The following is a 144,179-nucleotide window of genomic DNA, read 5'->3' on the forward strand; positions in this document are numbered from 1 at the left end:
GCCCGGGCTGACAGATGCATTTGCGGCTCTGAATCAAATCAGCAGGGGAGAACTCTTTTTTAAACCAAGAATATCAACACCCAGAGTTAAGTTGCTTCCTAGTCAACACCGCCATCACAATTTTTTTTTTAAGTACATAAAGAAAACGCGCGCACGCGCGCGCGCGCACACACACACACACACACACACACACACGCCCACCTGGGCGAAATGCAAACTCCAGCCAGCTTGGGCTGACGTGCAAGCAGTTTTCCTTTTCTAGACGGGAGTGTGGATTTCCCTGGGGAGTCCGTATTTCCCAGGGGAGTCCGTGGCGGTTCCAGGCCGCGGCGCAGCACTGATGGGTGCCCGGAAGGCGGCTGCCGGGACTTGTTTGCTCCACGCTCTGTCCCCGAGGCTGCCACCCGCCTACGTGCGTCTGTGAGAGGGGAGTGGAGTGAGAGTGCAGGTGAAGGGCTGCTACCCCGGTGATCACCGCACGCTGGGGTGTGCCCGTCGTGTTATTCACGCCTGGGGCGTCGGGGGGTGAGTTTGAAGGGGAAAAGGGCTATGCATCGTGCGTGTGTGGGCTCTTTGTGTGAGCTCCCAGCTAGACTTCGAGTGGGCCGTGTGTACTCGGGGAATGTGCAGAGGTGGCGATTCCCATTTTCCTCCATTCTCTCCCTCCAGTCTTTTCCCAGGCTTCCTTCGGCTTTCGCTGGAGCAGCCTGTGCGTGGGGCGGAGTGCAGGGGACCGTCGGCCCTGCAAGTTCTTTTCATCATTCTAAAGGCAAATTCGTAGGTCGCGCCTGGTGAAGGGAAGGCCAGGTTAGCAGATGTCAGACCAAATAGGGAAAAGAAGTTTACGCTGGCCACACGACCTCCTCCTGTGTTGCGGGCGGTGAATTCCAGGGAGGCCGCTCCTGCGTTCCCCTCCGGCCCCCTCCTCCCTCCCCAGCAGCTTAAATTTGTGGGAGTAACCCCTGGGCTCCAAGAGGCCAAAAGGTGCTGGACTTGGGCTGAGCGCACAGACGTGTGTAAAGCGGTTTTCTGATGCCACAGTGTAGGATCCCCGCGCTTCCTCCGGTGCGTCAAGTACGATTTGGCAACCCTCAGTGCCAGGCTCCGCTCTCAGGGCCAAGAGGTGGAGCAGAGCGAGGAGGGGCGGCAAGACCTCGAGAAGGTGCTGGCAGAACGTCAGCCCCGCGTTTGGCCTCCAGTTCCCAGCAGTGCGGGGCGGGGGGAAACTGACTCCCCTTAGTTGCCTTGACCCCGGGGCGTTTTAAGGGCAGAGCTTTCCTTCCGAAGCCTCGACTCGCGACCAAGTTTTGCTCTGGCCCAAGTGAGAAATTTCTACGGTGGATGTAACTCCTGAGCGGCTTCTAATTTTGAGGATCCCTAGGTTTCCTAGCGTTCCTTGCCCTCTCTCTTGGCTCCAGTTAAGCTTCCCAGCTCCGTCCCGAAGCCCCAGGGGAGAAAGACAGGACTGGGAAAGCCATCCCCTCTCTGAGCCCCTCGCAGGCGACCATCCGTGTTTCCAATCGCCGGAGATTGAAAAAGACAGAAGGCGTGCCGCGTGCGCAGACAGTTAGTTAATGGAAACCCTGTAAATCGGTTTTAAGTGCACCCAGGACGGAAGGGGAGGAAGGTGTAGGTGGCGATGATGGGGGATGGGGCTATGATGGGGTGGGGTCAGCCGCATCCTCGCAGTTCTGAAAACGAGAGCCGCTTACTTCCCTCCCATCGTTCTTAATTTAGAAAAATAAATTTATTAAAATCGCACGGATAGGGAAACCCGAGCTCCCCAGCCCGCCCCAAGCGGAGGAGTGAGCGGATTCCCTTGGCAGTGAACCCGGCTGCGGCTGTCCCCCTCCCCGCTTCCTCCTCCCCCTTCCCTGCCCCCCTCCCTCCTCCCCGGCGGGGCACTGCTACTACGGCGATCGCCACCTCACGCAGAAGGAATGCTCGAAGTATGCACACGTTCCCAAAAGTAGACCTCCTTCACCGCCGGAGGAGCATACATCACCCCGTGGCAGCCGTCCACCTTCTCAGGCGTTTCGTAACCGAGTAAACTGAGAGCTGGGAACAGCCCTCTATTAAGTAGCCCGCGGCGCGGAGCCTCTTCCCACTCGACGAAGGCGAGCCGCCCCAGACGCGTCCGCGCGCCGGCAGCTGCGGTCCCGGGCCGTCTCCGCCTGCCCTGAGGCTCCCGCCTCTCCGCCCGGGATCCTCCTTCTCTTACAAGTCCGCCCCGGTGGCCCTGCCGCTGCCCACCTCCGGGCAGCCGCCAGGTGCGCCCGGAGCGCAGCGCCGATTGCCGGGGCGCGCGGGGGCCACACCGAGGGCCGGCTTCTACGACGCCGGGAAGCCGCTATCGCAGCCGCTACCTCGGTCACCACCGCCTCAGGTCGGTCCGGCTTCCGGCCCCGTCACCTCGTCCCTTCCAAAGAAAACTAGGGAAACTTGCTTCTAGCCTCTTCCTTGCTCGGTTCTAAGCCACTAAGGAGCCCGAGCGGGGACCGTTTGGACTTGTGCCTGAGATCTGCCGGGTATTCTGAGCTTTTTGTGATTCGTCTGTGTCATTGAGGGGGAAAGAATTGTAGGTTTTCTGAAGAGCTGATGCAGGGAGGCTGTGCGCGCGTAAGGCACCCCGTTCGATGTGCCAGAATGTGGAGGGATTTCGTCTATAGATGCTTCGTTGAAATTGACGCAGGGCGCGCCGGCTCCTGGGGCCGCCAGTCCCTCAGGGCCTCGCGGCTGCCGCGGTGCCGCACGCGCGCAGGGAAGGTGTTTTAGCGATGCACGGCGCGGAATTCTTTGGAGGGCCGGCGGAGGGCTCTGCCCCTCGTCGAGGCTGCGTTGGTGTGTGTGGCGTCCGGAGACAGACTCCCGGGCGAGTGATCTGGCTCCTTTCTCAGCTTTTCAAAGCATCCCACATGGTGGGTCAGCTCAGCTCTCGGGGACTCAGCTTTGGCCGACTTTATCCAGCTGCTGGAGACAGCTCCCTCCCCCGACCTCTCCCCCTCAGTGCATAAGTGGACGCCCTACTCAGGGTCGTGGAACCTCTGGGGGAGTTTCCATCCCATATCCAAAGAGGGTAGGGATCAGAGAGTTATTTACGGAGCGGGGACTGTAGCCAGGCAGCAGAAGAGGTACAGCAAAGGAGGCACCCGTAGGGTCCTTACGGGGCTTTCTGGGACCCCTTTCCCCCCAAATCACCCCGGATTATGTGGCCTTCTGAAGTGTGCTGGAACGCTGGGGAGGGACGGGGCAAGAAAGGAAATGAGCGCTAAACTCGGTCCTTGGGTAACGAATGTCAAGGTTGCTGTGGGTGACGCGCAGGGGATCTGGAGGCACCCCGCGGGGTAGGGGTGAGGGTGTCATTTCCTTTTTTGACAAGGGAGTTAAAGGAATTGGCCTTTTCCAGCGGAGAGGGGGGAGGGGACGAGTTGGCAAGAGGAGATGAATCCCGTAAGTCTCCTACCCCTTTCCCCACCCCCGCAATTGACTCGTATTCATACATGAGGGTGAAGTGAGGGAATCCTCGCTGCCACGTAGGGGCGGCCGCTTTCAGATTTTATGTCTGAGAGTGCTCAATGAAGTGCTGCTAAACATTCATATAAATATTTTGGCTAAAAGGAGATAAAACTTTTTTTTTTTTTTTTTAACATATGGGTGGAATGCCTGGCTGGCTGGCCGAACTGATTCTATGTTCAGATAACCCCGAGGCATGATTCCTTGTGCCGCTGAGTCAGGTAGCCGATAGGTGGCGCTCTAGACCCAGGCAATAGCCCTTCCACTACTCAGGTTTTTGTAGCTAGCGAAGAGGTTTAAAAAAAAAAAAAAAGCAGCACACGGTTTTTCGCTGGGTCGACTGTTAGCCTTTAACTTTTCTCGAGCATGACTGCCAACAGAGTTGGAAATTATTATAGCAAAGTTAAGGCCAGATGATGGGACAATGGGCCAGTCTCACCTCTTGCTTTTCATTGATTTAGAAAAGGGTTAGAAATGTCAAAGAGTTGTTAATTAGGAAGAAAGAAATTGCTAGAGTTCTTGGATCCCCAGAGCAGCGACAAAAGTTTAATCTTGGCTTCATAAAAATGAGCTCCGGGCAATTTGGCACACCCGTTCATCAGACATTTAAAATGCAATTTACACTCAGGTCCAGGAAAGCTGCCCTAATACATTGTGCCAATAATTTGGAAAGACACGGTTGGAGGTTGTCAGTTTCTTTTCTCAAAGAGGGCTCGACCTGTGGCTCATTTTTGAATTCCCAAGCATGACTTCTTTTTTCACGAGGCCTGGTGTGTTGTCTTACAATCATTTATGTACCTCAGAATCAATTCTCTTTTTATGTTTTGCTTCTGGAAGCCCCCCCCCCCCCACTTTTAAGTTCGTTGCTAGTAGCTTTTGTCTCTGAATTGGACCTTAGAATATTTTGGAAGATTTCCTTCTACTGACATAGGTTAGGCACCTACTGTGTGCTGGGAACCACAAAAGACGAATAAGACTATTTGTCTTTAAAGAATTAATAACCTAGTTACAGAATCAGGAAAAATCAGTGTAGAATGTATTCTCCTCCTGAGCATATAAGCCTGTAATCTTCTGGAATAAATGAACAGTTAAATGAGAAGATTAATTATTACTGAGAATTTTATTAAAAAACGTCCTGGGAGGGGCTTCCCTGGTGGCGCAGTGGTTGAGAGTCCGCCTGCCGATGCAGGGGACACGGGTTCGTGCTCCGGTCCGGGAAGATCCCACGTGCCGCGGAGCGGCTGGGCCCGTGAGTCATGGCCGCTGAGCCTGCGCGTCCGGAGCCTGTGCTCCGCAGCGGGAGGGGCCACAACAGTGAGAGGCCCGCGTACTGCAAAAAAAAAAAAAAAAAAAAAAAAGTCCTGGGAAAACAGGAAGGAGTGCTTTGTCTCTTCTATTGCCTTTCCCTTTTTATGATGTATTTTAGAGTTGTTTTTTTCCCCTCATCTTGAGTAAAAGATTTATCAGCTGTGAAGATAACATAGCTAGCAGGGGGTCAGGTTTCTCTTGGTCTGCACATATTTCTGTATAATCCATGTCAGACCTTCAAGAGCTGCGTATTTGTAGGCAGAACAAAATGAAGAAAAAAAGAGAGTAAAAGAGGTTTATTATACTTTTCCAAATTACCCCAAGACCACTAAAGTACCGTTACCTAAAGAGTTCAGCAGCTAGGAAAAAACTGCTGGCCAAATAAAACCCCCAGCTGGAAGAGGCATTTGGTTGAGTCAGGGAAAAGATGACCTCTGAATTAGCCATCACCCAGGGGGATGGAGTTATGTGGGGCGTGGTAAGGCCTTCACCCCGGATGTTAAGCAGGGCCAGCCTCCAGGAAAACAGGACCCGCTTTAAACTTGAACTCTCTCTTAGTGCCCGTGATTAAACTGCTGCAGATGAACTTGACTTACACTGCTTCACAATAGGCCCATTATATGCTGGTCTGGGCCCTATGGTTATTAAGGCAGATCTGGTAGGGTTCTGGCCCGGGTCCAGGCTCCAGTTCTAACCTGGCTCCCGGCCTGCCCGGACCCGGTTCTGACGCCGTCACTGCTTCCTCCCGCAGATCCCTTCATGCGGCTTTGAGCCCCGAGGCCGAGCATGCGGACCAGGCTTCCCCCAGCGCTCGCCGCCCTGGGCGCGGCCCTGCTCCTGTCTTCCATTGAGGCAGAAGGTAAAAGGCTCTTCCCTCCTTCTCCCCCGTGACCATGCAGAAGTCTAGAAAGGAAAGAAGCAGATCTTTCTTGTCTCTGTTGCTTGCTGTGTTTCTCTCTGCGCTTCGTGTGTTCTCCCGGAGTTTCTCTCCTTCGGAGAAACGCCCCCTTCTCTGAGGTCTGTCCATTTCCCAGCTCTCAGGTCTCGCTCTTTCGTATTCTGCTTAAGCCGTCCCGTACAGTGCTGTGTGCTCTCCTTGCTCTGGTCTCTGCGGTGTGCTGTCCACACTGCCACCGACACGGCCGCCTTCCGAGAGGACCAGCCGTCCGGGAGGGGGCGACGGCTGCACTCAGCTCTGCGGGACGAACACCTCCGGGGGGGGTACCCAGGAGCCCCGGAGCGCGGGCGCGCTCGCTCGTGCGCGTGGCTGGTTAGCACCTGGCTCGGGACTGCGACCTCGGTGACAGCACGCAATAAAAGACTCCAACAGAGCCGGCTCTGCGCGTCTGTGTGTTTTGTGGGGAGTTCAGTCGGCTAGGCGGGCGGTGCAGGCAAATGAGGTAGCAGCCCAACCGCCCAGGGGACTGGCGGGCCAGCAGAGATCCGGGACGCGGGGTGTGTTCTCGCGGCCCGAGGTCGCCGCTGTCTCTGTTTGGTTCGCTGGGCTACGAGACCCGTGGCCCAAGCCCAGCCCCAGCCCCACGCGAACAGGTTGGGTCTGGGCCAAGGTTCTCAAGCTAGGAAGCTAGCGGGCGCCTGGCAAGCCGGGCACCACCTACCCCTCCCTCCTTCCCTCAGCTTCAGACCTGAGTGCGGAGTCGCTCAGAGGTTCGGAGATGGGTCTCAGAGCCTCAGGGTCTGCAAAACGGCTCAGTACGCTCCAGCCCTTGGAAAACGAAGGACTTCTGCTAGAGTTTTAACCTTGTTTTAGGCTTGCTGCGGTGTGCACTTGATGCCTTCCTTTCTCAGCATTCGCGGAACAAGCCCTTTCTGTATATTGACCCAAGAGGGGCTTCTGTGTCCTCTCAGTTATCGTTGGAGACCTGATAAACTAGATTTATTGTTCTGCAAGGTAAATGGGGTAATACCATAAAAGACATCTTAAGAAATGTATACTTTTTTTCCAATGCAGAAATGCCCCCGATGAAATTAAGGGAGGAGAGCAATACTTCTGTGTGGGTCAGTGTGGAAGGGGGGTAGGGCGGGGGGTGGGTTGTGTTTCTTAGAGGCTGTGGGGAAGGAGAGCTGTTTTATGACCACACTGAGATTTTCAAAAACTTTCTATTGTGTTTGATTCTCTAGTTTGAGACTGCAGGTACAAAAGACTAAGATTGGGCAAAGCAGAGAGTCTTCAGAATGTACGGCTTGTTCAGAAAAGTGAGGGAAACGTGCTGGCTCTTCTTATCTGATTAATACTTTATGAATGTAGAGGCTTTTCAGAGTGGCCTCTGTGAAGTAATATTCAGCTGAGGTTGCCTTTAATGTTCCTTTCTATGTCGTTGTTAGGAAGGAATTTCACTTGAGGAACTTCTGGAAGCCTTACTAAAGATATTTTTAGATAATTCACTAAAGTGGCATATTTATTGCTCATTAAGAAAATAGTTATTTGAAAATCAGAAAGGGTTGAGAAGTCTTAGGACAAGAATTGGGTTGGAAATGATGTAAATGGAAAAAAATCAGTTCTGAATTGGATAATGGCTGGTTAGCAAAGTGCAGTTGAAAAGAACATTTTACTGTCTACATCACTGATTGTTTCCGTATTTCTCATAATTTATCTTTTAGATTTGTATTTATTTCCACATTATACAGCTCTTTCTTTTGCTTTCTTAAGCTGTTTCTCTTCTTGTCTCTCACCCACTTAGTCCAGCATTTAATAATGATCCTTTTGTAAGATCTGTTATTTGGAGGGGGCCTTATTCTAGTTTGGCACTGTCAAATAGAAACAGACTGTGAGCCACAGATGCAAGCCACATATGTAACTTAAAATCTTCTGGTTATGACATTAAAAAAGGAAAAAGAATAAGGAGAAATTAATCTTTATAACATATTTCACTTAACCTAATATATCCATAATATTACCATTTAAACATGTAATCAATATAAAAATTATTAGTAAGATATTTTGCATTCTTTGTAGCTAAGTCTGAAATTGGGTATGTATGTTATGCTTGCAGCACATTTCATCTGGACTGGCCACATTTCAAGCGCTTGATAGCCACGTGTGGTTTGTGGCTCCAGCACTGGACAGCAAAGCTCGGCTGTTAATTACTAAGTGGCCCCAGGAGCCTGGGAAGGGCTAACAAAGTTTGTGGCCAAGGCCCTTCTGGGGACAATGGGCTGCAAACAGAATTTCTCTGAAGTATTTCTGATGGCACATTTCACAAATTCAACTGGCAGCCCTGCTTCTTGATATGTTATTTTGATCTTAGTTCAAAAGTAGCCATTGTGGAGGGTGGGAGGGAGACGCCAGAGGGAGGAGATATGGGGATGTATGTATATGTGTAGCTGATTCACTATGCTATACAGCAGAAACTAACACACCATTGTAAAGCAATGATACTCCAATAAAGATGTTTTAAAAAAAAAGGGTACATTAAAAAAAAAAAAGTAGCCATTGCTACTTTTCTTTCCCTTTTGTAAATCATGCTTGTACTCTTGTATTCATACTATTTTCCAGTCAGTTTCTACTTACTTTTTTTTATATGTTGAAAGCTCAATACCTTTAATTAAAAGGTTTTGGCGTTCACTTTTTGCATTGCTCCTTTTTTATAGGGGTACCACCTTTGTCATGTTGTTTTCTTCTACTTACTTATACAAGGAACTTTGTTTTTCATAATACAGTATTTGTTCCATAGAAATAAGAGTGAAAGTGATTTTTTTTTTGCTTTTAATATTTGTAATTTTTAGCTACAGCATAGACTTTATTAACCTTATAACCTGGCCAGTGCTCTGTAAGATCTACAATGTGTAACTTATTTTTGGTTCCTGTATCATACAGTATGTAAATTGCCATTTAGAAAATTTAACGCTTTGCATTTAAAGATTAATGGCCAGTGTTCCCTGAGAGTTAGACGCCTTTCTAGTTAATCTAGAATTTGAGATGGACATATGTTTTGTAAAAAAAATAGAGTTGTAATTTTAGTAAGTCTGATTTGTAGTTCATAATATATAATGAACGATTGGATATTTTTAGTTCATGAGTGAGTTGAAGTCTTAAGCTTTAATTATCTTACATCTAGGTTAAGAGGCTAATTAATGTATATTTCTATACTCCTGTGTCTAACTTATGTTCTAACAGAAATTTCAAACTCGATGGGAACTTATAGATCATCTATTCTAATCCTCTCATTTTCCAAATGAGAAAATGAGGACCAGAGAAGCTGAATAACTCAGTCAACTAACCTGATTGCCTAGGGACAAGGCATAGACAAGACCCAGGTCTTCTAGTCCTGGTTTCGTGCTAGTTTGCCCACACTGTGCTGCTTTCTTGCTTGAAAACGGGTCGACCCAGTCAGTTTCATGAAAGGATGCATTTTGTAATCTGTACAGAATAATTTATTACTTGTCTAAAATATTAACTTTTCAACTGCTTATTTTTGGTATCTTATAAACACAGACGAAATGAGTATCTGTATCATGGCAGAGATCATTAAATTTATACTAGCTTTGGAAGGAAAAGTTAAACTAATGCATACGGAATATAGTAAAACCACACTTTGTGTACTTCTCAAGGTTTCTGCCATTAAGGTAGTACCCTTCTCAGTGTTGCCATCACAAAGATTAGACTAAAGGTCTTACTAGTTCATCAAGATGATATTTTAGTAGTGTGTTCTCAGTTTTCCTTTACCTTTAATACATTTTATACACTTGCCAAATCTTACTAGACTAATCTCCTCCCACCTGTCCGTCCATCTATCCATCCATCCATCCATCCATCCATCCATCCATCCATCCATCCACCTCTGGGTAAACTTTTATGTCTTCCTCTTGGGTGCCACAATTAAAAACAATGTTTTGTGAAAAAATTATATATCAAGGTAGATACTTTGGTTTCAAAATTGCTTGAACAAGTTGTAAAGTTAATATACCAAATTCTATCTGTATCTGAATTGGAGATGTCTGAATAGCACATATTGATTGTTGACCAGGCATCAAATAAAGGTTTTTTTATAGAGAAATACTTATGTATATTTTAATAGGCAAATACATATCAATATTGGTTTCTAAAGTTAATCTTTCACTCAAATATTTCTTATTTTTTACATTTAAGCAAATATGGTAGGAAGCTGTATGCTCTGGAGTCAGACTATGGGATCAAAGTTTTCCTGCCTATTAGCTGTGTTAACCCTTGCGAATTTCACTGACTCACCTGTTAATCAGGGATAATTAGGCCACTCTTCTGGGTGATCATAAGAAAAGAAGGAGACAATATATAAAGTGACTAGCTCTCTGCCTGTCACAGAAGAGACACTCAGCAAGTGCTAGCTATAATTATTCCTAAAAAGTCCTAAATCCTGCCAATTTATCTAAGGAAGATACCAGCAGAATGCAGTTTTCATAGCATAGCTTTTTGATAACAAAAAGCATTATTCATAAATATGAACTTAAACTGCTAGTGTTATGAATACTTAAAATTTTAGTTTCTTCACTATCAGTATTCAGTTTTATGAATATATATGATTGCTATCTTATTTATTTATAATTTTACTTCTCTTTGTCTTCGTTCAGATTCTTCTTCTACACAACTATGAGTCTTTACAGTCATGATCCCTATGTAGGTAGTTCATCCTAGAAATATTCTGGCATCTGCATAGACGCTGCTTGTAACAATGCAAGGGCAGTTGTGAATTATTTTTATATAAAATAAAAGATTTTCAAAGTTAATGAAGATACATTTCACATTGATTCAAGTTGACAGGGGTCCACACTCACACCTGCTTTATTATCTTTTTTCATGAGACAAACAAGCAAAATATATAAACAGAATGGCAAGCCTAAAAGGTTTTACAAGAGATAAAAGTGGCAAGAAGAGAAGTGGAAAGGGCTCTCTGTTGTACACAAGCTGGTCGACCATTCTTTCCTACTTTTGATCCCCAAGTACCACATCTGAGTTTCTATAAACACCTTAAAGTCCTCTGAAATGTTAAAGACTTTTCCCAACAGTCAATTTTTCAGTTTTTCTGGAATCCTGGTCATTTGGAAATCAACAAGGTGGGCGGCTGCTGCCCCTCAGCAGCTTTAACCTAATGTCTGCTGCTTCAGGTCAATTTCCTTGCAAGGTTGGTGGTACTGTTTTTCCATGTACTGATTTTTTTTAAAAGCATGCTCAGGCCAGTTGCCTCTGCCTTTGCATTAAATTTGTCCTGAGCCATTGCTACTGGAACAATATTTTATAATGATATTCTTAATACCTATTGTCCTATTAACATCTGTTGCATGCTTGTTATACTAAGTGATGACTGCCAGTAAACCTCGCAAAACGGTTACAGACAGTAGAATGTTGAGTAATTAAACTATGCATGTAGATTAATAGTCTAATCTCACTGCCTGTGTATGGATAGTAAGAAAATAACATTCATTCCATTACTAGCGTATCCAATAAGAATAAAAAGCCATCTCCTACAGTTGGAAGCAGCAGTTCATTAAAGCAAACGTTTGCTTAATTTGTATAATTTCCATTAAAATGTGCTATTAATATTACATAAATACCTAACCCCAGTTCAATTCTATGACTCATGTCTCAAAGCTACTGCTATAGTTCAATTGACCTTTAGGAAAACCTAAAAGGAGACTGTAATCTCTCAAAAGAGAGACAAAAATTCTGACTCACCAGGAATACTTTCAATCCGAAACACTTTAAGAAGAGTATGGCGGAAAGTCATCTTATTGTGTGGACCTGCTTCAAGAGTAATACTTTTTAATGCATCGACCATGCACTGACAGTGAGTCAGTACAATGCTGCATGATGAGGCATGAACACTGCAGAGAGAATATCATTATAAAATATTTCTGGAATGTCTTTGTGTAACGACTATTGTACATGGAGGCTTTCATTCATTGTGGGAAACTAAAAACAAGTCAACATTTCATTGACACATGCATGATGCTGTACAGTTTTGTATGTAAACTATTGCTTTCTGTACTTTTCAATTATTCCTGTCATTGACTTCTCCAAGATTTATGCGCAGTCGTGTCTTCAGATGGCTGATCCTTCCTCACTATTTTCTTTAAGTTCTGTAAATAAATGTCCATAAATATACATTGATGTTGTCTTTTCATAATTAACCATTGTTTTGTAAAGGACCATACTGGCATTTTAATTTAAAATGCCACTTCTAGTATGGAGTATACCTGCTGCAAAGGAAAATAACAGTGTTGGTTTACACCTTGCAAACGTACAGCAAATTGGTGTAAACAGGCAGAATGTTTGTTAGTTTTATAAACATCTGTATATCACTCTTTATATACTTATAACTGATTGACACCCCTTATTACTATTTTTGAACATTGGTCTATATGAATACAAATATACATTTAAATGTATATTTCCTTGTGAGACATAACAGTGCTAAATTTCCCATGATTCCTCCTTTTTATTTCAATACATTTTTCATCTCTGCCACAGATTGAGAATTATCAAACAAAAATTAATAACAAGGCAATGATGCAGAGAATGAACCAAAATATCATTGATCCTTTTCCACATTATGGAAAAAATGTATTATGTCAGTGTTCTCACTTAACCTCTGTGGTTGTAAGCAGGTTGTGATTTGGCATGCTTATTCAAAATGCACTCAGCATGTATCGAAAGTTCCTTAATTGTTATGTGAATTGTTTGCATATGTGGTTATTATATGTGATTTCATTGTACCTGTATATGTACTTGTATCCAAATATGTTTCTATTATGCTTGATTTTGCTGGCCATTCTTGGATGACCGAGCAACTCAAGAATCCAAAGTGTTTTGTGCTGTCTTCTGTAATATGTATACTCTCTGATGTTTTGTCACATCTTGTCAGCTTTTAATTTTATTCTCGTCCAACAAGATATCTTTTATATTTGTTGGAAACAAATTTATGCAAAGACAATTTTAGTAAGCTTTGCTCAACACAATTCTTTATTAATTAAATTGACCGTTTTGTGACATTGGAAAATGTAACTGATATCAACTCTCTCTCTTGCAGTTGACCCACCTTCAGACTTGAATTTTAAAATTATAGATGAAAATACTGTTCATATGTCATGGGCAAGACCACCTGATCCAATTGTGGGTTTCAAAATAACAGTGGACTCCACAACGGGTAAGTTTTGACATGTTGGGATTTTAGGACAGAGACATCAAAGGTGATATAATCTGATCTTTTCCCCTCCTTCCATTTCATCATGAGGAAGCCAGGATTTAGAAAACCTGAGGGGTTCACCTAACGTCGCAAGATATTTGGTGGACTCAGATCTCCAGATTTCCAGCCCAGGACCCGTTATTATATTCTTGTAGTGTTAGCTTTATTAACTTGGTTTGCTGTGCTAAGCTGTTGTTACTAAAAGTAGACTGCCCCCCCCATCAGAATATTGCTGGTAATCTTTGCTTTTATAAAATAGAATGATCACTTCTTGACATTCTTCTTGAATCACTTAATCTGTCCAACACTTCAAGTGACAAGTGATGAAGTGAGTTATTACATCTTGCCCAGTGTCCTGCACACTTCAGTACCCAGGACACAGATTCTGGGATGGTGGTGAGCTGCCATGATGGAAGACAACGATTTACTAGATAGATTCTGTAGATCCTAAGGCTAAGAGTCTTTGAAAGAAGAAAACTTGTTTTGCTTGTTCTCAAAAGTTTTCTTTAGTATTCGTGATGTTGCCCAAGTGTGGAGAACCCATCTCTGTTGATTAACTTTTATTTCTAACGTGGAATGGGAAAATAACCAGTTTTACTAGCACTGGCCAAGTGGTAGGAAGAGGTCTGTATTGGCTGACAGAAGCGATAGATGATGTCAACATGACTTAGCACCAGAGCCGTGTTTACATACTTGTGGCCTTTAAAAAATACCACTGATTTTAAATCCTGGTTTATCAGGAAATTGGGAAGCTGTATTTTTCTCCCATATGATCTGAGAACTTAAAAAGCGATCAAGAATTTACTTTTTATTCCTTGAATATTTTCTTCCCAGATATATTTGCCGTTAACTATTTCATTTATTCCAAAGCAGAAAAACAGTTGAAAAAGAGTTCATCTGGTTTCCAGATGTTGGCAATGACTGACTCCTATACCTTAAAAACCTAGCAGAGCCCTGGTGTCTTGTTTTCCCATGGGGGCCCTGGTGGGTTCTGCAATGCTCCACATGTAAACCTGGAGCATTTCTCAGGGTTCTTTTACATTCGTTACCTTTTTCGATTATTTATGTTTTGATGAAAATTTAATATGTTTAAGAATTTTAAAAGTCACTTAGTCCCTAGGAACTACTGTGTTTCCTGATTGAATTGAGCATTATCATAATCTAGAAGGAAGTACATAATTGTCAGTATATAAGGAAACGCTCAGTACACTGTACCTTGAAATGTTTGATATCTAGTTAAGTCAATTCAGAGGACCATGGTTACCCGTTAGCGTATGCTCCCATCCGCCGCTGGAGTACGGAGGATGCACTTCTGTAGAAGAGGATGCTGTTTCCCAGTAGATGTTCCTTTTTGCCTATGGGGTTTGTTGTCTTTGAGTTGATTTTCAGCCCTTCTTTTTCTTTCAGTGCTCTCCTCCAATGCATCATTTAAAATTAAATTATTTTCTGCTTTATCTCTAATTTATAAAAAAATGTGTTGTCTACCATTAATATTCAAAAATAATGAGAGATTTTTGTTTGATATTCTGGTATATCTTTAATCTAGAGGAATACTTGAGTCCACAAACAAATATGGAATATGATTGTAACAAGTAAAGGCAATGCCAGTCCATTTATTGAATTTCTAGAATTCAAAATGTTTGTTTTGGAAGGCAGTAAAAAATAATGTTTGGGTATTCTAAAAAAAATGTGTATTTTGAATTTTCAGATTTTGAGTATATGTTATGTTATATGTGAAAAAAGTTTTGTTGCACTGATGTTTTTCTTTCTATATTTTCAGATGGGCCCACTAGGGAATTTACCCTTGCAGCTAGTACCACTGAAACTTTATTAACAGAGCTCATACCTGAAATAGAGTATGTGGTGACAATCACTTCATATGATGAAGTAGAAGAAAGTGTACCAGTTATAGGCCAATTAACAAGTAAGCACACATCTAAAGTACTTTTATACCTTATGTTTTGCAGAAGATTTCTCCAGCTTTCAAATTTAAGTTGTTGTTATGCAGAGTTAATTTATATCCATATTAACTATTCTTTCAATGATCCTAGATGTTAGTAGCTGTGAATAATTCATTCCTGATTTATAATCCTGGTCTCTGGAAACAGCGGGAATATTATGAATGAAAACTGTTAAAAACATTAGGCTTTGCCCGACAACAATGTTAATATCCATTTTGAAATGTATCTAAAATCTCCCTAAAAATAATGATATTTGCAAGGGAATGCTTATTTGGCTGTATTCTCTGACCAGCTGGGAATGGACCATACATTTGAAAGACACATACTTATTTTCTTCTTAGGAAGTAGTTGTATGGGTCCATTTCTTTTTGTAATAATCAAGTTTTGATTCAGTTCAAACAGGTGGCCCGATAAAGCCAGGGGAGAAGAAACCTGGAAAAACAGAGATACAAAGTAAGCATTTCCCTTAATATTTGTGCTTGGCTTTGCAGAACTTATAAATGTAATCTAAAGGAGATGTTCCAACTAGGTCCATAGTTTCATCTCACTCCTATATTAATTTCTGTAAGCTTTATCTACAGGAAGTACAGGCAACGTAATAGTAATGTATGACTAAGTGGTTGTAACGCCTACGTTCTGACTTTCTAACCATTCATTCTATGTACTAAATATTCTTTTGACTGGGGCTGTTTTAAATGTGTGTGTGTCCAAATTCCCCTGCAGGATTTTGGCAGTAGGTGAAAAACAAAGCTCATCACTGGACTTAACTCCTTTCTCAAAGACAAACTATAGAAATAGGTGGTAGCTCAGGGATGCATGAGAGCTATAGGGCTGGACCACAAGGGAGATGCCCTCACAGTGTTTTCAGCAATTCCATTGCCATGAAAATGTATTTCTACGTCTCTGTATATGTTTTGCTTATTTCTAGGGTGTTTACATGGGCTTAGTTGGTGCAGTTGTAACCGTTTCCGGAGTCTCTGTAAGACGTCCCTGATAAGTTGATGCATTTGTAATCAAATGAAAGCAATTTTAGTGTCTGGTTTTGTGGCTTCTAGCCCCTATTGGTCTTACACTGCTCTGTGTGACTTGCTGGGATGGATCCCTGAAGGGTTTCTTGGACTTCTAATTTTGCCACCTTGTAAATTGGATTTATGACTCAGGATAACAATAAAAAGATTGTGAACATGAAGTTCCCTCTATCCTGAATTTTTCCCGCCAGGTCACTGTTTATAATTCTTTTTGATGTCTAATCATCTGAAGCGAAGTTTATAGTATGCAGTTACAATGCAAGTATTTTCCCTGAATCATCAATATTTATTCTAAATCAAAGCATTATTCTAAATACTGACTTTCAGTAGGCTTAAATTGGCCCATTAAATAGTAGGCAAAAATTATTTAGGCATGCAACTTGTATTGGCTTGCAAATTTCCCAGGACCTTTCCTCCTCTTCCTAGCCAAGTACTTCTCTTATTATCTACCAACTGACTGCAGGGACAAAAATATCTTCAGAAAATTCACTCAGCTTTGCCTTATGAATACAGATTTTCATGAAAACCAACGTGTTCCCCCCTCCCCACCTGACCACAGAGAGAGGGAAAAATATGTTTGGTTATAAAGGCCAATTGTTGCATTGTTAGTGATTTAAGGGTACTACATATATTTTTACTTTTGAATGAAAATGTTTTCCCCCGTTTTGTTTAGTACAAGAAGGTTTTAGTTGTCAATTTAAAATACATTGATAATTAGGACAAGGTATTATGGCGATTTTGCATCACATTTATGCTTGTTGGTACTTCTGTTAAGACTCCATTAACCCTCTAGACTAGCGAGCTGCAAACGTTAGACAATTATATCGTAAAATGCAGGAGAATTGTTAAAAAAGATGTGCTCTTTTCTTCACCCCTACCGCATTTGCTTAAATGGTACAGCAATTGTTTTGTCTTTATTGATCTCAGAATACCAAGAATGAAAACACTTTGCTTACATTTCTTTTGTATGTCTCCTAGATATTTTATATAGTTTTTACTTGGAGAAAAGAGTGAGGATATAGTTATAAAAATAGACAAATCAATAGCAACGATACTTGGGTCACAGGCTCTTGGAGAATGGGTCATATATGTATCTAGTCTTGCACAGTGTCTTATACAACAGTTTAAAGACGTATAGTTGCAGAAATGCATACTGAAAATGCTTCTATGTGTGCCAATAAAGTCTTACATTCTTTTGTGCATGTCAGTTGTGGGTAAAGAACAATGTGAAAAGTTCGAATGAACAAAATGCTGTTTCCCAGTAGATGTTCCTTTTAGCCTATGGGGTTTGTTGTCTTTGAGTTGACAGCCTTTTTGCCACGTTAGTTTGTATTCCTTAGTGCTAGATGGATTTATTAGTGTGTCATTTAAAAAATATATCACATGCATTTCAGAATGCTCTGTCAGTGCCTGGACTGATCTAGTGTTCCTTGTGGATGGCTCATGGAGTGTGGGAAGAAATAATTTCAAGTACATTTTAGACTTCATTGCTGCTCTTGTGTCTGCTTTTGACGTTGGGGAAGAGAAGACAAGGGTTGGAGTTGTTCAGTACAGCTCTGACACCAGGACGGAATTTAACTTAAATCAGTACTACCAACGGGATGAGCTACTTACCGCAATAAAAAAAATCCCATACAAAGGTGGCAACACAATGACAGGTATGTTTTTACAAATTGTGGTATTGTTTAAGATAAATGAAGTATCTATTTGGGAAAGAAATGACGCATTGCCCAAATTATCATATGTTAAATAATTTTGAAATTAATCCCATAGCTTTGGATTTTGGTAAAATTGTGTCACGTGGAACTGAACATATTTCTTTTTCATTTCAGGGGAAGCCATTGATTACTTAATTAAAAATACTTTCACGGAATCTGCTGGATCAAGAGTTGGCTTTCCCAAAGTGGCAATTATTATTACCGATGGCAAATCCCAGGACGAAGTGGAAATTCCAGCAAGAGAGCTTCGCAGTATTGGGGTTGAAGTGTTCTCTTTGGGTAGGTCAAGTTTGGTTCAGTATTTTCATTTTAGAACTACTTTAATACTTAATGGCCAGGAAGATGAAGGGTTGATTCCTCAAGGAAGGATTCTTTCTCAAGGAAGGAAAGCAGTTTTTACTGCATTTGATAGTGTAGTGTTAATCCAAATCATTTTCGAGTAAAAGTTCTGCTTATCTATTTCTCTCACGTAACTCCTTTAGCATATGCATTAAGTAAGGCGGTATTCACATTCTTTGTCAACACTCTGCTTTTCAAAGAATGCTGGGCCAATGATTCTAATAAAGATCCTCCTCCTATTATCATTAAGTGTTTTTTATGTTTCCTCTCTTATGTAACACTTGAAGAATTCAGAGGGTTCCAGCTCATTCAGGACTCTGGAAGTACAAAGTATTATCTTTACAGATGGCAGGGACAAACGATGGCACAGTTGGCATGAGAGCCCACTCTGTTTTACCAACCAGCCTTTTGCCTCTTTGGCCATGTTACGTGAAATGGGAAAATGCTTTTGTCATTTCAACAGTTGCACATTCATTAGGACGCAAAACAATTCCAGTTTATGACTGAATAGGACTTGAAAATGTCTTTACTTCCCACACTTCCCTTCCCACATCCTTGTCCTTTTTTTTTTTTAAGGCATTAAAGCCGCAGATGCAAAAGAACTCAAACAAATCGCCTCCACACCTTCCCTAAATCACGTTTTCAACGTGGCCAACTTCGACGCGATTGTGGACATCCAGAACGAGATCATCTCCCAGGTGTGCTCAGGTGTGGACGACCAGCTCGGGGAATTGGTCAGTGGAGAAGAAGGTGAGTGAATTGTTGGGCGTTCCCATGTGTCCCCCTCTTCCATTGCTTGAGAGCAGTTACGGCTTCACAGGCAGAGGGACATTTAGTTTAGCATTCTGGTTCTATGAAATGGCGGAGGAAAAGAGTTTCCGTCACCATACTCTGCAGAGTGTTTTCAGGGCTCTTAAGAATATTTCAAAGATCAGTCAGTTTGATCCTCCCACATTTGGAAAATGCTTCCATTTTATCAGTCATTGCTTTTAAGTACATGGGAGAGAGAAAAGACATTTCATACGCATCCTTTGGAGTATTAAAAAGTCACAGTTTCCATAATTGTTCGCCTCTTAGCCTAAGAATTCGCAACTGATTAAAGATAAGTTCTAAAGAGCTACATCTTCAATCATATAAACTCCTTAATCTACAAACCCCAAGTATTTTGGCAATGTTATTATTATTTCATGGACTGAATCTCTTTCTTTGTTTTACTGCCTAATGTCTGATTGTTTGCTCTGCTTTATTACAAAATCCACCCCCGCCCATCTTTCCCCGGGTCAACCTCTCTTTACTCAGTCTTTTAAAACATTCACGTGTTTCACATTGACTAGGGTGTGTGTGCGAGGTTAGGCCAAAGTTTGGTTCTGCCCCCGTTTGAACTCTCCCTGGAAGGGGTGTGGGCTGCGTTGCAGTCCGCTTTGGGGCCTCTTCTCTCTGTTGCTGGCGATCGCCTGAGACTTCCGCTCCCCAGCACTGTCTCCGCATCAATCCAGAGCTTTGCCTAAACTTCCAGTTGGCACATCCATTGCTTTCCTCCCACTGCTTCTCACTTCCTTATGCGTCATTTTTATGGACTACATCCGATTGCCTTTTTGAGAGGACAGTGGGTAACCTTGTACATATTTTATCATCCACTGTTGCGGCCTGACTTATAAAAACTTAGAACTATATCTTCTGGGAAACTGATTCCACTGGCAAGTCTAAAACTTGGAAGATTTGGTCTGAAATAGCTTAAAATACTTTGTTATCTGCTAAGTGTTGGATTGGCTGAAAAGTTCGTTCGGAACATCTTAACGGAAAATCCCGAACGAACTTTTTGGCCAGCCCAATACACGACTCTGTTCTACACTGAGTAAGGATAGAACATTTTTAGATGACCAGTATTTGCTTGTCAATATGCATGTTGTAAACCATTGTTTCACCCCTGTTTGGTGGCATTATGAACATAGCTGAACTTTTTTTCTTATCTTGAATAAGTGGAAATACAATTGCTTAAGATGATAAGAGCCTGTCATTTAAGAACTGCTGAATTCTTTATCTTTCTTGGCATATTATAAAGTATCTTAAATGTTACATTATTATGCTTATATTACTATTAAGAGAGAAAAACTTTCTAAAGCATTGAATAAGTCATTGATTTAACAAATACTCATCAAGTGCTTCCTTTGGTACCTGAATAAAGGCAATGAGTGTAATACCAAAACCAGAATGGAAAATCTTGGTCCCAGAGAATGAATTAGGCATCAGATGTCCTATTATTAATTTCTCCAAGGACTTCTTTTTCCCTAAACTTCTCATCTCTCTGATTAAAATTCAGGCACTGAGTCTCTTTCGGTTTGATGGGTACAGGTGGAAGTGGGGGACTGGGATTGGGGAACTTTTCCTGATGCATTCATGATTAATTCGAATAAGGAAAATTGAGGTGCAAACATGAAGACCTCGTTAACAGGGTTGCATCTCACTGTTTTAAATCACTCTTCTGCTCATTATTTTGTAGTTGTTGAACCTCCTTCAAATTTGATTGCCACGGAAGTCTCATCAAAATACGTTAAGCTAAGTTGGAATCCATCTCCTAGCCCAGTGACTGGCTATAAAGTTCTCCTTACACCCATGACCGCAGGAAGCCGACAGCATGCTCTGAGTGTGGGTCCTCAGACGACCACACTCAATGTTCGTGACCTCTCAGCAGACACAGAATACCAGATCAGCGTTTCTGCCATGAAGGGACTGACATCCAGTGAACCGGTTTCAATAATGGAGAAGACTCAGCCAATGAAAATTCAAGTGGGTGAGTTAATGGGTGTATCACTGAGTCTGGAATACCTGAAGGTCCATTTAATAGTATGCTGGTTCAGGTTTACTTTTAAACAAAATGTTTGCAATAGTTTTCTTTTAAAGAAGGCTGCTTACTAAGAAAAGCAGATACCATAGGCCTTCCATATCTGAGGTTCCGTATCCACAGATTCAACCACTGTGTGGTCTGACGTTGGTTGAATCTGCAGATGCGGAATCCGCGGATCTGGAGGGCTTACTTCCCTATGCCATTTTATAGAATGGACCTGAGCATCCCTGGAGTTTGGTGTAGGGAAGGAGGTCCTGGAACCAATCCCCCAAGGATACAGAGGGACAGCTGTATCTATATTTTATTGATTAATTTGGATTTGTTGAACTTTAATGGGCTTTCTTTCTTTTTACAGAATGCTCACGTGGTGTGGATATAAAAGCCGATATTGTGTTTTTGGTTGATGGCTCCTATAGCATTGGGATTGCAAACTTTGTTAAAGTTAGAGCCTTTTTGGAAGTTCTCGTCAAAAGTTTTGAGATTTCACCAAATAGGGTACAGATAAGTCTTGTCCAGTACAGCCGGGATCCTCATACTGAGTTCACATTGAAAAAATTCACCAAAGTTGAAGATATAATCGAAGCAATAAACACCTTCCCCTACAGAGGAGGATCCACCAACACTGGGAAAGCAATGACTTACGTTAGAGAGAAAATATTTGTGCCGAGCAAGGGTTCAAGAAGCGACGTCCCAAAGGTCATGATTCTTATCACGGATGGAAAATCTTCCGATGCTTTCAGAGACCCAGCTATAAAGCTAAGGAATTCAGATGTTGAAATCTTTGCAGTTGGTGTGAAGGATGCTGTTCGCTCAGAATTAGAAGCCATTGCCTCTCCTCCTGCTGAGACCCATGTGTTCACAGTGGAAGATTTTGATGCTTTTCAGAGGATATCTTTTGAACTCACACAGTCTATCTGTCTTAGAATTGAGCAAGAATTGGCAGCTATAAAGAAAAAAGGTCAGTAGGCTTTGTAAAGTAAAAGTTATCTCTTCATGAACACAGCATTTGTGCTTCTAAAATTGTGGATAATAGGCTTTGTCAATTATTTTTATCTATAGGAAAAAGTAACCTTCCTATGTTATTGAAAACTACTGAACTTAACTCATTTAGCTCTGAGATATGACTTTCTCCTGGGTGTGGGTCAGGTATTTATCAGTGAAAAAGCTGTTTATCCTAAGAGTCATGAGCTGTTTTTGATCTTAGATCCTCAGTCAGGGCGGGGAACCAGCTTTATTAAACCCATTTATTGCATCCAGTTCAATAACCACGAATTGAGTGTCTACCATGTGTTAGATGCTGAGCTAGTTGCTTTGAATCAAAGGTGACTGGAACATAGTCCTGGATCTTTGAATCCTCCTTATGCATTCTCTTTCCTGGACCACTCTTTGGGCATCCTTCCTCACATCTGGAATTCCCTATCCTTTTTTCTTCATTTGTCCAAATTCTGTTTTTCAACATTCGATTAAAAGTCCCATCTCTTTCATCAAGCTTCTTAATTGTTCTAGGGCTATAACACTTATCACTTATAGTCATTTGGCATTCAAATATACTACTTTCTTTTGTTAATAACTTTACACTCTCTTGTCTCTCCAATTTGATTGTATGTCCCCTAAGGACAGTGAGTGTGCCTTCAACATTGTGCCTTCCTATGATTTAGTTTAATAAATATTCTTTTGTTAGGAAAAAATTTTAAATTATTACTTTGAAATATCTGTCTACCACCAAAGGTTAATATCTGATTGCCTGGGATGAATGGGAACATTTTGATGGTTCATTTTAGGTCTGTTACTGTTTTAAGTATTCCAATTGTGGGCAGGACCATTCCATTAGTGCTTTGTCTTAGGAAGCTCAAAACTCTAATTCAGTCTTAACTGGTTATTTAAACACATAACTTAGTATTATGAATGGTCAAGACAAATGATCAGGACCTCTTTGTGGGGCTGTGAGTGAGATGCTTTCTCTCAGTGGTCTTGTGTGCAACGTTACTCAGTGCATTGGTCTCAATGACCACTCTCCCACATGAGTGTAAGCAATTTGCAAAAGTGTGTAGTCATTAGGTCCATTTTTGCTTTATAGATTTAAAACTTTTAACTATGTCCTTTTTTTTTTTTCCTTAACAGCTTATGTGCCTCCAAAGGACCTTAGTTTTTCTGAGGTGACTTCCTACAGTTTGAAAACCAGTTGGTCTCCTTCTGGAGAAAATGTTTTTTCATACCACATCACCTACAAGGAGGCTACTGGGGATGGTGAGGTGACAGTGGTGGAACCAGCCTCGAGCACCAGTGTCGTTCTCAGCAACTTGAAGCCAGAGACCCTGTACCTGGTCAACGTGACCGCGGAATACGAGGATGGCTTCAGTACACCCTTAGCTGGAGAGGAGACCACCGCAGAAGGTGTGAGAGGGTTCTCCACTGTTTTCCCCAAACTAACAGTTTATTGTAGAACAAAGTTACCATTTGAAATAACCATCTGCTCTATAGTCCAACACTGTGAATGCCCTCGTAAGATTCAGTACCTTTAAAACACAGCTACTCATAAATCTTTATTTATTATTTATTTATTATTTATTTTTCGCTGTGTTGGGTCTTCGTTTCTGTGCGAGGGCTTTCTCTAGTTGCGGCGAGCAGGGGCCACTCTTCATCGCGGTGCGCGGGCCTCTCACTGTCGCGGCCTCTCGTTGCGGAGCACAGGCTCCAGACGCGCAGTCTCAGTAGTTGTGGCTCACGGGCCTAGTTGCTCCGTGGCATGTGGGATCTTCCCGGACCAGGGCTTGAACCTCTGTGTCCCCTGCATTGGCAGACAGATTCTCAACCACTGCGCCGCCAGGGAAGCCCTCATAAATCTTTTTAAAAAGAGAAAAACTCTTAAGTAAAAGACCCTAGATTTATTGTGATGAATTTGAGGTTGAGACATAGAGGAACTGTTAATAATTATGGAACTAACTCTGGAAATACTGCTTATCTAGCATTTTCTGTCCCATGTACCAACAGTGTCGTGTTCAGATACTTCTGAAACTACCAGACTTCTGATGGCGAATATATATTACCAAATTTTTTTTCTTTTTTAAAATTGTGGTAAAATATACATGTATATACGTAAAACATAAACTTGACCGTTTTAACCATTTCAAGTGTACATTTCAGTGACAATTAATACATTCAATGGTTGTGCTAACATCACCACATTCATCTCCAGAACTTTTTCATCTTGCAAAACTGAAACTCTCTACCTGTTAAACAATAACTCTCCATTCCTGCTACCCTCTGTCCCCCCGACCATGGCAACAAACATTCTGCTTTCCGTTTCTATGAATTTGATGACTCTAGGTTTCCATGTGAGTGGAATCATACAGTATTTGTCCTTTGGTGACTGATTTATTTCACTTAGCCTAGGGTCCTCAGGCTTCGTCAGTGTTTGTAGCATGCGTCAGAATGTTCTTTCTTCTATGGCTGAATGATATTCCGTTGTATGTATATACCAACATCGGTGGACACTTGGGTTGTTTCCACCCTTTAGTTATTGTGGATAATGCTGCTAAGAACATGGGTGTACAAAGTTTACCAGATATTTTAAGCAATATTTGTTTAGATGTGTCCACCTTACTGGATAGATTTGAATACTTTCTGATACATTTGTCAACATTTGACATTTAAAGGATTCTAATGAACCTGGTTAGCAGGCCAGCACCAGACAATTACTCTTGATATATACAGTGAATATTACAAGAGATATCAGTCATTCTCCTCCATTTTTATTCGGTACAGAAGAGACTGAAACAGCAGCGTGAGGAATTTTAGTTACAAAGAAGTACTGGCTGACAGGGAGGGCATATGTTGGTCTACTTGCTGATAAAAGCTAGAGAATCTTTTCTCCGAAAAAATTTTCAAACAAGATTGATTTTTCTTTGTGCATGATTTAGGTATATTTCTGCCCGAAGGCTAGTAGATAAACTAAATGGCCTAAGATGTCTTCTTGTCTTATGATTTTTGTGATAGTATAACCTAGCAGTCCACACTTAGGTATTTATGACTTTCTGATGATTTCTCTGTAATGCCCACACTGCGGCTTCATGAGCCTGGCCCTCTTTCTTCAGCACTTTGGGATGGGGATGGAACTATGCCTCAAGAAGAAATTGAAGTCTAAAGGGGTTTTGAATAGAGCCAACTGTATTCGTTTACACTCTAGTTTTTGGTCATTGGGCTACTACAATAGAATTTGGTAATACCTTTCCAATTCTGCTGCCTGTACTGAAATCTGAGATTTAGATTTTCTTTTGTCAATGAGGAAGTGTCTGATTCAATACCTTTATTAGACTAGCACTTATTGAGCTTCTGCCATGTGTCAGGTACTGATAATTGATGTGATAATTGTTTCCAAACAATGATAATTGTTTCCATGGCTTGTCTCATTTAACTGCCTCAGTAACCCTAGAGATAGTCACATTTTTACTGTTGGGTAATCTGAGACTCAAAATTACACATTAATTAAATTTCAGAGCCAGTATTCAAATCCATCAGTTTTGTTTTGACTAATTTAGTCTTTTTCCTTGCCATATTAAATGAATCATGGATGTAAGTCTGCCACCTGCCATTTCTTTCTTTTCTTGAGATACACAACTCCTTTTTCCCTGGAGTGGTCTATGGATGTGTTGGACATTTAGATAAACTTCTAATTGTATGTGAGGTGCATGCAGATCTATTGCACTGTGGTTTTACCCCAGTAGATTTAGGTCATCTCTCCTGACTGTGTTGTCCATATGAACAATTTGCTTCTTAAACAAAAAGGTCATTAAACCACAAAATCAAATGATGTTCTCATGTGGGCTTAACGAAAATTTCATTTAAGACTGAGTGTGTGGATGTTACTTACATTGTAGTTTAACCTCGGGATTTAGATTCAACTAGCATTCATTAGGTGCCTACAGTGTATTTGGTGTAACACATGTATGGTCTAATTATTCTCAAGGCAAATGACTGTGCAGATAAGAAAATGAATTGTGGGACTGATTGGATAAGAGAGTTTGTTCACATGGGTAAATGTGGTAGACCTGGGTGTTAGGTATTATCTTCCTACTTTTCTGAGAAAATCTAGTAAGGGTGGAAGCCTTGTTACTTATGTTTGAAGAAACAGATTGTTTTTATTTTTGAATTTTATGTCAACATTAATTTACAATTTAATAGAGTATTTATGATATTAAAAGTTTACTGTTATATACCTCTTTATTTGATTAAAAAGTTGACAGTACTTCTTTTCTTTCTGGGTATCGTGGAGTGTTTGCTCTTTCAGAATCTAGTTAATATCTGGCTAAATGCATGCAGGAACCAGGATGTTTGTCAAAAAACTGCTCATGGATTTGCTGAGAGAAATGCTATAATTTAGTGATCAAAAACTAGTGTTTTATTTTTCACATAAAATCAGTCAACTTATTATTTTTTAAATTTCAGTAAAAGGAGCACCTCGAAACCTAAAGGTGACGGATGAGACTACAGATAGCTTTAAAATTACCTGGACTCAGGCTCCGGGGAGAGTCTTGAGGTATCGAATTATCTACAGACCAGTTGCTGGTGGAGAAAGCAAAGAGGTTACCAGCCCAGCCAATCAGAGGAGGAGAACGCTGGAGAACCTGACTCCAGACACAAAATATGAAGTATCTGTAATTCCTGAATATTTCTCAGGATCTGGCTCTCCGTTGACTGGAAATGCAGCCACTGAAGAAGGTAGAGGAAATATGCTCATCATTTGGTAACAACTGAAATCTTAGACTGTAGGAGCAGCTTTGGACAACTATGCAGATGCTATGAGCCATGAGACACTTTGTCTCAATTATCTGAGTATCTTCGATGGTAGTCCTATTAGACTTGACTTACTCAAATGTTTGACTTACTCATGACAGCATTTATTGGTGTCAAAAGAACCTGAATGCTATGAGATGGTCCAAATATTCTTTTAAAATAATATTATTAAACATTCTAATATAAACTGAAGGATGAAGGGATTAAAAATCAAACCATTATGTACCATTGAGAGGGATTACATATCGTTTCTTCAGGAAGATTTAAGAATATTAACATGTTTTTATTTAAATGGAATGGTTAGACTCCTAGGATAGATTCTGATATTAGTTGCAAATTATTAATATTTAATGTGTGGTTTCATTGAGGAAAATTAAGACACTGTTAATTTTCATTTTATTCCTTATCTTTAAAGTTTTTAAAAAATAATAATAACTACACATTAGCAATAATGAAGTTATTAAGCAACTTTTTGTATCAGGTTCTGTGCAAAGAGCTTTTCATATATTATCTCATTTAATCCCTGCATAGACTCTATGAAGTTGTTACTTTTTTATCCTAGTTCTACAAAAAAAATTGAGGTCAAGGGAACTAAATAATAGCTCAGAGTCATGTTGCTCATACGTGGTGAATCTGAGTTTGTGGACTTTATTGCCCTTGTGCAGACAGTCACGTTCTAGCTGGGCCTGCGTCACTACTTCCCTCCTGGTGCAGCCTAGCTAATTAGCCTCTCCCACAGAGACACTTTCTCTTTCCACCTCCTTTCTTCCTCCTCTCTTCCCTCTGGGAAGTCACTTCTCTTTCCCTCTTTCCAGTTGGGGACCTAGGGCTCTTTGTGCCAGGCACCAGAAAAAGACCCAATGATGCTTCACCTTTCTATTTTCTGGAGTTAAAGTGGCTGGAGATGTGTGCCTGGTGGGGAGAGTCATAGACTTGGGTGCCTTGAGACCCTTCAGAGACCACATGGCCACTCTACCAGGAAAGGCATGAAAAGCCAAACATAGTTGCAAAGAGATGGGCAGCCCTTGAGTTTTATCCAAGACTTGACCTCGCTTGGGCTGTTTCCTCTCATATATTTTTTTCTAGGGACGGCATTATTTTTACCATTTATCATTTTTATCACATTGGTGTATTTCATGGCCATCACATTTAGACGTTCATAGCATTATGCTAACAAACCTTTTTATTGATAATTTCTTAGCAGAGTTAAAATCTCCATTGTGATACTAATCAGCACGTATACATTTTATAGTGCTTTGTTCCACTTTTAGAGAAAACATTGAAGTTTTTACATGAAAGATTCCAACATGAAAGACCTTAGAATGTGTAAATACAGAAGAGGAGTTAGATGGCTTTTGCTTTGTTTCTACTGACACATAGGGACCAATTTAGAGATGCTTAAACTCTGCTGGCTAGTCAATAGTTACGATAGCCATAATCTCACCTAGGATATAAATTTGATTTTATACATATATATATAAAGCAACAAAGTGTATTTTAAGTCATTTTATTAAATAATCAGTTTTAATGTTGTTGTTATTTTTTAATGAAGTTAGAGGGAACCCAAGAGATTTAAGAGTTTCTGACCCTACGACATCAACTATGAAATTATCTTGGACTGGGGCACCAGGAAAAGTGAAACGGTATCTCGTCACATACACCCCCGTGGCAGGAGGCGAGACTCAAGAGGTCACTGTGAAGGGAGACACAGCCAATACTGTCCTGAGAGGATTAAACGAAGGGACACAGTATGCCTTATCTGTGACAGCCTTGTATGCGTCCGGGGCTGGAGATGCCCTTTTTGGAGAAGGGGCAACGCTTGAAGGTAATTACTGTCATATTGTATAGAAATCCCTGAGCTTGCTTGAGATCGCATTTAGGGAGCTTAAAATGTTTTCAGAGAATGAAATCTGGGAGTGTGCGATCCTTTTTCTTAAAAGGAATTTGTATTGAAAAATAAGTCGTCATAAAACTGCCTCTTATTCAGAGACGTAGAACGTAAGCTACTGAAACAATTAAATTTGGTTGGGGAGAAGTGTATTGGGGAGCTGAGCGCATGGTAAGGCCGTAGAAATGTGTCTGCAGTGCCACGGGCTGGTTAAATGGAGAATAGGTGTGTGACACTTGGGTGGGAAGGGGCCTTGGGAAACATTTGCGGAGGAAGAGGGTTTGGATTGCCCAAGGTAACACAGCTGCTGTCATCACCCAGGAGCAGGCGGAAACCTTTTTTGACTCTCAGCCTCTTTTCATGCACCATGCATATAAGCATTCATAATAGCTTGAAAAATGTGAGAATCCAAGTTACTGTTTATTTGTTTTCTAAATGATCTCTAAAGTTCAGTTCAGTGTTAGAAGTTCAAAGTTAATGCAGTACTTAGTAAGAGCCATGGAGACCGGAGCTGTTTCCTTGGTTCTCTGGAGTTCATTGTCAGAGGCCTGCATATTTCTTAGGCTCTTTTGAACTATAATGGCAGCTTAGATTTGACCCACCACAACCACAAAGTAAGTCCTGTGTGAGAGAAGATACAAATGTAACTCAACCACAATGAGAATAGATTGTAGTGTTAGAAAGAATTATCCGTGGATGGTTACAATGATGACTCAGTTCCATAGTTGGGGGCCTAAATGGGAGATCAGGTATAGCTTTCCTTTTGTTATCACCATCTTTTCTATGACTTATTTAAAATAATTGTAGGAAGAAAAGAAATCCGAAGTATCTTTTGTAATGTGAGATCACAGTGATATTTGGCAAAATGTCCATCAAATTTAGTGGATCCAGGAGCTTGGAGGACTGTATGTGTTATGATTGACAGGGACGAGGCCTACAAGAGGCACTTTTGATTAAAACGTCAAGACTTAGTCAAGAAATAAGAACAGACAGACAAAAACAGACTAATCAAAATTCTATCTCTAATAGTCATCAAGAGTTTAAGTCCACTACTCTGTGAGATTTATTATTAGAAGAGGATTTAAACGAAAGATTAAATATCAGTGTGTAAAGTACCGATTATCAGAAGAGTCCTGGTTTGGCTACCTTGCCATGTGACTTTGAAATAATCCCTTAACCCTGCTGAGCCTCAGTTTACCCATCTATAAAGAGGGGATGGCCACTGTTCCCCCTTCCTCCCAGACTTACTGTGGAGATCAAATGGGAGAATGTAAGTGAAACGCTTTGGCAACTCTAAATAAAATACCCCACGTATATGAAATTCATCAAGGGGAAACAACATTCGCTTTAGAACTGATATCTAAAAATACAGCTTTTGTAAGTATTTCAAAGATATTGATTGGTTACTCTAAAGTTTTGAAAATAATGAAAGGAATGGAAATTGCCTTAATTACGGAGACATAGTCCAAACAACAAAAGCATGTGATCTTCATATCTGGGGCAACATTCAGAATTTCTGAGAAGATTGTCCTTTTCTTTTGACCTTTGAAGTTCTCTTTCTCATGTGCTTTCTACAGGCTTTCAACGTAGATTATTCATAGGATTTTTTAAGGATCAACTTTTGAGCTTTCATTTTTATAGAATAGTTGGAGATTATATTTGCGAACATTTCTCCCTTATAAAGGATATCTTAGAAATAATGTAATAGTTTTACTTCTGCTTGTACCTTTTAACCTGCTCAAATTCTGCATTTCTTACTTTAAAAATATATTTATATTCAGTCAAAAATCTTGATTCTAAAGATTAAGGCATCTTTACTAAGAATAACGTATTACCAATTTTTAGAAGGTAAGATGCACATTTTAACTTAACAGCAAACATATACTACTGGGTGATGATTTTTCTAGGCCAGGTGTATAGCTAAACTGTTTATAATTTTATGCCTTTGCGCATGTGGTATAGAAAATCTAACAACTTGTATGCATGTGTGAGTGTGCACACACACGTATCTGATCAGAAATAATCTCGACGGGAGATGCACAGGTAGTAAAATAAATTAAAAAATTACTGCTTCCCATTCCCTGAGAAGGAGGAAAGCTAGATGATGTGCAAGTTCCCTTTAAAAATATAGTTAATTCATAACTAAATTGTAAGAGTAGATTTTTTTCCATTGACACCAAAGCTCTTTACTGTAGTGAAGGATTAGAGAAATTGCTACCAGCCTGATTTTATTAACATATTTATCTCATTGCACCATGTGTGGTAAACTTGAGGAATATGTGAAAGCATAGTTGTGACTAAGTGAAAATAAGAGAAGGTTTTTGCCCCTGGTTATTCTATTTCATTTTATTATATTAACCTAGCCAAATCCACATACCATATACAGGAATAGGATATGATGGTAAATGCAGGGAATGGAAAGCCCAGAAACAGAGCCAGGCAACTGCTTTTGAGGGTTGCTGTTTTTCTAATCTGTTTTTCTCTGGGGAGAGGAGGTGGTTAGAGCAGACCTTGAAGGAATGTTTCTTCCGTCCAGTGGCATGGCTCAGCCAGCACGGGCATTCTGTGGGTTGAAAACTGTATAGATTGACTGAAGTGCATTCTATTCAATTAAAAAAGAATGAAAAAAAATAATTAGTGTGGTCTACAACCATCCCTAACTTGAATCTGTTTCCTAGTGCTTTCTTGAAATGTCGCCAATGATCAGAAAATTCCCCTGTCCCTGGAAGAGAGATTTATTAGCATTGGCGTTGGGGAAGTTCATGGTTGGCCCCAGTACTGTATGAAACAGAATCACAAAGGCAGAGTTCATTACCATTTCAGATCCAAACTTCGGAGGGATCTGAGCACAAACTATTAGGTTTGATTAACATTGTTTCTTTCTCCTGTTGTTGTTAAAGTGGGTTTAATGTAATTACTAAAACAATGCTGTACATGTAAATGAACTTTAAGTCTTGGAAGAACTTTTGGTTGTCACTGTTAGTGTTTACAGAGAGGCAAACCTGCCCTTATAAACCTCGAAATGAATAATGCCCATTTTAATTCAGAGATTTACCACAAGTGAATGAAAATTTCAGTTTTGGAATAATATAGTTCGTTTATTTTTGAGTGTGTTTTTTGGCTATGGAAAAGATGATTTTTTCAGAATTTCCTTTGTTTCAGTTGCCATAGCAACTCTCCAGTGTCCTACACATGAATGGCTTCCTATACATCAAACCAAGCTAACTAAGCTGACGTTCTGTTACAATGAGGTTTTTAGCACATCACAGGAATTCTTCTGCGAGATGTTGAGTGACATGGGGCCCCTCCAAGATGGACTAAATAAGGCCTCTATGTTATCCTAGATTTACTGCTGTCTCATAATTTGAAAAATCATACATTCTGGGTATAACAACTCTGATGTTTCCAGGGAACTTTAGCACAATCACCAACAGTAATTCATATTTTCTTTTCTGCAAATCAATGGCTTATCAGAGAAAAAATCTATATTACATCAGAGAGGTGACACTTAACGGAAGAAATCTCACCCGGGCTTTGAGGTTGAAGGTCCATTTAATTGTTTAGGGGTTTTATAGAACTATGTGCTGCTTAAAGTAATTAAGTTAACTGATCAATAGTGAACTTTGTCCTTTGGAATGGTGACTCCAAGTCATTGGTTGTAAATCAAGTGTGTTTCCACATGAACGTTATCCAGAGCAGATCTTCTGTATTCTGCTGTGGAAAGTTGGATGACTCTGAGCTGAGCTCTAACGGAAAAGACAAATTGATTCAGAAGAGGGTTTACATTGCATTTTCAATTTAACTTCTATTTTTGAAAGTGGTATGTGAAACTCAATGAAAGCCGGCTGGAACAATCTATAAGGTGAAAATAGAGTTTCATTTCATAATGATTAATATTTCAGTTATCATCATTGGCTAATTTGTGTATAATTATATTTGAATTGGATGACGATTTGCTTTTTAGAAAGCAAATGGAAAAGAGCTGAGGAAATGTAGGAAAGTTACTTAAATGAGGCCTTAGTTCTTTGGCCTCATCTGTGGAAAAAGTAGAATCAACCCCTTGTGGATGTTCAGATCATGAGAAATGCACCTGTCTAATTACTTGTCTCAGCAGCACAGAGATGCATGCACGCAGGCACCAGAAATGATGCCTTTTGAATATATGTGAGTATGTTCTGTAATCAGATCAGAAATACTGAGTATCAAAATTTCAAAAACTGATGAATTTTGTTTGTTTAAATTTATGACAGAAAAGCATTGTTATTCCTTGCATCTATCCTGGTACTATACTGGGCAGAACAGAGTAGAAAGGAGAACTATTGAGAAGGAATCAAAGGAATAGAGATGAAGGAATGCCGTCATTGCAGAAGATGACTTGTTTGAAACGATTGCCGGAAATTCTATTCCCAGAGGTAAAAGTAATATGCAAAGTGCAGGCATATGGTTCAGAACAGCAGAAAACAAGTACCATGAGATTGAATTATTGAAAACAATGTCACTTAGGTAAAAAACGTGAACAAACCCAAACATCATAAAACATATATTTGTAAGTCTTGGGGCAAAGGGAGAAGAGGAACTCAAAACAGGGGAGCCTTTGCTGGTGCAGAAGTGGGTCCACGTTTGGGGAAACGTGGAGACAAAGTGGCAAAAAGGTCTCCTGGAGTTGGTTTCTGCTCACTGCCACTGTTTCTATGTCTTCCCCTTTTGAAGAATGGTAACCTTTGCTGGACAGAGGCTATATACTGGTCTTCTTACATCTTTCTTATTCCTCTCTCTTTCCTCTTCCTTCCCAGGTACACTAAAAAGAGACTCTCGCAAACCCTCTCCAAGCCAAATAATCTCTTTCTGTAGCTACTGATGTCCGAAGTTCCATAGTTTGAGGACAAAACCTCCAATTCAATATATTAAACCAAAAGCAAATGCCTGGCTAGGTAACCCTTGGGTCAAACCTCATTCACAGGAAAATGTGATCAACGCCTGAAGAAGAAGCGTGCATTGAGAGCCTTTTGACGCAGGATAGAGGGGAGGAGACAGCGGTGAACATCCCACTCATGTTATGGGATGGAAAGGGTGTGATGAGAGGCTTCAGTCGACTTCTCCGTTCTCCGAGGGTCAGCCTTGGGCACGTGCCGCTACCTAAAGAGTGACTTGTGTGTGGCCATAGACCCATGCGATATAGACACCATCCCGCCGTCCCACACAGCGTCCCTGTGTCCGCCAATTTTGACCAGCTTTGCTTTAATCACACGGGCCTTTATTTCACCACACCTGTCTCTCATTTCAGAGTGAGAGCGAGTGTGAGGGTTCCTTCCCACACTGACCAAACAACTTCCAAATAAAAGCCCCCAAATGAGAAAAGGGTAGAGGATCGTGGAGGAATTAGGATCACAGAGGAGATTGAAAGGATTTTTGGAAAGCATCAGGGCTCAGGCACATCTCCAGGTACTCCAATTTAATCGACCTGGGCATGGCCGAGCCTTTAGCTGTCTGGGTGATTCTGTGTATCTGATCAGGTCCAGTCCAATTATTGTGTTGCTGAGGGTCCCAGGGCCCCAGGAGGTGATGGCCTGCTCACCAGGTCCCCAGACCAGCTTGGCCACTTGGCAGCCTGCCAGTCATATCACAGGGTGAATTCAACTGCTGTTTTTCTTGTAAGTTAATTTGGCCAAGCCAAGTTTCCATTTTTTAAAACTTCAAGGGTTATAGGTCTGATAAAATAGACTTGTCACGAGTACGTCCTATTCTCAAGATTTTTGGGTGTAGTGCAACAGCTGGAAAACCCAACTCCCCCGCTTTTTGGAGCAAAACTGTTTTTCAATGCATTTGACAACAGTATAAACTTAATATTTAGGATTATTTTTATCAAATTGACTGACATAACAAGAAACCCATTGAAGCAGTTTATCTGTTCAATCTTGGCTTCTGATTTGAGGTGTTTTTTTTCTTTCTTTGGGTTCCATATTTCTTTGTCATGAACATGCAGTGTTGCAGTACCAGTGCCTGCCAGTAATGCCTTTATGCACGAGGCAGAAACTATAATTTTCTGAGGATGTTTTTCTGTAACTGAGAATTTACTTAGTGTTCACTTGAATTAGTGTTGTCATGCCATTAACTGGAACTCAGGAATATTTTTCAGCTAATATTTTATTTGAATCTTAAAAAGTGGTTTTACAGATTCTTTCCAGGACGTTGACAAACCTTGCAAAGGCCTTTACTGCAGTTTTACTAATATTTTGTTCTAGCTTTCCAGGTCTTGAGAGTGTTAACATAGTTGATTAAAATCCATGGGAATACATGTCTCGTGAGCTAGGCTTCTTTTGTTAGTAGCCCAGAAGTATCTTTGTGAATGTATTTTTGCTTCAACCACAGTTCCCTTCCTATTATTTTTCTCACAGTGAAACCATTAGCCTGTGTTTGTGAGATTGATGTCATGTTGCCATGGAAATAACAATGTCACAAATTCGGTGCTATAGAAAGTAGGGAGAAAAACAGGCTGAGAAGCATAACCTTTGGGAAAACTAGAAACTAAAATTATTGTTTGTAAATTACTGCAGTGTTAATTTGGAAGATAATTCCCATGTTCTAAGCTAACTTTGTCTTATACTTTTCGGGAATGTTATTAATGCAGCTCGTTAGCTCACTTAGTTTCAGAATCACTTTCAAGTACTTTCAAGTATTATTTCACCACAGTTGTTGCTAACTGCAACTTAGGAAATTTAAGTGAAGAGGCACATATGAAAAAAGGATGTAGTGTATATCAAGCAGAGGAAACATGCTGCAGATTTAAAACTTAGAGACCAGTAGTTGCGCTATCGATGATCAAAACAAAGTAAAACGCAAAAAAACAAACCCAACAACCAAGTCAAACCAAACCCAACCCAACACAACCAAAGAAACAGTTTGTTTATGTTCCTGTAAATAGAGAAGATGTAAAGATGTGTGACCATTTAAGTAGCAAATACAATTAAAGAAGACCTTCAAATGAAGATTAACCTCAAGTACTGGGGGAAATAAGTCAGTATGTTCTTGAAAATAAATACTCTAGGTTGCAGTGAAATATGTAACTAATTTCCCTCCAGAGATGAGATGTCCTGTCAGCAGTTGAAGTTATTTATAATGGAGTTAGAATTTTCCATTTCATCTTGGGGTCTGGTAGGATGCCCAGCTCCCATTTTATTTATTTTTCCCTCTGTAATCTACCATATATGATAGTTTTTTGTCCACTAAGATTTCTTTTTCATTTACTGTTATCTTTATGTACTGAAATTTAAATAATTATGAGTATTTTAAAGATATTCATTTTTACTCTGATTCAAGCGAAATAACAGTCTTCAACATTCTTGTAGCAGCATTATATATCATTTTCTTGAATACACAACAATTACTGGTAAAATGTATGCTGTAGAAGCAGATAGTTTTATATTTATGTCATACTGTGGCATAAACCCTAGTAAAGGTAGCCAATATAAAGTGACCTGTATATTTATCGTACATTTAAATTATGGAAAGTTAGGGTTTTATTGGTAGACATCTGTGTCTCCTATTAAGTCAAGGTTGCTGTATTTTTCCGTTTGGGTTGTACTTTTTTTTTTAAATGAGAGAGCCAAAATTTAGCAGCAAGCATTTTCGATCGGCTAGAACAAGTGGTGTGTTTTATTTTGATGACTAATTGCTTTTAGATTTTCCAGAAGAATTGGTGGTTTTTAGTTTCCTTAGGGTTAAGCTATAATTAAAATTTTGCATTTCTGCTCTTTTAGCTTTGTGAATAGAGTTTCCCCCCCAAAAAAATTGTTGGAATTAAGATTTGCAAGTGATATGAGATTGTTGGAGTTACTGGAAGTGGTATGTTGAAACTGAGCTTATTTAAATAAGATAAGAGAAAAAAATGATGGTGAAGAAGTAAAGATCTTTGTGCACAATAAGGAGAAATGAACTGTAAAATTTGGGGATTTAGATGCTTTTTTTCCCTTTGGAATTGTTTTTTAGGCACGTACTTCTTCATATTTCGATGCCATTCTTGTCCTGAAGGACATTTCAGTCTGATTGGACATATGGGGGCCAGGGTGATAGGCAGGAATCAGGTATAATTCTAAAGTTTAATCCCATCTTCTGTTCCACTGACAGAATAGGACAGACAGCTTAGAAGGAAGAAATGGGCAACTTTAGACAAATTGACTCCAGCAAATCAGGATGTCTACTAGGATGAAGGAGTATTTACATGTATAGTAGACATTAAAAAATGATCCCCCTTTCATTTCTATTCTAGAGCGTGGTTCACCTCAGCATTTGATTACTAAAGATATCACCGACACATCGATTGGCGCTTACTGGACGTCTGCTCCAGGAATGGTTCGCGGTTACAGGGTCTCTTGGAAATCGATGTATGATGATATTGAGGCTGGAGAGAAGAGTCTTCCTGGAGATGCAATTCATACTATCATAGAAAATCTGCAGCCAGAGACCAAATACAGAGTTTCAGTATTTGCAATTTACAGTAGCGGGGAAGGAGAACCTTTGAGTGGAGAAGCCACAACTGAATGTAGGTAACAGTCCGAGGGGGTTTGAGTGTGTTGGTGCTACCTAATAGCTATCAGCTCATCATAACTGCTTGCAGTTTTTCCTTATATGACAAATAGGGACTCAAAAATTAGGACCTTTAATGAATGTGGTTTAAATTCAGGTTTGTTTTGTATCTAAAATTATATCAAAGTCTGAAATATTGAATCCCTTCCAACTACCTACACAGTTGACCCTTGAACAATGTGAGGGTTAATCTGAGTACAGTTTATAGTCAGCTCTGCTTATCAGAGCTTCCTCTGCATCTCAGGAAAAAGCCAACCTCAGATCATGTAGTCCTGTAGCATTTGCTAGTGAAAAAAATCCATGTATAAGTGGACCCTCGAAGTTCAAACCTTCATTGTTCAAAGGTGAACTGTGTTTGTCTCTCTCTCTCAGTCTCTCTCTCTCTCTCTTTTTTTTTTCTCGTGGAAAAAAGAAGCTCGGCTAGTATAAAGATCAGAAGCTATGGAGACAAAGAAAATTCAGGCACATTTATAACTATATTACCTTGGGCAAGTTCTGGAACCTTCCTTGAGCCTCCGTTTCCTAATGTGTAGAATGCAGCCTCAGATTGTCTTGAGGATTAAATGAAATAACAGTGGGCAAAGCACCAAGCATAGTGCCTGGCTACTTCGAGAAGGTTGATGAATGACGTGGCTACTGAGACTAGGATTGTCTCAATATGATACGATATGATACATCCAAGACTAATCCTAGGGAGGCTAAGTCAAGTCTACTCAGGTTTCTGGAGGCTAAAATTGACCTTAATCTCATTAATATTCTTTCTTGTGAAAAATTCTGAATCACCCTCTCATCATTTATTATCAGGTGACTAGTGAGAGGCATGTCGGTATTTCTCAATTGTCCTTCCTAAAAAGTAATTTGTTAAGGATGGGCATTTCTAAGTATGTATAGGAGAAAAGTTTATTCCTATTGCTTGGGAGGATTTTAGGAAAAGGGGAAAGATTGGGGCACTCTTGCATTTCCTTTTATTAGAAAGAATTGGAGGAAAGGGGTGGTTTTTCTGCCAAAGGAGGAGAGAGGGAAACACCATGAGCAATTTCAATGAAGTCCTGTATCCGGATTTTAGGTTGTCCTTAAATGAAAGTCTTTTGGTCTGAGTTCTCTGAGGAATTCATCTTTTTTTTTTTTTTTTTTTTAAATCACTGGCAAACTCAGTTGGATATGTCTAAGCTTAAATCTGTGTCAAAATTAACTGGATTAAAAAAATCAAACTCCTGATAGGAGATTTAAATACAGGAAAGGGCACATTTCTCGGATAGTCACATGACTGGTTTCCATGGTAGTGACTGAAATCTTGTGTCTGAATATATTGGCTGATATAGTTTAAGAAGCTGGCCCAAATTCATCTCTATTTCTGGTAAATATTCACTTGTTGTAAAGAGAAGCCATGTTGTAAACTTAGGCCACATATGACACATCTAGCTAAATTTATTTGTAGGAGTGAAGATACAATTCACGTGGCTGAGAAATTATCAAAATTTATATATTTAGAGGGAAACTTTTCCCAAAGATTCTCCTCCATCATTTCTTCTTGTGAAAAGATTGAATCTTCAGATATTTATTTGGGATTTAAAATCTCCCCAAGGATATGTTTTTGTCCAAAGCAAGTATGTTAGCAGAAATCCTAGATAAATTTTCATCTCTAAGAAGCTGAGCATCTAAGAAATTTTCACTATTTCTTGGCTAATTGATTGATTTAGAGGTGAGTGAACAGAAAAGCCTCTTTCTAACTATGAGCATACTAGGCAGCAATGAAAGTACATTTTCTAGAGGGTATGCCAGCTGCTCAAACAGCTAGGCAAGTAAGATGGAAGACAGGAACCTTTCTTTGTTCTTCTACCATTTTGTTGTTGTGTTTTGCTTTGCTCTCTTTGTGGAAAGTGAGGTAGTTTAGAAAGTACTTTGAGAAATCTGAGTCGGGCTTCGCATATTCAGGTGGTGGATGAGTCCTAAATGGTGCGGATAACTGGGTCGAGTCACTGGGTCATGCTCTTAGAGTTTCTTATAAACTTCCAAGGAGACATTTTGGAAATATTTTCAGGAAATATTTTCTGTTTTCACCTGACACTCAGAGGCATGGTATGCAGACTGTTGATACAATGAAAACCATGAATTGTGGCTAGAAAGCCAGCAGATGGGAAACTTTCTACCGGCCCTCCAATTATGGCAGCTGGTTTAGCAGAGGTACAGTGGGTGTTGGAAAGCATCTTGTGCGAGTTGCTAAAACATGAAAAGAACTTAGAGTGGGAGTATTAACAGCTTTTTATGGCATGTGGCATACCTATGAATGGAGTGAAAAATCTTGCTTTTTCCTTATGGGAAGCCAACAAGGATTTTTTTTCCCTCCTTAAAATCCAAAGTTTCCCATTAAAGCTAAGATGAGATATATTGGACTTTATTTAGCTTCAATTCCTCTATTTTAAAGAATCAATTAAAAATCAGGAATACAGTTGAGATCCTTGAAGCATTTCAAGGTATGAAGTACAATATTTGACTGTTATTAACATATTTCAATTTGGGAATATTTTAAAGTTTGGGATCCCACTCTTTTGGGGACATAGGTTTCTTTTTAGATCAATACTTATAAGATTTAAATGTCCATTTTTCTCAATTCTGAGTTGTATGAAATTGGTTTGAGAAATTTGTGTAGGGGAGAGATGTCCTTTTCCACTGAACAAAAGTTGAAGAGATGGAAACAAGAGGTCAGAAAACATATTTTAGCAGAACTCTTTCTAGAAAAGTGTTAGACACACATTGATTTATTCAACATTTGTAACAAATAGATTGTTCTGTGTACTATTCTTTCCCATACTCTTTCCAAAATCCTATGTAAGGTCGTTACATTTTTTGTTTGAAAATATATATTTTTTCTTTTAATAGTTCACTTACCTGGAGAATAGTAATAAAGAATTGAGGATTAACTAAATAAATTTTAATATTTCCAGAAAGTAATGGAATTGGCTGAGAATTCTCTTTCTTTCTTTTTTTTTTTAACATCTTTATTGGGGTATAATTGCTTTACAATGGTGTGTTAGTTTCTGCTTTATAACAAAGTGAATCAGTTATACATATACATATGTTCCCATATCTCTTCCCTCTTGCGTCTCCCTCCCTCCCACCCTCCCTCTCTTACTTTCTTTAAACCCTAAAATTAAAAAATTGCAACCAATATACTCTTAGTTGAAATTATACTTGCATCTTTCAGAAAACTAATTTATAACCATATATTGAATTTCTTTACCTATTTTGTCATTCTTACCTTTGCCCTCTGTACATAACAACATATCTTTTGCTTATATGGCTGCTGTCAAGATTTTCTTTTTATACTGATTTTAAGTAATTTGCTTATGATGTGCCTTGGTGTAGTTTTTTCATGTTTCTTGTGCTTCGGGTTCATTGAAATTGTTTTATCTGTGGGTTTATAGTTTTATAAAATTTGAAAATATTCAGGCCATTATTTCTTCAAATATTTTATTTATTGCCCCCCACTTTCTTCCGATACTCTGGTTCTACATGTACTCGTCTGCTTGAAGTTATCACAAAGCTCACTGCTGTGCTGTTCAGTTTGTCAATCTTTTCTCTTTTCTTGTGTTTCATTTTATTTTTATTTATTTGTTTAAAAAATATTTATTTATTTAATTTATTTATTTGGTTGCACCAGGTCTTAGTTGCAGCACGTGGGCTCCTTAGATGTGGCACATGAACTCTTAGTTGCGGCATGCATGTGGGATCTAGTTTCCTGACCAGGGATCAAAGCCAGGCCCCCTGCATTGGGAGCACGGAGTCTTATCCACTGCACCACCAGGGAGGTCCCTTGTGTTTCATTTTAGATAGTTTCTATTATCATGTCATCAAGTTCGCTAATTTTTTTCCTGCAATTTCTAATCTGCTCTTAATACCACCCTGTGCATGTTTCATCTTAGACATTGTATTTTTCACCTCTAGAAGTTCGGTTTGAGTCTTTCTTATTTGTTCTATGTATTTACTTAACTTGCTTAACATTTCTTCTACCATCATTAGCATATGCAATATAGTTATAATAGCTGTTTTAAGGTCCCTTTTGAATAATTCTGTCATATGCGTTATTTGTAGTGCCGTTTCTTTTTTTTTTTATTTTGCGGTACGCGGGCCTTTCACTGCTGTGGCCTCTCCCGTTGCGGAGCACAGGCTCCGGACGCACAGGCTCAGCGGCCATGGCTCACGGGCCCAGCCGCTCAGCGGCGTGTGAGATCTTCCCGGACCGGGGCACGAACCCGTGTCCCCTGCATTGGCAGGAGGACTCTCAACCACTGTGCCACCAAGGAAGCCCCCCCTGAGATATTTTTATGTGTCAGTTTCCTGTTCCTTTGCGCTGATAGTCTTACATGTTCATGGCAGTCACAAAGGATGGTGTTAACTGCAGTCGCTATGGCTAGTCATTTATGAATTGTTCTTTCTTCTGAAAAGATTCAAGGAATATTTCTGACCCTGTATTCATGATTTTTAGAATTCTGCACACTGTAATTTCTACAGGAATTCTTTACAGATGGAAATATAATAAAAATTCTAAAAGCTCATCTCCAGAAATGGGTGTTTTCTTTACTAAAGTCTCTGGAATGCAAATATGAAATCCTTGCAACATGAATTCCCATTTTTTAGTTATTAGCCAGTTGAAGAGAAAACATCTCACTGTGACCTCACCGAGATTAGGCTCACAAGCCCTCTTGAACTTAGGAGAGCTCACAATGCTAAGTAAAGGAATAGTGTACGTATTTAAGAAACCACACATAGCGTTTTGTCACATAAATGGGGAGGTGGACATAAACGTTTTCTTTCAGCAGAGCATACATTGTAATCTTCCTTTCATCTCACAGTATCCGATGATTCGAAAACCTTGAAAGTGGATGAAGAAACAGAAAACACAATGAGAGTTACCTGGAAACCAGCACCTGGGAAAGTTGTCAACTACCGTGTTGTGTATCGCCCCCGTGTGGGCGGGAGACAGATGGTTGCCAAGGTGTCACCCACTGTCACCTCAACAATGTTAAAGCGACTTCAGCCCCAGACCACGTATGACATCACAGTTCTCCCAGTTTACAAGACAGGAGAAGGAAAGCTTAGGCAAGGTTCAGGAACAACAGGTATAAAACCATAATAATTTTTTGGGGAAAGTGTGTAATATTTTAAAGGGAGATTTTAATATATCTACTTCATTTGTAAATGTCTAAAATGCAGTCTGTAATAAATTATACTATAATAGTTAGGTAGGTTGCCTAATTAGCATATGATTTTTACCAATCTAGTTCCTGGTAAAATGATTCTACATATTAATGTTCTAATGCTAATCTAATCTTCTGAATTGTGAGTAGTATTTATACTTCCACTTGGGTAGCACTCTATTATTCTGATTTTTATTGGGTATTATAGCTTGTGCTTTCTGACTTAATCCTTTTTATAAATGTATATTTTGAAGTATTTTGTTTGTGATGATTGCCATGTATATCACTTAGATATTTTGAATTCAACTTATTATTGTAGGGGCTAAAAAAAAACCCCAAAGCCTAGGCTTATGGATAATATTTTAACATCTATTATCTTTACAGCTTCTCGATTTAAATCACCCAGAAACCTCAAAACATCTGACCCAACCATGTCAAGCTTCCGGGTGACTTGGGAGCCTGCACCTGGGGAGGTCAAGGGTTACAAGGTCACATTTCACCCCACGGGAGACGACAGAAGACTGGGGGAGTTAGTGGTTGGACCATATGACAACACAGTTGTTTTGGAGGAACTTAGGTAGGAATGAACTCTATTCCGTTGTTGTTAACAGATTGTGTGTTCCACACATGATCACGTATGTGTCTGGTTGCCGGCAGAGTATTTAAAATCAGCCAAAGTTGCTTTCTCACTCTTGGTGCTGCTGAAGTTGAGGTTAGGGTTCAGAGACTCAAATTTAGGCCTGAGCAGTTGTACTCTTTTAATGACTTTTGTTATTAAGTGATCAGGGATGGTGTTTCTTCAGTAACACCCTGCTTTTTAAAAATTAACACCCACATTGCACGATTTCACCAAAAGCAGTTTATCACCAGCCAGCCTTATGGGAACGTAGGAGTCCCCATGCCTTCCGGAAAGGCCCAGGTGACTGACACTGAGATGCGAGTGTGCATCGTCTCCCAGGGTGGGCTGCAGGAATCAGGGGGCAGGCCTTTGCTCTTGGGCTCAGCTGGGAGGATTGGGGAATGGGGGCGGGTGCAAGCTTTTGCTGCAGGCTGTGTGGTGGGAAAGAAGGAGGTTTGAGTTGGAACAGCAGCATTCTTCACAGTAAAAAGAACAGGCTGCTGTGCATTGCCTGGTGGAAAGTTGGTTTGTTTCAACGATTCATTCAACAATATTGGAATCTGTATAAATGCTTGATATTGACTTTTATCGGAATAGGGGGGATGAAATTTATTGAGCCTCCTGCGTGCCAGGCACTGTGCTAGGTGCTTTATGTTCCCTTGCAAGTACAACATTTAAATTGTCTTCTTAAAGCCCATCACTTAGAAGCAATAAGAGTGAAAGCCCGATCCTTCCCTGAGTGGCTCAGTGGGAAGGTGGGGATTCTACACCTAATGGAAAGGCAAGGTGGAACTTGGCGCCGTGAACCCCTAGTATTCTCTAGAGTGCTGGCGGGCTAGTTCCCCTTGATACCTCACAGTGTGGGCTTAAACTACAATGTGATGGAAATTAGTTTCCTTCTTCTGCAACGTTATGTATTATAAGTTCCTCTGAATGAAAGTTTGTAAGTCAAGTTGAATGTTTATAACAAAGCAAAAAAAAAAATGCTACCACTTGAGGTTATTATGCATACAGACTATATATTTTAACATTTCAGGGCAGGTACCACCTATAAAGTAAATGTTTTTGGAATGTTTGATGGAGGAGAAAGTTCACCACTTGTTGGACAAGAAATGACAACTCTCTCTGACACAACTGTAATGCCAGTTTTATCCTCTGGTAAGAAATTGAGTTACATTCCCCTAGGAAAAGTCAGTATTTTGCAACTTTTTTTCAAATATGAATTGTTAGGTGACTCATACCATGAAAATTTACTATTAAATTTTACACTAAAATTTATTTCAGTAACATATACTTAAAACATTCTTCAAAGATACAGCTAAGCACACTTTCGCCGACATTTTTTAAGGCTTTCTTGTTAGTGTTGCGTTAGTTACATAGTACTGTATTATTTAAAGTTGAGATTTTACAATGATAATAGACATTACCTTTAACCTTTAATATACATTATCTTTAATCTCTTTCTAATAATTAAAATGCAGTTTTATTTTGTTAAAGTCATCGTAAAAATGATTTATCTGGGCTGAGCAAGCAGCACCTTGTTCCGTAAATAGGTGGGCAACTAAGACTTGGGAAGCAAAATGGTAACATAAAGCCCTCATACTTTTCTGCTCCTGCCACGACCACAACTTTGATACGCATGAAGCTAGTTTTGAACATTCTTCTAGGTGAGGGTGGTGGGTAGAGTTTGCTTCTAAATATTTTAATCATTTGCTGACAAAGAGTAGGTCTTGGCAGGTCAGGAGCAGACTTGTAAAGCCTTAGGTACTTGGACTAGTACTTGGGAATCCTAATTCCGGATGGAGCGTCCAATCTGCAGTGACGCCTTTGGACTGTGATGGGCATCACTGAATCTTTCTCAGCGAGTTTTTTGTTGTTGTTGTTGTTTTGTAATATAAAGATCAGATGCTAACATGGCAAGAAGTTGAAACATTTGTAGCTGGTAACGTAAGCTCCTAGAAAAGAAAGCGTTTGAAAACATGGATGTGGATAAAAGAAGTGAAAGGGTCAACTTTTGCTGTTTTGCATTAATGTTCAATTGCTTCTCGTATGATGATGTTAATTAACTGACTTATATTTTTATTTTGTAGCTTGTGCACTGAGGATATTGGGATAATTCTCTCTTTCCAAAGCACCCTAGCTTTGTATCAGTGTTTGTGCCTGTGGTGTCTGTAGCTCTCAATCTGTATACTTGTTTGTATCTTTCTTCTAGATTGTCTTCCTTCTCTCTTGACTTTTTAAATGTGCAGACCTCACCAGCTGTATCTACCTGATTGTTATACAGAGTAGATGATTCAGTTAAATAATTAAAAACTAAATAATAGCTATCAGACTTTTAAACACTATATCTTTACTTCAAAAAGTTCTAATTTTAAGAGTTATATGCCTAATCCTTCATAATATATGTAATACTGGGGGCTTTAATTAATTTAAAACATATTATTGGCTCACTGAAACTTTTTCTAGCTTACACGTTTTAACAGTTCATCTCATACTTGTCCGCTAATGACCGTTGAATATTTAGAAAAATGCAACATCCAATCTAGATCACATTAAAAGTTTTATTAAAATTATTATTGTCTTATCGTTAGGTGGCTCTACATTCCCACTTATATATTTTACCTTTTGGGTTTGTGAGCTCATTCAAATTTACGATGACGGTTTAATCCTCCGTGTTCTATGATTGCGGCTAGAAATATAGCCAAAGATGAAGGAAAGATTTTCCACTGAAATAATTACTGGAGGGATGGACGGTTCCTGTGACTCTTATTTGAGGTTAATAAATCATATGGACATGTTTTCAAAGCCTTCAACTCCAAATTACATCGCTGAGCCACAGAACTGAGGCAGTTAGGCGACACTGAGCCCCCAGGGGGTGGCAGAGGCGTGGCTAGGAAGTAACCCGACGAAGAATGTGCTCCTTACTCTGTGCTGTCTCACGATTGCTGTGTCAGGGATGGAGTGTCTCACCAGGGCTGAAGCAGACATCGTGCTGCTGGTGGATGGGTCGTGGAGCATCGGCCGGGCGAATTTTAGAACCGTGAGGAGCTTCATCTCCCGTATCGTGGAAGTCTTTGAGATTGGCCCCAAAAGAGTACAGATTGGTAGGTGTGACAACATTGAAGGCATTTAGACGTCTCCATCATGCTCTTTTATACATGCTAACGCCAATGGTGTCCTTTTAGCCCTTGCTCAGTATAGCGGGGACCCCAGAACAGAGTGGCAGTTAAATGCTCACAAAGACAAGAAGAGCTTGTTGCAGGCTGTGGCAAACCTACCTTACAAAGGAGGCAATACCCTCACAGGTGAGTCAGATGCTCCAGCGAGCTGTCAGCTCTCGCTTTCGGTCAAAGCTTGTGGCTGAAAAATGATGTGACTGATTCTCTTTTAACAATCCCACTAGGCATGGCTTTGAATTTCATTCGCCAGCAGAGCTTCAAGACCCAAGCTGGCATGAGGCCTCGAGCTCGAAAAATCGGCGTTCTCATCACTGACGGAAAATCACAAGATGACGTTGAGGCACCTTCAAAAAAACTCAAGGATGAGGGCGTGGAACTGTTTGCTGTTGGTAAGCATTGACGAGAATTGCCACGCCCCCAGAGGTGACAAATGTGCCGAGGGTATTTTTGTAGTTAAAGATATTTTCTGAAACATGAAAAAACAAACAGACACACTTGCCCTATCACATCATTTATCAAAATAATGTACCAGGAAGTTCATTCATGTTTTTCTTTTCTCCGTGTAATGGGATGAAACTACATGGCTTCTTGGAAGAGAGTAATGAATCAAGAGGACAAATGTACTATTAATAGGATTCAGGAAAATTCTTGTTTGGTTTTCCACAGCACCATGTTTATTTTTGATATCCGTTATTTCACTTTCCAGAAAAAACACTGGAGAGACACTTTTTGGTGGGGAATCAGTGCCAGAAGCATTTAGAAGCAGCTAAACAAAACAGCCTTTAGTTTATATTATTTTTTGTTTCTATTTTATATATGTAATCATTTTATTATTCCGGAAAATCATATATACATTCTAGTTAACACTGAATATATAAGGGTAGCCCATGAAATATTTGCTTTGTTTCATGAATTTTTTCCTGAGACGTACTTTTAATTTGTGTATATCCATTTTTCCCAAGGTATTAAGAATGCTGATGAAGTTGAGTTAAAGATGATTGCGACAGATCCTGATGATACCCACGCATACAATGTGGCGGATTTTGAGTCCCTCTCCAGGATCGTGGATGACCTCATCGTCAACTTGTGTAACAGCGTCAAAGGTCCAGGTAAGGTTAGCCCAGGGTTTCTCACCCTCAGCACTATTGGTATTTTGGTCCAGATAATTCTTTTTAGGATGGAGGAAGTGGATTCTTTTGTGCGTTGTGAGATGTTTAGCAGCATCCCTGGACTCTTCCCGCTGGATACCAGTAGCATCCCCTGAGTCATGACAACTAAAAATATCTTCAGAATTTGCCAAATGTCTGCTGGGGAGAATACTGCCTCCAGCTGAGAATCGTTGATTTAGTCCCTGATTTTTTTCTGATGGCATCAAACTATACATGACTTCTAGCTTATTTGAGGATACATTTTGTTTATGTGTGCCTGCACCACACACACACACACACACACACACACACACACACACACAAGTGAGATTGGGGAAGAAATAGAGATGCTTTCTTTCCTGGTGTATATCTATTCTCTGGTAAAGCATCTTCACTCTACGTAACTATTAAACGGTTGTTCCCAGACTTTTATTTTCTAAGGCTTGCTGCCTTTTGTTTTGGATTAGAAATGGAAGAGGGGTCTTATATATGATTTGCTTTGCCCCAACTACAGATGATCACATTTGATACTTTGCACTTATAACCTCTAAATATAAAGACAAATTATAATTTTAGAATTTGGACTTTTAGAGAGGATACCATCTCTCTTTACCACTGAAGAAACGGATTTAGAGAAGTTCAATTACTTACTCAAGGCCAAATGGGTAAAGACATTTTGAGAGGTCCTCGAAGAAAGGTAGCTATTGGTAAGGAATTAAGATTTAGAAATAAAATTATGGAAGTGAATTTTTAGTGGCAAAGAGTGGTGTAAAATGACTACTATCTGTGTAAATCAGGGCAAAACATGGTAAGCACCAAATTGAAGGTTTTTGGAAAACGAATGATAAAAACTATGGTTCTTATTATATGAGAAAAATTTCTTTTAAATACATGTAGATTCTGGTAAAGATTGTCTTTCACTAATTTATTCTGGTTTTGGAAAGTTGGAATGAGTTTAATAAATAAAGTGGTAGAAATGTTTCACGTGCTTTGGATACTGAGGATACATTTATTTGAATGTTCCTTCTTGAATTTCTCTCTCCAAAATTTTGCAGATTTTCTTTTTGGATTTTGAACAATAGACTGCCTTTTCCCAGGAGAAACAGACCAGCCAGGAATCAAGAATTTGTAGGCATCTGGCTCTGGATTAGCTGAGAGAGTTGTGGTTTTATTTAGTTGGAGAGAATTTTGAGTGGGGATGAAAACATCTTTTATCTCTTTTTCTTTCTTTTTTTCTACATCAGCTACGTAATAGTTGCATTCATTTAGTTTCCCAGACAGTAAAATTGCTTGATAATTTTGTAGGCTTGATTATGACCCAAGTACAGTAAAGGTTAGGATACTAAGAATGGAAATTCTTTTTCTCAGCTTTGGCTTACAAAGAAAGTAGAAAGAGTTTATATGAGAATGATTTGCCATGCTCACAGAGTCACTGCATTAGTTCTCGTATAATTATTATTTGGAACATCTTTCTAACGGTCCTAATGAGCCTAATAGTTCTATTTTCATTGACATGTATTCCAAATATTTTTCTATATCAGTCATTTCACCTATACATGAGTATACATGACTATACATGACTATACATGACTATACATGACTATACAGAGAATACAATCACAGGCAGTAGGATATTCCCGAATTTTAGAAGACTTGCTGGTTTCTCCTGTCTTCTGAGTGAGAAAGTGGTTAACTTCTCGTACCACCAAATTAGATCTTGTAAAGGAACTAAACGTGAATAAGAAGCCAATTCTGTCTTCACAGAGTATAACTTATAGTTATGGAGATAAGACGTGCATATAAATAGTCAATATGATAATGAGGGCAGTGAACTTGGGTGGTGCCAAGAGTGATAAAGGCAGTGGAGCTGTCAGGACTCACAGTGTCATTTACTGGGATATGTACAAGGTTAGAGACCAGAGCAAGTATCCAAGGCTAAGTCAGAGGTTTTGAGTCTAGGTGACTGATAAACTGTGGTGCTTTCAGGAAGAGGGGGAGCAACTTTTCATGAAAAATAATGAGCTCAGGTTTGAGTTTCCTGAGGCTGAAGAGCCCTTTGGCCACCCATTCAGAGAGGACTTAGGAGTATTGGGCCTCTAAGCTGATTTACCGTAACTTCTTAGTATGTGAAAGAATACATGCAAAAGCCTGAAACATGGAGAGGAATACCATTTCAACCAAATTTAAATGTCATCGCCTTGCTATAATAATGAAAAAAGTGTATGTATTTCATTTCCTCGTGTAGGTGACTTGGAAGCACCTTCCAACCTAGTTATTTCTGAGCAGACCCATCGTTCTATGAGAGTGAGCTGGACACCTCCTTCTGACAGTGTGGATAGGTATAAGGTGGAATACTACCCAGTTTCTGGAGGGAAACGGCAAGAAGTGAGTAGATAGCCCACTCCTTCCTGGTCCTGAGATTGGATCCTCCTCCTTAGGGCTCTGAGAGGAACGCTGGGGGGATGTAGGGGGCAGAACTGGGTCCAAGATGGCGCTCTCCATTTCTTGCTAGGCAAGCGCTTCCATTTGGTCTTAATTAGAGGGAAAGAGCTTTGCTTAATTTCTTATGGTTTTTTAATTAAGTATTTTTAATTAAGGATTAAGAGGATGCTTAATTTATCCATGAGTTTATATTAGAATCATCGAGTAGGGAGGGAACACTGAAGACCTTCTAGTTTTACCCACTAATTTTACAAATAAGGAAACAACAGCTGGGAGAATAAACTGTATGAATTGTCCAAGGTCTCATGGTAATCTGGTGGTTTCCAAAAACAAAAGACAACGGTCTCATTAAAATATAATTTCTAAGCTCATTGTAGTTAACTACTTCACAATCATAGGAGAAAAGAGGGAAGTGATGATAACATAAGTTGTTATTCTTTTTAAAATTTTTCCCCTAGTTTTATGTGAGCCGATTGGAGAGTAGCGCAGTACTGAAAGATCTGAAGCCTGAAACTGAGTATGTTGTTAACGTGTATTCTGTGGTAGAAGATGAATACAGTGAACCTCTGAAGGGCACAGAAAAAACCTGTAAGTCAGATTTAAAAAAAAATCTTATCATTGTTTTATTTTTTAAGTTAAAGAGGTGACAGCCCTCGTGGGATTTTTTTTGTGTTCTTTTTTAAAAAATTTTTATCGAAATGTAGTTGATGTACAGTGTTGTGTTAGTTTCAGGTACACAGCAAAGTGATTCAGTTATGCGTATACATTCTTTTTTAGATTGTTTTCCCTTATAGGTTATTACAAGATATTGAGTAGAGTTCCCTGTGCTATACAATAGGTCCTTGTTGGTTATCTATTTTATGTATAGTAGTGTGTATATGTTAACCCCAAACTCCTAATTTCTCTGTCCCCCCTACCCCCATCCTCTTTGGTAACCATAAGTTTGTTTTCTACGTCTGTGAGTCTATTTGTCTTTCGTAAGTAAGTTCATTTGTACCGTGTGGGACTTCTATCAGCCTTCCAAATCATTCCTTTATTCGATATCCATTCAACACATATTTACTGAATGCGTACTTTGTGCAGGTCCTCAATAAATACTCGGTGGTTTTCTCCTTTTACTGGCTGCTTCTGCCATCATGGGACCTGGCTGGGTAGTCATGGTCTGAGATATCTTAGAGAGAAAAGTACCTTTAACAGTTATCTACTTCTTAAGGGAAGATACCATGTGGGGAGTGGGACTCAGATTACCTGGAAGAGCAGCTTGCAGGAGTGACCAGCTCAGTTCTTCCTGCTGGCAGTGAGAGCTCCCCTTTTTTTTTTACTGACTTTTGGACTCTGGCCTTTACTGGAGAAGCTCTAATGGCTTTGGCTTTGAGTAGAGCTTTGGGGAACGATGTTCCTCACTCCTATTCCTGGTAGGGTTTCTGAAGCCAAATGAAAATACTCTTTCCTTCATGGTTGGGCTCCAGGAAGAGGGGAGGCCTCTTACAAGAGGCAGGAGTGGGCGTCACTGAATCGCCTCTACTCACTGCTCAGTCCCTTAGGTCTTTATCTCTTCTCTTATTTCCCTTTATTTTAGACCATCAGAGGTGGGAAATAATGTATTTCATAATGGACAGGATTAATCTGCTAATTCCTTAAAACTTTAAACTCAATCTTAGGACAAAAATTAGAAAGCTGTGTAGGTGTTAAGTGGAGAGAAGGCAGTAAGCCTTTTACTCTGCCTCATGGGCTAATCTTCTTTCTGAAGAATCCCCTAAGTTCCACTTATTAACAGATGACACCCTCATTTAAAATGTTTTAAAAAGAAAAATGAAATGAAATATTATGTTGGCTTTTTATGTATGAAATGTTATGGTTGAAGAATGAAAATGGTCAACTTACAGATGTTCCGGAAAAAGAGATTGAAATCTCAGGAAGTTGGTCTCTGTTTTGGCTTCCACATGAACTCACTAGAATGCCATTTTACACTTAAACTTCTTTGCTCTATGAAATAGTTATCATATGCACTCCTAGTATGAGGTGGCGATAAACAATGAGATCGGGTTTTTGCGGGGAGAGGAAAGGGTCATATTAACTCTCATTGATTTCTCACAGCAACCTATTTTCTATTTAGCATATACAAATATCAATAAGTAGGAGACGATTGAAAAATGAGCAGACTGACAAGAGCTAGACTGGTGTCTTCTTTTACATTCCAACAGTGCCGGTGCCCGTGGTCAGCCTGACCATTTACGACATTGGCTCGACCACCATGCACGTGAAGTGGCAGCCAGTGGGGGGCGCCACTGGCTACGCCTTGTCCTACGAACCCATCAACGCCACAGAGCCGACCAAACCCAAAGAGGTGGGAGGCGTTTGTTTCTTTATTGTTGGGTCTTCCTGGGACTTCACGGTTGCAGAGTCCCCATTAAGGGGCAGTTACTCACGAACTCATTTATAACTTTACACCCAAAACAGAAAAACACAAGATTAGATTTGTGACCTGTGACGAATCTTAAAAAAACATCAGCATGAGAAAGGAAATGCAGGGCAGAGAAATGAAAACTCAAAGTTGTGTGAGAATCTAGCAGTCACAGATTGGTGTAATTGTCCATCCCCTGTTAGTGGAAACGTTTAATTGGAATGTGTTGTCTCCCCTCGGCATGTCCATCGGCAGATGCGCATGGAACCGACAGTGACCGATGTGCAGCTGAGTGACCTCTTCCCCAATACTGAGTACGCGATCACGGTCCAGGCCGCCCTTCACGACCTCACCAGCGACCCCTTCACTGCGAGGGAGGTCACCTGTAAGACGTCGCCAGTTCTTCTTCCCTTATTGCTGTGAATACAACACGCTCTTTAGGCTTCTTCTTTCACCCGATCGTGCTAACGATAATTTTGATAATTTGTGTGTCAGTTGTCGGGTTATTACTTATGGCAATCTAATTTGAGAATTAATGTTATTTCTGGACCTATGGCAGCATCTTAAATTGATTGTAAGATTCACATTTATTTTCCCATATTTTGAGACGTATCTTACAGTCAATGGTGTCTTACAATTGCACTTGGTGAGGTGTCAGTCAGGGAATAGAACATGAAATAACGGTGCATCTTACAATCCATATTGTTATAGATCCATGAAATATTGTATATGGCATTGGTGAGACGGGAATGTCGGGTGAGTGTAGTTTTGCAGGAAGATACTAGGTTTAAGATCAAGATGTTCTAAGTTCTTGTTGAAGTAGAAACTATGGCACACATGAATGTCTGTTTCTGTTAAGTAAATGAACTCAATCCCCAAACATACTGATCATCTTCGACACTCCAGTCCTGTGCTTAGGTGTTGGGAATGTACTGATAAAAATGTAGGGCAGCGTGGAGGACCCGGACCCTTTCGTGGTTTGCACTTCTCTTGTGTGTATTGTTCAGCCCCTTTTGTGTTTCTGGTTTGCCTCACTAGCACTTAGGTGCTTTTTCTTGAAAAGTGACAGTGACTGCTCTTAGGATCCTGGCCTTACCCAGCCAGTAGTTTTGTTTCGTGCTTCTCGAGGTGGGCGTGCTGGAATTCTAAGTATGTCTTGGCTTAAATTTGGTGAGTCTCAGAGCACATTTCGAAGGAAATTAAGAAGTTGGAAGAAACGTTCAAGGGGGAACGGTGTTGAGACAGAAGCATGATGAGGCAGAAAAGAGAAACCCCGCAAGGTGGAGCGGGATACAGTCACTGACAACAAATAATCATCTTTCATATGTCGGATCCTGTCTGGAGCTGGTGGTTTGCGGCAGTGGGTCGACGGCAGGTGGAGAGAGCAGGAAGCGGCTGAAAGACGAATGCGGCCATGGATTTAGATGTGGGGCTAGACTGCTGCAGTAGGGGAGGAGAGGGCACAGAGAGGGGCTGAGAGACGAAAACACTGAAGGGATGGAGGTGCAGAAACATGGAAGTGGAGACAGAGATTCAGGAAGAGAGGTTTACAGACTTGGAAGGAGAGACAAAGGAAGTGGGTGAAAGAGGCAGCTTGAGAGAGTGAGATGCGTCTCATAGAACAAGAGAAAATCTCTCCATTAGTTATCCTCCTGGTCCTTTGTAAGGTAAAGCTTTGTTTGACTTGGTGAAAATTTATGATTTGGATTTTCTTCTCACCGTTTGGGCTCCTGTGGGTTTTCTTGTAAGCTTATTGGTTGCTTAATTTCGTTTCATCTTCATGCTTCACTCTTGTAACCATTTGTTTTTCTATCACGTTCTTCAGGAAGCGTGACTCATTTTGATTTCTATCTTAACCGACTTAAATATCTGATAAAGACACATGAGCTGTACATATATGGTGAATTATGATTTATTATAGCTGAGCAGCAAGTAAGAGCTTATTTAAATAGAGCGGGAGAAAGTTAACATATAAATGAGAAGTTAGAGTTGTGATAAAAATTTAAATTTATCCTGTTTTTAAAAAGCCTCCTTAAGAAGAATTCAGCTGTACCTGGTAGAATCAAAGTGCTTTTATCATCATAGCCAATTTGTTTAGTTACTTTGCTGCACACCTTTAAGTTTTCTCCAAACAACTTCTTGAAAGCTTGTGTGGATGCTTTAGAGCTTTTTGGCTGAGAACCACATCTGGCCCCAATTTCTCATGCATTTGCAGTGCCTTTGCCCAGTCCTCGAGATCTGAAACTCAGAGATGTGACTCACAGCACCATGAACGTCTCATGGGAACCTGCACCTGGAAAAGTGCGTAAATACATTGTTCGCTACAAAACACCGGAAGAGGATGCCAAAGAGGTAGGTTGAGATTAGAAGGGGTTTAGAAATATTTGTTTAGTCCTAGTAGGTTTAACAGAAGCATCTAAACAAGTATTATGTGTTTTGAATACTTGTCACTTTATGAACATAGTGTTGGAAACGTTATATATTTATAGAGCACTATTTGAATATTGGTAATATATTGGACTGTCTTGCATTTAGTTTGGAAATGTTTTGCTGTGTGATATTAATCCTAAAAACATCATCCCTTTGTAGATAAAGAGTTATAGAGTCTAGATGGCATTTCGCTCTCCTGCAGATGCTTCATATGGTGCTCTGCATTCTACGAATTACTAAAACATGTCATAATAATGTTTCTAAAAATGAAAGCTAGCAAGGGGATGCAGGAAAGAAGAGGGGAAGTTTGTCAGGGAATGGGAAGATAGGACACTTGAGCAGGACAGAGAGAAAGTAGGAACATAATGTCAGAGGATTGTCCCTCTGGCTTTGAGCATGTTTGAGATGATGCTGAGATGGAGAGCTATTTCCAGGACAACCTGCTTCAAAGTGGAAGCAAACTGAGGAGCTTCACCAGCGAATGGGTTTAGAACGTATGTTTGCCTGAAGGGGCATTAATGTGAGAATCTCAGAGGCGTTTTTGGAAGCTAGAAGTGGTTTCTCTAAGCACCCAGTTACAGACTGTGCAGGTCATTTGGATTGTACACAAGCTAATTTATACCTGTGCACACACTCATTTCATTCTGGGTTTCAACGTCAAAAGCAGTGCAATGACCAGTGGGTCTAATCAGCTAATGCACAGGAGAATTTTTCCGAAATGAATCTCGCAGTGATACAAAGGGAGACGGGGAAGTGGGGGAAACGATTAGGTTGTTTGAATTCCTAGGCAGTCATCATTTACCAGACCCTAGTGCCAGATACAGCTCAGTACATACATTTTTTCCACTTTGGAAACATTTTAAATGATCTCCAATTCCTGGACTCTTATGCAAATTGGAAAACACTGCTGTTTTTTGTACCACAATTCTTATGCTCTTGTGCTGAGAGAGATAGCCAACAACAGAGGGATGTCAAAATTAAACTCTGTAAAAATAGTTCCACTGCTCTATTGTAGGTAGAGGTGGACAGGTCATGGGCCAGCACACCTCTTAAAGACCTCTTCTCACAAACCCGGTACACAGTCAGCGTGTCTGCGGTGTATGATGAAGGGGAGTCTCCCCCAGCGACTGCTCAGGAAACCACCCGTGAGTTGGTTTACGCTTTATGGATAATTGGAAGACAACACTGCATGCACGTGTCGCTGAACTATCTGGATTATTTCATTTCTTTAAAAAAAATTTTTTTTTATTGGTGTATAGTTGATTGGCAATGTTGTGTTAGTTTCAGGTGTACAGTAAAGTGATTCAGTTATACACACAGACGCACATGTATGTACGTATTGCTTTTCAGATTCTTTTCCCTTATAGGTTATTACAAAATACTGAGTATAGTTCTCTGTGCATTTCTTAATGTTATTTTTGCCAGAATTTAATAATGTTTGGGTTCATAGATTTCTTCCCATCTTCTATCTCTATGTCCATTCCTTTTATGATAATTTCTTTCCTATTATTCTACCAGCCACTGTCACTAATTCATCTTCCAGATACTTAACCAGGGTGTGTGTGTGTGTGTGTGTGTGTGTGTGTGTGTGTGTGTGTGTAAGGGGGTGGGGAGAAAGCATATTGGACGTTTTCTCTGGAAAGCATGCATTAGTTATCAATTTTTTTTGAGATCTTACTATATGTAAAGTGCTATCAGGGCTAACAAAATATAAGCATCTTTGCTCTCAGTAGTATTCCATTGTGAAGATAAAAAGTAACAATACATGGGATCATGTAAGGAAGGTGAGTTACATGGCACTCAGAGGAAGGGGAGATTCCACAGTGGGAAGGTGGAAGAATACAGGGCACCTGCAGGGGCCCCATCTTCCCTGCTCCATTCTGGGCCACCTCAAGGGATGTCGCTTTCTCTCCTTCTCATGCTGCTTCCATAGCATTTAACCCAATTCTTATTGCCTGTTGGTCTTTTCCTATCTATTCTACTTCCCCCTGGCCCCTTCCTCATGAAGGCACAAACATATTTATTTTGCTCAATTTTGAGTCTCTAGTTTCTCACTCAGTGCTCAGCACATCATTTCCTAATTAAATGGTGGTTAAGAAATTGAGGTCTAGAGCCAGCAGGGTTCCCAAGAAATATAATGGGAGCCACAGAGGTAACTCAAACTTTTCTAGAAAATAGAAAAGGTAAGGAGAAAAATGAATTTTAATAATGTGTTTTATTCAGCCCAGTGTATCTAAAATGTTAGCATTTCAACATTTTCCAGTATACTAATTATTTATATTTCACATTTGTTTTGGTAGTAATTTTTTTGCAATCCGGTGTGTCTTAATTTACACTTTTCGCACATCTCAATTCAGATGCCACATTTCAAATGCTCAATAGCTACATGTGGCTGGTGGCTCCCATGGTGGACAGCACAGGGAGTCTAGAGAATTTAAATGACTTGCCCAGCCTCACCCAGGAAGCTAGTGGTGAGGGATCAGTGCTATAGTCCAGAACTTTACTTCCTATCCAGCAACTCCCTCACCAGAGGCTCAGGAGCTTCTCCTTCAGTGCCCAGCTGGTCTATACATGATCAAGGCATCTTGTCAAATTTCACAGCCTCCTCCTTAACTTCAGACAGTATCCACTTCTGCTCTTTTCTTACCATGTGAAATCTCTTAGCAACTTTAATAACCTTCTTGGCATCAGTTCTTTCCTGGAAGGGTAGTGGCTAGAGATGAAAATTTGTCCGTATGAGCAGGCTGACAGATGTTCATAAATACAGCAGGAATTTAAAGGGAAGTAAAGGAACAATAAAGGGCAGAAAAAGTCAGGAAGAAAGCCTAGTCAAAGGCTGTCATTTAATATATACTAAATTAATACTTGTTTTTAATCCTTAGGATTTCCTAAGAACTTTTAGATACATCCAAAGTGCACCCTTAATGGTCGGTTTGTTTTGCAGTTGTGCTTGTGAAAGTGGTATTATCTCAATGGGCCTTTTCATTGTAACTATTAGAAACAAATTTTTGGTGGCTCTGGCTTTTGTGTAGTTGGCTTTGGTTACCAGGAGATAGAGAAATAATTGACAATGAAAGCTCAGAAGTGGTGTCAGACGTTCCAAATTGCTTGTGCTGCAAACCAGCTGCAGTGCCTGGTCAACAGAAGGGCTCTTAGTTGGGATTTCAGCCATCATCAGCACTGCAGGGCTGGTCCTGTCTCTGAATAGAGTTGATACAGTCAGCTTCACATTGTGTGTAAGGTTAGTGATCTGCAGGAAGCGCTTATGCGTGGATTACTTAGATCATAAGATTTCATGGACCATGAAGGTCCATGAAGTCTCTGATATTATGGGCTAAAGTTTGTGCTTCTGTACTGCTGTGCAAAAGAGTCCAGGGTTTTCCTTAGATTCTCAAAAAGTGGGAGGGACAAAACGATGAAGAACCACCGTGTTAGAACAGTATGACTAAACGGTACCTTTAAAAAAAAATCACCATTTTAATAGACGGGAAGTAGTCTGTTACAGCCATAAAATGCTTGCAGTTTTCAGGGCTCTCTCTCATATTTACTTTCAAATGAACTGAATTGGTTAGATACTTGGCTCTAAGCAAGGTTGTCGGCCAGTTTTCCCATGTCCGTTAAAAACAGAACAAGGCAGTTTTATTATATTAAGTTTGGGAATCACATCGAAAAACAGTCCTGCCTTTTCTCGTGACAGGCACTGTGCCAGCCCCAGCAAACCTACAGATTACTGAAGTAACACCAGAGAGCTTCAGAGGCACTTGGGATCACGGAGCTTCGGATGTGTCTCTCTACAGAATCACCTGGGCACCTTCCGGAAGCACAGATAAGATGGAGGTAGTGTTAACTCTCTTTTGCTCTCTCTCTTTTTTGAGATCACATTTCATTATAGGGACTCTTGTTTGAAATGTGTATTACCTCTGTTGACTGAAAAGCATCCTTCCCTACTAGTGGCTTTTGAGCTCATGGCGTGCCTCAAAGCAGGAGGAATATCTGGCTAAATGATGTCAACCAACTGCCATGGAGTGCATGATGTAGCCGGTGACTTAACCTTGTGTGGGTTTGTTGTTTCTTCCTCTTTCCCTAAGACCATCCTAAATGGAGATGAGAATACTTTGGTGTTTGAAAACCTGAACCCGAACACTCTCTATGAAGTTTCTATTACTGCCATTTATCCCGATGAGTCAGAAAGCGATGACCTGACTGGCAGCGAGCGCACAAGTAGGTGTTCAGCCTTCAGTAGGACATTGTTATCTTAAAATGAACAGAATAGAGCTATGCCTATATTCGTAATATTTCCCCATATTCTGTTTTTTGTAGTGCGTTTGATACCCTTAACAACACAAGGTAAGAATTTGCTGATTGTACGGATGACCAAATAATGAATGAATGAATGAAAAATAACACAAAATCCATTGCAAACAGGCCTTCTGCTTTTAAATCGTAAGGTGTTGATTGGGGCCTCTTTTAAACAGGTCTTTCTCAAAAATCTTTGCTCTTTGCTACTATTTGTTGAGGAGTCATTTGAGAGTCAATGACCATCATTTACCGTCAGGTCAAATTTAGTTCTAAACCTAGGGGCAAGAGGGGAATAAAGACACAGACCTACTAGAGAATGGACTTGAGGATATGGGGAGGGGGAAGGGTAAGCTGGGATGAAGTGAGAGAGTGGCATGGACATATATACACTACCAAACGTAAAACAGATAGCTAGTGGGAAGCAGCTGCATGGCACAGGGAGATCAGCTTGGTGCTTTGTGACCACCTAGAGGGGTGGGATAAGGAGGGTGGGAGGGAGATGCAAGAGGGAGGAGACATGGGGATATATGTATATTATAGCTGATTCACTTTGTTATAAAGCAGAAACTAACACACCACTGTAAAGCAATTATACTCCAATAGAGATGTTAAAAAAAATTTTAGTTCTAAGCCTAGAAGTATACAGCTCTCTTGATTTCCTGGGGAACAGTGCATATTTGTGGGAGGGGCATTCTCCAGTGTGTTTACTCTGTTTCTCAACAATCCTTTTTCAGCTCCAAAAAGTGGCCCACGGAACCTTCAGGTGTACAATGCAACTTCTAACAGCTTGACTGTTAAGTGGGATCCTGCTAGCGGTCGTGTGCAGAAATACAGAATCACCTATCAGCCTTCCGCAGGGGAAGGCAATGAACAAACGGTAATTCATTTTGAAAAAACGTGACTTGGATAAGTTCTACCCTCTCCGTCTCAAAGCCCTCTCACTCCCAGTGTTTAGTTAGTCACACTTACTGTTTTGAGAGTTGCAAGATTTACTGTATTGCATGGAATTTTTTGGCTTCACCCCTGATGGAGCCTCACAGCATCAGGCATGTGCTTCCATGCATTCATGTTTTCCTTAAAAACTATTAGGCACGGGTCATCCATGAAAATAACTAGATTTCTGACTCTATTTGTATTTTCATTTCTTACATCTCTAACTTGATCAAGTGTTGAGAGTTTGCTAAACTTCCATTATTCTAATTTTTCTGTTTTTTGCATGTCATAAGGTATCTTCTAGATCTGATGTTTCTACATCTGGGTATCTGTTCAACCTAACCTATACTCTTTATCACTTTTACATTTATCCAAATGGAGGTTCCTGAGAAGGACTGTAGGACTACTGTAAACTCGGCTTTCATCTTCTTTTTCTTCCCAGCCTTCCCCTATTTAACAAGAACCCTTGTCCATTTACCTTGCTTACTTTAGTTGTCTGTCTTTGAACCTTCTTCAGCTTTGTTGTATGAGATGTGTGATCAGAGCTGCACACATTACCCTGAGTCAGGAAGCAGCATGATTTTTACACAGATAGGGCGATGCTTTCTGATTTATTTCAAATACCTCTTTTGGTGAGGTCTAGCATTCTGTTGACTGTTGGGGGCTGTGATTTTTCCTCATGTTGCCTTAGAGAGAGTGAGTTATTAACTTTTAATTGTCTGACTCTCTGAGCTCCAGCAAATGGGTCATACCTCTTCCCAGTTTAGAGGTGTTAGCAGAGGTAGATGCTGGCAGTGGTTAAAGGTCTCTGAACCTGCGCGGGAAGTGGGTTTAGCTGAACTAATGCTCTTGTGAGCTGCTGTGTTGAGGTTTCCATAGATCTAGACTTAGGTAGTGTGATACATTTGGATTAAGAATTTCTTATAGTTTATCAATAGTGAACTAAGTACCAAGTGTCATCAACTGGCTTTTATATAAAATAAGACACATTGGATGGACTGATAAAAACGGAACTCTCGTCTGTGCCAGGCCAGATTTAGGCAAAGCTTGTCCTTAGCATTTCTGTTCTTGGTGATACTGACCATCCAGCTGCTGCCCTGGGTCTCTCTTTCCTGTCTCTCAGCTGTTTGTTATAATTAGAAGGCGTCTCATAAACTTATCCTCTGTACAGTATTAGCTGATAAGCCCTTAAGGTCTGTTATTCTTAAGGATATTTGCATTTTAATGCTGGTCTACGAAATAGTCAAAGCAATGAATCACTGATGCTGGCATATTTTGGAGAGCTGGATGGGAGAAGCAGGCACACACCATTCTGCTTCCTCCTGAGGCTAGTTCTACTAAGTGGATGCTTTCAGATTTGTTAAGTATCAAATACATTGATACTTTGTTCTCATAACCTCAAATACTAAATTTGTTTGAATTAGCCACTGTGGTTCAATTTGCCCCTATTGAGGGGGCTTCACTGAGGTTTTCTCTGAAATGCAGACTGCTTGAGTGGATGCGTGCTAAGTGGGAAACATCTGGACCCACCATCCACATGTGGACTCGTGGGCAGCATGCCATTTTCATGCGCTTTTAATTAGTGTGGCATAAACATCTGAATTTGGTAGACCGTTAACAAATCATACAAATTTCCTTTCAGCAAGATAACTAGATGGCCTTAAGCAATGAATAAAACCCTTCAAACTCTGTAATCAGAGGATATTGAAAAAGCTTCATACCACAAGGCTGGAATCCTGAGTGTGGCCTGGCAGAGTGTCCTGTCACGTAGTTTACACAGCTCATGCTGTTAGGGGGGCAGTTTTTGAGGGGGAGAAAACCAAACGCTTTAGATCTTTTGCTGAATCATTTAAATATGTTTCTAAAGCAAATAAAAAACATCTGTAAAAAGGTAAGAATAATACTTAATGGTGCAGAGCCTCTACTATTGTGCAATTCTTTGCTATCTCAAAGTTCCTTTGCAGCTCACTTATGATAAATGCCTTTTTGGGGAGGAGATCTGTGAAATGTGTTTTGGAGGAAATTTCACAGTGCTGGCGGCTAGCAAGTTGAAATATCTTTGTAAGGTCACCAGTTTAAGGCTTAAAATCCTTTTTATGATTGAAAGTGCATATTTTACATTTAAAATTATACCCTAAGATACATTTTCAGGTTTCACTCCGGGACCTGTTTCCAGATCTTGGCAAAGGTCTCAAACAGCTCCCCTGTAGAAAGAGCTTTTTCTAACAGATTAGTGAGATGGAGCGAGCAAGGCTTACACTTATCCCTGTTTTACTCAAGACCATGGTAGGAGGACGGCAAAACAGTGTGCTCCTACAGAAGCTGAAGCCCGACACTCCTTACACAATCACTGTGTCCTCCCTGTATCCAGATGGTGAAGGCGGTCGCATGACAGGAAGGGGCAAGACCAGTAAGTGAACCCAGTCTCCCACGGCTTTTTTTTGTTTTTTGTTTTTTTCCTGTACGCGGGCCTCTCACTGTCGCGGCCCCTCCCATCGCGGAGCACAGGCTCCGGACGCGCAGGCCCAGCGGCCATGGCTCACGGGACCAGCCGCTCCGCGGCATGTGGGATCCTCCCCGACTGGGGCACGAACCCGTGTCCCCTGCATCGGCAGGCGGACTCCCAACCACTGCGCCACCAGGGAAGCCCTCCCACGGCTTTTTAAATAACGTTCACGGGGATGGAATCACATCTTTCTCTGGAAACCCTGGGGTGACGCAGCCTTTTGCTAATCTTTTAAAATGCATGTTAATAATGATCTTAATTGTTTTTTAATATCCTTACTTGGAGTCATCTGTCTCTGTTCAAGGAGGACGTTTATTACTTTCTAGGATAAAACAAACAAAAACCGCTCAGGGGCCAAAATCTCTCTGGAGAGATGAGACATGTGTCAGATGATCGCAGACATTCTTTCCCTTATTCAGGACTGCAGCAAATATTTGTGGGGTGGGGAGACATCAGTGAACCTGTGTTTTGTGAGCGCTGGGTTGTTAGGACCACACTGTGATGTGCTTTCCGTGCATTTCAGAACCTTTGAATACCGTGAGGAACCTCAGAGTGTACGACCCTTCCACCAGCACTTTGAACGTTCGCTGGGACCACGCAGAGGGCAGTCCTCGCCAGTACAAGCTCTTCTACGCACCCACAGCAGGCGGTCCGGAGGAACTGGTACTTATTTCCTGTAGGGAAAAAAAGCACGTTTGTTTTAGCTGTAGCCGAACGATTGCAAAGTGGAGCTAAAGAGTTAACCAATTTACCTTAGTGCTGAAGAAGTTCATATTCATTCGGTAGGACTTGACAGAGGGTGGTAGGTTGGTGTCTTGTGCCTGGGTGATCAGGGAGTTTTTGCGGGGCGTTGGGGCTAGGGGAAATAATCATTTCAGGGAGTTCTGAGAGGGAGCCTGGGGTGAGTGCAGAGAAGTCTTCAGAAACTCTTATAACAGTCCGTCTGGGGGCGCATCATTACATCCCAATATTATAGAACTTGCTTCTTGGTTTGGTCTTGAGTTAATATTTTGAGTATTATATTATTCGAAGTATTATTTCTTTTACAAGTTTTTCAAATCAGATACTTTACATTTTATTAAAATCTTTAGGTTCCAATCCCTGGGAATACCAATTATGCCATTCTTAGGAATCTGCAGCCAGATACCGCATACACTGTTACAGTAGTTCCCGTGTATTCTGAAGGTGATGGAGGACGCACATCAGATACTGGAAGGACATGTAAGTAAGAAGGCAGAAAAATATTGCTTTTTCATGATACGTTTTGCTTTTCCGTGTAAAGGCCATATAGGCCCATTGAAGACAATTTGGAAAATTCATGATAGAGCAAAAACATAAAAATTACCCATAGTTTACCATCCAAATGCCACCAACTGTTAATATTTTAGTGTATGAAATAAAAGGTTATAATGGCATTCTTCTTCCGAAATGATAATTTCAGGATTTATAAGTGTGTGTGTAATCACCAGTATTCCGTTTCACTCACAAAAGTTCATGAGCTTTGCTTTGTGCCTTATAAATTTGTGTGAAGCAGTGTTTTGTAATTGGCTTTCGTAGTGTCAATTGTTGAAATCTGTTCGTCACATTACTTGATCGCACATTTCTCTGGTTTGCTGATGAAGTGCTTTCTGGCCCTGAAAATCTGTGTGCTTTCATTTGCCATTAACATCTTGAGAAACCAGCGTATAGTGGTTTTACAATTCTTTCTAGTACTGCTTAAAGGCTTTGGGGCATACCTATAAATATTTCTTTGGCTTTAAAAATACACTTGCTGATGGCTAAAAGAGAGCAAATACAGATGACTTCTTTTGGCAAAAGATTAGCGGTCTGGAAAGATGATGTTATTGGCTAAACTAGAGTTTGGGGTTAATACATGGATTTAATTTGCATGTTTTCTAAGTCCCTATTGGGGCAGTTAACTGAGAACTGAGTGTATCTTTTCTCCCTCCTTTTGCCTTTTCTTTTAATCACAGAAGACATTCGGTATCTATTTGTTGAATGAGAAGGAATGAATGGGTGAATGTAGCTGATGGAATTAGATGGCTTCATCGGTGTTGTCAGTTTTCACCTAGAAGGCAGAGCTATGAAATCCTCTTCTCTATCTCTCCATTACCTGTGTTGGAAAACTGAAGCTTCTTGTCCCTTGCCCCTTGTTTTTTTATGGCCAACCCAGTGCTATTATCGTACTTTCACTAGCTTGTTTTTATTGGCAACAACTTTGCTTCCATATAGACCAAGGACATAGTTGGCTAATTTTGACTACATTTGGATTTGCAGAATTTTCATCTGCTTTTGTGTGTAGATAATTAGAAGTTTAAGGAGGACAGTATTTTATCCTGTTAACAGAGTAGAAGTTTTGGAGAAGTGATAGCAAAAGCTTGACATATATAAACAGATGTAAGAAATATGTGTTGGCTTTTCTTTCCTCAGTGGTGAGAGGGCTGGCAAGAAACGTCCAAGTGTACAATCCAACGCCAAACAGCCTGGACGTTCGCTGGGGCTCGGCGCCGGGGCCGGTGCAGCAGTACCGCATCGTGTATTCGCCCCTGGCTGGCCAGAGACCCTCGGAATCTGTAAGTCATGCTGTCGTCCTAGAGCTCGACAGAAGAATGCTGTCGATTTTACTGTGCCTCCTGCTTTAGTTGCTGGCCCGGAACAATAAGTCAGTTGGTGTGGTATCTACCGGGTCTCCTGGAAACTTCCTTTCCTGATGAGCTAAGGCTCAAGTTTGTGTCCTGTTTGGTTGCCTGTGAGGATGCAAGCCACGGGCCTGCCCATGTGTAATGCTTAAATGATTGCTTTTGATGAACTAAAGTAAGTGTATTAACTAGAGGGTCAGTTAGCAAAAATGAATTTTGGAAAAATGCAAATTAGCTATATAAGTTGAAAGCCCCAGCAGTGAATGCAACTCATTGCTAGACCTTGTCAGTCTGGGCTTTTGTTGTAACATACACGTCTTTGTTATGAAAATACCTTAAAGTTTGCCTTCATCGGCTCTTAACAAGTTGCCCAATCTATCTTCAATCCACAGTACTATGCAGTTTTCTAAGTAGATTAATAATTTTGAGATCAGAAATTTCTAATTGGACAAGGGATAGAACACCTATGGGGAAGTACATTTATAGACTAATTTAATTTACAAGTCTTTACCAAAATAAACAATGACAATGAACAAAGGTAAACAAGTGAGGAGCGATGATGTGTTCTGTAAGAATATTGATTTGTATGTCCCTGTGTATGGTACGACACATTCAGACAGTACTGCCCTTATCCATTGCATGGAGTAGCTCTCTATTTTACCAGTGTATGTGTGTGTGTGTGTGTGTGTGTGTGTGTGTGTGTGTGTGTGGTCCCTTTTCTTATGTGTATCTAACATTCGGGATGCTTTTGGGTAGCTATCATGAGCCCTGGATGTTGTATGTGAGAACCTTTATCGTGAACACAAATGGGAGATAGTTGAAGTTACTAAGCATCAAGTATGAACTAACTTTTTTGGAGAGGAAATTTCTGAGGATAAATTGCCCTTAACAGTGTGGCTTGGACAGACCTTATGAGGTAGCACAGAAGGTGGTTTCTGCTGTGCTGGGCTCAGCCTTTTACAGTAAACATTATGATGCTGACTAATAAAAGACGCGGTAAGCATTTGGGCTGTGGTCAAGCAGAATCTGGTGTGTCCTCCCCTCCAGATCGTGGTGCCGGGAAATACCCGCACGGTGCACTTGGAGCGGCTGATTCCGGACACACCCTATTCCGTGAACATCGTTGCCCTCTACTCGGATGCAGAGGGGACTCCCAGCCCCGCCCAGGGCCGCACGTGTGAGGCGGAAATCCTTTCTCCACCGGGTTCCCTTGTGACTTGGGGCAGGAGGCCTGGGGGGTGGTGGTGGTGAGTGAGGAGTGTGGGGAATCGCCTCTACCTTGTGCAGGTGAGGGGAGCGCTGGGTTGCCCACAGTCACGTTCAGCCTGGAACCCTGGGCCCACGACTGCCCTCCCAGCTGAGTGACGCCGTTTGGCCGTTTTCTCATCTGGTACCCCAGTTAAGGAGGGGTTTCTTCCCTTCTTCTGCCTGCGATGGGTCTTCTCACCAACTGGGCACTTTGGAAGTGTTAGGGCGCGGCCTCTCTGTTTCATTAAACAGGAGGTGCTTATAGCAGTTAAAATAATCCCTTTCTCTCCCAGTTTGTGCTTTCACATTCAAACCTAGCTCTCTGTCACCGGAAGTTCAGCATGTAATCGTAGCTCTGAATGCAGCACTTTCTACTGGTTATGGCTTCACATTAGAGCCGTAGATGTGTATTTCATCATAAGGGAGTGAGCAACCCAGAGAGTCGTGAAGTACCGGGGTACAGTTACTCTGCCCTGGGTCCCGTTCTTTCATGCCCCTCCCTCCACCCCTGTGTCCACTATGGTCACAGACAGGAAACTAACTCTGTTGTATTTATTTATTTAGTACCACGAAGTGGACCAAGAAATCTGAGAGTCTTTGGGGAGACAACCAACAGCCTCTCGGTAGCCTGGGACCACGCTGATGGGCCGGTTCAGCAATACAGGATCATTTATTCTCCCACCGTTGGTGACCCAATTGATGAATATGTGAGTTGGTTACTCATTCATTTGAGCATTTTGAAATCTCTTACCCGGTTGGAGGGTGAAAGGAAGCTTCCTTCTTTAGGAAGTGCTGTGATTACAGTTGAGTCTTTCTCTGATGTGATATTGGGGCCACCTGCACGATCAGTATCTTTGGGCTCATTTCTCTTCTAAACACAGGTTGAAAAATTATCTTATCTCATAAAAATGTGTATTTCTAACTATCTAATTATACCATAGGAACTGAGTCGGTGAAACTTGATACCTATTATTCTGAGCTACCTAACTTCATGTTCGAGTTATGTGACTCTAAATCTTAACTTTTTTTTTTTTTTTTTTTTTTTTTTTTTGAGGTACGCGGGCCTCTCACTGTCGTGGCCTCTCCCGTTGCGGAGCACAGGCTCCGGACGTGCAGGCCCAGCGGCCATGGCTCACGGGCCCAGCCGCTCCGCGGCATGTGGGATCTTCCCAGACCGGGGCACAAACCCGTGTCCCCTGCATCGGCAGGCGGACTCTCAACCACTGTGCCACCAGGGAAGCCCCAAGCTCCTATTTTTATTAATCAGAAACCCATGTAACTGCCATTTAAGAGTTTCTGATCAAGATGGGATAAGCGGTATTACCACACTTAGTTTGCCAAAGCAGAGAAGCTCCTGCTTTAGTGTTTATTCAGCCTTGCCATGGACAAATACACAATTTCCCATCACTTTCTGGAAACGTTAAAGATGTAATTTCCCTCCCAATTCACCATTTGGAATTAGGGGACTCCACGCTGGAATTCATGGTTTAAGTGATCCCTGCTTTTTGTAGAAGCAAAGCATAGAGTTGGAAAAAAGACTGAGAGGTCTGTCTGGTTCATTTGCTCTTCGTGGGGGCAGCTGAATGTATTTTCCATTTCTTCTTTTTCCCCTAATTAATATTAGCAAAACTGATACTTTTTTTTAATATAAATTTATTTATTTTACGTTTGGCTGCGCTGGGTCTTCGTTGCTGCACGCGGGCTTTCTTTAGTTGCGGCGAGCTGGGACTACTCTTCGTTGCGGTGCGCGGGCTTCTCATTGTGGTGATTTCTCGTTGTGGAGCGCAGGCTCAGTAGTTGTGGCTCGCAGGCTGAGTAGTTGTGGCTCACGGGCTTAGTTGCTCTGCGGCGTGTGGGATCTTCCCGGACCAGGGTTCGAACCTGTGTCCCCTGCATTGGCAGGCGGATTCTTAACCACTGCACCACCAGGGAAGCCAAAACTGATGCTCTCGAGGACAGAAACTGAGTCCGCTTTTGCTCCCCAGTGGGCTCCCAGTGGCTGGTACCACACCTGGCCCACGGTGGGCACAGGGTGCCCATTTGTGGAAGGAGTCCCACGAAACTGACACACATGGAGGAGTGGGGAAGGAAGGGAGCGCAGTGGTGCTCAGTCACGTGTGTGGAGGTGCTGTACGAGATACTGCCTTTCATCCTCACGGCTTCCATCCTTCCTTCTGAGATGCTGAGCCACAAGACTGGGAGGTGGCTGATGCGGGATTTGAGCTGAGACCTGCCCGACTCTAAAACCATTTCCCTTGCTGCACAGTGGTAGACAGTTTGCCTCGCCCTGAGCATTGTGCAAGAAAAAGAAACGATGAAGAAAACACTCCTGTTTATGGGAATACATACAAAAGTATTGATCTGGAAGTCCTCTAGCTGATGATAACTCATAATTTAACTTCCCCTGCAGACCACTGTCCCAGGCAGAAGAAACAACGTAATGCTACAGCCCCTGCAATCTGATACCCCATATAAAATTACTGTTATTGCTGTTTATGAAGATGGAGATGGTACCCATTTGACAGGAAATGGAAGAACTGGTAAATGTCTTAAACCTTTTATAATCTTTAAATTTGGTCATATTTGAGTATACACATCTCAGACACTCCATTAATACTGCATTAACATTTGTATTAGGTATTGAATGTTGTCAGAATGATATGACAACGGAATGTGTTATTAACTTTTTAAAGGTCCACTGAAAGAAGGAAAATGAGACACAAATCTGCATATTTTGCTTTGCTTGAGATAGTTTTATTCTTTGGAAAACAACTGCTTAGTCACTGAATAATGTTTTAGTTTGTGTGGTATCAGTTAAGGCTGTAGCTGTTAACTCAGTCAATTAAGTGTTCAGCAAAAAAGACCCCATCACCATAGAATCTTAAGTCATGAAAAAGAAGCAGGATGATTGGGAATCATCTTCTGTCTTTACAAATTTAGCTTTTTTTAAAAATTATTTTTTCTATTGTACTAATGGATTACCAGGGTTCAGGCCCCTTTTCTAGCCTGCGTGGGTAGCAGTTTCTTATGGTTTAGATCAAAAGTTCTCTAATTTGGTTGCTGGAATCATCTGAGGACCTTTAAAAAGGCTTATGCCTGTACGCCACCCCGAGAGATACTGACGTTAATGGTCTAGACATGGTCCAGACCTGCTGAAGTTCTAGTGCGCAGCCAAAGTTGAGAGTCCCTGGCTGAGCGTGAAGGTGGGTTGGGCCATGGGTCCGCTGGGTTCCGTTACTGGGAGACATGGGTAAGACACTTTTCCACTTCGTTCAGCAAAAATCCACTTAAGTAAGATGATTTCAGTCTCCTTGCTACACTTAGTTGCCCAAACTCTTTTTCTACTTAAATGATCTTGACAACATTACAGGATTTGGGAGAGGTAACATTTGAAAACTCCTGAGAGAAAAGCAGGACCAGAGTGTTTCAGCTCAGTCTTTGGAGGCTGAGGAATTTGTATATTTATTGACACCTGTTGTCTACAGGACTGAGTCAACACAGACTCCATCTAGCGACTCAAGATGATTTTAATTTAACAGCTTCCCATTTTCACTCTTCCCTTAGGTTTCAGAATATATTTTGGTATTTTTCTGGAGGAAATGCTGTATTTCAGAATTCTGTGCTTAATCAAGAACATACAAAAATCTCTACTAGATCTCTAGTTTTCTAGGAAGGGCCAAAGCCGCTTCTGGCTTCTCTTGTAAAAAAGTTTTTGAAGTTAAGTCCTTATTTGTGTAATGCTGTGAATAAAAACTCAGTGGCTGACTAACAGGCTACCGCACAGCATTGATCTAATAGGGGATAGAGTCGGGTAGTACTCTGGAGGTGTGAGGATTTACTCTAGGTTATGTTGGTAGAGGTTATAGTGGTGCTGGGGAAGAACCTCGTTTTGGTCACTAGCTAGCTGTGTGGTCTTGGGCAAATCATATCTTATTTTTGTGATAAGATGGTTGGATTAAATAGTCTATAAATCATTTTTTTGGCTCTAACAATCTGTGATCTATAACATTCAAAAAAATGGTATGAGATCTCTTTTACTTTTTATAATTCTGAATCCAATTCTAGAAATCACCGGTTCCTGAGTCCATTTGATTTGCTGTTTGAATTTGGAAAACTACTAAGCTTTCTGTTGAACATTTCAAGACCTTTTAATTGTTTTCTGGAGCGGGACAATATGGGATATTATTAATTTGCTCTCATGAGGCTGCACTGTCAATATTCATGGTCAATACTCATAAAGTTCTGTGCTCTCTCCTCGTTTGTCAATAAAAGGTCAGTAACGTGTGCCAATATTTGTTTTCAGTGGGATTACTTCCTCCTCAGAACATACACATCTCAGATGAATGGTATACGAGATTCAGAGTGTCCTGGGATCCTTCACCATCTCCCGTTCTTGGATATAAAATTGTGTATAAGCCAGTGGGTAAGGAAGCACCTTTATCATCTTAGAAATGCATTGGAGGGTTATTTGTGCATGAGGGTGTTCTTTGTTGCATCCCCCACGATTAGATTCTCCTGATAGCTCAGTTATCACATCAAGTCCTCTCCTACCAGAGGTAACGTTTCTGGAAATAGTATTTAAGCCAATGGTCTAAAGTATCATTGTAACTATGGGTTTAGATGCAACTCCCATTAATCTGCATGGCAAAAACGTCTGATCTGGTTCATAAAATTGCACAAATTGAAGCTGTGATCAGACAACCTATATGTTATTATGATTGTGAAAGAATGAGTACTTAATTAGTATAAACTTGTGTATTTTTCCCAATAGGTCAAGGTATTATTCCATTTGGGGCATGTGCATTTTAGTTTATTCACGACAGGCTTTCTTTTGGCTTCCCACGGACACTTTCACCTAAATGGACATCCCCTCTATTAAATTATTCGCCATCTGTGTTTCCATCTTCTGTCTATATGTTTAGCAAAATGGAAGCAAAATACTTTTATAGTAAATTTGCTGGGGTATCTTCCATGCACCCAGGAAGGATGTGAACTAGAAAAAAATAAAGGAGAGAAGGCAAGTGTAAGGATATGTGAGCCTGTGTAAGAAATGGAGAGGGAACTTCAAGGTGGAGGACTTTCAGTAACCACACTGCATGGAACGGGGTGGGAGATAGACGTTCTTAAATCATCTCTACAACAGAAAAATGTTCATTGAGCACCCAGTATGTACAAAGCACTATGCTGCAAACTGCAGCTTAAAGAAGAGGCTTGAGAGTCTAGAGTAGTTGACGGTGTGATGATTTATTCGTTAAAGGAACAGTAATTACAAACCTGCTTCATTCATTAGTACACATGCTACCTACTGTGCTATGCTTTGAGAATAACAAGGAAAAGGATTCGGTCTCCGCTTCCAGTTTCGTATTCACCATGTAATGCAGCGGGTGTTACGGGGAGCACGTGCATGAGGGCTATGGAATTAATGGTGTTCATACTATCATTTGAGTATAAGTTATTTGATTTTAAGAAAAATTTGAGACTAGGACTGACATATGTCTATGTATTTTTGTGATTGTTATTAAAGGTTCCAATGAGCCCATGGAGGTCTTTGTTGGAGAAATGACATCGTACACGTTGCACAACCTCAGCCCCAGCACCACCTACGACGTGAACGTTTACGCGCAGTATGATTCTGGTCTCAGTGTCCCTCTGACGGACCAAGGCACTACCTGTGAGTCACGTAGCTTTTTGTGGTTGTAAGAAAAAGTGTAGTGTAAATGACCAGGTCCTTCTGTTTTAATTTTCTTTCTTTCTTTTTCTTACGCATGTTTCCTCGGCCTTGAGTAGGTAACTCTTTTGTGTCCAGCTAAACAAATACTTACGTCATATAATCAAGGGTACAAAATGTATAATGATGAGATATGTTTGTTTCATAGAAAATACATTTTGAATTTTAAAAGATAAAAATTATAAAAATTATGGTTTTATCTATGTGGGATGGTATGTGGTTTTTTCCTGACATTGGATGTTAAACATATATTCCCTAAATGTATTGATCTAATTGAAAGTTTTCCCATAAATGCCATGATGACTGATTCAGCTTGCAGGTAGATTTTGTTATCATCAGTGCTTTAATGGCTATTTGAGGACTTAGCAGATAGCCTTTCAGAAAATTTTTTTTTATTATTTTTCATGAGGTGTCGTTGACATTCATGGCGTGGAGAGGGGCTATAGGCAGACCTCGTTTCATTGCACTTGGCGGATGCTGTGTTTTTTTAATAAATTGAAGGTTTGCGGCAACCCGGCACGGAGCAAGGCCATTTTTCCATCAGTATTTGCTCACTTCATGTCTCTGTGTCACATTTGGTAGTTCTTGCAATATTTCAAACTTTTTCATTGTTATTATGTTCGTTATGGTGATCGGAGATCAGTAATCTTTGATGTTACTATTGCAAAAAGATTGCAATTCGTTGGAGGCTCAAATGATGGTTAACAGTTTTTAGCAATAAAGTGTTTTTAATGAGGGTATGAACATTATTTTTTTAGACATAACACTATTGCACACTTAATAAACTACGGTATAGTGTAAACATAACTTTTATGCACTGGGAAATCAAAATATTTGTGTCACTCGCTTTATTGTACCAATATTTGTTTTATTCTGGTGGTCTGAAACTGAACCTGCAGTATCTCAGAGGTACGTCTGAATGTGGATTTTCCTTCCCTTGAAAATCAGTCATAGAAAGGGAGGTCGGTTTTGACAATACCATGTTTTCGTGTTTGTTTCACGTCTGTTTCTTATGAAGAAACAATGTGAGACTTTATTTTTTTCAGCCACAGTGGAAGTTTTAAAATTGTGCTGTGATTAAAAGTATGCTTTTTTTTTGCCTTTATTTATGAAGTAAATCTATTTATTTCTGTCCTTCTTTTGTAGTATATTTGAATGTGACAGATCTGAAAACTCACCAGGTCGGGTGGGATACATTCTGTGTTAGATGGTCAGCTCACCGGGCAGCCACTTCCTACAGGCTAAAACTAAGCCCTGCAGATGGTACGTGTGCAAAAAAATGACCTGGAGCACATAGTAGCTACATTTAAAACTTCAGTAAAGGTGTCATTCTATTTATAAAATGATGTATCAGAATGTCTTTAAAGATAATTGCTGGTGACACTGGCATTTTTCCTCTGCTGTCCTAATCAGGAACAAGAGGACAGGAAATTACAGTGCGTGGATCAGAAACCAGTCACTGTTTCACCGGCCTGTCACCAGACACTGATTATGGCGTCACTGTCTTTGTGCAGACACCAAATCTTGAGGGACCAGGTGTCTCTGTCAAAGAACATACTAGTAAGTGTTTGAGTAATCCGGGGAGTCTCTGTAAGGCTTCAGAGTAGGATGCTCTGGGTGTGGGAGACATAAGTGACTCCTGTGTGACACTTCTCCTTACGAGCGGCAATAGTGACATGATGGCAGGTCCTTGAGGTGGCGTCTGCAGCTGGTTCAGCACCTTTATCTGCAGCAGATCCGTGCTGCCCTGTTAGAGCTGGCGTAATTGTAAGGAATGACCTAAAGGAGGGAGAGCTGGCTCTAGCTGACAGTGAAAGGTGCACATGGATCCGTGTTGGTGATCTCTGCTCATCTGACTGTATCTGAAGGTCTTACGCTCTCCCTTTGCATCTGGGCTTTGCTTCGTGCTGCTGTAGTCAATGTTGAGTGACTACCAATGGTACCAATTTTGGATAAGATAGGATTCCCAGTATGTCAGTGCCCATGACACTTGATTCGTTATCGAGGACTGAAATGGCTCTAAAAATTTACTTTCTGAGATATGAAATGTGCACATGTTGCGTTTTTCTAATTATTCTTTTTAATTCTAGCTGTAAAACCCACAGAAGCTCCTACAGAGCCGCCTACACCTCCTCCCCCTCCCACGATTCCACCAGCCCGGGAAGGTAAGTACAGCCATTAGGCAATGCATTCAGCTGATCGGGATTGATAGCCTTCTTACTTACGCAGTTGATATAGAACATTTCTGACCTATTATTCCTGCTAAAGAGTTTTTCAATTAAAGGCAAAGATTACCAGGCATTTGCTCTTCTGCTCCAGGCCCATTTTAGTGTGAATAAAACCAGTCATAGGGCTTCCCTGGTGGCGCAGTGGTTGAGAGTCTGCCTGCCGATGCAGGGGACACGGGTTCGAGCCCTGGTCTGGGAAGATCCCACATGCCGTGGAGCAACTAGGTCCATGAGCCACAACTACTGAGCCTGCGCTCTAGAGCCTGTGAACCACAACTACTGAGCCTGCGTGTCCAGAGCCTGTGCTCCGCAACAAGAGAGGCCGCGACAGTGAGAGGCCCACGCACCGCGATGAAGAGTGACCCCCGCTCGCCACAACTAGAGAAAGCCCTCGCACAGAAACGAAGACCCAACACAGCCAAAAATAAATTAATAAACAAACCGATGAACCGACATTAAAAAAAAAAAAACAAAAAAACCCAGTGATAAACCACTCTGCCTCTTCAGCTGGAACTCCGTTTCCTCGATTTTGCAGATGAAGGTCTAGGGATGCCTTAAATAATCCATTGTCACACGGAGGGCATTTCTGTCTTGTGGCTGCTGGCATCAACAGGCACTGGGGACCTTTTGGGCTAAATTTGCAGCATAACCCCTGGGCCTTTGGCTTTGGAATTCCTGGCTTCTGACCTAAGAAGGGCCCTGGATTACACAAAGCTAAAATATTTCCATTCACCAAGGTTGGAGACATATTTGTCCCTTGTAGTAAACTGGTAAAAAGACATAGACTGAGCTATAAAGATTGGTATCTCAGTAATTTGGGGCAATGCTCAGTGCTTCATCAAATTAAGTTTTAGCTAATTAACTACCGGTTTATTCTTTTCCCACATTCTGTTTCCAACATTTAATTGAAAGTATTTTTCTTTTCTCTTAGAAGGCTCTAGAACGTTATGGTTATTAAGCCTATTAAAGAAGTAAAATTAAAAGTGTATTATTATGGGATAAAATAGTAGTGTGTTTCTTTAGACTGTTGAAAGGAATTCAGTAAATATTTTTGGCTTAAAGACATGTTAAGCAAGACGAAAAGACAACCCTCAGAACGGGAGAAAATATTTGCAAACGAAGCAACTGACAAAGGATTAATCTCCAAAATATACAAGCAGCTCATGCAGCTCAATATCAAAAAAAACAAACAGCCCAATCCAAAAATGGGCAGAAGACCTAAATAGACATTTCTCCAAAGAAGACATGCAGATGGCCAAGAGGCACATGAAAAGATGCTCAACATCACTAATTATTAGAAAAATGCTAATCAAAACTACAGTGAGGTATCACCTCACACTGGTCAGAATGGCCATCATCCAAAAATCTACAAACAGTAAATGCTGGAGAGGGTGTGGAGAAAAGGGAACCCTCTTGCACTGTCGGTGGGAATGTAAATTGATACAGCCACTATGGAGAACAGTATGGAGGTTCCTTAAAAAACTAAAAATAGAACTACCATATGACCCAGCAATGCCACTCCTGGGCATATACCCTGAGAAAACCATAATTCAAAAAGAGTCATGTACCACAATGTTCATTGCAGCTATTTACAATACTGTTTACAATAGCCAGGACGTGGAAGTAACCTAAATGTCCATCAACAGAGGAATGGATAAAGAAGATGTGGTACGTATATACAATGGAATGTTACTCAGCCACAAAAAGGAAATTGTGCCATTTGCAGAGGCGTGGATGGACCTAGAGACTGTCATACAGAGTGAAGTAAGTCAGAAAGAGAAAAACAAATATCATATATTAACGCATCTATGTGGAATCTAGAAAAATAGTACAGATGAACCTATTTACAAAGCAGAAATTGAGACACAGACATAGAGAACAAACGTGTGGACACCAAGGTGGGGAAAGGGGGTGGGATAAATTGGGAGATTGGGATTTAACATATATACACTACTATGTATACAATAGATAACTAATTGAGAACCTACTGTATAGCACAGGGGAAAAAAAAAAGAAGGTACAATCTGTTTGTAGGGCATATATTAAGTTTACCTTAAAAATGCATTCCACTATACAGTAGGTGCAGAAAAATACTGTTTGATTCCCCTTAAATGAAGTACCTAGAACAGTCAGATTCGTAGAGTCAGAAAGTACTTTGGTAGATGCCGGGGCAGGAGGGCAATGGGGGGTGGGGAGGGGGAATGGGGAGTTAGTGTTCAGTGGGGACAGAGTTTCAGTTGAGGAAGGTAAAAAATTAGGGAGCTGGATGATGGTAAGAGTTTCACAGTAATGTGAAGGTATTTAGTGCCACTGAACTGTATAGTTAAATGTGGTTAAAATAGTTTGTTTTATATTATGTGGCTTTTACCACGATAAAAAAACATCTTAAAAAATGGATCATAAACCCACATATAATAATGAATCTATAAACCTTTGTGACCTGAAATTAGGCCAAGATTTCTTCCATATCACACCAAAAATGTGAGCAAAGAAATAACTGATAAATTGTACTTCATCAAAATTAAGAACTTCTCTTTGAACAACATTGTTAAGAGAATGAGAAGACAAGTCGCAGATTAGGAGAAAATATTTACAAATCACATAATCTGCTAAAATACTTATATCCATATTACATAAATAATTCTCAAATCACAGTAATAAAAATACAAACAACCCAATTTTAATAAGTGAGGAAAAAATCTGAAAAGACATTTTACCAAAGAAGATGTGTGAATACTCAGTATCAGTCATTAGAGACATGCAAGCCAAAACCACAATGAGACACCACTACACCTATTAGGATGTCTAAGATTAAAATGACCACGTGTTGGCAAAGACGTAGAGTACCTAGAACCGTCATACGCCGCTGGTGGGAATGTAAAATGTATAACTACACTGGAAACAGCTTGACAGTTTCTTAAAGTTGAACATAAACCTACGGTACCACTCAGTCATTTCATTACAAGGTGCTAAACCAAGAGAAATGAAAGCATATGTTCCCACAAAGACTTCTACATGAATATTCATAGCAGTTTTATTTGTAAGAAAAAAAAAACCAGGTAATTGGAAAAAAACAGGAAATGACCCAAATGTTCATGAAAAAGTGAAATAATAAGCAATAATGGAATAAATGGAATTCTTCTCAGCAAGAGAAAGGAACAAGCTATTGTTAAACACAACAGCATAGATGAATCTGCAAATGATGGTGCTGGGTGCAAGATGCCTGAGGAAAAAAAAAAAGATACTGTCTGATTCCATTTATATAAAATTCTGGAAAACTCAAATTAATCTATCGTGTCAAAAGGAGATCAGTGATTTTCTGGGGATGGGAAGGGGTGTGGAGAGGACTGACAGGGAGAGACTATTATAAAAGGACACCAGTGAACTTTTGGGGGGCATGGATATGTTTGTTACCTTTTTGGTGGTAATGACTTACTTCTCTGGTGTATTCGTATTCCACAACATATAAGATTGTGAATTTTGAAAAAAAAAAAGACATGTTAAGGTTTTTTTCTTCATAGGCTTTATTTTTTAGAGCAGTTTCAGGTTCACAGCAAATTTGAGCTGAAAGTACACAGAAGTCCCGACATGCCCTGCCCCCTCACCTGCACAGCCTCCCTCCACTCTCAACATCCCCCCTGCCAACCCGGAGTGGGACGTTTGATACATCCTGTGAACCTATATTGCCACATCTTTATCACCAAAGTCCATATTTACATTAGGGTTTATTCTTGGTGTTATACATTCTACACGGTAAGCTTTTATCACTAAAATGTTAAATTTTTATTTTCAGAATTTTTAGCTTTCAAGTCTGAAGATTCTAATTAAAGGTGTTTCTTTATTTTATTCCATCCCTTCCCTCCCTCCATATGATTCTAGTGGCCTAATTTAAAATGAAAAGACACCTTATCTACACCAAGTCTTTGATAATTATATACAAAAATCTCCAAACCCACTGAGGGCTCTTCTTAAGTTCTGAGCATGGTTGTTTTTTCACTTGATTTCCTCCTTAGTTATTGTTTGAAGCTCCTTGAAGAATCCCATGAGGAGGGAGCGTATGTTTGCAGAATGACCAGATGGAGTAATTCCAGAGCAGAAATTGAGGGCCAGTTAGACTAGCGCTTTTCAGACTTCACTGGGCCCATGAATCATCTGGCACCTTGCTACTGTTGATTCGGTTGCAGGACATTTGGGGTGGGCCCCAGGACTCTGCATTTCTATCAGGCTCCCAGGCGATGCCGTTGCTGCTGAACCACGCTTGGAGGAGTAGCAGGGTGTTAGATTACGTGTCTCAGTTGTGTAACTTCACTTAAATGAAAGAATTCATGAGATTTGGGGCTTCCTCTGTGTTTTTCCCCCAGTGTGCAAAGGGGCCAAGGCAGATATTGTATTCTTGACTGATGCCTCCTGGAGTATCGGGGATGATAATTTTAACAAAGTTGTAAAATTCATCTTCAATACTGTGGGAGCCTTTGATGAAATCAGTCCTGCTGGAATTCAGGTGGGTGTCGTTTCAAAGGTTATTCATCTGTAATGTCTTGCTCTTTCCTTTAAACTTTTAAGTAGAAAGACTTTTCAGTATAAACTCCATTTTGACTTTGTTATTTTCTCTTTCCTTTACACATAGACTTTTGGGAAGGACTTGGGTGCATATGATAAATAAAGAGAAAAATAAATATTCCTCTAGGTATTCTCTTGGCGAGATGATATTCCTGTTGCAGAATTTAGGGGAGTCTAACTCTAACTTCCTGCTTAAATCTTTTGACAATGATACAGTTTCCTGAAAGGTCATTTTATGTTCTGGAAGTTAAATGCATTGTGATTGTTGTACCCGTTAAGTCAGGAGATTCAGTGATGGATAGTGACTGGAGGGGCTGTGTGGAACCCTACTGCCCCCTCTATCATGACACTGCAGATATTACCTGAACCAGAAGAAGAAAGGCCATTGTTAACTCAAAGGGAAATTAATTTGTTTTCCTACAATGATAACTACCAATTATCTTGCTTTGGAATCACTCCAAATTTATTGCTTTCACTAGAGTGGGAACTTAGAAAAATTAATCCTTCCATGACACACCTCAAAGAATAATTCCTCGCTTAGCTCTGACCCACCAGTAAAGCTGAGAATCTCCTCCACTCCCAACATACCCCTGGACTCAGGGCCGGTGGCTCTGTTACTTACTACCTGGATTCTGCAACCTCGAAGACCCACTTCAATTCCACCCTTTCTGGAGAGGCTTCCTTGATAGTTTTAGGCATTTCAGACTCCTGAAGGGTTTTGTTTATGTTGCCGTTACGGCACGTATCTCTTTATATTGTCACTATTTGTGTGATTCTCTTCTGTCTAAATCATTGACTCCTTAAGGCAAGAGACTGTATTGTGTTATTATTTTTCTGAATCCTCTTTCCCTTCCCATTTCTCTTGGTGAAGTTTCTTCTTTATTTAGGCAGGTACATCTTAGAGATGTTATGAAAATAAGAGATTTTTGACATAAATCACAAATAATTTCATAAACAAATCATGTCTTCTTTTATGCAATAATGCTTTGTGGAATATGTTGAATTTCAAATCCCCAAATAATTCTGTAGATGTTATTCCAACCCAAGAAGAGTAAAATGTCAGGCTAGTTACAGTCTTAAAGTGTGAGCAAGTAAGCCTTTTTTGAAATCCTTTTAGAAATTAAGATTTCTGATAAAAAATAAGAAAAAAAGCTACCATATTTTATTAACTTCTATGTGCCAGCTACTTTGTATACATGATTCTCATTCCTTAAACTGGCCATAGAAGTAAGTATAATTATCTCCATTTTACTGATAAAAAACAAAGGCCCAGAGATGTTGGGAGCCTACCCAATGTCACAAAGCTATTAACTGGCAGCGCTAGGATTTGAGCCCATTGAATCCTGACTATAAAGCTTTTATTCTTTCCACTAAATCACACTGTCACTGAATTGGTGACGAGTGCTGATTATTATCACTTATGTGCCATTTTTATATTACAATGAAGAATAGATGTGGTCAGTGAGAAGGGTCAGTTGTCTGAGAAGCAATTGCTTAGCCAGTATTTGAGCTCAAGATGGTATGTTCTCATTTCTGATCTTGGAATCTCATTGCTCTCCAGCTTTACCCATCCCTTCTTACATCCTAGAGAATAAATACAGTGCATGTACATTATTCATATCAATTACTGACACTTTCATTGAAGATCAGAAATCAGAGAATTTAGTGAGACAACAGTAGTCAGTGTTATAATATTAGCTATAAAGAGCATACCATATTCTGTCAGGTCTAATAGACTTCTTTTTCCCATTATGCAGCTAGAAGAATCACTTGACAATTGAAACATTAAAAGAGGCGACTTACCCTCACCACCAAACCGCCTTTCCTTTCAGGTCTCATTTGTGCAGTACAGCGACGAGGTCAAGTCTGAGTTTAAGCTGAACACGTACAACGACAAGGCCCTGGCCCTCGGGGCCCTCCAGAATATCCGGTACAGAGGAGGAAACACAAGAACAGGTACAGTTCATCCGCGTGTACATAGACCTTTACTCTCCAAAGCCTTTGGAGTGATAGGCGGAGTGTAACTCTAACATTCAATTGCTTCTCGGTTGGGCGTGGCTAAGGGCACTTGGAGAGCTTCCACTGAGATGACACTAAAATGTTCCATGCCACATTCTATAGGCAAAGCTCTCACGTTTATCAAGGAGAAGGTCTTGACCTGGGAGAGTGGTATGAGGAAGAATGTCCCCAAGGTGCTGGTCGTGGTCACAGACGGTCGGTCACAGGACGAGGTCAAGAAGGCAGCTTTGGTCATCCAACAGTCAGGTAAACACAAGCATACATTTAAAAAAAAATTTTATTAGAGTCTAGTTGATTTACAATGTTGCGTTAGTTTCAGGTGTACAGCAAAGTGATTCAGTTGTACATATACATATATCCACTCTTTTTCAGATTCTTTTCCCATATAGGCCATTACTGAGTATTGAGTAGAGTTCCCTGTGCTATACAGCAGGTTCTTATTAGTTATCTGTTTTATATATAGTAATGTGTATGTGTCAATCCCAATCTCCCAGTTTGTCCCCCACCTCCTTACCCCCGGGTGACCGTAAGTTTGTTTTCCACATCACACGAGCTTAAGTCTGATGCCTCGTGATGGCACTCATTATTTTCACAGTTTCAAACGTCCAGGAATGATTGCAAAAGACCAAAATTACTGATTTTACTTTAGTTTCTGTTTTAGTCTGTATTCCATACCCTTCTAATGTTAGTTTACATTTCATCATGGAATGGTTTGATAATTGCTCAGAAATGACATGGTGTATTCTTTGTATAAGACGTGCCTCAGGGTCAGTCCCCCATAGTGGCTGGAAGCCTACACAACAGCAGTAATGGGATGATCCTCGAGCAGGCTTCCTGCCATAGCATAAATGAGTCTTGATGCTGGTTCAGTCCTATGCAAGGAGAGGCATCGGTTTAGCACGTCCTGGCAGATGCAGATCCCAAACAGATTGCTGGAAGGTTCACTGCAAAGGAGCAGAGAGACCTCAGGGAGATATTGCTGGTGTAGATCTTGTCAATCAAACATGCTGAAAGCCTCCTTGTTACACTGCCCTTTGGATTAGGTATTCAGGATGATTAGAGATGAAACTAAGTCTTTATAGTTGCATGAACACCCCCAATCCTTCAGGCAGCGTCCAAGGTGGACATATTTTAGAGAGAATTCTATGCTATGCATGATTTATTGTGGTGTAAATCGTAAAGTCCTTCGTTACATGGAATTTGTCATCTGCACATACATGGGTCTTTGGCTAAAAGTGAGTCATGACTAGTGCTAAGTCATACTGTGTCTTCTTACAACAGAGATTGTTCTATGCACTGATCTTTTTATAAGTTGTTGCTGTTACGTTATGCACTTTGAGCAGATTCCTGTATATTTTAGGCTCCTTTGTGATTTAACTTTGGGGTTATGAATGCTTGCTTCTCAAGTTACCTTATTTATATCTAATTATGTAACTAATTCTACTGTTGAATTAAGCTTTTGGAGTGAAAACTTTGTTTATTTGTATTAGCCTAAATAAGTGAAAGTTTATTGCCAGGGGGACTTGTAGATTCCATTTTGAAAGTGGTCACAGTGCTGACTTTGAGCCTGAGTTTATTGAGTAAATCAGTTTCAGGAATTCAGAGTTTAAAATGAGCCCATTGTTGGTTTCTGAGGCACATGAGCTTGAAATGTTAATGTTGCCTAAGACAGCTGCAGAATGAATGGGTATATTAGGACTGTGGATGTGTGGAAGGAAATGAGTACCACATTAAGTCATTCTGCTATTAAAATGTTCATCTTTTAATTGTTAAGACTTTATTTTAGGAAATCCAATTAATTGAATTTTATAAACCAGAAAGTAGGAAGACCTGGAAAAAGTACATGTTCATTAAAGAGAGTTTATGTCAATTAAAAGAACTTGTTGCATTAGCTGAGAAAATATGGCATCATTTCTGATAAGATTTTGTTTTGAATTGTTTAAACCATAAAGGATGGAAAAAAGGATGTGTAATTCTCTCTATAAACACTGCTCTGCAGGGTTCAGTGTCTTTGTAGTTGGCGTGGCTGACGTCGACTACAACGAACTTGCCAACATAGCCAGCAAACCTAGCGAGCGGCACGTGTTCATTGTGGACGACTTTGAATCTTTTGAGAAGATAGAGGACAACCTCATCACATTCGTCTGTGAAACTGCCACTTCAAGTAAGTCATGACCCACATGGGTCCATAGTCTCAGTTGTTTTGCAAAAGTAACTACTGAGCAGACCAGGGGTCCCCAACCCCTGGGCCGCGGACTGGGACTGGTCCACAGCCTGTTAGGAACTGGACCGCACAGCAGGAGGTGAGCAGCGGGTGAGTGAGCGAAACTTCGTCTGTATTTACAGCCGCTCCCCATTGCTTGCATCACCACCTGAACCGCCACCGCCCGCCGTCCGTGGAAAAATTGTCTTTCACGAAACCAATCCCCGGTACCGAAAAGGTTGGGGACCGCTGGGGTAGACCGTTCCCTATCCTATACGAACGAGATCAAGTCTGTGCATAAACAGATCCTGGGAAACCACTTGAGAACCTGATGAATCACTGTTCCTATTGAGATCATGCTAACTGTGTGCTTGTCAGAGGTCCATTTTTAGCCTTGAAGACGTAATGTTCCTTGTATGGAAATAAAGTGTTTGAATATATCCTTTTCCCACCGTCCCAATGCCTGTGACATTTGAGAAAATTAATCTTCAACTTAGAAATGCATTTATAGAAGCATTCCGTGGGATGAAGGTTTTTCCCTGTTAGCAATCAATTGGTATTTGTTCCGTCAACATCCGTATTTCAGGAGAGCCACGAGAAAACTGACTTGTGTGAGTGTGCACTGTAGAAATTCACTTGGTTCCCACTTGTTTACTTGGGTGTAGACTTTTCATATTATACCGAGACCTCAAGCTCAACTCTTAAAATACAGTGAAGGACAAAAGATTGATTACCGAAGTTGGTTTGTTCCTCTTCTCCATCCATGAACTCTGAGTCTTGGGGTCTTAGATTATGGAGACAGTTGCGTGGCTGGTCTAGACCCCTGATCCCAGGCAGGGCTGTGCTTTTTAAGTGTTATGTTTTCCCCTATGAAACATTATATTGAGATCTCAGAACTCGGGTTGGAGGCGGCAGTAGTAAACAAACGTCGGTGGTTTACCGTAAAACTTCGCCGAAGCTCAGAATGGAATCACACTAGTGCAAGTGAGCAGGGAGCAGCAGCTGCCCCCTCCATTCCACGAGGTCCCGGATGCAGCCCTGTGCTGCCCCAGCTCCAGGGCCCAGGGTGAGACCCGCTGTACACCTGCCACTGTGAGGTTTGGTGGCCAGTGTGAGCCTCCATGGCTTGGCAGAGAAGACTGGGTGGCGACAAACGCCTCCTGCCCTTGCACAAATCTGAAGTTTCCTGGGAGAAAAGTTCTTTTTTTTTTAGATTTCTATTTTTTTTTCCACAACTCACACTGTATTTTATTTTTACAAGAGATAAATCAACTGACACCAAGTATTGTAAATGGATGACCACAACAAAAGCAACAATGATTGCAATTACCAAACACGAAGCACACTCACCCTATGTCATAATATTGACATTCAGTCCAGGAATCCTCCACTGTAACAGCTCCTTTACTTTGCAGTGAAAATTGATTTGTATATTTTTCACCTCTGAGTCCTTGTGGGATTTTTTTTTTTATTCAAACAGAAAGTCACAAAAATTATAATCATCCTCATCAGTAAAAGTTCTTTAATCTATTGAAAAACATCTATAAATTTCCCCCCTCTAATTCAATCTTACCGTTCTTTTTTTTTTTTTTTTAATTTATTTTTGGCTGCGGTGGGTCTTTGTTGCTGTGTGCAGGCTTTCTCTAGTTGCGGCGAGCCGGGGCCACTCCTCGTTGCGGTGTGCGGCTTCTCATTGCGGTGGCTTCTCTTGTTGCGGAGCACGCGCTCTAGGCGCATGGGCTTCGGTAGTTGTAGCACGCGAGCTCAGTAGCTGTGGCTCGCAGGCTGCAGAGCGCAGGCTCAGCAGTTGTGGCTCACGGGCCCAGTTGCTCCGCGGCATGTGGGATCCTCCCGGACCAGGGCTCGAACCTGTGTCCCCCACATTGGCAGACGGATTCTTAACCACTGCACCACCAGGGAAGCCCCAATCTTACCATTCTTAAGAACATTGTAAAATTCCAGCTGGACTGGAGAATGTCCAGAAAACATGGCCACACTGGTCAGTAGTATAATTTCACGTACACGTGGAAAGTCTACACAAAATAACTCAGAAGAGGTTAGATTGATAATGTTTTATAAATGAATGAACAGGTTTGTTACTTGATGTATGTACGCAGGTGCTTTCTGTGCGTGTATAATGTTTGTATACCTTGTTGGTGAATCGTACTTAAAGAACACTGTGCTTTGCAGGTTGTCCTCTCATTTATTTGGATGGCTACACCTCACCAGGTAAGCGTTCATACTCGGGCTAATTTATTTCAGGATTTCAAGCAATAAGATAATTAAAATGACCTCATTTCAATATATATTTTTTTTCTGATGTACAGGTTTTAAGATGCTTGAAGCATACAACCTGACAGAAAAGAATTTTGCTTTTGTGCAAGGAGTCTCTTTGGAGTCAGGGTCTTTTCCCAGCCACTCGTCTTACAGGCTTCAGAAGAACGCCTTTGTGAATCAGCCTACAGCGTGAGTGTGACAACAGGAGTTCCCTTTCTTACCACGGGCCAGATGCTTTTTTGAGGCTTGGAATCTTTGCTGATGTCTTAGAACCCTGGTATTTTAGAATTGAGTCCTATGGATGACCTGGTTTAGTTTCCTTAAGTACAGTTGGGTTAACTGCGTTCCATTGGGTCACACGGGAGACTAGGACTCAAGCTTGCTACTCTGAGACCCAAGAATCTCATCCTGTGTCTGCCATATGATGGATTACTGATCCTTTTGAATTTAAGTCTAGGATTATAGTTACGCTGCTAAGAGAGGTCGTTTAAACAGGGAGGCAACTTCTTCTTTTGAACGTTTCTCCCTTGGTGCAGAGGGACTGCATGGAATCAACGCAGAATGAGAAGAGGAATTCTCCCCAGTGTTTCCGACTCCACAAGATGAAAGACTGCAGTGGCCTTGCTTGTCCATGATCTGTGATCTGACAGGCAGCAGTTAGTTTTATTAAAATTATTTTATTTCATATATTTTTTGCGGTACGTAGGCCTCACACTGCTGTGGCCTCTCCCGTCGCGGAGCACAGGCTCCGGACGTGCAGGCTCAGCGGCCATGGCTCACGGGCCCAGCCGCTCTGCGGCATGTGGGATCTTCCCGGACTGGGGCACAAACCCGTGTCCCCTGCATTGGCAGGCGGACTCTCAACCACTGCGCCACCAGGGAAGCCCTTGACAGATCTCTTTTTTAAAAGGCTGAGCAAAAGAAGCTAAACACAAAATAGTATATTCCATGGTTGCTACTATATAGAGTTCAAAATCAGGCAAACTAACCTATGGTGTTAGAAGTTAGGATAGTATAGTTACCTTTGTAGGGAATGGGGGAAACTGGACAAGGGTACATAGGAAGCTACTAGGCTACTACAACAGGTTATGTCCTATTTCTTAATCTGAATGCTGGTTAGATGGTTTTTTTTTTTTTTTTTTTTTTTTTTTTTTTTTTGCGGTACGCGGGCCTCTCACTGTTGTGGCCTCTCCCATTGCGGAGCACAGGCTCCGGACGCTCAGGCTCAGCGGCCATGGCTCACGGGCCCAGCCGCTCCGCGACATGTGGGATCTTCCCGGACCGGGGCACGAACCCGTGTCCCCTGCATCGGCAGGCGGACTCTCACCCACTGCACCACCAGGGAAACCCAACAGTTAGTTTTTATTGGCTGGTGCTCTGGCAATCTGTTGGGTAGCTCTAGATGTTGGTTATTTTACTTGATGAAAGTTTGTACCTGGGTCCAATAACCAAAATATGTACTTTTTATTTATTAGAATGAAAACACTTGAATGTCAAAAAATATGTGTTTGGCATCTTATGGAGGGAAAAGAACAAGAAGAAATAAAGTTTTCCGAAACTTAGGACAGGGTCAGCCAATGATGCCTGAAATTTGAAATGCTCTGAGAAGGCTGACGGAAAATTCAGAGTAAAACCAAAGTTCATTTCTTTTAAGGAAGCACAGATTGTATTGTAGTGTGACCACACTGTGAGTTCCTAACTCTTTTATGGTTAACCACACTGGTTCGCAGTTTTAGGTTTATCAATGAACCTAAGTACCCAGCATGTAACTCTGTCACCTCAAGATGTGATTCCTACATTTTAACTTATGACAGACCACTGTCCTCTTAAGATTCAGAACTTGTGGCTGAAAGAGGCATAAATGCAATTAAATAACTTTTTTCCTAATCACTCATTAACTAAAAAAGGAGAAAAATGGGCTAGGTGAGAATGAATTAATATGGAGAAATTATTTTTAATGTGGAATATTATGAAGATGGTCAGTTTATGGACATACAAAAGGCATCGTGTCAGCTTGCCCAGAACATATGCTTTAAGAAGTAGGGCATTACAGAGTATTGAGTAGAGTTCCCTGTGCTATACATATGGGAAAAGAATCTAAAAAAGAGTGGATATGTATATGTATAACTGATTCACTTTGCTGTACAGCAGAAAGTAGCACAACATTGTAAATCATCTATACTCTAATAAAAATTAAAAAAAGAAAAAGTAGGGCAGCGTTATATTCCAGAAGTACTAGCAGTGTGGTACTAGGACACGAAACCTCAAGAGACAGTCTATGCCCTCTGTCAAAATCCATGGAGGAGTTGCTTCTCGTCTGTCCAAGAGCTGATTTTTTTTGTTAAACCTCTTTATTGGAATATAATTGCTTTACAATGGTGTGTTGGTTTCTGCTGTATAACAAAGTGAAGCAGCTATACATATACATATATCCCCATATCACCTCCCTCTTGCGTCTCCCTCCCACCCTCCCTATCCCACCCCTCTAGGTGGTCACAAAGCACCGAGCTGATCTCCCTGTGCTATGTGGCTGCTTCCCACTAGCTATCTATTTTACATTTGGTAGTGTATATATGTCCCTGCCACTCTCTCACTCCCAGCTTACCCTTCCCCCTCCCCGTGTCCTCTAGTCCATTCCAAGAGCTGATTATTAAGCCCCTTTTCCTACCTTCAGGAAGATAGTGCTATTAAATGGTCTCAGACAAAAAACCATTAATTCTGCTTCAGAGATTCCCCCAGAACAATGACTGACTCAACCCTAGAAGGACACATGGGGCCACATTTTACGTCTAACAGCCTTAGAGCCAAGAAACATTTCCTTTTAATTGAATCACAATGTACGTGGCCATAAAATCTATTATTGGTTTTGTTTTGGGGAACATGTGACCTTCTGGAGATTATTTGATTTACTTGATTTTAAGGGAGAACTAGGGAAGTGTAAAAACTATTAGATACAGGGAGGGCGCAATTAAAGCCTTAAGCCATCTTGCTTATGACCTCATACTCCTGATGTTGGAAATTAAATATATTTAGTAAGATTTACTCTCTTTAAATTACATCCCTAGATACAAGTTTTATCACCCTAAAATCATTATATAGTTTTATAATTATCTATGTGCTTAGAAAAAATGATTTATTACCAGTAGGATGAAAGACCACTTGGCAATTTCCCAGACTTTTGTGACTTGATCCGATTATAAATCATCTATTACTGCTTACATAATGGGTCTTCAGTGTTTGCTATTTTGAGGTCATTCTTAAATTTTTCCCCTTCTAATATGTAGCCAGATTATTATAAATGGCTTCTAATACTACTCATGATGAGATTCTAGCCCAAAGATTTAAAATATCCTCTATTTCTGGTGAGAAATCCTTATTAATTAATTTTGTTTCATCCAACAGAGATCTACATCCCAATGGCCTCCCCACTTCGTATACGATTATATTACTATTCAGACTTCTCCCAGAAACTCCCAATGACCCTTTCGCAATTTGGCAGATCACAGACAGAGACTACAAACCACAAGTTGGGGTGATTGCCGATCGTAAGGATTATAATTTATCTTATTTTAAGGCACATGCATGCATATTTTTGATTATGTTTTTCCTTTTCTCTTTCTTTAAGAACCTTCTGGAGATATATATATATATATTTACTTGATTATGCTTTTATGTTTAAAGTTTTAAAAATATATCAGTAAATATTTGAATTACATTTTATCTTAACTGAAATTATTAATTGTTTTAGAGAATTCTCCAACAAGAATTAATACTTTCAATATAGAGTGTCCATGCATTTGATTTAATAACAATTATGTGTTGATTACAGCTTCTAGCAAGACATTATCATTCTTTAACAAGGATACAAGGGGTGAGGTACAAACTATTACATTTGACACAGAGGAAGTGAAGACATTATTCTATGGAAGTTTTCATAAGGTAAAAACGTAAGATTATAGAAAAATAAATATTTATAGAAAAAAGTTATTTGTAGAAAAACGTATATGACTTAAAATTTAAACTAATTTAATTTATTATTTATTAAAATGTCATGTTAAACTGGTGGAAACATAGCCATGTCTTTTAAAAATAATACCTTATTTCAAAGAATTTGATTAATTCAGAGAAGGAAATTTAAAACGATAGTTCTACTAACCATGAGATAACTACTATTAACATTTCAATGTATTTTCAATGCTAATGTCTTTTCAGAATATGAGTCGTGTAGTATATACAATATTGTATGCCCATTTTTCTACCTACCATTTTACTTTGAACCTTTATGTCATTTTGTTTCAAAAGCTTAATTTTTGTGGATTGTATTTAATTGATCAAATTATTTATTCTTTTATAGAGAATAGTAAGCTGCTTCTGCCTGCTTGTTTATTGAAAAGTTACAAACATGCCAGTCCAAAAGTTATCATTAACTATCAAAATAATTAAGATAACTGTTTACTAAATTAACTTCTGCATGAACACATTTACAACTTCTCTAAAAAAATCTTATTAAAAGTTCTAAGATAAATTCTTAGGGGATTATCTATTCTTGATGATCTTAATTTTTTAAATCTCAACATCGAGGATAAATAGAAACTTGCTGTCAGGAAAATTAACTTACAGATAAGAGTGCTGAAGTTGGCAGCGTTAGAAATGAAAAGCACCGTCTAGGTTAGGAGTGGATTTTTTTTTTTTTTTTTTTTTTTTTTTTTTGCGGAACGCGGGTCTCTCACTGTTGTGGCCTCTCCCCTTGCGGAGCACAGGCTCCAGACGCGCAGGCTCAGCGACCATGGCTCATGGGCCCAGCCGCTCCGCGACATGTGGGATCTTCCCAGACCGGGGCACGAACCCGTGTCCCCTGCATCGGCAGGCGGACTCTCAACCACTGCGCCACCAGGGAAGCCCAGGAGTGGACTTTTTAATGGAATTTCTTCATCCACTGGATCAAGTTAGCAGGAGGAAGACTACTTGTCGTGCAAGTGGTCTAAAATTTCCCCAGTGTAGCTCTCAGAAAGTTAGTCCCCATACACAGAAGACAAATATTTCTAGTTCAATGTGATTCTCAGGTGAAAATTGAAGAACGACCCTGTACTTGGGTAGATTTAGCTGAATTTCTTGCTGATTCCCTTCCTGAGAATCTTGGCTTCTTTCCAGAATGTTCTTCTTATTCATGAATCAGATTCTTGGTGAGGATGACAAGGGACTCTCTTCATGGGGCTTGGAGAGGCCTCAGCAGGCACATTAGTGAGGAGCAAAAAGCAATGATGGAAACACAGAGATCTCTGAGAATAAAGGCCTATTTGCTTAACAGTTTACAGACTTTCCTGGTAAGGTCCAGCAAAATAAATGCCTCATTGGGAAAGCAGATTCTAGACAAATATTACTGGCTTCAACTTCTCCTTGTCCGATAATAGATGTTGAATCTGGCAAAGTTCTTAGGAACTTTTTTTTGGCTCATTGATACACCTATTAAACTTACGCTTGAATAACTTGCCCAAAAAGACTATTTTATTTTTCTTCCATACCCACTGAAGATATTAGAAATTCAGCCCTCTATTAACCAATGGATAACCATTTAGGAGCTATTATTAATAATATAACTATTATTAATTTCCAACTTTCATTGAGTGCTTCATTTTACTGAGCAAAATAAGGCAGTATTTTGAAGAGGTCAAGAGTGACAGTCATTAATTATTGCAAATCAAGATAATTATTTTTTGACATTCCCTTCTTAATTTGGCTTTATAGAGAGAGGTATTTGTATTCTTAGGTTTTACATAATGCCTCTTCTTTCCTGTTCTCACAAGTGTTCTTTTCTCCTCAAATTCTCTACCTTCTTTTTGCATAATGTCTTTCTTTGTTTTTACTTCCTCCTCTACTTTTTCATTATACTGTTTTCCCTCCTTCATTACCCCACACCGTTCTTCTGACCTACCCTCATTTATCCTATCTATTCAAGTACCAAGTGCGATCACTATTGGCTACTTACATTCCACTGATCCAAGGATTCGAACACTCTTCTCTCATTTTCCATGTAATTCGGGAACTGAAGTTCTTCAATCCTTGAGATAAGAACAAGTAGTTCTCTGATAGCAGCAAATTAGTGAGAATAACATACAGGGGGCTCTTGGGAGAGATGGGGATAGCTTAAGTAAGGAATGGCAGACAACTACTGCTTCTGGAGAATTCTCTTGAAGCGTTTTCTATGTCTCCATCCTGTTGTAACAGATGACATAGATTCAAGAGAGAGATTTCTAATGAGACAAAGAAGTGGAATAGATGACAAATAAGGTTTTAGGGAATGGGAGACCTTGGGAAGGGTGATGAGTTTACAAGGGTGTTCCTATTTCTTTCTACTGGTCTGTGACCAACAATGCTTCCCAGTTGGGAAAGAGTCCCTAAATACTTGGGACAATTGTAACAGATGACATAGATTCAAGAGAGAAATTTGTAATGCGACAAAGAGGCGGAATAGATGAAAAATAAGGCTTTAGGGAATGGCAGACCTTGGGAAGGGTGATGAGTTGACAAGAGTGTTCCTATTTCTTTCTGCTGGTCTGTGACCAACAATCCTTCCCAGTTGGGAAAGAGTCCCTAAATACTTGGGACAATGGTCTCCAGATAAAAGCCGCTCTGAAATGTAATTATGCGTGTGTTTAAAATGCAATGAAACACACTGAAGAGATTGTAGCAAAGTATATTTTTAGCATGTGTTTCTTTCTGGTTAGCATTGAATGACAAGTGTATTTGGAATAACTTTGTTTCAAAAATTGAAAGTTTTGATTTTGAAATAGTTTTTCTGGATACGATGATTTTTCAAATAGTTTGTGAATGTTTGCTTCTCAGATTGTTCATATAAGAGCCAACAAATAAGTTTTAGTTCTTATTAGATAATAAATATCTTGGGAATGTTTGTATGGTGTTCTTGAATTTAGTATTAGATGATTGCCCTAGGGGTATTTAAAATTATTTTTAGTAAGCCATATATCACTTTTATATAAAAGCAATATATAATTCATACTTACCACTTATAGATGCACTAAATTAGTGTTTTGGTGGTGATTCTATGTGGAAAAAAATATTTACTGCTTAAAAAAATCTCTAGAGATTGTCTTATGCTTATTTACTCAAAGCATTTAAGGGAATTTCTGTTCCTTAACTTGGAGCCAAACTTTTCAAAGTAATCATCATGGGCTTACTTGAGTATTTGGGCTGTGATAAGTGGAAACTATGAGTATAACTATAAAGTCAAAGATTACCCACAGCCATTCTTTACATGACTGAAATACAGATGTTTTCTTAATTATCCGTACTAATAGATTTTTTGAGATTCTGAGTGTCTTCAATATCAGATAAAAAACTAAATCAACAAGATTCTTTTCTTATAAGGAAATTGAATCTTGAATCTATTGATTTCCAGAGCTGAATCTCTATAAAAGACACGTGCCAGCTCTTTCCTATGTTAGGTATCTACATGGTGTGTAAGATCTGTTTGGCAGGGATTAGCGACTAACAAATTAAAAATGGAATTTAGCGAAATCAGTGGAAGACATTCGAGGCTCCTTTGTCCTGAGTATAATAACATATTAATGATTTATTTACTTGTATTTGAATAGCTCATTTTTTGTAATTTATTCTTAAATACTTACTATAAAATATTGGCTCTGTTCCCTGTGTTGTACAATATATCCTTGTAGCATATTTTATACATAATAGTTTATACCCCTTAGTCCCCTACCCCTATTTTGCTGTATCCCTATCCTGCCCCTCCGCTTGCCTCTCCCCACTGGTAACCACTAGTTTGTTCTCTACATCTGTTGAGTCTGCTTCTTTTCTGAATAGCTCTTTATAGTTTACAGAAGCATCTCATCTACTTCAATATCTCTGGCCATCTCAGGAAGAGTACAGAGTGGGGAAAATAAGAAATTATGCAAGTGTATAATAGCTGAAGGAAACTGAGACCCAGAAAGGTTAAGTGGTTCATTTAATTTGACGCTGTTAATAAATGACATTGACACGGCAACCTGGTGCTTGGATTTTTAGTCCAAGCCTCTTGACTTGGGATGAGAATAGCTTTAAGAACACATTTTTTTAAAACTGTGATCTGAAATATGTAGGAGCCAGGTTGTTCTGGGTAGAAATTTTGTAATGGAAACAAATGATCTTTTTAGGTTCATATCGTAGTGACCTCCAAAAGTGTTAAGATTTACATTGACTGCTATGAAATTATAGAGAAGGACATCAGGGAAGCTGGAAATATCACAACTGATGGTTATGAAATTCTTGGAAAACTACTTAAAGGGGAGAGGAAATCAGCCACGGTAAGTAACACATTTTTATTTTTCTTGGTATCTTGTATTAAGATTGAAATGACATTTTTAAAAGTAATCAGTGAAGTTTTCTTCCTCGGTGAGTTTTAAATTGTTTTATTTCTTGGTTAGATTGAAAGGCTGGAAAAGTTACACTGAGAAAATATGCTACTGACAAAACATGATAATGGGCTTTACTGCTAGAAACAAATTAAGTTGTCAAGGCACCAGAGAACATCATGTAGTCGACCTGAAACTGAATCAAACTGGAGAGTACAACACAGATAGTTGCCAGGATAATCAGTGAAATCTAAACCAACTCATTTTTTGTTCTTCAAAGGTAGTAACTGTTAATAAAAATGTGTGCACTCAGGACACTATGCATTTGTGGACACTGGCTGTGACCGTCACAGACTTGCTGTCCCCTCACTGGGGGGTCACATCTGCCTCAGAAGGAAGATGAGTGTAGTCGGTCAGCCACCCCTCACTCACAAGTGTCACTGGCTCAAGTTGGAGGCGGGGGCTTGCCAACCCTTTTACAACGCTACTTAGTAGTAAGATTTTCAACCTAAGGTTTTCACTGTACCAGGTTAATTAAGTTCATATTAAATGTTGACCAATAATAACATTGTTCTAAAAGCAAGACTAATAGCCTTGGCTTCTGTTATTTTTAAAATTGCATTTACTGAACGTAGCTTTCTTCCACGGATAGGATTTTCTTCTTCTTGATTCAAAAGTGAAATTTTTATTCCACAATGTAGAACCAAAGAGTGCAAATTTAATATAATTTTGATTAAAATCTTTTATTGAATATTGGATTTGATATTTAAATAGAACAATTACATTAGTTTATAAAAGAATGGCTGCAGCTAAACAATCTTTATCAAAAGAGCTCTATTTTTTTAAATGTAGAAAGATAGAAAATATATATTATATTGAAATAGTTAAGCTGAAGGTAATCATAAAATTATCAGTTAGCCCCTAGGTAAGAACTTATGAAAAGAAGGGCATCAATTTTAGAATAAGTGAGGAATATTTTTTTTTAATGTTACTTTTCTGCAAGGGTGGACTTTTAAAAGTTGATTTAAATGTGTGTAGTCTTAAAATTCAGAATTAAATACATTCTTAATTTTTAAGTAAATGTTTTCTTAAAAAAACCCAAAACTCAATCAAACATTTCATTTTAGCCAAGGAAATGGATCAGAAGTGGGAATATCACGTATGCATTTTGCTTTACTATCGCTTTCTCTCAGGCATAGGTTTTTCTGTTCTTATGAGGTAAGGATCCCATTGCTTTCATTGCCTGTTCCCTCAAGAGCGTCTCTGTGAGAAGTTGGCAAAGGTTAAAATGTGGAAACGTTAATATGAAATGTTTTCACGCATCTTTAGCTCATGTTGCTGTTGGTTGTTTGCAGTTCCAAATCCAGAATTTTGATATTGTCTGCAGTCCAGTGTGGACCAGTAGAGACAGATGCTGTGATATTCCTTCCAGGGTAAGTAAAACAGAATGGAATTCTGTGGCGGTGTTAAGAGTCCCCGAGGAATAAGGGATGTGGGCGTGGATGGCTTGGGAGAGCAAGTAGCCCTCTGCAGCTGCGTCTCCAGGATGGAGCCAGGGACACGCAAAGTGTGTGTGCTCATCAGCGACCACAGCTCAGGCTGGGGATCCCTCCCTCAAAATCAAGAATGTAGAGAACCACATCTGGAAATCCTCCCTGCCAGCCAGGGTGGTTATGCATAGTCAGAAAGTCCAGCTGAATCAGTGTCTGATAAACCCACTTATCGCAGAGTCCTTCCTATTGCTTGTAAAATACCAGCATTTTACAGGATAAGCCATCACCTCTCTGGATATCTAAGTAGAAATAACCATGTTTCTTTTCAAGATGATGGCTTTTACCCATAGTATCTGTGTAGGTTGTAATAATTACAAAGGTGAATGCTGATGATGGATTTGAAGCTTTAGGCGAACAGTGAGCTGCACGTACCCACGGGATGAGTATGCGTTATTTATTCAACAGATACTTACCGAGCACCTGTTGTAAGCCAGGCACTATCCTATGTGCTGGGGTTACAGCAGTGAAAGGGAATATTCTAGTGAAAGGCAGGGGGAGAGGAGGAATGAACAAGTAGGTATACAGTACGTTATAGAGTGAAAAGTCCTTGCGTGAAAACACGCCAGGGTACAGGGAGAGATAGCCAGGTGAGTACCCTCAGCCGTCAGTGATAAGGGGAGATTTAAACAGAGACCTGAGTGAAGTGAGAGGACACACTATGTGGATAATGGAGATAGAGACTTCCAGCCAGAGGGGACTGTAAGTGCAAAGGCCCTAAGGCGGCAAGGTGCCCTAAACATCTGAGAGGCATGAAGGGGATGAGGGAGCGCTGGGGCAGAGTGAAGGGCAGTGGGAGGGGCACGGTGGTGTGCTGCTGCTTGGCAGTGCATGTAAGCCCTTGTAGGCCTGGAAAGGAGTTTAGATTTTGTTCTGAAGGAAATGGGCCTCCATATCTGAGATACTCAGCCTTTCCCTAACGCCAGACTAGAGAAAATTGGATTAAATAACCAATGGTCTTGATGATAGTTTTGTAAACATATTTGTGTTGTGTGAGGTTTCCTAAAGCAAAACATAAAATAGAGACATCAGGAGCAAAGCAAGATTCAACGTAAGACTGTTTGTAATCATAGCTAAAAATTCTTTCTTCAAGTTGGGAAATAGATTCCCTTGTGTATATAAGATTAGTGAGCATGGGGGATGGGAAGCTGTTTTTACCATCAATTCATGGATAAATATTCTCTTCAAAATTTCAGAGAGATGAAGCAAAATGCCCCAGTCTTCCGAATGCTTGCACGTGTACGCAGGACAGCATTGGACCTCCAGGACCACCAGGCCCTGCGGTAAGGAGACAAAGAGTTCCTCTAGTTTTTCCCGGTAAATCTTGCGCATGATCACCCTTTGGCCGGTATGTCATGCGTAAGAAGCTCCCAGCCACTGGTGTGTTCTAGGGCAGGACAAGCTGCATTGCACACCATGTTTGTAGCGTGTTTTGAGATCTGAAGTGGAGTAAATCAAGAAGAAAATTTGAACACATCTGAACACATTTCTCTAGCCACACAAGAATGAATGATATCGACTAGCATTCAAGAGCTTTTCTCCTAAAGATATGAATTTGGGTTTCTCTCTGTAATCACTTGATTTTGAAAATTCCTTTGTTTCCTGACGCTTCTCGTACGTATGTTATGGAGCCGTGGTTGAGAGGCTGGCCCAACAACAACTTGTTTAGAACCTAGCATATGTGTTTGTTATTAGCAAACATATCATAGAATAACATAGAGGATAATATACATATGTGATGATATCATAAACTCTGGGTGAAAGTGTTGGTGTTAGGAATAACTTGGGTGGGAAGACTGACCAGGTCTATTCATGGGTGGAGGGGAGACCAAGAAAATGCAATGCAAAACATTGAAGAGTACACTTATGTGTCTCATTAATCAATGTGGACTCCCCGATTTAGTCAATCTAACATCTGACCTGGGCTGGTTTTTCAGAATAGAAGTGATACCTTTAAGCTCTATTGAACTCTTTTAAGAAAATGGTTAATTAACATACGAACAGTTCAGAGAGCCTCGGAACACCAGATTTTACTATACATGGGTCATAGCAAATAATGTAAATTGATTTTAAGTTAATTACAAACTAGCTCCACATATACGGAATCAAAATGTCTCTGGAATTACCAGTGGTCCTGATGATTTTGTAAACATATTTTTGTGATGTGAGTTTTCCTAAAGCAAAACATAAAATAAAGATATTAAAGAGCAAAGCAAGATTCAACATAAGACTATTTGCAATTAACAGTGACTTACCTGATTTATATTTGTAATCATAAAATTATATGCTGGATGTGACTCAGATGTTCTTGAGAAGTAGGGATTTTTTTCCCTCTAATTGTATGATAACATTGTTGGATCTCACTATCATGTTTATTTCATCTTTGTTCAGCGGTCTCTGAATTCCTGTTACTAAACTACATGTTCTGAGATTTTGAGAGATTCTTTTTGCATATTATTTTCCCTGAAGAATGCATTCATATAATTCCAAAACAGATTTTTCTCCTTAAAAATACTTAACTATAGTATTTAAGTAATGCTTGTTTTTTTCCCAGTAAACCTCAAATTTTCAAATAACTTCAAAATTTCCTAACAATTAAGAAAAGTTCAGAATGTAAAAATGAGATCCTTAGAATGTACAAAGTTTCGAAATTCTCTTTCCCCACACATTTGTAGGATATAAAGTATTTACTTCCATATTTTATAAATAACTGTATTGTCTGGAGAATGCACTGCTTCTCGAAGCAACTTTTATATATCAACTTCTTCCTACTTTCCTGTGTTCACTCTAAAATGTACTCTTACTATGTATTTTAGGGAGGACCTGGTGCTAAAGGTCCCAGAGGTGAAAGAGGTATCAGTGGGGCAATTGTAAGTATATTTTAGAGTGCATTTTTATTTTCACCTGTATGTTAAAGTCTGGTTATTCAAATTTCTACAACTTGAGCAAGTTGATTCAAGTTTAGTGTGCCTTAGGCAATATAATTATCTCTGTCTTGTCTCTGGGTGTCAAAATGATGGATTAGGCTAGCCAGATAAAGAATGTACCGGGCATCTCACTGATGTAGGAATTGCACATGGGAAACCTGCAGAAGCACCTAAGGGCTCTGCTGTCACATGGGGAAGCAGAGGGGGTGACCTGGCCATCAGTTGGAAGACCCCACAGGGAGCAGGGTCCTGCTGGGGACGGTTCACCTGTCTCAGAGAAATAGCTCAGCAGCCACATGTATGTTCATGGCAGGTCACTAGCCCCTTCTACCGGTTCCATACTGGTCTCCATAAGACAACTGAAGCTTCTTAGGGGAATATATTATGGAGATGATGTGTAGTTTTTGTCATACTATCACTAATGATGAGCTAACCCAGTTAGGAAAGTGAGGCTGGGGTGCTGACTGACCCAGGTCTGTCTGACTCCAAGTTTGTGCCTTTTCCACCTAGACACACTGCAAAGAAGCTCCAGCATAGAGTGAACATATCTGCTCTTTCCTTGCTTGACTTATACATACGTTAGTCCCAGAAATAAGCCCAAGTCTAAGAGAAATCAGGACGAGCTTAAAAGAAATCAAATCCAGTGAATTTTTTTTTTTTTTTTTTTTGCTATACTCGGGACTCTCACCGTTGTGGCCTCTCCCGTTGCGGAGCACAGGCTCCGGACGCGCAGGCTCAGCGGCCAGGGCTCACGGGCCCAGCCGCTCCGCGGCATGTGGGATCTTCCCGGACCGGCGCACGAACCCGTGTCCCCTGCATCGGCAGGTGGACTCTCAACCACTGCGCCACCAGGGAAGCCCAAATCCAGTGAATTTTGAGCTTTGATCTCTGAATGAATCTAGGACTATAAATATATGAATATATTATATTCAATGTATTTTACTTCTTTTAGAAACCTACTTTTAATAGGAATTTTGGAAATATAAGTGCTCTTGTGAATTTATTGTACTTTCCAGTTGTTCTTTTAATGAGTAGCAAAGGGAAGAAAGGAATGGCATTACATGTTTTTATAGATGGATAGATTTGTAAAATGTTTGCAAAGATTATGTGATTGGTGTCTTAGAGTTATGAAGACAGGCACTGGAAGGGCATTCCATGACTTTGTGCTTGTTTCTCTTCCGTGCATTTAGGGCCCCCCTGGTCCTCGTGGAGATTCAGGTCCTCCCGGTCCCCAGGGTCCGCCAGGCCCCCAGGGACCCAACGGCCTCTCTATTCCAGGAGAACAAGTAAGCACAAAGCTTTCTGTATGAAATGAGGGTGGTGGATTAACGTTGAGTTTAACTGGAACATTTTTTTATTCTATTTCGCCAAACTCAAATGTTTTCTCAGAGAACTCAACAAATTTTAGTCATTGAGAAGACTTCCTATGACTGTAATTTCAGATATGTAAAAATACGTAACTGTGTAGGGAAAATTGTTGCCAATTATTTGACCTTTAAAAAAATTTTTTACTAAGTAATGCAAATATCCTTCAACATCCTGAAAGCTTTGATACTGCTTTGAGTCTGTGGCAGCCCCGGGGTCCTTTTCTAATGTTTATGACTTCAAGGCAAGCTTGCATTATTTATCTACATCATTACTTCTATAAAAATTTTTAATAACATGTTTACCTTTTGTTCCAAATGCTAATCTGAACTTATAAAGAGGTGTTTTATCTTTAAAGGCTCATATTTTATTTAACTACTTTTTTCTATACTTTAAAACATAACAGTAAATGAATAAGAATACAGATAATTTCATAGTTTTAAGTTTAGTTCTAAACTCCTTTTTAAAGATGCCATAATAGAAGACACATACATCCTTTTGGCATTTAGAGGAAAAACAATCTGTATCAGATATCACTAGAAATGAAACATTTGAAGGGCTAGGACTTTTTCACTCAAAAGGGTTGAATGCATCTAACTTTTAGCTTCTTATGTCCAAAAGGGAGATTTAGGGGCTTTTAACTTTTCTTATTATTGCTACTAAATGAAGTTTATCAGCTTTAATTAATTCAGATTTGCCTGTGTAACAAGTGTCTTCTAGCATGTAGTTATAAAGACCAAAATTATGTTACAGTGTTTCATTGAATATCTATTAAAATGAGCACCAAATTAAATATATTAAATAAAACAGTTTTCCCTTCAACTTCTATTTCTATGAAAATCCCTATGTTCAATTAGGTTCTTTCAAAGGAGACATATTCTCCCATGATTATATAAAATTATCCCATCACATGATAAGTGGAAATTATAACAGCATTTGTAGTTTAAAAAGTGAACATCAGTCCCTCCAATAATTGATTCACCTCCCATCACAAATATGCTTCACTGGATTTATGAAGTGACAGAGATTTCAGGAATGGCTCACGTCTTTCCTTTTCACTTAATTTCTGTAAAACACCTGAGACCTGTTTTCCCTCTGTTTGCTCCAGGGTCGCCAGGGCATGAAGGGCGATGCTGGAGAGCCGGGACTTCCAGGCCGGACGGTGAGCTGTTCTTCACGCTGCCTTTTCTTTGCTGGTCAAGTGTTATTTGCATAGTTGCCCTTGTGGTGCCTCAAAAGGTGAGCCAAGGTTAAGCAGCAAAGCAGAAGCCTGGCCGTGTGCTGCACGTCATTTCCATTCCGTTGCCTGGTTAGTCTTCAAGCTTGTGCTGTTCAGTCAGGTCTGGGCTTGATGACTGAGCGAGCATCTTCCTCTTGGGCTGGCACTGGGCTTGCTTCTGAGTGTCTGTTTCCTTTCAGAGCCCCCTGCATTTTTTCCCCAAACATCTTAGAGAATAACACAAATCCCTTTTCTCACACAAGAAGTTAATTACAGTGTTTCACTTGTTTGTTTCCTTTTGTGTAGGGAACCCCAGGATTACCTGGCCCACCAGGACCAATGGGCCCTCCAGGAGATAGAGTAAGTTTTCTTGGGCAGGCTGTAAGGATGTTGGAAATGATATCACATTGTTGCCTCTTAATTAAGAACCCCCCATAATTCAATTTGCATGGCTGGAAATGCAGAGTTCACACATCTCACGGGAGGCAGAAAAGCTAATATCAGCGGACCAACCGATACCAGGTCAATCTCAAGGTCTATGAAACAAAATGGTGGGACTTCAAATGAGTTGTCAGAATTTTAATTTTGGAAAAATGTTTTCTTTGATCATATTTGGAAAACCAAGTCCCTAAAAGGAATTTTGGTTCATTGGAAAGAGATTCAAGAATCCTAGCAAATTGCTTTGAATCCTAAAATTAAAATCTTTGTTATGAGGCATCTTTTACGTAACTCTAAGAATAGTCTTGATTTCCGTGGCACTTTCTATGCCGTCAGGGACATCTCTTCTACACCTTCAGAACTCAGATACCCCCTGTAGGCCTCTGTGATGGAAAGCCGACTGGAACCTAGTAGGCATCTTGCTCATTTGTGGCAGATTTCAGTTTTGCTCTTGACTTATGATGAAATCAGTGCAGGAGACCCAATCTTTTCTAGGACAAGTAAATGAGAAGCACAGTGAACATGGCTTCTGTGCTCTAATCCAATGTTACAGAAAATTTGCTTTCATAGGAGACGACGAATGCTTTAATAAACTATTTTAGAGTTGCTCAGAACCAAGGCACTAATGACTTTTCAGCATCTTCTGGTCCAGACAACAGTCTGAGAGTTGTCTAGATTCTGACTTATCAAGTTAAAACACAGGACTAGCAGCAGGTTCTCAGAGGGCCAGGGCTATAATAGCTGTCACTAAAGGCATTGATTTGTTACCCTTAACGCCTCTCCGACATCATGGGGCAGGAGAGTTGGGTCAGTCAGATGGAGCAAAGATTTTGCCCAGATAATTCCAGATTTGGATGATTTGCCAGTGACAGTTATTTGCTCCAATGCCTACTCTTGAGTTTATGAGAGAGTGAGGTCAAAGAGAAAATGGTATTCTCTGGGAGTCTGGGGCCCAGTGGTACTTCTATATACATATTCTTCTGACTCTTTTGAGACTGACACTTCAGTTTTTTGGAATTCTTATTTTACAATAAAGGACAATAGTGAGATTGCAAAGGTGACAAGTCAGTCTATTCAGTTAGTCAACAAACCCAAAAATACCGCAATCAGGAAGTAATGATACATACTGAATATAGTTCAATATCCTGTGATAAACCATAATGGGAAAGAATATGAAAGAGAATATATATGTGTGTGTGTGTGTGTGTGTGTGTGTGTGTGTGTGTGTGTATAACTGAGCACTGTGCTATACAGCAGAAATTAAACACAATGTTGTAAATCAACGATAGTCCAATAAAAAAAAAAAAGATGGGCTGCCTCTCTTGCTGCCGCTGCTACTGAAGCCCTGTTGGGCCCATCATGCAGTGCAGGCTTTGTGCAGACTCGCTGGGTGGCCAGCGCCATCCCATCAACACGTTCCTCCTGAACTGGCAGTCAGGCAGCCACCGCTGCCATCGCTGTGTCCCTGAAAAGTGAGGGAGTGGAAAGGACTGCGTTCTTCTAGCTCTAACCTGTGAATCCAGTCCTGGTGAGGCCACCCAGGACTCTCGTGTTGAGGCTGAGGAAAGTCTTCAGGAAATCATTTGTCTTTTTCCATCACAGTCTTGTACGCCGACCTACCACTTAGTTTCCTACTGCGAGTGCTGAGAGTAGAAGGCACAGCTGAGGGAACATAAACAGTTTTGGAAAGTTAGACTTTGGGTGCAGGCATCTCCGCTGAAAACTAAAAGAAAGAAAGAAAGTTGAACCCTGTGGTAGAAGAGAAGAGAAGACAGCTGAGGAGAGCAAACCCAAGGACCATGGTGAGGAAGACATGTTACCAAGGTGGAGGTGGTAGGAACAGCAGGCATGGGTTGCCTTCAGCACAGATGATTTTCAAATGAGGCACAGCTCTGGGGACTGTCAGAAAGTAGCAAGAGAGCCACAGGTGCAGGCATGACATGCAGTATATCTGTGAAAGCAGCCATAGGTCCTCTCAGCCACCCTCCCATTGAGGGAAGCAACAATAACTGCTACAGTTTTGAAAATGGAGAATAAAAAAAAAAATTACACTACAAAGTGCTACAGATGGCTCAGTGGTAGCCCTTCTGAGGCCATCAGAATAAAATCTGCTTCACCCCAACTTAGATATGTATTTCTTCTAAAAGAAGATGGTTGGTTACACCAAAGTGTCCATCCATGGATGAATGGATTAAAAAATGTGATATGTATATATCATGTATATAATGGAATATTACTCTGTCTTAAAGAAGAGGGAAATCCTGTCATTTGCAATGACATGGATGAACCTTGAACTTGGAGGATGTGCCAGCTGAAATAAGCCAAGCACAGAAGGATAAATACTGCATGATCTCACTTAATGTATGGAATCCTTAAAAAGTTGAGCTCACGGAAACAGAGTACAGTGGTGGTTGCCAGGGGCCTGGGAAGAGGGAGAAATGGGGAGATATTAGACAAAGGATACAAAGTTTCATGGAGATTGACGTATATACACTATTGATACTATGTATAAAATAGATAACTAATGAGAACTTACTGTATAGCACAGGGAACTCTACTCAGTACTCTGCAGTGACCTAAATGGGAAGGAAATCCAAAAACGAGGGGATATATGTATGCGTGTAGCGGATACACTTTGCTGTACAGTAGAAACTAACACAACATTGTAAAGCAACTACACCCCAATAAAAATTTTTTTAAAAAGGATACAAAGTTTCAGTTATGCAAGATAAGTTCTGGAGATCTAATGTACAGTGTGATGACTATAGTTAATACCATATTGTGTATTTGAAATTTGCTAATAGAGTATATCTTAACTATTCTCCTACCTAAGAAAATGATAACTATGTGAGGTGATACATGTGTTAATTATCTTGATTGCGGTAATCATTTCACAACATATACATATATCAAAACACCACATGTATGCCATAAATACATACAATTTTTATTTGTCAATTATACCCCAATAAAGCTAGAAAAAAAAGAGAAAATGGTTGATCAGGAAGTTCTTAGGATGACTGAAGGAGGATTATTCAGAGATATGATACTTACCTAAAAAAAGTGGAAAAAAAAGTGTATCTTCTACAGCAGCTGGAGGAAACTTAGATGGTAGAAATGCCATTTGAACTGTCCAAGCAATACTCCGAGCATTTCTGCTTCTTAAGTGGCTCTCAGAAGCAGTGTTGATGTTACATGAGATGAATTTGTAGTCTGCATTTTGTTAAGCAGGCCTAGATCTTCCAGAAGACAGTCTGAAATGTTTATAAGTTTCTGAAAAAAAAATTTTTTTTGCAGGGGGTGGAATATTTCTAACACAATTTTAAAGAAATAATTTAAACTTCCTCTTTTGTAAAATCAATGGGAGTGTGGATACTTAATGGAGGTATTGATCCAAATGTTCTTCATTTGTGCTAGAATCCAAGAATATGCATAAAATTAACACATATTCTCCAAGGAGACAAAAATCTCCTTTGACAGAGGAATGCAGCAACACAAAAAACGACCTGACTCAGAAATCCTTGGCTGGATTTCAGAGGTCTGTACTTGGGATGAATGCTAACCGGGCAGCGAGTGACTCATTCCAGGCAGAGGTCACTTGGCACCACGCGAGCTGCTCAGAGATGCCCGGTGCTTCTGTACAGATCTCTTCTCCCACTGCAACCCTGACCGGGTCTGGCCTTTCTGTGAGATGAGGAGAGACGGACCGATAAAAAAATTGAGTGAGGATTGAGGATTTCCTTTCTTTTGAGTGGAGGAGTTAAGATAGTTTTGCCTCTTTCTTGGAGGGGAGGAGAGAAATCCCTGAGGAGTGAAGCATCAGTGGCCCTGCCCTGGCTGTCTGGTGTTGCTTAGGAAACAAGGAAGGGGGTTTTCTAACCAGGTGGTTGGCCCCTCCTGCATCTTCTGTGATGCAACACTCCCTTCATCTTACTTTGATCCTTCCTGGGCCAGTTATCAACAATTGACTTTTTGGTAGAAAGGGCTAGTCTTCCTTTAGACTTCTTTACACTCTTATAAAAGTAAACGTGAGTATCTTCATAAAAGGAATCTGCTTTCTTCGGAGAAGACTGGATTGATTCTTAAAATTATTTTATATTTATAACTATATAAATGACTGAGTATAGAAATGAATTATTCAATAAAAAGCATAACTTCAATGGAAAACATTTTTTGGCATATTTGTCTTTATATTGAAAGGTTACCTGCAGTTGGGTTAAATCCTTCACCTGTCACTCTTATCAACCTGTCTAGTGTCTTTCCATTTTACTTGGTCATTATTTCACTAATCTATAATTAATTTCATTTTTACAATAGGGCTTTACTGGAAAAGATGGAGCAATGGGACCTAGGGGCCCCCCTGGGCCACCGGTAAGAATGGAATAGGTGACACTCTTATCTCCCCACCCTAAACCCCTAGCCCCACTTGCTAGGGAAGAGCCTAGTAACCTGACCTTTGAGGCATGTTCCATCTGTGCTGGGGGGCACACTGTCGAGGGAGCTACTTGTTTTTATTCTCCTAAATCAAAATGGGCTAGAGAAAACAGAGGTGTTAAAATAGAGTCTTTTTGTTTAATCAAGTTATATTTGAAAAACAACAAAAATATCCCTAACCAACAAGTTCCTTCCATGCCCATGTTAAGTGGTAGGTTTTATGACCTTACTGGTTACTTCCTGTTCTAGAATTTTAAGAGTCCGTAGCCTATGATATTTGAATTTTAAGGACATTAATTACCGAACAGGTTTAAGTCATTCAGAGGAAGTAAGTTTTACCCGAGTAGGTTTTCTAATTAAGATCTTTGGGGAAAATACTGAAGCCAATGATTTTGAAAGAAGCGTCTGTATACCTGCATCCAGGTGAGATCACAATTACATTGTTTGAGGTGAGGGATGCTCTTCATGGCTTCTGGCTGTATATGAGGACTGGAGAGCATATGTTAAAATAATTTTATTATTTATGTTTAATATAGATGTTCTCAAGTAGAGTTGAAAATGTATAATAAGCTTTGATTTAAAGTATTTACTACAGATATTAAAATTTACATAATTGATGAATAAAGGATTGTTTTACCAAAATCTGATGATTCTATTTTAAGGATATTTTAGCTTTAGACATAATGTATTGACTTAGCGATATTATAAATATTTTACTAAAAATGTTGCTAAAATGTCTTAAAGCTGTGCTGAAAGGAACGGGGAGAAATTCTTATGGTTTTGATGGGATAGAGGGTGCTGATATGATAGAAGACGAGGCACCCTTTATTGAATGCACCAAAGAAAAAGTGAGTTTCTAGGCTGAGATACAACTCCCAGGAGACAAGGGGAAACTCCACCACGTGGTGCCCAGTTACCTTCTCAGTATTTTCCCCAGCCAGAGTTCACTCCTGTCTTTTGATGAGTTTTCTGGTTTGGTAATAGAAACAAACTAATAGGAATTGCTTTCTGCAAATTCACTTAGCAGCCAATTTACTAGGATCACAGTCTGTGAATAGTGAAACCGATTAAATATAGTCCATAAAGATTGAATGGGAATTTTCAAGATTTTTTTCCTCCATGTTATCTTAAAATTTGATTTTGTTCTTCCTTAGTATGTGATTATGTGCTAAAAGCTTTTAAAACCAGCCATGCTTTGCTAGTTTACTTTAGATGAAATTCTTCTTTGATGGTAAGCTTCCCTGTGTTGTAGGGAAGCCCAGGCTCTCCAGGAGTCACAGGACCAAGTGGGAAACCAGGAAAACCCGGAGACCATGGCAGACCAGTAAGTGGACGGCTTGCATGCCTAGTCATTCCACTGTGGCCATGAATGAGGAGACTGCAAGGCTGTGGCATATTTATGTTATCTCTGCTGTAATGTGTGTGAAGCATTTGCTGAAGCTATGCTAAATCCATGGATTTAACTTGGTACTAGTTCTAAAAATTTTCTCTCTAAGTTATAACATTCTGGGATGAAAATTGTGGTCATAGCGTTTCTTTAAAAGGAGAATGGGATTATAAGCCAAGACACATATTTCTGCACTGAATAAACACTCAGAGCTGGGTCAGCAAAATCATTCTTTTTGTTTAGGAGCGGTATGCAGCTTAAGATAGAAAAGTACATGATGGTGCATAGCGCCTCCATGGGTGCTCTGCAGAATTTAACCCTTTGTCAGTATCCTGTAGCCATACTGCTGGCTCTTTTCTCTTGCGCTGAGGTTGCTAGAACATTAGTCCCAGAATTAAAAGGATTTATCTCACCCACCATTATACTTTTTTATTTATTTATTTTTTGCGGTACGCGGGCCTCTCACTGTCGTGGCCTCTCCCGTGGCGGAGCACAGGCTCCGGATGCGCAGGCTCAGCGGCCATGGCTCACGGGCCCAGCGGCTCCGCGGCATGTGGGATCTTCCCGGACCGGGGCACGAACCCGCGTCCCCTGCATCGGCAGGCGGACTCTCAACCACTGCGCCACCAGGGAAGCCCCATTATACTTTTTTATACTGCCCTGCTCCAATTTACATCCAGTTTAATTTTCTTTTCATCAGATGTTTTGATTAAAATAATAGTTGAGATGGTATCATGCATATCTTCTATTTGCAAATCAGTATCTCCAAAACTGAATTCATAGCTTCTAAAATACCCAGAAGTATTTGTAATAACTGTTGGGCTCCATATTCTTTGTTACAAGCTCTTCCTTATTTGTATGTATGAGGAATGAATTTATTTTAAGCAGTTTTTTTTTTGTCTGAATAGAATTCTGAAATATAAAAATTTATCTCAAAGATCAACAAGTCCAATTATTAGTAATGACACATCTATCAGGGCTGTTCTCTGAACAGAACTTCTCTCTTCTGAAGTATTGTCCAAAGTTATATAAACCCAAGCTTAAAAAATTTTAATGTCAAACTAACTTAGAATCTTCATGTGATATGGCCTGCCTTCTATGTTTACATAAAATTAAGCAAGCAGGATAAAGATGAAAGGACTCCTGGTGTACTTCTTACTCTGTGTGTACTCTAGTATATGACTGTATTACTTTCTTTTCCTCAATGAATCATGACAGAAACTTCACAAGAGCCCTTAAAAGTACATGGAACTTGTTAACCCTTTCAGAATTCTATTTTGTTTTACTATGACTGAAAGAGAGTCTAACGTAAGAATATCACGGATGTAATCGATGGCTGAAGTTAGAAACCTGAAAGAAACTTCTACTTCCTTTACTTGAAATGAGAGCTCTAGATACTGGCAATAAAGATGAGTTCTAAATCTTACATCCTAGAACAATCTCAGAGTGGCAGTAAATTAAAAAAGAACACATGGGAACAAAGTAGCAGTAAGTGTAAAAAATAATTTCCTGAAATTTACAAAAGGCTCCAAACTAAATAATGTTTCCATAAGAGTCCAGTACTTTTAGCAAAGGGCAAACTCCAGTTTTTCTTATGACTATAATTTGGTAACATTTATTTGGACCTTATCTACCCCCTTTTCCCCCTTTATCTTCCTCATCCTTCTAAGGTAGCAAATTACCTCTCCTTTTCTTCTCTCTTCTATCTTACCTTTAGTTTCTAAAACCAAAACTAGCAGATGGGAGTATAAAGGTCTTAGGAGAGAGCTTAGCTCAGTCACTGTTAGCTTATGTCATTAGCTCTTGGAACCAGTGGTGTCTTCTTGCTAACTTGTAACACCTGATGTTGTGTCGTGGATGTTTCCAGGAACTGCTGATGGAATATTTTTATTCATTTACTCAACACCCATTTGTTTGTTGCCTAAATGTGCCCGTCGGTGTTCTAAGGTCTGGGGATATAAACGTAAACAAGACAAAGTCCTTGCCCTCATGGAGATTCTAGTGGAGGATACAGACCCCAAAATGTAAATAAACAATACGGTTTCTGGTGATGATGAGTGATAACAAAGAAAAGAAACACAGAGTAAGGGGTTAGGGGGTAACTGTGGTGGTGGAAGGGGGCTATTTCAGATACAGCAGTCAGGGAGTCTGTCTGAGAAGGTGGAATGAAGCAAGGGAGCAGGCAGTGGGAACAGCATTCCAGGAAGTGGGAACAGCATGAACAAAGGCCGAGGGAGGACGAAGGTGGCACGTGGAAGGAACAGCAGAGAGGCCCGGGCACCGGAAGTAAAGAGAGTGAGGGGAGAGGGATGAAAGATGAGGTCAGCTAGCTGGGCACAGGTAAGCATGTGGACCACCCAGCCCATGGTGAGGATCTCTTATCTTATTCTTAGTGTGATGGGAAGCCCTTGGAGCCAGAGTGACATGCGCCAATTTTCTTTTTAAAAATATCAGTCTGGCTTCTCTGTGGAGAACAGACTCAAAAGGGGCCAAATGGGTTGCAGGAGGACCAGTTAGGAGGATATTGGAGCCGTTCAGGCAAGAGTCTTGGAGACGGTTAGAGGCAGTTTGGTTTGGGATGTTATCTGACCATCAGATTTGTCAATGGTTTGGGCGTTCCTTTCAGCTGGCAGCCTGGAGATATACTGAAAGACAAAAACTTCTTGCACTAGAAGGAAGACTTTTTCCAAGATCCTCTCATGGCCAGTGAGAGGCCTGACAGAATAGGGACAAATGTTCTGTGGTTGCGTTTGGATGTGGGAACCACCACTTGGATTGAGCCCTTTAATAAGGGAGGCACATGGTTCCTTTCATGCCCAGTGCACAAAAAATCACTGGAAGGAGTTACAGATACATATTTAGTTAGGGAATTGACAGAAAGCTCTTACTAGAACAGGTTCTTATGGGTTCTAACTGAACCAAGATTAACCTCATGCACAACCTAAAGTAACCACCTGAGCTCCCCAGCCATGGTGACGTAAAGGAAAGTAGAATGGTAGCAAGGGCAATTTTACATGTGTTTCAGTTGCAGACCTGTATTGTGAATGGCATCATAAAATGTATGCACAGTACATAACTTCTAAATTGGTGATCATAAAATTCACAACTCAGCACTATATTGGAGGACACGTGCTTCTGAGAGAGGGAGAGAGAGAGACAGGGAGACAGATTAGATTCCTTTTGACAGACAAACAAAATGTGAGTAACATGGATGTAAATGTGATGTGTCATTTTGCTAATTTGTTAGAAAGCAGACCTTGCCCTCTTTCATCATCCTGTCCATTCATGAGTCATTTTAGACCATGTTTGTCAGTTTCTAATATCTGAAATTCCTATATTTCAGGGTCCATCGGGATTGAAAGGAGAGAAAGGTGATAGAGTATGTATTGCTTAAAATCTGACTTACAAACTTATATCGTGTGTTAAACATTGAACTCTGAAACTATGGAAATAATATGCTGATCCTACTTATTGATTTAATTAACTAGGGAGACATTGCTTCCCAGAACATGATGCGAGCAGTTGCAAGACAAGTCTGTGAACAACTGATAAGTGGTAAAATTTCTTTTCCTTTTAATGTATGAGTGTGTGTGTTGTTTTTAGTTAATTGCAGGAAAATGCAGTTTGTGTCATAAACTTTCAAAGATAGATGTTTCTATTTCCATGAGCTCTTATTTTTATACGTTGTCAGTTTTGTATCCTGTTAGATAAAGCCAATGATATTTTAATGACTAGCATTAAGATAAAACAATAAACCAAGGTAAAATAATAGCCTGTTATCCTTACATTCTGTCTGATAGAAAATTGTTTTTTTTTTTTTTTTTTTTTTTTTTGCGGTACGCGGGCCTCTCACTGCTGTGGCCTCGCCCGTTGCAGAGCACAGGCTCTGGATGCGCAGGCTCAGCGGCCATGGCTCACGGGCCCAGCCGCTCCGCGGCATGTGGGATCTTCCCGGACCGGGGCACGAACCCGTGTCCCCAGCATCAGCAAGCGGACTCTCAACCACTGCGCCACCAGGGTAGCCCCCTTATTGGGTTTCTTACTAATAAGTCTTATTTATTTTTTTTTAGGTCAGATGAGCAGATTCAATCAGATGCTGAATCAGATTCCAAACGACTACCACTCTAATCGCAACCAACCAGGCCCGCCGGGTCCTCCAGGGCCCCCTGGCAGCGCAGGAGCCAGAGGAGAACCAGGGCCTGGGGGGCGGCCAGGCTTCCCGGGCACACCAGGGATGCAGGGACCCCCGGGCGAACGAGGTAGGCATTCCTGACTGCTGCACAGGGATAAAGGAAGGAATCTGCAAGCGTAGGAGCTGGGTCCGGTTGAAAAGCATGTAGAAGACTGGACTTAGCAAACTACACTGGTCTTGTTCGGACAGCCCCAGAAGAGCCGTGCATCCATGAACCTGTCTTTCTCTTTAGGCAGTTGCAGGCTGTAGAGATCCCTGTCTTAGAAAACAGGAAGATTTTGTCATGAGAGCTCAGTAAAGACAACGCTATTTTCTGATTGTTGCTGTCGTTAATGGGAAAACTGTATCCTGGCAAACTGAATCAGGCATAAAATCTTATTAATTGTTTTGACTGGCAAGAGCTGGGCAGCAACTGAATGCAAGCAGCCCTAAGATTTTGGATCTAAATTCTTCTGGTTCCTTTATTCAGGGCCTGGAAACTGGTCTTATGTGTTTATGTGGCTTTAATTTCATGGTAGATAAGTGTAACTGAAGGAAAAGAAGAAAAACAGGATTATGTGATTCCAGATGTTTCAGGATGCTGGGTACTCACTTTTGTCAAAGTGATGGCTAACATTCTGCGGAAAACGTAGATATGTCTATAATTCTGATTATTTAGATGAGGTACTGATAGGGCTACTAAAGATAAGATACCTTTAAGACGTCTTCAGTGAGTTGTAACTATTTATTCAAGATTTCTGTTCTTAATTACTGCTTCTAAAATAATATATTAGATGTGTTTGTTTTCTTCAAGTAATTTTTCCCCTGACTTGTAGCCAGATTTGTTTCTTGGCCATGAATCTGGAATTACACAAATGTCTAGAAAGAATTTGGCTTAAAGCGTGGACTTCTGTGAAAAATTGGGTTCTGCTTTCACTACGGGAAACGAATTACTTGAATCAAGTACTGTCAGTTCCGATGAAGGCTACATGTTTCCGGATCATTTTCCCTCTGTGTTTTCCCATTTTGTGCTCGCTTAGGTTTGCCGGGAGAGAAAGGCGAAAGGGGTATTGGATCTCCAGGACCTCGAGGGCTGCCTGGCCCCTCAGGTAGGTTTGCTAGTACATCAAACAAGTGAACATATCATTACCGAGAGAGCATACGACCCCACGAGATGCACAAACTCATCCTGTTAGCTTCAGGCATACTGACCATCACGGAAGGTATTTTAGCAAGAAGTTATAGAGGAGGTTATACCTCATTTTTATGTTCTCTTTGTTCAAAAATGTTTCAGTGCGTTCTATTTAAGCATTTACTCTAACTTTAATATAGGAGGGTTTGAGTTTTAGTGACACAGAGGGCTGTTGTTTTCTCTTTATGGGATTCCTGTTTGTTTTGTTTGGCCTCATAGCCTTTAAGGATGCTGTCATTTCCTGTTCCTTCTGGTATTCTTTAAGAGGTCGCTAGTAGACTGAGGAAATATACTCTCATTACAAATCCTGACACGCTGCAAGATTTCATTCACAGTTTCTTTATTGATGTTTTGGAAGGAAATAATAGTTGTTCTGTGCATTTTGTTTACTAGATTGAAAATGAATTTTTTTCTTCGTTATAAGGTCCGTGAGACCCTTGCAACCATGGTCAGTCCTGGAGGTTAAATCTTTACATTTATGTTAAGCATGAGTAAGCGTCACTTGATCCAGAAATAGCACTGCTTCACATAGTCTGGAGGTGGAGCAGGCAACCCGAATGTCTGCCTTGGCTACCACAGCCATTTCCTGCCGCGAGTCTTACCTCTAAGACAGTGGGAGCAAACCAGAGAACTCACTGATATCTTTAGTTTGGCTCAATTCTTGCTAAGTCAGTTTTCTTTGAATAAAATCATTAACATAGTTGGATTTTTGGCATTAATTCTTGAATCACTGGTAAGAAAGTTCTACACTGGGTCATACTGGTGATTCCTTAAGGACATATTTTCTTACCATACACTAGTGAATCGTCTAGTCTTGAAGTAGTGGAGGTGCCGAAGTATTGTTGACTGCCTCAGGAGATGTGTTTGACAAGAGGGGAAATATTTCTTTTAAACCCATAATAGGTCCACAAGGAGAATCCAGAACGGGTCCACCAGGGTCCACAGGTTCAAGAGGTCCTCCAGGTCCCCCTGGTCGTCCTGGAAACTCAGGTATCCGAGGCCCCCCAGGTCCTCCTGGATACTGTGACTCTTCCCAGTGTGCCAGCATCCCATACAATGGACAAGGCTATCCAGGTATGTTGTTGCCATTATAGGGACCCAAACTCACCTGAATTAAAAAACCTTTATGGAAATGAAGTTCCCTAGGACGGAAGGAAAGTTGATTTGAGGATTTCTTGAAGATATCAACTCTTTCAGTTGTATGTTTTGTTATTCTCTCTCAAAAGAATTAATGTTAATTTTATAACATTATTTCACTGTTAGGAGTTGAATAATTATCTTCTCCTCCTTTCTATACTTCTGCACTTACCAAATCACATCATAAACCTCTATTTCTCTTGGGAGTTCAAAGAATGCTACCAATTGACTGGTTTTTTTTTTTGTTTTTTTTTTTAACCCTAAAGGCTGGGAAGAGGGATTTGTTGAATACAAGAATATATCTAAAAAACTGTTTTGAGACTCTATTGTGTAGGCAGACTATTCGATAACATGGTACAGACAACTGAAAATATTTCACTATTTCACATTGTCCATGGAATTAATATTTATAAACTCTGGGACTTAATGTTTTTAGAGTCAGTCATGAAATTCTAGTACTCGACAATTACAGGAGGCAGAAGTCTCTTAAGCCTGACTTTGGGGACTGTGGGGATAAAGGAGATATGCTGATCTGAAAATAAATACATTAATGCTGTGGGCAGCGGTCAGCGGTGACCTTTCCATCAGCACACCCTCGAGCATCTTGCAAGTTTTAAAAATGATACTGCTGTTTGATATGGTTGGCTACTAGCAAGTAGTGCATGAGTAGTTGAATACCTAAATATCTATATATCTATATATTTATGTGCATACTTACCTATGACCAGAAGTAATCATGAATCGTAAATTTCTCAAGCAACCCATTCACAAAATTACAATTTCACTCTTTATAAAAGAAACTTAAATTACCTCTGCCTTCTGGTATGTGTGAATAACTTGAAATATATGGATATATACATATCTACTTTAACCATTACATACTTAGATGAATGTGTATAGATGTTTTTTTGCATAGTAATTCAACTTTTAAAAACTATCATCTTTGACCTGTTTCAGGTTCCGGCTAACAAATTTTCTAAGTCGCCAGCGCTGCTTACAGTTTGAATACATGAAAATCCTGTTTCTGAGATGTTTGCGCACGTGCTTATTAGGAAATGAGTCTGTATGGAAATCTCACCACAGATATGGTTAATGAACTGGGTGGACATCATAACGGAGGGTGGAGACTCTTTATACTAACTTGAATGAGACAAAAGCAGTGGTGTTAGTTTATAAGCCTGATGCATTTCAGTAATAATGTAGAAAAATATTATTTAAAAGAAAACGTTCAAACACACAGCTCATGAGGAAGGAGCCTCCGCTTTGAAAGAGGCGCATAATAAAACTACTAACCGCAGAGATGATGCCATTTTGAGAAAAACAATTAACCGGGTTCAAGAGAAATACCTTATGTAAATAATAAACTAATGACGGCTTGTAAATGATTTGTATGTGATCCTGTCCACTAAAATCACTTAACAGTCCTGTACAATCAGCTTCTGCCTGCTGCTTGCTCTCTGCCGGAATAACACCAAATAGAATCTCATCTCTCGCTTGTTAGCGATGTGTCTGATTCAGGGCATGTGTCTTACTATGATTACCTTTTGTACGTGTACTTTCATTTGGATTTTGTAATCGCAATTTTCACACCAAAGTTTGAGAGTCACTTCTTCTCTTCCTGTTTCGCTGTAGTCACTGGAGGTCCTCACCCACCAGCTGTAACTCAGGCCGTGGGAGAGACAGCCACAGAACATGTCATGTACTGTATATTACCTGGTGATAGTTGATTTTCACCTCCAGAGTTCAGTTTCTAGGAGCCAATGTCACTTCCCCATACCTCCTCATCTTTCCAAATGGTTCTCTGAACTGAGGAGTTTGAAGTCATGAACGGTTACTTGGGGATTTGCAATATCCTACCTAGGTTGGTTTACAGTTCTCCTTGGCCCAGTCTCTGACCCTTCCCAGGTATTTGTGCAATGATTGTACTTACTGCTGGATCTTTGAAGGTTAAAAACAAGTGCCATTTCATTATTGATCACCAAATTCTCTCTGCAAATGGAAGCAATGGGAACATTGTAATTTATCTATTTATAGTTATGAGATTAAGACTGGAGTGCCATCCCCTCGGGTGATGATTTAGCTTTTGCTGTGTGTGTGTGTGTGTGTGTGCGTGTGTGCCTTCCAAATCATGCCATAACTGTAATGTTGAATCGGACAGAGCCCTACGTGCCCGAGGGCGGGGCCTACCTGCCTGAGCGCGAGCCCTTCATCGTGCCGGTGGAGCCCGAGCGGACGGCGGACGAGTACGAGGACTATGGCGCCGACGAGCCCGCCGAGGAGCGTCCTCCCCATGAGCGCTGGCGGCGCGCCCTGCTCCGCGGCCCCCGGCAGTGAAGCTGACACCTGGCGCGCGCGCGCGCGCAGCACGGCCAGGCTGGGGGGAGGTGTTGGGATTCTCATTTACAGGTCAGACGGAGCAGTGTACGTGTTATCTGTCACGTTTCTTCCGGCGTTGCTTCATCCGAGAGTACCCTTTCTGGCTGTAGAGAACCTTGTTCCTGCAGGAAGCCTAGCTCGCTGCACGCAGTCTGTAGAAGTCTTTGCCTTTGCCCTTGAAGTGCTTGCGAAATACTTTGTTCACAAAAGCTGCAGGGAGAGAACGTGCCTTGTGCCTTTAGGTAGCACAGCGGGAAGCCTCAATGAAACTTAGGTTCAGCAGTTAAGTCCTGGAGCCCAGAACGACTGTGTATTTCGAGAGGGCAGTTTATCTTTTCCAATGCTTATTTGCAGTTCAATTACATCCCGATCCAAGCAGTTCCCCTCCTAAAACCAAAAAAGAGGGAAAAGTCAACTCTGTTGCGACTATTTATCTTCCTCTTCTATCTTCTGTTATACATTAGGGCATAGTATGCTCTTATACATCTCCTTTAACAACCACAAACCTTAAGCCATGTAGCTGAAATTATTGTATCAACTGGATACAGTTCCATATTGCCTTAAACCTCCTTGTTTTAGACACGCTAACATTTATACCAAATTGCAGATTATTCTGCAGAGATGGAATTGCATGTTTGTGTTGTACATTTAGTATGAACTTTTTTTTCCCAGAACATAATGTTTCTTAGTTATCAAAAGCAGTTGGAAAATGTTTGCAAGACTATGAACATAGAATTGCTGCTTTTATATTTTAACTGCAGATTGTGAATTTCACTGCCTTATATTATTTATTTCTGAAACAAAAGAGGCATTTTTCAATAAAACTACTGAAAATTTGACATGATATGTTTTTTCTTTAATGGCCTTTTGGACTGTCCAGGCGGTTGTTAAAACAAACAAGTTCATATCCTTGGATACAGTTACAAATCTTGCTAATACTATTAAATTATGCTAAATAACTTTAGATTTTTAATTATGTGGTGAAGTCATAGAAAGAGGGTAGTGAGAGAGCTTTAAAAAGCCCAGCAGATTCCAAAGGCTTTATTAGGAATGTAGAGGAAGTGTGGGTTGGTGGAAAAACAACTAAGTATCCTAGGAGACCCCAAACAACCAAACAACCTTTAACAAGCCACAAGATTTCATATGCATTCAGTCACTTTCCTATACCATACTTTACCCAATAGCATGTTTAACTGCAAAAAGGATAATCCTTAATGGAAATGTTTACATTTAGTGATACCTTCTTTTTTTTTACTTTTACGAACACAATAACATCATTTTAAATATCAAAGAAAACAATGTAAATGTTTGTTTGAAAGAACTGACATCAATTGAAGAGAGAAGTACTGAAAGAACATTTTCCACAGAGCAAAACATCTTGAGTTAAATGCTCCCTGGAGACTGCGATCAAGAGGGTCCCCAAGAAAAAGAGGAAATTCTCTTCCAAGGAGGAGCCTCTCAGCAGTGGACCTGAAGAGGCTGCTGTCAGCAAGAACAGCAGCTCCAAGAAAAAGAAAAAGCTCCGAAAGCTACCCCAGGAAAGTTAGAATGGACATTTCCCTAGTGGGGCATAACTTACTGAGATATTTCCCAACCCATCCCCTATAGCTCAATAAAAATAAAAAAATTCACGAGTCAAAAAAAAAAGGACTAGATAATAGGGCTTCCCTGGTGACGCAGTGGTTGAGAGTCCGCCTGCCGATGCAGGGGACACGGGTTCGTGCCCCGGTCCGGGAAGATCCCACATGCCGCGGAGCGGCTGGGCCCGTGAGCCATGGCCGCTGAGCCTGCGCGTCCGGAGCCTGTGCTCTGCAACGGGAGAGGCCACGGCAGTGAGAGGCCCACGTACCGCAAAAAAAAAAAAAAAAAGGACTAGATAATAAATGTATTGTGATCAAGAGGTTTCAAGCAGATTGCCAAATTCATAGCATTCATCTGTAATTTCTGATACGTACATTTTAAAGCTGAAGGAGACCACTGAGATCATCCCAGTCTAATTCTTTGCTTTCTGTTAGGAAGAAACAGACTCAGCTAATCAGTTATCAGAGCAAGACTAGGACTCTAGGCCTTGTGCTTCTCACCTGGTTTTATCATCAGATACTCTCCTCTCCCTTCCTGGGAGCCCCTAGTTTCTGGGCAGGAGCTTTCATCTTTCAAGGTTCTATGAATGTATCTTCATTAATGTCTTTTTTTGTGTGTGTGTGGTACGCGGGCCTCCCACTGCTGTGGCCTCTCCCGTTGCGGAGCACAGGCTCCGGACGCGCAGGCTCAGCGGCCATGGCTCACGGGCCCAGCCGCTCCGCGGCACGCGGGATCCTCCCGGACCGGGGCACGAACCCGTGTCCCCTGGATCGGCAGGCGGACTCTCAACCACTGCGCCACCAGTGAAGCCCTATCTTCATTAATTTCTGATTCATTTGGGTTTCTGATACTCCTTGATGATGAGCCTCTGTATCGGGAGCCTGAAGATGGGTTCAGTTCCTTGTCACTGACCCAGCTGGGTCCCAGGGCCACATGGATTTGAGGCGCAAAGGAATTCCACCTTCCCTCACCAGCTGGATGTGGGTTCAATTCTTGATGTTGGTGATGCAGATTTGCTACCTTCTGGTCTGTGCTGGGAGAGGGGGGAGGGACCAAGGCAGTCTTAAGCACAAATTAATAAATAACTGAGATATATGTTGGGATTTTTACTTTCATAGTATATTTCCTCCTTGACGAAGTTAAAAATTATTTCCGTAATCCCTGAGTGCATACTGACAAGTGATAGGGAGAAGATGGTCAGATAGTCTGGGTTTAAAAACCAGTGGTAACCCACACCCCCCAAATCAAACCTGTAGGTGCTGGCTTATTTATTCACACTTCCTTTGAGGGAATGCAGAACAACTTGAAACACATTTTCTAGTTCTTTAAATCTGGAAGTATTAGGAGAAATTCATTATAACTTTTATTTGAAGTAGGGCTCTTATTTTTAAGAAATTAGACAGAAATAACGGTGGGAAGAGGTGGCAGCTTCTAATGAGGTCTACAGTGGGAAAGTTTTCAAACTTTAAAAACAGCGCTTACACAGATCCTAGCTGCTGAGTATTTTTTTTTATAGAATATTTGTACAATGGGGTTAGCAATTTAGCAAGTTGAATAGGTGGCTGCATGTATATTTTCTCATATTTGTGAGTATCTGTTTTTGAGTCTGTAAAGAATTACGCTGCCTATTCACTTGGTCAAACTTACATTTTATTTTTTCTACAAATCACATCAATGTAATTGTTCCTAAGTATTTATTATTATATCCATTGCACTGTATTTGGCACATAAGATTATTCATTATTTGGTTTTAGCCATAATTACTCTATAATAAGAGGAGACTTGACTGTACTCTCCTCATGGGGTCTGAGTGCCTTATAAAGGGCAGCCAATTATACAAAACACAGCGGTGGTGAATCTTTTATTTTCAAAGGCAATCTTTTAGATACACATTAATATTGATCCCTAATTCACCTTATACTTGTGGTTAGAAAATGAATTTACACGTGAATGTCTAAGTGAACATTTATTAACTTTTTCATCTCAAAATGAGGCTGCTGAAGGCTATTGGGAAAAATCACATGGGTTTGCTTTCAGGAAATGACCTGTGTGCTGGTCACTCATGGATTTTGTCTCCAACTCATCTCTTGCCTGCTTCCATATCAGTATATCCAACTGTATATCCTTCCTTGAAGTCCCGCAGATACTTCAGGATAAACACGCGATATGTATTTGGATTAGATTCAACTGTGACTAACAGAAAGTCACAAAATAACAGTGGTTTAAACAAGCAGAAATTTATTTTTCATGTTTACGAAGTCAAAGCCCAGGCCCCTTCCGTTTTTCTGCTCTGCTTTTTTGTGGCTTCTGTGGCCAAGTTACACTTCTAGACCAAGATGGTTAGTAGACCTCTAGCTATTATGTCCATAGTCCCCTGCAGGAAAGAGGAAGGAGTGAAGAAAAACTCACCCCTCCTTTTAAGGATGCTTCCTGGAAGTTGCAAGCACAGCTTACAACACCAAACTTATGTTACATGCCAATTGCCAGAGCGTTGTCACGTGGCTACATGCAGCTATTGGTGTGAAATGCTGTCATTATTTTGGGTGGCCATGTACCAAACCAAAATCAGCTACCTAAAACGATATGAGGGGAAATGAATACTGGGCGTCAACTCGAGACTTTAGTCTTTGACACAATGCCCCAATCCGAACATATCTCCTCATAAATCTGATTTTCCTCCATCGTCCCCCCCAACCACCAGTTCCTGAGGCTAGAAATTTGAGAGTCATTGTAAACTCTTTCTTCTTTCACTTCTCACATCCAATTCATCAAGTCTAGCTGACTGAGCTCCTACATACATATCTTAATCACCCTGTTGTTACTACTTGATTTTAGACCCTTGGGATTTCTTATCAGGAGTATAATCACAGTCACTTTGTGTGTGTGTGTTTGATTCATTGACAGTTTATTTATACAAATCAACCATTTATCCAATTTCCTTTTAAATGAAACGGGGAGTCGCTGTGCAGACCCGAAGTAATGCTTAGATAATGTCATACAGGTGATTCCTGCTCCCCTTCTCTGGATTATGACTATTAAGAAGAGCTCAAGGGCTTCCCTGGTGGCGCAGTGGTTGGGAGTCCGCCTGCCGATGCAGGGGACACGGGTTCGTGCCCCGGTCCGGGAAGATCCCACATGCCGCGGAGCGGCTGGGCCCATGAGCCATGGCCGCTGAGCCTGCACGTCCGGAGCCTGTGCTCCGCAACGGGAGAGGCCACAGCTGTGAGAAGCCCGTGTACCGCAAAAAAAAAAAGAAGAGCTCAAGTTAGTAAAGAGAGGAGAAATGCAAGAAATTTACCTTCATTTTTCCTACATTTTGACACAAAAACCTTATACGTTGCTACAAGATAAAGGACTTTGGTTCTGTTACATTTATAGTCACATCCAGTTCCAAACAAAAGAAGTTGTTTGGGGGCACAAACTAGTGTTTAAGAAGGAGATACTGAGCATCTAACAAGTTCGAGGCAGTTTCTAGCCACAAATCACAGTCTCTCAAGTGGTCCTTTTTCATATAGCCTTGGAGCCCTCCAAGAAGTCTTTCACACATGCCAGTGTGATTTACCTAAAATGCAAACCTGACCATGTCATGTCTTCTGCTCAACATTCTTCAAGAGGTTTACAGATTTCTCTACAAATCTTGACTCTGCCAACTCCCTATTCCTCCTTTATCATCAGCCTTTCCACTGGAACATCTGGAATTCCCATTCCATTCTCAACAAACTCCCCCAAAACCTTAGCCTCTTCAGTGAGCAATCCCAGCACCTCCTGGCTTGACCCTGAAGACACCACAGAGATGGTTGATACCTCCCAGAGTTGGTGGGTGGGGATGTGTCCTCCTAACTCCTCAGCACTGTTTCCAGACCAACAATCCTTCCTTCTGAAAAACACCTTCATCATTTGAGGCTCATACTCAACTCCCCATAACTGTCGTCTGTTTACTTCATGGTCACTCCACCCCATTCAGTAGGGGCTTGTACAGGGCCATCAGTGCTTTTATCCACCCCAATATCTTCTGGGTGTCTTAAGCATCCATGTTGGGTGACAAATGTGCAATTATCTCAGTTATCTTCTTCTCTTCAAAATCATTTTCTTTTACTTAATCTCAGCTACTCAGTCTCTTGAAGGTCTTGGACTTGTATCAAACTGCCACTACTTTGAAATCACTGTCTTTTTTTGTTTTTTGATTAGTTAATTAATTAATTTATATTTGGCCGTGTTGGGTCCTCGTTGCTGCGCGTGGGCTTTCTCTAGTTGCGGCGAGTGGGGGCTACTCTTCGTTGCAGTGCGAGGGCTTCTCATTGCAGTGGCTTCTCTTACTGCGGAGCACGGGCTCTAGGCTCATGGGCTTCAGTAGTTGTAGCACACGGGCTCAGTAGTTGTGACTTGCGGGTTCTAGAGCGCAGGCTCAGTAGTTGTGGCGCATGGGCTTAGTTGCTCCGCGGCATGTGGGATCTTCCCAGACCAGGGCTCGAACCATGTCCGCTGCATTGGCAGGTGGACTCCTAACCACCGCGCCACCAGGGAAGTCCTGTAATCACTGATTTAGACAGACCAATCTTCTTGGGTTTCCAGCTCACCTACTCAAGTACCCCCACTGCAGCTCTTTCAGCTTCGTCATGACACTCAATGTGATGAAGCTTCTATGATCTTCCTATCCATCACCTCCTGCTTATCTTCACTCCTTTCCTATCCACCTTGGATTTCATGTCTTGGTAACATACCCAGTTTAATGAACCACCTGAACTCCAAGGAGTACAAAGCTAGTTTTTATTTTCATTTTTATTTAGGCACTGCCTTCAGTTACGCTCTGTTGGATAATCTTTTTCTGTCCCTTCGAATACCTCAGACAGAGCCCATTGCGTTTAGATTATTTCAAGTGTGAATACTCCAGTCCAATCCAGTGCAATTTAATCCACTTGAAAATGTTAATCTCAAATCTAATTTAGTATTCCTTTTCCCTTCTACCTTAAAGTCAAAATTTAGGACTTGGACTGTAGAGATGGTATGTCAGCTCTTTCCTCCAGCTTCTTCAGAATTCAGCTAGGGGATGAGGGCTAGAGAAAAAGGAGGTTAAGGTTTTCTCCACTTAATGTGTGCTACTAGAATCCTCTCCTGAATGTCAATGCTCACTGCGTGATGTGTACCCAAGTACTACTCCTCTTGTTGGGTACATATGTGTGTTCTTCAGAGGAGCCTTCAGGGGCCCCGTCCACTACCCAGTTATGTCCAGAATGACCTCTCCCAACCCCCAGTCAGCTTTTGTCCCCATGGAATACCTCACAGCTACTTGCTACTCAGGTCCTCTCCCCGAACCTAAAGTCCTGCTAGGGGGGATTCCAGTAAGATGGCCCAAGTCTGGTGACTTTCTAAGTGCCCATTTGACCACAGGAGACTGAAGCATCCTTGTCAAGCCAAATGAAAAATGAAAGTCTGCTCCCACAAATGCGACCTCTCTTTGCCTTGCTGCCTCGCATTCATTCTTCCCCATTCAAGCACGTAGGCATGTAAGTTATGTCAGCAAGTCTACTGTGTAATACATACCCATGCATGGAATAATATGCTCTTCTTGAAGACACCATTCAATCTCTGTAAATGGTTTTCCTTAGAGCTTCTCTCATGTGGCTCACTGGGTGAAGGTTTGAAGCACTCTTTTTTTTTTTTTTTAACATCTTTATTGGAGTATAATTGCTTTACAATGGTGTGTTAGTTTCTGCTTTATAACAAAGTGAATCAGCTATACATATACATATATCCCCATATCTCCTCCCTCTTGTGTCTCCCTCCCACCCTCCCTATCCCACTCCTCTAGGTGGTCACAAAGCACCGAGCTGATCTCCCTGTGAAGCACTCTTTCTATAATGGAAAGTAAAAAACACAACTCTCTGCCCTACACCAATGATCACCTGCTTCCAAGGATTCTTCTTGATTCTTTCTTTTGCAAATATAGGCTGCTTTGGTGTGATGGAGTCAGTTTGGATGGCAGAGCCAGTTCTACCAATTCTTGGAAGTTCTAATGGAATGTGCTTTATGGCTCTCTTTAGAAGGTGCGTGGTACTTAATGGTTTTCTTTTATCTTTATGGCCATTTGTCAACTTCTGAGTCAAAAGGAAAAGCCCCATTTAATAGCTCAATTATCCAGATGAGCCAAACTCCCTTGCTCCTTTATTCTTCTGTCACATCTATGTATTAAAACCCTAACTCCAGATTATCCCAACTGTTTGTAATATCCATGACTATACCCAGGGTACTTGGCACAGTAGGAGAAAATCAACCATTGGGGCAGAGGGTTAAGTCTATAAATCCATTATGATCAACCTCAGTGATCAACACAGTAATTTGACTAACCATATTCTCAACTCTTTACAAAATTTTCCAAACTCCAAACCTATACCTCATCCTGATCATGAGATTTCTCGTTACTTCTCACAGAAGTTATTTCATATTGAAATAAGAAGCCAAACTGGAAACTCACCTTTCTATCACCAGGGCTACAAAACCACCTGCATCTGGACCCACCCTTTCCTCCTGTGTCAACAAAAGGAGCATCTCTACTCCTTGAATTCTGAACCCTTTTTTATTCCTTCCACAAATATTGGACTAAGCACCTACTCAGTGGTAGGTGCTGTTAGAAATGATGCTAGGATTCTACAACGAACATAGAAGGACGTAGACAAAGTCCTTTCCTTCATGGGGCTTACATTTTTGGAGTGAGAACAGACACTAATAAGTAAACAGGTAAAGCATATATAGTCAGAGGGTGTTAGGTACTATGAAGGAAGATATAGCAGGCCTAAAGGATAGACAGTGCTGGGTATGCGTTCTAGTTTAGGTAGGGTGGTAGGAAATGCCTGTTTGAACAGACACCTGAATGAAGGGTGACTGAAAGCATAAGCTGGAATCTGGCTGATAACTGTATAATCGGATGCTTTTGTAATTATGTAGATTACCAGCCATATCCCTAGAGCGGTAGTTCTTGACTTTTGCCTACACACCTGGGGAACTTAAAAAAAAATCCTCATGTCTGAATCCCACCCTCATAAATTTTGGTTAATTGGGTAAGGGTGAGGTCTGATGATAAGGATTTTTAAAAGTTCCCAGTTAATTAAAGAGTACAGCTAAGGAGTCAAGCTGTGACCTAGAGATTCTGATTCAGCATGTTGGAGACGGAGGTTCAAGAATCTGTATAATTTAAATAGATTCTTCAGGTGAGTCACATGATCAGCAAGGATGGGAAATTTTACACCCTCTCTCTTTGGCTTTGGATATTGTTTTTATGCCCAAACTGTATTTTAGTCTTTTCTTCTGATCCTTGAGGCATGTATCTCCACCTGCCTTGGTGTGTCTCTAGTTGGATGTTTTAGAGGCATTTCGAACTTAATATGAACAAAGTGAAAGCCCTCACCCTCCTTTCCACACCAGTTTCTTTCTACAAGTTTCTTGCCTTGGTGAGTGGTTCCACCACCCTCTCAACTGCTTCATCCAGAACCCGGGAATTGACATGATTTCTCTTTCTCTCACCTCCTACGTCATATCTATCACTAAATCCTTTGGTTTCTGTTTTCTAACCGTCTTTCAATTGGTCACCTCCCTGTATCCCTACTGTCATTCTCTTCCTCTAGGCCCCAGTGTCTCGTCTGGATTCCTCCAAAGTCTTCCATCTGATCTTTTTCCAACCACTCTTACCTCTCTCCAATCCATTTTCCTCACAGCTTAGCAGCCAAAATGATTGTGAAGAATGCAAATCTGGTCATATCATGGCATTTCCTAAATTTTTGGGTGGTATCAAATTCAGAAACCTCATCAAGACTCAGGTGTCATCAAGGATCTGGGCTCTTCCTACTTTTGCCATCATGATACCTCACTTATCTCAATTGATTTTCCCCAACTGCCCTGGAATTCCTGCTCTACACCTCCTTAATCCTGAGCCTTCCTGGGTGCTATTTCCTTTATCTGGAACATGCTCTCTTCATTTGGTCACATCCTGTTCATCCTTTAATTTGATGCTCAAATAATCACTTCATTTGGGACACCCGTTTGTCACTTTCAAAGTTCAAGATCCCTGCAGCGTGCATGAATATCACTTATGTTCCCTTTGATAACTTCTATCATACCAGCAATTTCTTACCCAATTTGCCTTCCCCACTGGATAGCAAGTTTATATAAGGGCAGGAATCATATTTCTTTTGTTTACTTTTATGTTTCCAGCAGCCACCAGAGTACTGGTGTTTAGGTGGTGTTTAATAAATATTTGTCATTCAGTGGAACAAACTCTCTTCCTTGATACACGAAATTTTATTTGAAACATCGAAATACTGTATGAAGATTGAATAATGCACATGTAATTGAACTTCTTCATGCCCACTTTGTTGCAGAGCAGGGGAGGATACCACTGTTTTTATTTTTAAATATTTATTTATTTATTTCCCTCCGTAAGAGCCACTAGTGACAGGAAGGCTTGTTTATTCTTTACTCTGGGCTATTATACAATTGTGCTTCTTTTCATGGTGCTGTTCTACCGTTGGAGGAGATCATCGAGAGAACTTGACTGCCTGTTGACCCTCCAGCTAGATCTGGGCAGCTGGAGGCTTCTCACCCCTCTGCTCTAACTGTGGGTTATACGTTCCACCCACTGTTCTTACATTAGGAGCTGTTTTCAAGGATGCAGACTTGAGGGAGTAATGTGGTCTTGAACCATCTGGACTGAATATACGTCTGCACCCAGTTAAGGCCTCCGTATAAACTCATGACTCTGGTAGGTGGATGTGGAGATCTTCTGGTCTTGGGGCTGCCCAAGACAAGCTCTCTAAGTTAAGTCCCCTTGCTTATTAAACCTGCTGCCTACCAATCCGGAGTGTTCTGCCTCTTTCTTTGGTCTCTCCTTGCCCTCTGTGTACAGGGGCTGGTGTCAGCTTTCACCCAGGAAGCTCCTGAGCTTTCGAACCTACACCTATACCTTTGAATTCAAGGCAACGTGAGCAATGAAGGGAAGATAATTGGCTAGATTATAGGAAACATTTCACGTTCTTTTCTTTTTCAAGGTTCATAACTGGAAAATAAGATGAAGAGTTTGCCCCAAAATCCCATTGAATTATTAATGAAAAAAAGCCTAAGGTGTTCAAGAAATGACACAGAGAAGAAAGTATGCCTTATTCCATTAGAAAGAACTATTTTGCCCAAGCCATGCCCCCAAGAGCCAGCGTATGACTGGATGGTTAGACAATGGAATTTGTTATAAAATTAATTTGTTTGTTATAACAATTAATTTGTTATAAAATTAATTGTTGAGACAGGTCCTGGCGAGAAGTGTTGTCAATCACTGGAACTTTTTTTTTTTTTGGTACGCGGGCATCTCACTGCTGTGGCCTCTCCCGTTGCGGAGCACAGGTTCCGGACGCGCAGGCTCAGCGGCCGTGGCTCACGGGCCCAGCCGCTCCGCGGCATGTGGGATCTTCCCGGACCGGGGCATGAACCCACGTCCCCTGCATCGGCAGCCGGACTCTCAACCACTGCGCCACCAGGGAAACCCCACTGGAGCTTTTGATTGTAGTTCAAGTTACCCGAAATGGGATAAGCCAAGTGTGTCAAATGGGAAATACCTTTAATCAGAATATCTCCCACGGTCGCCAAATCAAAGCAGATGTGAGATATTTATCAGTTTAAATTTCTGCTTTTTAGATCCCTCAAAGCAAATGCCACTGGAATACATTGTTTAAGGTCAATTTATTCAAGTTGAACTATGCTAACCATTTACACATTTTTTCTTCTATATATACCTTTTAACTTTAGATTTTCTTATAATAATATATATATATCTTTCTTGACCTCTCAGTTTCTTAGTTTCTCATTTAGCAATATTAATTTCAGAACAGAATGCAAAATGTAATTGATGCAAAGACATTAAGTTAGATATTAGGAGAACTTCTAATGAAGTTATAAAATATTTTTCATAGATATTTTAAAGACATGAAATAAAACTCACATGTAAGTTATCTTGTGCCTGACATGGTGCTAAGTGCCTTTACTTAGCTATTCTTATAGGTATTATTATCTTCATTGTACAGATTAGAAAAAAATTTCAAAAAATTAAACTATTATTGAAGCTCATACAGTTAAGAGAGGTTTTCAGTCTGTGCCTTTCTCCTACACTCTGCTGTCCTTACTGTTTACCTGTGGTGATGAAGGCGTAATCCTGTGTATAAATCATGATGGCGTTAAGAGTGCGAACTTTGCTCTCAGATAAACCTGGGTTTGTACCCTGACTCAGGTGCTTTCTGTGTTATGAAGAATTTTCTTAACCTCTTTGATTCCAAAGTTCTGAATAGTTGGGCCTCATACCTACCTCTAGAGTTGTGGGAACATTCATGCCACTATCTGTAGTACTTTTGACCATATTAAAAAATTAAGCTGGATACAAATCTCATGAAGAGGCATTAGAAACCTCTCCAGTAGCTATTCCAACTTATGCTAGGGTTTTTCCCGTTCACATTCCATCTGAAGCTTTCTTACTTTCTCTTCAGTTTTCGTTCCATCACTTTAAGTTCTAACATCTGTTTCTCCTTTTACATTTTGATAGCGGATCATCCTTAGCTTCTTCCCTCTTATCAATAGAATCAGAGAAGATAATGATGTGATGCCGAGCGCTGGTCCCTGAATAGATACTCCCTCTCCACTTTAGCCATCCAGTAGATCCAGTAAATTTGTCTTGACATGTGACTGGATTTCTCAGTGCTTCTTGGGGATTATGATGAAGACTTTGCACAAGGTTTTAGTAAGGATCTTATACCACAGGAATTTAACATTCCTTGTCTTGACTTAACCAGATGGAAGAATGTGGAGGAGGAAAGTGGAAAGGATGTATGAAACAGGAACATTCTGGGAGTATGTAAACCTTTATCAGAATTTGTTAATGAGAATAGCTTCACAATTTTTGAAGGCATTAGTATTATATCTTTCTTAAATAACATTGTGTTCTTAGGTTGTGGAGTAGGGTTACATTTTTAACAACAAAATACCAAGAGAAAGCAGCCCATCTGGGGACTGGCAGTGCAGTAGGGGAAAAAGAAAGGCTCTGGAGCCAGGAAAACCTGGATGTAAGTCTCGACTTTGCCACTTAGTAGCTGCTTTGGGAAAGTAATGCAACTTCTCTGAGCTTTACTTTTCTGATCTATAAAATGGGTATAAATATCTCTTTTGTAATGTTGTATTAGAGGTAATTAGAGTTAATACATGTATAAACACTTGATAGATAGTAATTGATTTTTAATTTAGTGGAAATTTCTAAATGAGTAGAATTGGGTTTTTTTCTATATTTGATATACGGATTATTTCCATGTTGATGTTCTGTGGTTCATTATAATGAGTAGGATACGAGCAAGCTGTTATGAGAGAGAAAGTGCCAGAGAAAAAATGTAGCTTTCCTCAAAAACATTCTACGTCTAAGTTATGGCTGATGGGAAATTCCTCCTCAGTCCTCAAGTTAACTTGCTGTTTATCCGGATTATATTTGTCATGGCATATTTTTTAGCAGAGATCTATCTAGAATTTAGAGGACTCTTAGTGAAGCTATTAACCAGCTTTAGAATTGATGTAAGGATCAGATGCTGTCATGTTAGTAAAATGTGTTCAAGAAATGATAGGTATTGTTACTAGTGGGAATAGCTTATGAGACCTATGAATTGGGTAATGGCTCCAAGGTGTTAATTACATGTACTCTCCAAACTGGATGCAATCCAATTTTTACTATGACTTTATCTTGGGTATTTTGAGAGCTTCCTCAAATTGGGCTAGCCAATAAGATAATTACTGACTGAATTATTCCTTGGATTTCTAGCCTATCCATTCTGTAAATATTCTGACCTGCAGATGAATAAAATATATATATCTAGAAAATCACATCAACAAATTTAGAGCTCAATAATCTATTTATGAACAAAATGAAAGAGTCTGGGCCATTTCCTCAACCACTCTACCCTTTCAGAATTGAATAAAAATAATAGCACATGTCAACCAGGAGTCAAAACACCCTTTGATATACTGTGGTATGTGGTTTGGTAAGGGGAGGTGGGGACTCCGCCGTCTTGGGACGCAAGAGCCTCAAATGGATTTTGTTTTGGGTTTTGATTTTGTAGGCAGGCAGCCATAACCACTCAGTACTTTCCATGTGAAATCCAAAGACCCTTCCTGGAACTTGTGGGTAGGGAGAAACTTCCTAAAAAAATCTGCCTCAAATTCTCATTAGATCTTTGGTCACTAGTGCACTGAAAGTGGACATTCATATGCTGAGTCTTCAGTGAAATCCTATTAAAGAGATTATTAAAATCGAATGTGATACTATGAGAAGAGTCGTAGAAGATAAGGGAAAAACTGAGCCATGTTGGCAGGGTATGTGAGGGGTGTGGAGGATTTCCTAGGAGGGCGTCTTCTTGGAGACGCTTATGGCTGAGCTAAGTCAACAATGAGAAGAAGACTTCCCTTTTATCATTATCAAGGATGGTGCTAATCTGAATCTCTTTGGTAAAAATGTTGCCTCATTATTGCTACAACATACTTGAAAACAAATATAGAAAGATTATATTCTACAAAGACTAAGCTGGTTTTTATTGTTGAAAAAGAGTAGACCCTTGTTTTATTTCTGATTTTTAGGGGGTAGTCAACATTTAAGTTGATTCATTAACATTATTAATAATAGCAGACATTTGTTAAGCTCTTTATCATGTGTCACCAAGATGACAAACATACAATATGCATTAAATGGGTTAATACATGGAAAGCACTTAGATCAGTTCCTGGCACATAGTAAATGCTCAAAAGCATTTTTAGCAATTATTATTGATCACAAATCTACTGTTATATACAATCTATTATAAAATGAATATGGGGCCAGAAGTTTGAAGAGATTTAGTAATTTACTCAAGGTCACAGACCTAGTAAATAACAAATTTGGTATTGGAATTCAGGAAACTCTAACTCAGAGCACAAGCTCTGAATTATTATAATACTCAGTTTATTAAAATTATTCTCCAACAATCTTTAAGCTTCATATCAAGTAATAGTAAGGAGAACATGAATTAATCCACATGGCTTTAGTCAAGACTATTGCTAGTCAGTTTTTTTTAAGGTCTATAAGTGTTGTACATTGTAATGAACAAGAATTTATTCATTAGTGAGATTCAAAATCTCTGAAGATAAAGCAGATAAGCATTTACAGGGGCTATAGATGTACCAGGAGTCTGATAATACTGGTAAAAAAAAGTCTCACTAAGCATAAGAAATGAATTTGTGTCGGTTTAAGGAATCATCTGGTTGGGGAGGAGACAGGTCAACTTGGGAGTCAATAAAGGCAAGTGGCAGCCCCCGGGAAACCTAAGAAGCAAACCTGGTAGTCCTTAAATTATATTGGGGATTTATATAGATTTTGTGTTCTACCGTTAGATCTGCATAAAGCAATGTGCCAATCAGCTACATTTACAAACTCCAGCAAAATAGAAGCCCTTGGTTTTGATTTGCTTATTTATTTGCTCTCTCCTCTTTCTACCAATTGTTTTTGTTTTCCTCTATTCTCTATAAGGACAGTTCAACATCCACAAATCAATCAACATGATACACCAAATTAATAAAATGAAGGATTAAAATCATATTATAACCTCAATAGATGCAGAAAAAGCATTTGACAAAATTCAACATCCACTTATGATAAAAATTCTCAGTGAAGTGGGTATAGAGGGGACATACCTCAACATAATAAAGACCATCAGTGACAAACCCATAGCTTACGTCATACTCAATGGTGAAAAGACTAAAGCATTTCCTCTGAAATCAGGAGCAAGACAAGGATGCTCACTCTCACCACTTTTATTCAACATAATATTGAAAGTCCTAGCTGAACAATCTGACAATAAAAAGAGATAAAAACATACAAATTGAAAAGGAAGAAGTAAAACTGTCACTGTTTGCAGGTGACATAATATTATATATAGAAAACCCTAAAGACTTCTCCAAAAAACTATTAGAATAAATGAATTCAGTAAAGTTGTAGGATACTTAGTTAATAAAAGCAGTCTGTTGCATTTCTACACACTAATAATGAACTATCAGAAAGAGAAATTAAGAAAACAATCCCATTTACATTTACCTGAAAAAGGTTAAAATGCCTAGAAATAAATTTAACCAAGGAGGTGAGAGACTACTCTGAAAACTATGACACTGATGAAAGAAATTGAAGATAGCACAAAGAAATGGAAAGAAATATAGTGCTCATGGATTGTAATAATTAATATTGTTACAATGTCCATACTACTCAAAGCAATCTACTTATTTAATGCAATCACTATCAAAATATCAATGGCATTATTTATAGAACCAGAACAAACAATTTAAAAATTTGTATGGAAACACATAAGACTCTGAATAGTCAAAATGTTCTTAAGAAAGAAGAACAAAGCTGGAGATACATGTTCCCTGGTTTCAAACTATACTACAAACGGTACTAATCAAAACTGTATGGTACTGGCACAAAAACAGACACATAGATCATTGGAACAGAATAGAGAGCCTAGAAATAAACCCATGCTTATCTGGTCAATTAATTTATGATAAAGGAGGCAAAAATATAGAGTGGGGAAAAGATAGTCTCTTCAATAAATGGTGTTGGGGAAACCAGACAACTACATGCAAAGAATGAAACTGGACCACTTTCTTACACCATATACAAAAAATAAACTCAAAATTGTTTAAAGACTTAAATGTATGGTCTGATAACAGAAAACTCATAGAAGAAAACATAAGCCATAAACTCTTTGACATCAGTCTCAGCAATATTTTTTGGATCTGTCTCCTCAGGCAAAGGCAACAAAATCTAAAACAAATGGGATTACCTCAAACCAAAAAGCTTTTGCACAACAAAAGAAACCATCAACAAACCAGAATGGAAACCTACTGAATGGGAGAAAATATTTGCAAATGATATATCTGATAAGGGGTTAATATTCAAACTATATACAGACTTCACACATCTCAATATTGAAAAAATCTTATTAAAAAATGAGCAGAGGACCTGAAAAGACATTTCTCAGAAGCAGGCATATAGATGGCCAACAGACACATGAAACAATGCTTTTCATCACGAATCGTCAGGGGAATGCATGTCAAAACCACAACGATATATCACCTCATCTCTGTCAGAATGGCTATTATTAAAAAGGCAAAAATTTACAAGCATTGGCAAGGATGTGGAGAAATGGGACCCTCTGTGCACTGATGGTGGGAATATAAATTTGTACAGCCACTATAGAAAATGTTATGGACTTTCCTCAAAAAATTTAAAAAAACTTCCATATGATCCAACAATTCCACTTCTGGGTATTTATCCTAAGAAATGAAAACACTCATTTGAAAAGATATATGAACCTCTGTGTTCATTGCAGCATTACTTACAATAGCCAAGATATGGAATATGGAAACAACCTAAGTGTCCATCATTAGGTGAATGGATAAAAAGATTACATATATCTTGTATATATATAATTATATATATTCCATATATATAATGGAATATTACTTAGCCATAAAAAAGAATGAAATCTTGCCATTTGCAACAACATGGATGGACCTACTGGGTATTATGCTAAGTGAAATAAATCAGACAGAGAAAGATAAATGCTGTATAATTTCACTTATATGTAAATCTAAAAATCAAAACAAATGAACAAACAAAACAAAACAGAAACAGAGTCATAGATATAGAGAACAAACTGGTGGTTGCCGGAGGGGAGGATGGTAGCCAGTTGGGTGAAATAGGTGAAGGGGATTTAGAGGTACAAACTTCCAGTTATGAAATAAATCATGGATGTAATGAACAACAAAGGGAATATAGTCAATAATATTATAATAACTCTGGTGTGGTGACAGATGGTTACTGGACTTAACATGGTGATCAACTTGTAACATATATAAATGTTGAATTACTATGTTATACACCTGAAACTAATATAATATTGTATTCAGTTATATTTCAAAAAGAAATGCACAATTAAAAAAAATTAAAAATAAGAAAAAGGAGGTCCACCATCTGGGTCAGGTAAAGGCACAGAGACATCCCAGAATTCTAAAATGGGACAGTAAAAGTTGGGTTAGAACTGAGTAGAAGTCAGAAATTCAGGGAATTCGATGTTAAAGACATTTTTCTTTTGAAGATCTTATCCGTCTCCATGGTGTTTGGCTTGCTCCTTTCTTGTCTGACTTTGATCATTGCTTATAATCAAGTCCATTGTGTGTGTGTATGTGGTGGAGTGTGCAGTGGATAACACTTTAAGATATTTGTGGTCTATATTCCAGGGCAAATGAATTTTGGAAAAAGGTTTGATTAGGGGAAAGGGGAGGAACCTATGAAGACACCAGATGTCATGTAAAGATATCTGGTGAATGGAATTTGAAAGGCTAGGAAAAGGAAGAACCAGAAGCCTGCCTCGTTAAGATCACAGCTCAACCTAGAGCTCTCCTTTGCTTGTCACAGTTTGTAGACATGAATTCTACAGTTAAAGGTCCCACACCATACGGGTCAGACTGGCCAAGAAGGTCTTTGTCCCACTTTTATGTGGACTCTTGGGGCCAATATCTGTACCAGATATATGTGTGTGTGACAAGCCCAGTCTAGACCAAATCATGGAAAGCCAGGGGGAAACTTCTTCTGTCTGGGATGTTGGGAATACTTCCAGGAGAAAATTGGGCTATCAAAATATAATCTAGATAACTTCATTATGAGTGCTCTCCACCTGCGTGGCCCAAGGGCTCTAGGTTAGTGACTCTCAATTATTGTGGGAAACATTTTCCCTGGGGAGGGGTAAGGATGATATCAGAATCTGAAGGATGAGAGTATGTGTGTATCTGAAGATGCATGTTCACTATGCTTATTCGGTGAGTAACACAAATTGCAGAGAATGAAGTTCCATAGCCCTTTTGGTTGGCGGAAATACGTAGAAAATGAAATGAGAGAGCACTGTTAGCGACATGGAATAGAAAGTGTTGATAGCGTTGTAGACCAGTGGGATATATGGGAACAAGGGACATTTTTCTTTGATGAGATGCAAGGGCACTTTCCGTTTTTGGAGCAGTGGAGCTAGGGCTGCATTTGACTCAGTGACTGTGAGTGTTGAGGGAGTGTTAGTTCACCAATTGAGATGTTTTATCTTGATCAGATGTTCAGACCTCTCTCCAGCTTTTTCCATGGAGCCTCTCATGAGAAACAGCATTGAAAATTCTCCTGTTGTCTACGTAGACTCTCCTAGGGAGGCTCATACTGCATTCCAGACAGCTCGTGGCCTGGTAACATGAGTTTTCTGATGCTGGATGATTGGTTGACCAGAAAACAAGAGTCTTGTAGTTTTTAGGAGTATTTGAGGTCATAGGCTTTTTTTATATGTAAGATTACACAAGGATGAAATGTCAATTAAGTATTAAGCAGACTCTTTCAGATGGGAATGATTTATATCTCTAGTGGTATGAATGATACCTTGAAAAATAGAATCATCAATTCACAAATACGGCCTAAATAATGTGTGCCGGTTATTGGTTATTTTCCTCACCCTCTAGCCCTAACCTCTAAATCTATCCTGCACCCTTGGCCTGTGAAAGCTGACTCCTTGGGAAGAAATCACTTGGGATCTTCTCCTGTCTGGCTTTGGGTGGGGCTCGGGCAACAGGAAGCCCCAGCAGGAGGCGAGAGGGAGAAGGGGACAAGTCTTTGCTGTCCCATCTCTGTCAGTAGCCGTGTCCCACCACACTCTGCCTGTCGCTGGGTGTCTTTTTCTCCTCACCCTCAGCTTCCACTGAACTCTGACAACAACAGCATAGATGTTTCTACCTGCATGCCTCCAGCATTGGGAATGGTAATGCCTTCCCATTAGCAAGTTCCCATTGCTAGTTTCTGAATGCTTTACCGTTCTTAGTTTATGTTCTGAACTTGCTCACACCTATGTAAATCATCTTTTTACTAAAGCCTTATAGCATTTGCACCCTTTGGGAGAAATTTCTTTCTTTCTGTAACTCTGACTGATACACAAGGGGTCAAGGCTTCAGAGAAGAGCACTGGATTGGAATTAGAAGTAGACTGGCCACTAATTGGTTCAGGGATCTCTGGAGAAAATGCTTTAGCTTTTCTGAACCTCTGTTTCACCTCATGTAGAAAGGGCAAGACATTAACCTCTGACTCCAAACCATACATGGCGTACGTGATTGAAAGAGAAAGTGGCAGTTTGGATTGGATGACAAGCCTTGTCATTTTTAGATAGTGGAAGCAGATACAAGTTCAAACAGGGTGAACTGGAAACTATCTCAGGCACTGTAAAGAAATGTTTATCTTTGTAAGAGAAAAGTACTAAGAAAATTCTCAAGCCACACATAGTCTCAGGCTGGATTTCCTCTAGATAAGGAAAACTGATGCAAGGGCACAGGAAGCTGGGCAGAAGTGGATTATAAGGACTTCCTGTGGGAGAAGGCAGCTGTTTCCTTGATTCCCAAATGCTGTAGTTAAGGAGGATTAAGTTAGTGCGGAGATATGGGTGGGTTGCCGTCATTGCCTAACAGCACGTGTGCGGAGCTGCAGCCTGCAGATGTGGGCATCCCCTGGACTCTAGTTTTAGATCCTTCTAGGTGCCCTTCTAGGGCCAGTGTCTTCATTCATTCAGTTCCTAGACTTTGTCAGGTTCCGCTTGCCACTCCCAATGAGTTTTTTTTTAACATACTTTTCCATTCCCAGGTCTTAGAAAATACAAAATTGGAGGGTTTAAATTTATATTTTATTGAAAAATCACATAAATTTTAAATAAAACCAGAGTTATTCATTCAGCTTACAGAGTTCCTCTCTCCTGGAGGGCCCTAATGTGCTGTTGAACTGTAGCAGAAGGTGAGCTACTGAAATGTTGAATGTGGGGATGAGTAAGAGATTACGGAGGAGAAGTAAGCAGAGGAAAACAAATGGTGAAATTGATGGAGAGAAGAAATATATTTGCAAAGAGACAGAGAGCGAGAGGGACCGAGAGCTAAATTTTACTCAACAAATGAGCAAATGAAGAGGAATGGCTTCATTATGTTCGTTCCTTGACTAAATGTAGGAGAAAAGAAAACGACCTCAGTGATATTCTGAGGAGTTTTCATTGAATATTTAATTTGGAAGTAATTTTTCCAGAAGAAATGCTGAAGGTGATGACTCACAAAAATACTATATTCGTATGATATTGGAATGAATGATTTTTTGAAAAGGCTCAAGGATAGCTGTCTAACGTAATTTAATACATTTTGAAAATAAGAACAAATGGAATAACAACCACCACTTGATTTTGCTCATTGTTTTTCACTCATCATAAGAAAGGAAAGGTCCATTGAAATGAGCCTAGACATTCTTATTAAAAGCGAGAGCAATCATTTAATTGATGTCTGTGATGGGAATAGCTTTTCTAGGTGTAAGAATCAGCTTCCGAAGCCAAGGAACACTCCCTACTACATTAATGCTATATGGATACCTTCTGGAAGTTCTTCCAGCTTTTATCAGTTTTGTTTGATTTTATTTGGGGTATTTTTTTACCCAGCCAGCATCATTTGCACATGAAGGTTCCAAGGAATCCTTATTCCAAGAGCAGCTTGAATCAATTCAGCTTTGGCACATCAGAGCAAGACCTAAATGTCTCATTCTATTAGTATGTCATCTTTTTGGCATGTACACTGTCGTTATTCACGGCACTTAATTCTGTGGTCATCTTCTTTTTCCTTGTTGCCTTATCCATAGCTCATGTTCCTCAGATCCAAAAACACCAAGAAATTATCTTGGGAAAAGCAATAGAAGGCCTAATTTTTAGTGTAGAAGCCATCAAGACCTGGGGCTGTAGGGAAGAAAAGTATACGGGAGAAACACCAAAGAGGAGACTGGTGACCAATTCTCTAAATTCTGATGAATATCATTAAGATATTCCCTCTTGATATTTATCACAGATTATAAGAAACTCCTAGTGACTCTTTATCTCCATAAAACACTAGAATACATAACTCTATGAAATTGTAGACTATAATATCCAGTTATTCTGGTACTATAGCTTTTATAGAAATGATACATCATAGTCATGAGAGTTGATCTGAAATTAACTTCTTGAATCCCCAAGGCCCTTGGAAGCTTAAACTATTGTTTCCAAAGACCTTTTAAATGATGGGCTTTAATTATGATTTTCAAATGACTTTTTACTTAAACATTTTTGTTGACACCCTTAAGTCCTTCAGCATTTCAGCTGTGAGCAAAGGTAGCCAGCAATAGTGGCTGCAAATATAATACACAATAGAGTCCAGTCCATACCGTTAAGGTGAAAGTCAAATTGCACCTATCATATATATGATGGTGAGTATTTCTCTTGAGCTTTCATCGGTATTATTCTTGTTTCCATTAGAATTCTAATGATTTATCAGTTCAAAGTGGATTACTAAAAACAGAGTTTAGGCTTCCCTAGAAAAGACCAAAAGTAAAACTTTAGACTGAAACATAGGCTCATTTTGTAGGTGGCAAGAGGTACCAGTGAGGCGCTACCTTTGGGATTTTACTATTTTCTCAGACAAGAACATTGCAATATAACTAAGCAAGTTTTGTTTCCTAGAGGAAAGGCATTTCTGGCAGATGAAGCCACTTTTAAAAAGGTGTGAAGGAGCGTGGAGGGGGAAGGGAGACCGGGTGGGCACAGGGATATGTCGGGAGAGGGAAATGGGAACCAGATGGTGGAGAAAGGGCCTTGCAATCAAGCTGAGAAGGCCAACTTTTATCTTGAGGATGAGTGTGGAGGTGATGGAGAGACGGGGCGGGAGATATTCACTCCGAGTGTGACATGATCAGAAGTGCCTGGATTTGTTTAATTTATTTAATCCAGGCTTTCCCCTGGCATGGCTGGGTCTCAGAATCACTCTGGAATTCTCCCCTCCAGTCACTGGCTGAGAAACAGAGAGGCAGCCGTGAGCCAGAGCGGGGAGAACCAGACCCGGGGCACCGTGTTACTTAAGAGGTCCTTTCTTTGGTAGTGTATATATGTCCATGCCACTCTCTCATATATACACTACCAAACGTAAAATAGATAGCTAGTGGGAAGCAGCCACATGGCACAGGGAGATCAGCTCGGTGCTTTGTGACCACCTAGAGGGGTGGGATAGGGAGGATGGGAGGGAGGGAGATGCAAGAGGGAGGTGATATGGGAACATATGTATATGTATAGCTGATTCACTTTGTTATAAAGCAGAAATTAACACACCATTGTAAAGCAATTATATTCCAATGAGGATGTTATAAAAAAAGAAAAAAGAGCTCCTTTCTTGCCTAGGGTATGACTGCTTTGCTTAATTCCGAGGGAAACTGAACTTGCTTATAAAATTACTGTTAGATGACCTGTCAACATATTTGTTTGCATAGAGTCAGGGAACCAGAAGAGCAATACCTCCTTCTCATCATGCATCTGTTTTGTGTCCTTTGCTGCGCTGAAGACACATTTGAATTTCCTAGCCAGTTCTGACTGAATGGAAACTCAAATCCTACAGATATGGACAGAGGTATTATGTCGTTATTAAGGGACTTTTCTTCACTCATTCCTCATTCTCATTTTTCATTAGGATTATGCAGATGTGGACTTAAGAACTCTCTCAAGCAGGCAGTTATGTTCACTGTTCAAACGGGCAGATTATTCTTCTAAACCAGGCTTACTCTCAAGGAAGGAGAAAAGAGCAAAGAGATTCAGTTCCTGCCCAAGGCACAGTGTGTTCTCATTCGAGAATGCATCAAGATTTCCAAACTGGAGGGCTGTCCCCGTGACTGATATTTTTAGATTATACTGAAAAACTCAGAGAAGTTATCTGGAAAACAGTCAAACAAAACAGCTTCTCAATCTACACTAATGGAAACCCACATTATAGACGTGTGTTATTATTAAACACATAGTAGGCAATCAAATATTTTTAAAATAAATACTGAGCAAATATTCTCCGGGAAATTGAATGACTTATAGATGTATGATATTCCAGTGTAAGGCTAAACTACTTGGACACGTCTCCCTCTGTGGGAATTTCGCAGCTTTGGCCGGGTTTTGTTTTGTTTTGCCTGCTTCTGTTTGCTTGGTATCGAAGATTTGAAATCTGAGGCTTTCCAAGTGCAATTTGTTCATTTTGAGCACTCTAATTCAACAGAGCACACTTAAAACATGTTTTATATTGTTAATTAATTTATTCAGAGGCACTGTGTCAGCCTTTTTTGGTAAACTGAAGAAGTAAGATACCTTCTGGTCTTCACAAATTTTTAGTTTATAGCAAAGGATCATTTCTTAGACAGTATGAAAGTGACATCATTTGGAGCACAGCTCAAATAGTAGCCCACTAGCTATCTACTCCTTTATCTCAGTACATTTCCAGTGTTCTCAAACGTGGCACAATTTATGCATTTCCTCCTGTCTGCCTGTAAATATATTCAGGTTTTCCCCTTCAGAAAAATCATGTTAGGGTTAGGGTTAGGGTTAGATGGTCGGGGTTAGGGTTACACACTGAATCTCGTTCTGTCCTTTGTCAGAGAAACTTCTGGAAAGATGAGTCTCTGCCTTTTGCTTCCACCTCCTCACTATCGACTTAAACCATCGTTCTGTGAACTATTCAACTATGACTAACACCCCCTCCCCGACTCTGCTCCAGTAGCCCTCACAGTGTTACTAACGATTGCTGGATACAAAGCCTTTTTTCTTTTTATACTGTTTTTTGATGTTTGCTGAATAGAACACTTTTGTGTCCTTCCCCCTTTATGACTCTCTTCTCCGTTTCCCACGAAATTCGTGCCTTCTAGTTCCCTGAAGGGCTGCTCTCTCCCTTGCCTGATGGGTCCACTTTGTTTCCCGTAGATGTGGGTACTTTGTTTCCCGTAGATGTGGGTACCTGCAGGGTTTTCTTGCCTGCCCCGCTTCTATTCTTCTTTCTTCTGGTTCTAGCTCTCAGTTTTCCTTCAGAGAATCAACCTCCCCGGCGTCCGCAGCCCACGGGGTCCCAGAGGGGCTGGCCCAGCTCCTTGGTTCCAGGGCCAGGCACCTGGACCTGGCCTCTACAGTCAGCATATTCCATCCAGGTCCTTAGCGCCTCCCCTACCACAGGGACTGATCGAGGGGTGGCTGTGTGACCCGAATCAAGCCAGTCCGTGGCAGGCTGGAACATTTGCTAGAACTATTGGGAAGGAATGCTTCTTGTCTCCGGCATCGCTGACCTGTTAATATAGAAGTCTAGACCTGCAGGTGACAATTTTACTTCTGCCAAAGGAAGTGAGGAGAGAGGGAGGCAGGACGGGACGGTGTAGCCTGAGTCAGATGAAGGGGCCTCCATGCAGCAGGCAGGGCCGAAGCAGATGAGCTTGTCCTCAGAGCTGCCATGGCCTGGGGAGAGGTCTTTGCGCCCAAGGGGTGAGGTTTGAGTGCTTGCTACCTTTATTTATACGTAACTGAGTTAATTGCACATTCAAATAATTTACGTTTTAATAATTTTAACAACGGATTCACAAAGTTCCTGAAGATTTAACCACTGACTCCAACACGCCAGTGCCTCTGTTTGAACATCCATGGGTGTTTCTTGGCTGAATTAATTATTACTAGGATGGCTGCCAAAAGGTTAAGTTTTTATAATTTAGCTGTTCCTTCCACACTTATTAGTTGGCCTTCTAACCGTAAAGAACAGCTTCTTTCTTTATTTATAAGTATGAACTCATCCATACCTATTTTGATTCAATAAATTATAATCCATTAATATCATAATTGTCCACAGTTGGGCAGGTAGGAGGCCCTTTAAACTGGCATCTTTTACCTTCTGACATACCCTCATGATTCTTTTAGGACTTTCGGGATTTTTAGTTCCGGTGCAGGAAGATTGTTCTCTGCATGCTTCCATATTGTCTACATCCCCTGTGTAGGGAATTATTGTCCTACTGCCATTGCTGCCGGCAGCATGGATGCCTTCTCATTTTACTTGGGTCCCCGAGCTCACTTTGCAGACGCTGTCTGTCTGCTTGGGCTGCTGGCCCTGTGCCCATGCATAGACGCCCTCCTCACCCCTTTGGCTCTGGGATCTACCCCACCCTGCCTTGCCCTTGGTCCCGAGGTATTTTATGCTTTTACATATTTCTCAACTCAACTTTGCTGCTCTTTTGTTGAGGAATTTTGCGTCAGGGGTTGGCAAACTTTGTGAACGGTCGTATAGTAAACATCGTTGACTTTCGGACCGCGTATTTTCTGTTGCATCTGCGACTGTTCAGCTCTGTCATAGCAAATGAATGGATGTGGCTGTGTTCCAATAAAGCTTTATTTACAGCCTGCCCGCCCACAGACTGCAGTTTGCTGACCCTTGGTCTGTGTTCATGAGAGTTCATAGCTTTGTTCATGGTTTTCCTGTCATGTCTCTGGCTATTTTGGTATCAGGGCGAGGCTGGCTTCACAATATGAATGGAGAAGTGTTCCCTCCTCTTATGTTCTGGAAGAGATTTTGTCAAATTGTTATTATTTGTTCCTTAAATGTTTAGTAGAATTCACTATGAAACCCTCTGGGCCTGGAGTTCTCCATCAGCCCACTCTCTTTCATAAACTGGGCCCTAGAGACTAGGAGTCCATCTCACAACAAGCAGGAGGGATGCTTGGAGAGACCTTGGGAGCGAATCCTTCTCTGACCAACAATTTTCTTTTTTTAAACCAAAGTAATTGACTACTGAAAGAGAACTTTTCTCTGAAATTCCTAGATGGAAGTTTGATCCATTTTGCGTAAGAAATGAGCCAAGTTTTATTTTTCTAAGTTGAAAAAAAATATAGAAAAGGAGAGTAAAGAATCTATTATCTATCTATCTATCTATCCATCTATCTATTATCTATCTATCTAAATGTTACAAACCCACCAAGCAGGCAAAATAAAAGATATTCTGGCATACTTTTCATTATAGAGGTATTAATGGATGTGACACTCTTAGGTTAACATCTGAACTTACCATATGTTAAAATCTTATAGTGACATATCATCTTATGGTCATGAATCCTGGATGTCAGCTGAAATTACTCTTGAAATATTCCAATGAGAGGGAAGGGAGTCCAAGCGCTTCATACAATTCTGATAATTTGCCAGTAGCATACACTGAAAAATGACCTTTCCTGGACACATGGAATGATTATTGGCTCAAGTGGAGACCATCACAATTCCTACAGGTAGCTTTGAACTTTGACCTGCTGGAAACAAGTAATGTTTAAAATATGTGCATGTGGCCTGTAATAAACTTAAGAACATTCATCTTCCTTGCTTTCTGTCTCTTCCCAGTTAATTTTCTCTCTATGTCAGGTGCTGTAATGAAAGCAGCTAAGGAAATGTGGTTACAGCTTGATACTGTATTGATACAGATACTGATACTGTGGATAAGTATGCTTGTAGTATATTTTGATTCTACAAATGGAATAGGAGAAGCCAAGTCTAAAATTAATGATCTTTTTGTTCTTGCAGTGAAGGAACCCCTGACCTCTGACCAAACTGCCTAAGGCATGTTTGTGCCATTCAGTTTGTGCTCTGAATGAGATGTTTCTGTTCCATGGACTACGCCAAAATATACTGTGTTCTTCTTAGTTTTAAACTGTCAGCAGCCTAGCCTGCTACAGGCGTTGAGTGGAAAGACAGATGCTGTCCTGGGTATCTTCCTTTTGTCGCTTCAGTCACTCTTTCTTATTCTCCACCCTGCTGTATGGCAAGCAGGCTGGCCTTTGGGGATTACATCAGTAACGTCTCTTGCTCTCTGGTTATGAGTTGGATGTGGCCCATGGGGAGGCACCCCTTCCTGTGGGTTCTCAACTTGCTGATTTTTTGCCTCAGCTGAGGGTCACAGCTCTTCGAAGATGGTCTTCTCCACACAGCTCTCTTGGTAACTTGCCTCCCCTTCCCTCTTCAGGCACAGGAGTGGTAACTAGAACGACTACTCCTGAGGCCCTTGGGGTTTCCCTATACCCTACCCACACCTCTGTCAACAATCCTTTCTTAAAGTTTTCATATTTTCTTTATTTGAGCATACCATCTGTCTCTTGTTGGTATCTAGACTGACTACAGCAAACCTCTTCAATCTTTTAATCTCTCTGATACCATGCCATAATACTTTTTAGCTTGTCTTCCATAGATTGAAATTAATTCATCAGAAAATCCCTGCAGGCAATAAAAAACTGGAAGGTCAACCTTGTATTTCCAGTAGGCACCTAGTTTTGTGTATCTGAAAAGTTAAGTGAATACAAGCTGGTTAAATCTTGTTGCCCTACGATTCTGTTCTGTAAGTTTATGGAGTTCACTTTCCATATGACTCTATATACCTTAATGTCATGTTTGACCCTCACATTCTAAATAGAATGAGCTCTCCTTAAAGGCTATTCCCCCCAAAACTGAAAGATGAGGTAGAGTTCTCCAAAGTTCTTTGTGTGGGAAAATATAGGTCAGATCTAGGGAAGTTTCTGCAAGGATGGTGCATGTTTTTAAAAACAGGGTAAATATAGCAGTTACAGTGAAACATTTCTCTTCATCTTCCCCATCGGATGGGAGTTCTTGTCCACCTCACAGTCCTGCTGCATGTTGGTCTGCTCAGAGCCGCATGGTGCTGGCTCTTTCCCCATCCTGTTGTGCTGGTATGTAGGGTAATATCTCTCACCACTGCAAACAGCCTCTAAATGTGTCTGTTGCTGGTTTGTTCCTGGGGAGTGGATGCAAAGTGAGTGGCACTGCTGTGCAGATCCAAGGTCTGTTGATGCCTCATATTCCCAGTGTCCTATGGGATTA

The 144,179-nt window shown here is 40.4% G+C and overlaps 1 protein-coding gene across 6 annotated transcripts; it reads left to right on the top strand.

Annotated features, from left to right (window-relative positions):
• The first annotated feature begins 2,084 nt into the window (after positions 1–2,084).
• COL12A1 (collagen type XII alpha 1 chain) lies at positions 2,085–116,617 on the top strand. Of its 6 annotated transcripts, none has more exons than XM_067702755.1 (66): positions 2,085–2,386; positions 5,573–5,680; positions 12,846–12,962; positions 14,782–14,925; positions 15,356–15,415; positions 17,385–17,648; positions 17,823–17,987; positions 18,624–18,797; positions 20,548–20,838; positions 21,248–21,850; positions 23,014–23,286; positions 26,338–26,610; positions 28,238–28,510; positions 36,840–37,112; positions 42,010–42,276; positions 42,739–42,931; positions 44,010–44,131; positions 45,928–46,077; positions 46,159–46,278; positions 46,377–46,541; positions 47,115–47,261; positions 49,546–49,685; positions 50,201–50,330; positions 51,947–52,089; positions 52,402–52,531; positions 54,362–54,498; positions 55,592–55,721; positions 58,274–58,413; positions 58,665–58,797; positions 58,897–58,923; positions 59,610–59,752; positions 62,089–62,218; positions 62,838–62,977; positions 63,406–63,535; positions 64,745–64,887; positions 66,001–66,130; positions 66,766–66,908; positions 68,612–68,741; positions 70,505–70,624; positions 71,726–71,872; positions 73,076–73,192; positions 73,343–73,489; positions 74,020–74,094; positions 78,519–78,658; positions 80,550–80,673; positions 80,839–80,982; positions 82,736–82,900; positions 85,130–85,168; positions 85,267–85,405; positions 88,619–88,761; positions 89,046–89,155; positions 93,385–93,534; positions 94,938–95,015; positions 96,329–96,415; positions 97,949–98,002; positions 99,250–99,345; positions 100,533–100,586; positions 100,950–101,003; positions 105,399–105,452; positions 106,768–106,839; positions 110,246–110,281; positions 110,391–110,457; positions 110,973–111,161; positions 112,114–112,182; positions 113,169–113,339; positions 115,561–116,617. In XM_067702755.1, the coding sequence occupies exons 2-66, from the start codon at positions 5,608–5,610 to the stop codon at positions 115,734–115,736; spliced, it is 9,363 nt and encodes a 3,120-aa protein (XP_067558856.1). In that variant the 5' UTR covers positions 2,085–2,386; positions 5,573–5,607; the 3' UTR covers positions 115,737–116,617. The 6 variants fall into 6 exon arrangements, with proteins under 6 accessions (XP_067558856.1, XP_067558860.1, XP_067558859.1 ...); XM_067702759.1 differs by lacking the exon at positions 115,561–116,617 and adding an exon at positions 114,360–115,511; XM_067702758.1 differs by lacking the exon at positions 58,897–58,923.
• Positions 116,618–144,179: the final 27,562 nt, after the last annotated feature.

Source organism: Pseudorca crassidens, chromosome 13, assembly GCF_039906515.1.
Source record: "Pseudorca crassidens isolate mPseCra1 chromosome 13, mPseCra1.hap1, whole genome shotgun sequence".
In the NCBI taxonomy this organism is placed as follows: domain Eukaryota; kingdom Metazoa; phylum Chordata; class Mammalia; order Artiodactyla; family Delphinidae; genus Pseudorca; species Pseudorca crassidens.

Coding starts and splice junctions, on each gene's coding strand:
- COL12A1 (XM_067702755.1), top strand. CDS start 5,608: ATGCGGACCAGGCTTCCCCCAGCGCTCGCCGCCCTGGGCGCGGCCCTG. Junction 42,277..42,738: donor GCAAGGTTCAGGAACAACAG/GTATAAAACCAT, acceptor TTATCTTTACAG/CTTCTCGATTTAAATCACCC. Junction 63,536..64,744: donor ATCAGATACTGGAAGGACAT/GTAAGTAAGAAG, acceptor TTCTTTCCTCAG/TGGTGAGAGGGCTGGCAAGA.